Here is a 144,179-nt window from a genome sequence, read left to right on the forward strand (position 1 = left end):
ATAACTGAAGCTTTCCAAAATACTGCTGCTTCCTTAAATTGTGTACAACAAAAAGAGCAGTATGACCCATTTTAGTTGCCGGAGAATCAATTCAGAAACTATGATATGGTATCAGTCGATGCTGTGTTCATTCAGCCCGCTCCCTTACCCCTAGAATGATCTACATTTGCCTTACTTTAATTTTCCTCATTTAGCCCATTCAAAATATGCAGTGAAAAAGTTTTACAGTCAAAGTCAAGCGCTCGCATGATGAAAAGAGCAACGACAATCTATTGAGAAAACTCCCGATGTCCCTGCAATATATATATAAAAAAAGAATGTATCTGTAGAAAATGGATTCTTTTTGATGAATTGTAATTGTTATTGTCTTTGTTTAATGCGTAGTAAATTAAAAGCTTTCACAACACATAAAACAGTAGGTCAGCACTAGCAGCTCTAATGAAACTCAGCAAGGTGAAGCAAGATGGAGAGGGAGGGAGCATGTTTGTCTCTGCCTGCATTGTCTGTTTATGTCTGTGTAGAAGTTGATTTGGTAGGTTTTATAATGCCCTTGTGCGTAGTTTGGATAGAGCTAGAGATAAAAAAGCCTAATGGCGTGTGCAAGATGTTTGTTTAGGGGATGAGGATTTGATTTTCTTTTCCTTCAGCTACAGTTAGGCCTACGCAACAAGAGAGAGACACAGAAGGGGAACACGCCAGAGAGACACAGCATGCATGTGACTGACTGTGTGCGAGCGAGAGGCATACAGGAGGCCTGCAAATGAAACGGTGGAGAGAGAGACGGGTGGTGAAATGATTTTGGTGAGTGGGAGTGTGCGCCTTAGCGGAGTAATTTAAAGTGAGGAGAGTTTAAAAATCATATTTTTACATTAATGTGCCAGTAGATAAGGAGAATGGGAGACGGAGACACAATTGCGTCATTTGGGGGAGGGAGGGAGAGCAGAGTTTTGTTTGAATTGTTCATTATTGGAGCAGCAGTTAGCCCTGTTGCAGTCCTGACACTGTCATGTTAATTACGTTCAGTGAGACTCTCTGTCCCTTGATGCCTCTTTTTATCACTCTCTCTTACTCCTGTTTCTTTTCTTATCTCTAGCTCTATCGCTCGTCCTCTCTAGCTCTCTAGCTCTATCGCTCGTCCTCTACTTCTTTCTCCATGCACTTCCACCTTCTCTTTCTTCCCCCACCTTTCCTTCTTCCCTCTCCATTTTCCCCCATTCCGCCTTTTCATCTCATGCGCTGTTTCCTTCCCTTCCTCCAATGTCCCTCTCTTTTTCACTATTTCTATAATTCACAAGACTTCCCCTTCATGTCTCTCTCTCTCTCTCCCTCTCTTTTTCCCTCCCCTCCCTCTACCCTTTCCCACTCAACTAACCACCAACATCCCTGTCACAACCTTGATCCTGTTTTGCATAAGCAGTGGATGCCATCGTCTGCTGTCTAAACTGTCCCAGCTCCCCTGCTGTTTACGGTCAATTAAAATTCTCCATTGCAGTTAGGTATTTGTGTTCCACTGAGGTTAAGCAAATTATAAGACTTGCCTATTAAAGCAGAGAGATGGCTACTTTAAAGTTTACCCAGAAGGAGGAAACTCTCCCCAACCTATTTGACACATATGCTTGGTGTATTTCTTGTAGCTCGATATCACGTAAAAGGGTGTCGTCACTTCTACCTAACCTCTATCGTTTATAACAAGGAACTAGCAATTGTCCACTTTCTGTCCCAGAACAAAAGGAATACAAAATACCCCTGAATGTACAGTTTTTGCCGAATTCGTTGTTTCAGTCTCCAAAACAATTTCTACCGTGATAACGACACCGAAAACGGCCCACTTTAGAGAGAACACCCAAAAGCAGGTGTTGAAGTAATACCATCACAGCAGCAGAATAGGGTGTCACATACAAAGTTTGATTCTTTTTCCGGTGATCATCATGGCTTTTCAATCTTCAAAGACCATAAGAAAAATAGATTAAATAAATAGATGTGACTCCCAGTCGTTGCATGTGACTTTGTGGGTGTCACCGTGCTGTATTAAGCTTGTAGGACAACCAAATATTCCTCACCGCAGCACTGAGGTGTGATACGACGTTGCGGTTATGTTATTGATATTATGTGGACACAGTGGGGACGATGGTGACTCCGCTTAGATCACAGTGATTTAGAGCTGTGCACCAGAAATAAAAGGGCAACGCCGTAAAGCTGGGCCAGAGTCTGTAAAGCCTCGATACATAAATCAAGACGACATGTTCTAGAGACGGTTCTCGAGTCATCTTAATAAGCTTCATTAAGAACACACAGCTACAGCTTATTGTGTTGCTCATTGTAATAGCCGTTGCAATGATCATTATGTTGATTTTATTTACACAATTTGCATCCCCAAGGTCAACCTTCACAAGGTGAGAGTGTAAGATATGAGCATCACAGGCTTTAATACATAGTTTTCTCTGGTAGAAGTCTTATTGACCCAAACTGCTTGTGTTTAACAAGAAGTGGGTTTTCTTATCTGCCGTTTTATTTGAAATTTAAAGATAAAGATTACAATCTCATGATAGTTTTTACTGTATTTCCATTCAGTGTACAATATGATGGCCTAAACTTATCTTAATACTGACACAACACACGCATTGATGGAATCCCATCCATTTCAAACTGGGAGCTGGTGATACAGTTGAAGTGGTAAAAAGGTCTGTCAAGCTTAAAAAGGTCTGTCAAGCTTAAGCAAATATAAGAGACTGTCGACAGAATGTAATAATAAAAGAAGTAAATAGATTAACTATTTAACTACAAACAGCCTGTGTGGTCAGCGTGCTGCAAAGATGTTCACATTCTAACAGTCCTTTCTGCTCACAGGTCCATGTGAATATGTCTGTCTGTCACCTGTAAGATAGATAGATAGATATGTACTTTATTAATACCCAAGGGAAATTTTTTTGTCAAAGTAGCGTCCCACATTCACAGACATCAACATCAATGGAATAAACTAAACACTCAAGATAAGTCATAAAATCAAATAAAAGAAGAGCAGGGATGGCAGATATATACAAAATAATTTCTAAAAAACTAGAAACTTAAAGTTACTGCTGAGACGAACTCTTCCTTATAATTAGGAGGAGCCTGAAGTCTGAAAACTGAACCCATATTCTCTTTTGAATTTCCCAGGTTGCACTGCTGCACCTGTCTCAGCTGTTGCAGTGATGGTCCCAGCTTGACATCCGAGGGAGAGAACCACAAGTCAGAAAAAAGGAATATATTGCTGTCATCCATTCTTAAAAACTCCGCTGTGCCACAAGCTTTCGCCATGGCCAGGAAAAGTGTTTCTCGGACAAGTAGTTACCTGTGACGGCTCGAGGCAAAATTTGAGATCTGCTTCTCCTTTGTTACCTCAACGGACCAAGATGATGCTTTGGCTGCTGCTAGTTCTGTCCATTTGGGTGGGATCTTATCAAGCTGACTCTGCCCAGTCCGAACGGCGAGTCGTAACACACGTACCAGGTGACATCATCATCGGAGCCTTGTTCTCCGTCCATCATCAGCCTCCTGCTGACAAGGTAAGCCTGTGTTTTTGTGTGTATGTCTGCAGGATGGTTTGTATGTCAATTCTGGTTCTGTGATTGTAGGTTTTGTGTAATCCTGCCGGGATTTGTATTAACCATAAGAAACGTGCACACCACTTGCACTCATGCATACGTGTGCTCATATACATTTACAGGTGCAGGTAACTACATATGTTTTCGTAAACTATTTCCCAGCACAAACACATCCTCTGGTCACTTTGAAAATGTGACAGAAGTTAAAATGAACAAAGAAACATTTAGAAAATTGAGTTAAAAATAATTATTGGAGATTATTTATATGCAAATTTGCGATCTATTGGACAGTGCGTTACAATGCTGCGCTGCTTATTAAGAACAGATTAAATTTGCAGAACAGGTACCACCAGGTGACTCCACGAACCTTCACACTCTACTTGCTTCCCTAGGAACCTATTTGACATTCAAGCTTTTTTCAATCCAATTATTATTAGTTGCATGTGCTGTAAGAAAAAATAACTCTTTGAACATGGCCACGTGAATATAAAACCAATATGAGCCCAGCAGTGTAGCACGCAGGTGTTAAAGCCCAAGTTAAGAAACGTGTCTTACTGTTCATCCAGGCTGCTAAAAAATACAACGTGTCAGAATATCAAATGTCATCATCAGTAACGACAACATTTAGACCACATTGTCATCCAAAGCCGAGTTCAATTTCACTTGATTTTTTTTCCACCCTGTCTGCACAGGTACATGAACGTAAGTGTGGCGCGGTGCGAGAACAGTATGGCATCCAGAGGGTGGAGGCCATGATGTACACACTGGACCGCATCAACACCGACCCGCACATCCTTCCCAACATCTCCCTGGGCTGCGAGATCCGGGACTCCTGCTGGCACTCAGCTGTGGCTCTGGAACAGAGCATCGAGTTCATACGGGATTCGCTTGTCTCCTCTGACGATGCCGAGGAGTGGGGTGGAGGAGGTTCCCGGGGAGGTGGAGGAGGGGGAGGAGGAGGCGGTGGTGGAGGAGGAGGCGGTGGCGGAGCGACGATGAAGTGTGCAGACCCCTCTGCTACTCCAATGCGGGGGAAGAAACCCATAGTGGGTTTAATTGGACCAGGGTCAAGCTCAGTGGCCATCCAGGTCCAGAACCTTTTACAACTGTTCAACATACCACAGATTGCCTACTCTGCCACCAGTATGGACCTCAGCGATAAGGTGAGACCGTGTACCTGGAGACAAATATCTAGGCCCTTGAAGTTGTACGGATGTAGGCCTTTACATTTTAGAGGGAGAACCGGAGGGAGAATGAATTACTGCTACTTTAATTTAACAATGTAGAATGAAACATGTACTTAACTGAATGTTCAAGATGCTCTGGTATAACTCTGCCACTCATTGATTTTATTGCCATTGTTTCAGAGCCTTTACAAGTACTTTATGCGGGTGGTGCCTTCGGATGCCCAGCAGGCAAGAGCTATGGTGGACATTGTCAAGAGATACAACTGGAGCTACGTTTCTGCTATACACACTGAAGGTATAACCACCCACACACTATGTCTCTGACTTTTAAAGTCCTCTTCTAAGCGCAGACATGCACACACATTGTCTTTTCCTTTTTCTTGTTCTCTTGTACTCAGCCTTGCTAAACTACATTCTTGACTCCTAATTACTTGTATTTACTCGTATCTCATTCAGAGTGACTGAAAATAGATGGAATAGTAGTCGAAGTGGAAAGCAGAATTGTTTTCTTTAAAAAATAAATTTAAATAAAATAAGTTTTAGTGCAAAGACAATGATCCAGATCGAAAATCCAGATTTGTCGCAGCAACAGTGCAGCATTGAATGATTGTTTCAAAATAAGAAACATTTCTATCATCATCATCACGTAAATGTGATGAAAATTGAATTATTGCAGCCGGAGTTGAAGATGTTGAAGTTGATGAAGCTGTAGTATCCACAAACGGATGCCATTGACCTCAAAGTAGAAGGCATCCCCTCAAAAACTATGCATGATACCTCAATGATGAAGGAAGGAAGGAGAAACACGGATAACCGGATACGGATTGTGTGCTGTAGACATAGAACATAAATGGTGATCAACTTTTTGTTATAGGAATGGAAATGTACTGCACATACTTACCTATTCACTCACTCACTCACTCACTCACTCACTCACTCACTCACTCACTCACTCACTCACTGAATCACTCACTCACTCGCTCAGTCTGAAGGAGGTAGTGAGTTGTGTCATTTGGGTTATTTGTGGGAAGTGTGACAGCTACATGAACTGGAGGACAATGCAGTAACACCGTGTGTGTTCATGGCTCCATTGAGAGAAGGCTTGTTGAACCTGAAGAGAGTGACACACACACACACACACACACACACACACACACACACACACACACACACACACACACACACACACACATAAAGGACTCTACATCCTGGCCTGTGGCATTGCCTAAGGGCATTACAGCAGCATTTGAATTGAGCTATGAAGGGTAAGTGTGTGTGGTACGGTGTGCATGTATGTCAGTGGATACTACATCTGTACTGAGTATGCACATGTGTGTTTGTCTGTGTGTGAAAGAGAGAGAGGAAGATACATAAATGCCTGTTATTGTGTGTTGGTAATGCAGTGGAGAAGAAGTTCATAAATAAGCAAAATATGTCGTTGCAGCAATGCCGTAGCTGTAAATTACAAATGTTCTAGAATAATCAATATGATTTATGAATTGATGGATTTGTGCGCAGGAGTTGTTTACAGTTTAAGCAAAGTAAGCAATGACTATTTACATTAGTGTTATTCCTCTCAAATTCCAGTATTTGTCAACCTTGGTGTTATACACAAACACACACAGTGTATGCTGATATACATACATACATACATACATACATACAAAGAGAGAGATATAACAGACTAAAACCTTTTAACAACATTGATTGGATGCTAATTAAACCTTGCAGAATCAGATCATTAACTGTAATTCTTTCAATTGAAAAGGTTTTTTTTTGCAGATGTTGAGACACTTGCTAATCTGTCCACATTTGTTTATGTCAATGATAGGTGGAACACAAGACAACACATGTGTCGTGTGTGTGACATTTTTTTTTTACCTTCCTATGAGTGCTTTCTGGTGTGCTGCTATTATTCATAGTGGCAAGACATAGAGCGTTTTATGTGTCAAGGCATTTGTGTTCGAGAGAGTGGTTTTGGTTGTATGTGTGTGCAATTGTGTGTGTTTTTCAGGAAAGTATTGAGTCTTTGTATTTCCTCAGACGGGCGTGTTTGACCTTGGAACTGGTCCTCAAGGTCGACTGCCCCCTTTTTTCGAGAGGGGGAGAGAAAGAAAGCGGGAGAGAGAGAGAAAACAATGGCTTTATGGAGGAAAAGAAGAAGAAGAAGATAAATCGGGGGGATGGGGGACAAGGGTTGAAGAGAGAATAGGGAAGGCACGCAATCATAATAGCGCCAGAAAACCACAGAAGACCAAGTACTTGGGGTAGATAAGTGAGAGCGATAGAGAAAGATGGGGGGGAGGGCTCATCAAATCTCAACATTAACATTTTGCATCTGGAGGCTCGAGACAATAGAAACTAATATGCAAGAAACTGAATAATACATGTAATATCAGGACAGTAATTACATTGACATAATGAAATAATTTGATTGGAGAGGTCAATGTCGTGAGTGTTGCTTTCTCATGTGGTATTTGTCGTGCATGTCTGAATTTCTGACCAGTTCCTGTTCCGTTTGCGAAGCAAAGAAATCTCTTTGGCTTCGTTTGGTATCGTCAGACAAATCAGACACAAAAGATAGACCGGTATAGTCATTACGCAGTTCATGGAGAAACTCAGATGAACTGTGTTGCATATACTGTTATTTAAACACTTGAAAACAGAATCAAGAGAATTGAAACCTAAATTGCATAACAGGCATTGTGAACCGGCATAACAACAAATGCGACATATATGAGTTTTCATTGAGCTGAGGTCTATGGGACTCTGCATCAGTCAGAGGAGGAATTGAAGCAGAAACACTAAAGCCTGTGCTTTAATAGACAGAGGAGAAGTTGTAAAGTCTAATAGTTCCTGGAATAAAGTCTTTGTAGGGCACCTTCGGGAGACCAGCCTGTAGCTGAAGGTGCTTAACTGCTTCACTAGGCGCTGTGAAGGGAAAGGGTGGTGCTGTACATTGCCCTCAGTCAGCAGTCTTCTTGAATCCTCCACCAGCCACTTCCTTCATGCATATGCACTCTACCCTAGAGATACAATTACTGCATAGTCTGGCCATTATTGATCACAGGTCTGTTGTCAGTCTGATCACAACACAAACTAATAATAATTCAGCCACTTGGTTGCGATTCGGTTTCAGTCTTCATTTCGTATTTCTCTAAAGAGAATCATGATCATCCTCCACTGTGTCGCTCTTTCTCTGCCTCCCTCTCAAGGCGCTCTGTCGCGCGGTTCAGTTTAAGTCAATCCAGCTCAAGGGGTATTATTGACATGAAATTTGACATGTGTCCCCCAAGCACGCTCCAACAGAAATTGATCAATCTCTCAATAAATCAAGCCAACCCTCTCTCCACCTCTTCCTCTTCACTCTCGCTCCCCTTTTATCGTTTTCACTTTCTCTCATTTCTTTTCTTTTTTTACATTTTTTTTTTACTCCTCTCCACTCCTCTGTTTTCTTTTCCCATTATCCCTTTCTCTCCGTCTCTCGCTGTAGCATGACATGCCCTGTGCCTATTTAACTGCCATCGCCTGCACAGGATTGAGGAAGATTAAACAGGGATGAGTTGGGGCGGGCAGTGTATAAAAAGGTATAATGAATGGGGAAGAGAAGGACTGAACATGCTCACGTATTTATTGTGGTCTCTGGCAGTGTTGTCTAAGAGTGAAGATTTAAAAGTGGTCCATGGGCCAGTTTCTGGTGGGCCCGCATAAAACGAGAGCTTTGTGTTGTAATGAGCCTGGGTCACAGGCCTATATCTACTCAAGTTGACTCAGACTGCGATTGCAGAACTCATGTTCTGGGAATCCATTTAATGGCTTCTGTTAAGATAGATAGATGGTGTGCCAGTCCTGAGGGAGTATTAAATAGAGATTTCCTATTGGCACAGACGTTAGTAAGGTCATTAAGAGAGAAAAATGTCTGAGCTGTTGCCACATTAAATCAGGTTAAAAGCATTTACCAGAGGATGTGTGTTTGCGGGGAAATAGTTTACGAAAACATATGTAGTTACCTGCACCTGTACATGTATATGAACACGCACATGCATCAGTGCAAATGGTGTGCACGTTTGTAATGGTTAATACAACTCCTCTGCAGCCTGTCTGTAGCCTGGAGCTATGTCCTTTGCATGTGAACAGACATGCACATTTCATCTGAAATTAATGAAGAAATATACAGTTGCTATTTTTTTTAGGAGTACAAGATTTCTGCTTCTCTGTGTCTAACATAACTGCATCCTAAATATTGTTTAGAGTGATAGACTGTTTGTGGTAAATAAACAACCCATTTGAAGAGAATCACTTGGGCTTTAAGAAATTGCGATTGTGATTTCATGCTCTTCCTAGACATTATTTTTTTTTAATCCAAACGATTAATTGATTCATCGAGAAAATAATTGACATATTAATCAATTAGGAAAATAACTGTTAGCTGCAGCCTCATATTAAGTGGCACCATTAAAAGGAATAGAATGTCTGTCACTAACTTCACATTTGCTTAATAATTCCTCAATAATGTAGACGGATACTGATACAAACACAATTACATTGTACAGAATCAGTATGTGTGCTGATGCATGCTGTTATGTATTTGTGTGTGTGTGTGTGTGTGTGTTCCATTAGCCGTATAATTCTGTAATCTTGTTTAACTCTGTGTTTGACACAGTGTGAGTGTCAGGGAGCATCTGCCCCAGGGTATTACTGTGTTTGTGACATTCAGCTGCACATTGTTGGAGCACTCCAGATGTGATATGTGGTGGGGAGTGGAGACCTGGGAGAGGACAAGAAAAGGAGAGGGATTGTCAGGAGGATATCCTTTACTTCATAATGTTTACATTTTGAGTGCATGTTGTTTTTCTCTGGGTGAAGCTGTGACCAGAGTGAATGAGTGTTGAAAAGAAGAAACTGACAAGGAAGTGAGAGAGGGGAAAGGGAGGGAACATGTAATTGCATGTAATAGACCTGATAAGAGTGACAAGTGGTTGAGAGTGGTAATTGAGAAGGATGGAGGAAGGGTGAGAAGGAGAGTGCAGGGATGGAAACAATGGGAGAAAAGACACAGAAGCACCTGTCTCTGTGTCTTAAAATGCACTGCTTGATCTACGGCTACGAAGAAGCGGGGGTAGAAGATGCAAGAGGAGGAGGAGAGGGAGCTCCACGAAGGGCAAGCAGAAGACTCTTCAGCTCTGCATTTGATTGCATGTTGTAATTTATTGCAATATATCAGATGAATAACAAGTTGAGGAGGAGAGATCAAAGAAGAAGAGGGCAGAGGGGCATACATATGAGATGCACACAGTGAGAACAGATTTTTGTCCTTTTTTTTTAATCTTTCATGTTTTTTGGAAAAACATTACTTTAAGCTGTTTTTGATCTTTTTTTGGTCATCATTGAAATGATAGATTTAGATATAGGGATTATATAGAAACAGCGTTGTAGAGGGAACCAGCGAGAAGTATAAAGGGACGAGAGCACGAAGGGGTTAAGGGGTATTAAGAAAACAGATTGTGCAATCTCAGTGCTGGATGTCCCAGTTGTTTCTGTTCGATAGAGAGGATGAAACAAAGCAAGTCACTACGATCTATGTGATGAGTTTGGCTCCAAAATGTGACGGCCGCCGTGGAGCTACATAGAAGGTAATGGCTGTAGTCTTAATGAATGAAAGGCATGGTTTAAGGCAATAGGGAGAAAGTGGTCGAGGGGAATGGAAGCCGGAGTTGCAGGTGTGTAAGAGTGTAAGATTCTGTGACATGGCTTGTGAATAAATACAGTATGCATGCAGTATTTATTCACAGGCCATGTCAAAGTCGATGAAGCCGTTTGATGATTAGTGATATGCTTGACATTGGAGTTAATATTCTTCGAATCGAGTGACAATAAGTATAAATATGAATGCATGCCTTAGTTATAGTTCAATGTTTGCTGGAAAATACCGTGTAAAAATGTGGTTTCTTTGGGGTCCAGTGGTGAGGAAGAGCGGACAGATGGACTCCTATTCTGTCCACAGTGATGATAAACTGACGAATGTGTGTCTGTGGGTGGGTCTTTTAGTTGGTAGGGATGGGATCACTAGTATTTTATTGAGCGTGTGCTGCTAATATAAAGTAGCATGGAGTACATGTGTGTCTGAGAGATTGAGAGGCAGAAATGGAGTGATGAGGAGACACATGATAGGCTTACCGAGTGTGCATGTAAGCAAGTGTGTGTGTGTGTGTGTGTGTGTGTGTGTGTGTGTGTGTGTGTGTGTGTGTGTGTGCGTGCGTGAGATAACTGTCTCACACATAAATCCCTTTTGAGACCAGAGTGAAGTAGGTTACAAGCTTTATCGATTTTGGTGTGTGTGTGTGTGTGTGTGTGTGTGTGTGTGTGTGTGTGTGTGTGTGTCAGTCAATGTGTGCAGGGGAAGGACAGTCTGTACCATCTGTCTCCCATTCCTCTCACTGAGACACTAATTACAGGACTTTACACTTCGCTCCACCACACTCATCATTGGCCTGACTACACACACACACACACACACACACACACACACACACACACACACACACACACACACACTGAGATGTAGTAGCGGTCAGGGATTGTGGGATATCTTATACTTTCTGATACATTTCCTCTCCCTCTCTTTCCCCTTTCTTCCGTTGTGCTTTTCTTTCCTGGCATGATTTATCTTATCTTTCCCTCACTCTGTACATATCACTTTTTCTCTTTTTCCCTTTTCTTTTAGCTTCTTCAATTAAGATAGATTCACAGATCAATAATACCCAATTAGACTGCATTCTATCTTTGATAATATGCAATACTCTTATAAAATGAGGAAACATTAGAACACGTAACAGGCTCATTAAGTGAGAAACTGGAGAAATGAAAAGGTTGAAGATAAGAGATTTTGATGTTTTCTTGCGTCAACACAGAGTAGGGGAAGGAATAAAAAGGAGAGGAAGAGAAATTAAAGAGGGGAATCCTATCATATTCTTTGCCAGTGTGTACAACCATTCATTAGCATAAATTCCAGGTCACCCACTTTCTCTGGCAAAGAAACGGGTGCCACAGTGGGGAGATGCTTTCTCTGACATAAATTTGAGCTTTCATGAGTCGAGCACTAGCAGGCAATTTACTGCAGTGGGCGTGTTTTGGGGCAATATTGTCTATTAGGGAGAATTAGACCATTTATGATAGCATATGTCCTTTTTCGGTGTGCAGAAGTCAGCCAAAACTTGAATAAAATGTATTGTTTTATTGTCATTATTTACATTTTCTTCTGCATACGCAGAACGGGGCAAGTACAGTTGCCCCGTTATCCATTTGTCTCTATCTATCTATCTATCTATCTATCTATCTATCTATCTATCTATCTATCTATCTATCTATCTATCTATCTATCTATCTATCTATCTATCTATCTATACACACATCCATCAATGTTCCTCTGCTTTCAAACTGTTTTCTGAATAATTATAAAACAAAATTGAAATAATTAAATATTCCCCAACCCTCCCCTTTTTTTTTAATCGTCTTCCAGGCAACTATGGTGAAAGTGGGATGGAAGCATTCAAGGACATGGCAGCCAAAGAGGGCATCTGTATTGCCCACTCTGGTAAGATACTCAATTTAAGACAACCACTGTTAACTCAGCCAAACAGGACAGAAATGTGTCGCCAAGTCTGCATTGGATTTTTGTGGGTGTCCAGTAGGTGTAACGCTCGTTAGTATTTTACAATAAGCAGCACCTGCATCTGATTCCATTTCTGCTTTTTTTTACGGTGCACCATGGTGTCAACAGTTAAAATACATTTACCTGCCACCACAACTTACAGACATCTACTAAACATGAAGACACAAGGTGCATTTCACAAAGAAGATCAACCTGTTATTCTATTACCTCGAAGACCCGTTTTCACACTGCGGGTGTCAGGTGGTTGACACTTGAGCACAATAAAATAGAAAAACTATGACAAAGAAACCCCAAAAGAAACTCTGCACTTTACAACACACGAAGCAGCAGAGCTCCAAACCGATCGAATCCGTCACAGAGCGTGTTTGTGTTGTTTTTCTCAGGTAAAATCTGGAGCAATGCCGGAGAGCAGAGCTTTGATCGGCTGCTGGAGAGACTGAGGGGCCACCTGCCTAAAGCCAGGGTGGTGGCATGTTTCTGTGAAGGCATGACTGTCCGCAACATTCTCATGGCCATGCGACGCCAGGGGCTGGTAGGAGAGTTCGTACTCATCGGCAGGTCAGTGGAGCTACAAAGTTGTACTGTACTACGAAGAATAGTGGTATATGTCTATAAATGAGGGATATACATTGCAGGATTTCCCCCAGGAAATTATTAATGTGATTGAGATCACAATGGGTCGTTCAATTCCTCTGTTAACTCGCCTGAGTTTTGATCACTTTTTGGAAAGTTAGGAAGAAATGTTTTTTTTTTTTTTTTTCATGTTTTCTATGTTTCCCCGTTCAGCCACTGGATGTTTTTTTGGGCAGATGGAGAGAGCGTGTGGCTCCACACTCTTCTCTAAAATTACCCTCTTGTGGGATCCATTGATGATTATAAACACAGTGCTATTAACATTAAAATATGAAGAGCCCAGCTGGTAAATATGCACTACTAATTTCAACCAAGTTCTGTACATAAACTGCATCCAGCTGGTGATTATCACACTTCAAAGTAACTTCAACCTGGTCTTTGACCTGCAGGGCTGGTTGCATTTCCCCACATTTCTTTGTTCTTCTGCACACATCTCCAGATGAAGGGAACTGACCAAATATTGCCCAACTGAACAACTGATTTTTAATTTTAATTTTTTATTATTAAGCAATTTACTGATAATCCTGATGGATCAATCGCTGTGTTAGTTTAACTAAAATAGACTCATTTTTAGACTTTTTTACTTTTGGAATCGGTTTAGAGTCTAGTTTGTTTCTTTCATAAATATGCATAAAAACATGAATGACCTCATTGTGGATGAGGTCATTCATTCATTCGGTGGCTAAGGCCTGCTTCTGCTGTGGAAGTGTGCTCTATAATGTATACTATTTATATAGAGTTGTAGCCAGCAGTTGACATTACCACTGAACAACAGGTAATATTTATTCTGACTGGTAAACCAAACTCTTGTTTGAGTCCAAGGACGCTCTGCGACTTGTTTGGAGAAAGTTTTTGCCATGCCTCTGAAAAATGGTGGAGCAGTAGTCTTTGTATCACAGGTATGGAGAGTTTATTGAATGGCGGTAAATACCCAAATAGACTATTGAGCCAAACCGTACACAGCAAGAGACATTGTTGCCCTTTTATACATTCACAATAACGCACATGGACAGACACGCTGTTTTGTTGGTTTTCACATTAAGCTTTGTTCTCGCATAGATGAGTTCCTCCTACATTTCACTTGCAAAAATAACCTCCCAAATGGGTTGTTTTTTATCTACATCTGTGCATGTGTGTGTATATATATGTATGTGTGTGTGTGTGTGTGTGTTTGTGTGTATGTGCATGAACACTTCCTCTCAGCCCTTTAGTTGCCATGCCAACTGTGTAATAAACACGACAAGAAAATGTAATTTAGCACCGATGCAAGCCAATATGGACAAAAAATACTTTGAATAGTTTGGACCCATCATCATGTGTTTACCATTTTTAATGCCACAGATGTAATTCCATTCAATTCCTTTCTACTCCTCCCGCAGAGATCTGTGCTCCGTAACTAAATCGTAGCCAGCATCATTTTTGTTGTCATCGCCACCACGATGCTCATTTTTCATCACTCATCTTATTCATCGTCATCATCTTCATCTACATCATCATCGTCGTCATCCTGCTGAGAGTGAGGTAAAGTACGAAACCACACTCTGTTCAGATGTTTTTAAGTTGTGACTATTTACAATGCAGATGGTTTGGTGGACAGTTTCAGTTTAATGCAGCTGTTTTGAAAATTGCCCGCTTCTCCCGTCCTGTAACAGTTACTGTGAATGTGCACCTCATCTTCCAATGGCTAGCAGGAGAAATATAATGAAAGCTCTCAAGTGTGAATATGTGGAAGTGGATTAAAAAAAATATAATTGCCGTTCTCAGAGGGTGAAAACGCCAACGCTAAATGATTTATTATTAATTTTACATATCACCCTAATTCTCAGTTCGGGGGCTACAGAAACCTTTTTTGTTTCACTCTATTGAGCTTAGTCTAAAGAATGCTGTTTGCAAGTTCCCAGTTTTTTTTTTAACGACAACTACCTCTACGAATGCTTGAACAAGCAGGCTGTTTTTCTGCTGTGTCAATCGGAGTGTGAATACAGCATAAGACTGGCTCGTCCCAAAAAACCCAGTTTATGGTTTTGGGGAATTGGGAACTGTTGAGGGTTGTTATGTGTTTGGTTTGTCTTGGTGTCTTGTTATTCAGAGCACCCGCATGCAGGAGAGTGGGATCAGGGGGATAGCGGGATTGTCTCTCGCATTACACTTTCTTGGTGAAGCCCGTTTCTGTCAGGTAAAAAATAAGCAGAGGCCATGACTGCATATCATAGGGAATTGGACAAATTAGCAAGTAAAGCTAAATAATTCTTGGATGAATAAATGTGAATACAAAAGAAAGAGAAAAAGACCACTTATGGTACACCACATTGGCTCTGAAATTCGGCACAGCAAGTTGCTGTTTACGCCAACAATCAACCAAATAAAGTGTTATTTGATATTAAATTGAGTTGTTAAATCATGACATTTTAGCTGGCATAAATTGTTTAAATTAAAACGACTTGACATGAAACGCCAACAGGTTCCTTAAATTATGCAACACCATCTAAAAACCAATTGCAACACTCTCTCTTATGTCATAGTTTCGAAGTGGAAAAAGTATTTAAATCAACTAAAGCTCTCACAATATTTAGCTTTCCACTTGTGTGAAGAAATGAGTTTCCCGAGGCTGAATATGGAACCTAAAGGCTTGTTAAAATAGTACAGTATATATTGTAGTCCATCTCTGGCCAGTCTGTCTTGATTAGGTCGGTTAATTGAATATCAGCCTTAGTTAGCGTCAGTATCATAAACGGGCTGTAGTTGTAAATTGGGAGATGGTCACGGGTGGGTGCTCTGCTCACTGGAGGTCTGTGGAAGGAACTTCTGATTAGCCCAGTTGGGCAGACACCCGTTTAACACCAGGATAATTATATTACCACAAGAGCACATCGAAGATTATTCAGTTACCTAGGGCAGATAAGCATGGTCATTAGACTACTACAAGATCTCCAGATTGCATTTTTACTGTTGGGATATGCTGTGTGCTGGATAAGGTACAATAATTAATGTTTTTCTGTATTATTGCATCTAACATTGCCTAGATATGTGTCAGTTGTAATGGTGTGGCTTTTTTGTGAATTGGTGATGAATCCTCCGTTTTTTTATTTGATCTTAATCCTCAAACCATTCATAGGGAACTCCTTTTGAGAAACACTTTTTTGACATGAACACTGAGACTAAACATGTTCGTCTGAAAAGGTCCTCTGTGACACGGCTTTAGTACTCTGCTCCTGATACGTTTAATGATAAGTCACATTATTGAAGACAGTGATAGCAAGTTCTCAACTTCTCAACCTAGTATCTGTACTATTTACCATTTTGAAATTAAAAAAATGAACATTGCAGTGACATTGCACTTTGAGTGGACCATTAAATTAAAGTTGGCTCAGAATTATTTTTTTTTACAGGCTCAGTGCAAATTTGTCCTTCACTCATGAACTTTGCCTCTGAATTTCCACTCGTTTACAGTTTTTAGAACTCTTCAAAAAAAGCCCCACAAGTGCAAGACACGAGTTGAGAGGAAGCCCGTGGGAGGGGTTGCCCGTAATAGACGCTTTACTGTCTGTGTTGCATTTAAAACACGGACCAAAGCTGTGGTTGCACCTTCAGGAAGCAGGATATAAATAATGAAGAAGTGTGGAAACGGGCTATTTTGTTCAACACGCCTGCCAGTGCCAACAATCATGACTACAAGGAAAGATCCGTGGATTGCTTGGGAACGAAAACCCTGTCTCACGCATGGTATTCTGACAACTTTAAAAGTTATATAGTGTAAACTTTGCCTAATGTGTGTGAGCCCACAGTTGACTAGTCCATTGACATAATACTCCATAAACAGGAGCCTAATCTAGAAAGAGATTATTTAGTGCAGTGAAGACCTTAAAATGACATCAGGAATACTACCATAGCCAGTTATTTTTTTTATAAAAGGGAAAGTTTAAATGTTAATTGAAAAAGCTGCAGCCCATTTTCAGTTCCACTGTGTTTCTTGCTTTAGTTTATTTTCTATCTTTGTGTTCTAGAAATAAACCATAAAAAAACCCATCAGGTCCGAGGGTTAACTACTACATCACAAGAAGACTATGAGACACGGTCTGGATTTGGAGCCTGAGTGTATTGATTGCTTCTGTCCTATAATTCCTTATTGGGCCAGCAGGCTACAGACCTATTACGGTAATTAATAGCTATTATAGCTATGCTGAGATAAATATCTAGCCACATGGGACACACACACACACATACACCACCACTTCTACATTTACACACACACTTATGGGCACAAATTCACATGGTCTCATGTCAATAGATTTTTCCTAAATCCTCTTCAAGCGAAAAATTATCTCCTTTCTCAAATTCAAATAATGTCTTATCTATACCACTTAAATTAATCTGTTTCAGTCCCCAATTATAAAATGACATTTCCTCCTACGACATTTTGCAACCATACCAAGATCCACCGCCCGAAATACATATTGTGTTCGTCCAAACACGGTTCTTTGTGATGATGCCTCTTTGGCAGAGCCGTGGACAAATGCTGTCTGACTTGTTAGTCTACAAAATAATCACAAACTGTTAATCCTTTAAATGACGTATTACAGAAAGATTTCAGATTGTGTGTGTGTGCTTGTGTGTTTTTAATTTACACACACACACACACACACACACACACACACACACACACACACGCTCACACAAAATGCAGTGTCCCTCGCAAAACATTTCCAACCAGACCAAGCAGGGCAGCCAGTGATACTCGCTATGACTTATCATGTGGTTGACTTCAGCAAAAACATCTTTGTATTTTATGGTCAGTTTGAAGTATGTTCCCCTCCTGGCACTGTTTCCCTTTTGCTGGTTACTGTAAATCCACTCCAACATTTATAAATTTACAGCAAACAGAGTTCTGTGCTGTGCATGTCCTTGATGTGGACATCCAAATTGATTAAAAATCACCCAAATAATTGGTTAAAAAGTTCAAATAGTAATTATATAACTATAGTATATCAAAAAATACAAATTATATAACTATAGTATAGATGTAAAAAAGACAACAATACATGTAAATTTGCAACCTTACGATTCAAGCAGTGTAGCCAAATGTTACCATCTGCTGGATTATCTGTGTGTTCAAATGAGGCAGATGTTCAGACTGCTAGGAAACGACTATACTGTTGAATGAATCGAAAGAGAATAGTTTGATTCAAAAGTCAAAAAAGCTGCCTGGAGATCATCCAGCACAAGTCTGCACCCCTTCTGCCTGCTGTTGCTATGGAAATATCCCCTGCCATATTTGGATGAATCCAGCATAGCAGCTGGGTTTACATGTGGCGTATGCACGTGTTTATATGAATGGCTATGTGCATGTGTGGGTGTATCTGCGTGTGTGTGCGTGTGTGTGTGCGTGTGTGTGTGTGTTAGAAAACGTGTAGAGGTTTTTCTGTGGATCCTAAGTGGGAAGAAATGGCGTTGATAATGCCAATGGACATTTCAGTGAAATCCAGACAAGTGCCTGAAGACGTCTGTGCTGATACTCTACAACCCCAATGCCCTCTAATCTCGGATAACTCTCTCAAATGTCTCATCTTCGTCTCACTCTCCCTCATTATTATAAACTTTTTTTCTCATCTTATTTGTTTTCTTACCTCTCAGTTGTGACTTCATCTCATCGTCACTCTATCCCTCTCTGAATCCAGCTGCTTGCGTTTTGTCAGAGTGTAAGAGTGTGACTCATGCGAACTGAGACCCGGTACCGAACGTCTACCAGAGGTCAGATCCCCGCCGTGTCCCACCTCTCACCACAGCTGTCTGCGAAGGCCGCACTTTCTCGTGGTTTTAAATTGAGAGGAGTTTCAAAGAGAGACGTTAAATGGAATCCTGTGGCTCTGAGATGTCTCAAAGCTGCTCGTCTCTAAAATTGAATTTTAGGGTATGGCACACCTGCACGGGGGTGAGAGGAGATTAAAGACAAAGTGAGGGCAGAGGAGAGGGAAGAAAGACGCAGAAAGGAGAGGAAATGGAAAGAAGGGCGAAGATGGTTGAAGAGAGGAGTGATTAGCACTTGAGGGCAGAGCGAAGAAGACCGGTATTGTGTGTGTATGGCATTTAAATTGTAATAAAAAGATTTTGTGTCAGACATGAAAAGCAAATTGCTTGCAGTAGGAGTGTAATTTACACATTACTGCCGGTTTTGGGATGCATCTGCCCTTACAAACACACATTTACACAGGCGCACATTAACACACAGAGGTGCTGATACACACACTCGCACATACTGTACATGCGCACACAAACACAGCCTTTTCCAGTCTGTATTATAGTATCATGTTAATTCACCCTTAATTAAAACAGGAGCTGTTTAGTGTCATTTAATTGGTGAAACATTTCAAATTAATTTTCCTCTTTTTTTTTCTCCTAGCTTTGCATTAAAAGATGGCTGGTAATTAAACACAGGGGAATATGTTTAAAAGAATGATGGTTCAAGATGTTTATGAGTTTGTGCATCTCAGATATTGAAATGTAAGTAAGTAATGTTTATTTTATTGCACTTTTTACAGACAGATGGTCACAAAGTGCTGAACAAGGGTCAGGAAAAACACACAGATAAATAAGAGTGTTGGCCATACATTTCAACAGAAAAAAAGATAACAAGCAGGTCATAGAAGTGTGTGTGTGTGCGTGTGACTAGGTTTCGTGAGCGGGTAATCTTGGTACAGTCCGATCGGTAAAGGTTGTGAGATCAATATGTGGTCTTTGGCTTCTCTCGGGGGTCCACGGTGGGACACATTTCCACACAAACAGACACACGTACACACATGCACAAATGCACACACATACTCCATGTTCTTGACTCTATTTCTGACTTGTGAGGGAACACTAGAAGTATGTCTAAACTGGGTTAAGAAATGTAACATTAGAAATCTGTGCTAATGACTGAAAACTTGTTCTGAACAGGGGCATCTAGCTGAGGGACCGAACTTCCATTTTCCCCGAAAATATATTTCTATTCCTTGGAGAAAAAAATTAGCCTATGTCCATCTGACTGGTCTGATTTTGCAAAAAACACTGATAGCTTATCCTCAGTGAACAAGTCCTGATGTCATGTCTAGGATGGCCTCTAGCTTCTTTAACTTAATGCAAGCTATCCAAAAAAATAAAAAATACAGCACAGGCGCTTACATGCGTCTTTTCTTTAGTTTCAGGTTTCCAACTTTGTAGCTGTTATCTCTGCTTGGTCCTCTCTGTGCTGCTGTTATTTAGGGCGTGGTCTGTTTTGGTCTTAGTTGACTTAGATATCTTAAATCGATTAGTGGTTTTTAATGCTGAATGACTTATTTCAAAGAAACTTATTAGCACATCTGCGGTAAACAAACTATTGAAAATGCTGCTTGTGGATGATTCATTTTGGATAAACTCAGTTTTACAGATTTATTAAATCAACTAATCAAGTAATTAACTAAATTCTGAATGAATCCCTTTAGTCCAGGAAAGCCCTCCTGTCATATCAGACATGTCTGTACTAGCCGTGACAGGCATAGACTTATTCTGTCTGTTACTATTTGACTGTTAGTACGCATTTAAAAGGTCTTTGATTTCCTACTTCTGGAACAGTTGGAGCGATGATTCTCCTTGACTTTGTCTTATCTATTGGTTTATGGATTGCCATATTGAAACCTTGAGTTAAGTACAGCTGCATGCGGAATAAGACACACGTTACAATTAACTTTTATGTTCTGAAAGCACATCGCTGTGGTGGCTACGCCCTAAAGCACACCCTGCTTTAGTGTTTTACTCTAAGTCGGACCATTATTTACTAAATAAACCTCATGCTGTATTGAAGAAAACTTGAAACTAGTGTTTACAATGTTTACTAGTAATAAATCAAGTAAAAAGTAGAATCAATTTCTCATCGAGTTCTATACAATCGTATTTCTTTTGCAGCCAGAGGAGACGCCCACTGATGGCCATTAGAAAGAATGCAAGTTTAAGCCCCTTCTGCATTGGCTTCACTTTACAGTGCTGAAGATTGCTGCCGGGTTAAAGCTTGACAGATCACTTTATGGTAATTTTGGTTTGTGTTACACCACACTCTGTGCTCCTCTCAAAATGTGCAGCTCAAAGACCTCTGGAAATGTTACTGCGAGGCTGTCAGTAGGAAGAGTGTTTGGATAATGCAGACAGCACAATTATTGGTCGAGACCATTTGAAGATGTGGTGCATCTTGTCACTGTTTTGTCAAACCCATTTTTCATGATGCCAATGTTTTTTTCAGCTCGGTCTTCTTCCAGAGCTTCATTTCTTTCAGAAATGTGCACTTGTACAAAGAGTTTTGTCTTACTTTCATGATGTGTACAGAACAATGCAGACCCAGGGAACTCGACCGGGACCGTTTTTGACATTAAGTTAATTCCAATCATTGCCAAGAACCTTAACTTTATTCAATATAAAATTGAACATTATTTGACAAATATGCACATATTCGGTAATGTGTCAGAAAAGGGGCCATCGACTTTTATTGGATTTGACATGTGTTTTTGTTATTGACATTCTTTTGTTGTACAACATCAGGCTCCTTTCCTTCTCTGTGAATTCCAAAGAGAAAGTTCCTTGGATCTCTTTCTCACTTTGTGTCATAAGTGTCAACCACATATCAAAGAACTCAGCAGGTTTATTTCTTCACATTTTAAACCCTATCGAACCTCTACCTTGACTTTAATTTTTAGCTGTCAGTTTGGGTGAAGTCCTCTAAGACAGATGATCAAAAGGCTGCTGAACTTTAAAATCACACACATTTCAACAGTTTAAACGTCCAGTATTTTTTTGTTAAACAGCATATTTAAGGAATAAAGTAAAATAAAGTAAAAGTAAAGACTGGTGATAGCAATCCTTTCTGGTTCTATACTATTCATACTTTTGAATGCATCAACATATGAGTGGCTTTTTCCCCCTCTAAAAATCAAATGATTAAGCAGTTCTGCTGCCGCACATCCTCTTCATCTTTTCTCTCTCTGTTTCCACTGAAAGCGAGCGGCTGATTAATGAACGCGATTGATCGTTCTGCAGAATGAGGATTCAAGAACAAAAGAAGAATCCACAGGAATTTCTAATGGATATTCCAACTCTCAGAGTCTCTTGACAGGGAATTAAGATGTTTTTTAGGGCAGACCTGTGGGCATATAGACACACACGCGCACACACACATACATACAGTTGACTTACCCACATGACATGTAAAATTGAATGTGCGCATACACGCACTTGGACAAGGGCTGACACACAAACACTCCTACAAACACATACTCATCCTCTTATTGCTCTCCCAGGAAATGGCCTTATCCTCTCAGCGCTCCAATGGGAAAAGTGCTGGGATTTAGAGAGGATAGGAAGGGGAGACAGGCAGGCAGACAGACATACGGGCAGAGAGACAGTGATAGTAGGAACGATTTAATATATGTGTCCTTTTTTGAATGCATGTTTATTCTGTTTTTTTGACACAACAAATGGTTTAGTTTGTGTGGTGAGGCTTTTGTAAGCTCTCAGTTCGTCATTTCGCTGCTCAATATCTGAGATTTACGCTGTGAGATTAACAGTTACGTCAGCCTAGTGGCTCAGCATACTTGCACACTCACACACCAAAACTAATCCTTTATAGTCGTCGTTATAGTAATCTACACAGGAATTTAAAGGGTTCCCCCTTTGTCTCATTTTTTAGATATGCTAATGTTCTGCACATTCATTGAACTTCACTTTTTCTTACCCCGGTTTCACGTCGACGTGAATAAATTAATTTCATCAATAACCTCCGTTGCTCCTCGGATTCTTTTGTCCTTCCAATCAGTGCCTATACTTTCTGCCTCTTTCTACTTTATTTCCATAATCTGTGGCACCTTTTCAGCCTCTTTCCCTCCTCTTCAAGACACACTTCCTTAGTGTCCATCACACAGTTGAAAGGCTATGTGTAAATAATTGCCCTGCCATCTTTTAAAGTGCCTGGACAGGAAATGAATTGGCCTTTATTTAGCTCTGACTCTAAACCTGGCAATGGTAATTATGAGAAATATGAACCGTGATGCCTCTGAGAAATGGCGGACCTCTCGTGAAACAAAAGATGTTAATATGGAAAAATGAAAGCTTTCGACTGTTTTGTCAAATACCCTGTTTTGAAATGGATTTTCTGCTTTCGTATGCACAGCACAGAAAAAAGAGAGCACTTGAACAAACGGGATTCATGACACAGGCTGAGCAAAAGAATGCCCCTAATCCTCAGTATTGCATTAACTGTTCTCCTTTGTCTATTATACAGATGTTTCAGAAGTCAGCTCTTCCTGACGGGCTCAGTAAAACAGATGCTTCTTTCCATTCATCACATCAGGCAATTTGTTCAGTCGCCTAATGTGTTAATGGGCCACGGTATGAAATGGGTCATCAAATTAAATTACATGTTAACTGAAAATGGGTTGCCTTGACTCTTCCAAATATATTTAAGAAATGGACCGAGTTACTCCGGCTTGACTATTCGTTGTATAGTTCCAAATGAAGAGAAATGCTGTGGAAACTGAAAAGGTGGTTGTTTTGGCAGAAAAACAAGCTTAAGACATTCAGAAAGTGCAATCATTATATTTTCTCAACCCCAATTACACACAGTGTTGTATTCTTGTACTAATAGTATAAGTGTTATTACATCTGTATGAACTCAACCTGTCATGTTAACCCAGATATACAAAGCAAACCAAACACATAATTGTACCTTTCACAACAGATATGATTGTAGAGGTGATTTTGGTGGTCATGTAATGCCGTTGGCCCGATTCTCAAGCAGCTTTCTCTTTCTTTTGTTGCTTTTGACTTTAGGGCTTTCTTGTCCTTTTACAGCCAAAAGCTTTTTTGACTTTTAGTTTTTTCTCTCTCAAAATAAGTAAGCAATGATGAACATCATTTTTTAAATGATGTGATCTGTGTCTGCTGTTGCTGAGTGATTTCACCTTGATTTTAACAATGAGATGACCCTTCAAAAGCAAGAAAGAAGAGGGGAAGTGACACAAAGGTCCATGACTGCCAATTCAAATCCCTTACAGAGAAAGTTGAACCCCAATGAATGAGCTGTCAGGAAAATCAAACCAATCCGCAGATACAGTCACTATTAGGCATTTGGAGTGATTGAACTACGGCTGCATACGTTTAATGATCTCCAATATACTGGAGTGTCTTTGGAGTCTGCTTAGAAGTTAAATTACAGAAAGTTTGGTAAGAAGTCCAGGGCCATTTTGCTCAATTGTATAGACCCTCTTTATTGTGGTCTGATGAGCCACAGCTTCTCCTTCAGTGGGCGTTTAATGTTCCCAAGTGATCCACAGAACAGTTTAGGCTCTAATTCACACCAGGTGCTATTTGTTGCTTTTAATGAACACAGTGGCAGCATTAGTTTATAGCCTGAATCTTTGTATTCACTTGTGTTTCATTCTGCAGTACTAATTGTTCTATTTTGAACGTTGACAGCTTACAGTTTTTGGTGGACTGTGATCAAGATGGGGTTAATCAGGGTAACCTACCACAATAATTAACATGCAGAACTCTGACTAATGAGCTATTTCTCTGTATTCAACAATTATGTCTGTGTTGGGTGACTTTATGAAACTGTCAAACAATTTTGATGGCTTTGATATGTATTTAATCGTAACATCACCAAGCTTTTGACAGACAGCGATGTGCAAGTGGTAGCCAGGTTCAGCATCAGCCCAAGCAAGCAGATTACAGGAAAATAAATCACTTTTAACTACCATTGCAACCGTTCAATACTTAGGTTACATTTATAAACTGCAGCTGTCGTCTCAATTATGTGCAGGCCATTAAATCTATATTTTTTACCGGCTCGTTTCAACACAGTTCTTCAACTGGATGACAGTAAAGTTGGAAGTGAAGGATATCGTCCCTGGGCTCCAGCAGCCAAACACACCAAACCCTGTCACCCATTTGTCTATGTCTCCCTCACTTTCCCTCTCTTCCGGTGAGCTCAGTGAGACGGGTGTGATGTGTGCCACATCACAGCCCCCGCACAGCTTGTTACCATAGCAACACTGGAGACAGAGAGCAAGGAAATTACAGAAAGACAGAGATAGCGAGAGAGTGTGTGACGGAGAGAAAGTTTGAGAGAGAGAGAGAGAGAGATTAGGATGTTTACTTGTCTACTATACACATGCCTCCATCTGTGTCCTCTTGCTATAATTAGAGCACTTTCTGAATTCTTCTCTCGGACACTTTCGGATCAATTTGAGATAATTTCCATTCAGATAGAGACATTCACGTATATGGCAACACGTCTGTGACACAGGCGACTGCCCAGAGGCAAAGGCATGTGGTTAAACAACAGTGCAACACAAGTCATTATCAATGATCATTATTATTGATGTCTGGATAAATACTGCAAACACCACAGAATTAATTTATTGCAAAAGTTATTTTTGCACAATAATCTGCTTTTACAATTGCTTGAAACTAGTGTCGGGGGGAAAGTCCTTCAGACCATCAAGGCAATTTTGTATGAAAACCAGAGCTGAGGTTTGAGGAGATAAGAATATAGTCTTTGGCACACCTAATTAAACTTTTACTGTATATTAATGAATGATCTTAATTACATTGGCTGTGGACTGATAGATGAAACACCCTCTCAATGCAGATATTATCTCAACAGAACGTGGAGTGCTGCATGTACATGCTTTTGCTCAAGAATCACTGCAGGGCCAGGGCAATATCAATTAAAACAAAACAAATTGAAATAATGGTGTTTCAGAAAACCACAAAACATCCTCAGTCAAAAAATATGGCCTCCAGAGAACACCTATAAGTATGTGTTGCTTCTGCAAATACCAAAGAGTGGCGTCAAATTATTCTGCGACTGGTACTGAAGCGAAAAGACTCTTATAAATGCAGCATTAGGCTTTTATGTGGAAAATTATAAATCCATCACTGACATTTATGAATTTAAGCAAAACTATTTTTTATGAGCAAACTGGAGGGATCCCATCTGACCACAGAGACTGGCTGCCACAGCAGAAACACCGCTACCCAGAGACACAGTGTACCAACAGTGTAAATTAGGACACACAGAGGGCAAGCAGCATTTTTTTTGCTCTTCTGCTCAGAATATAAACAATATCAGTGGATTGCATCACCACCCACCTTCAGAGGGGAGCGCTGGTTGAGAAGTGTAATACCAATGTTCTCAAAGTCCAGAATAACATGCAACTAATTTACTGTAGATGCATCTAGTACTCTCTTTCTCTGGCACGCACGCACGCACGATTCTGGGGGCGATAAGCTGAATGTCTCGTTACCAGGCATTATCTGCACCTCTCCTTGCTAATCCCAGCTGTCAAACAGACAAGCTGTGTGCGTGTGTGCGTCTGCAGCCGCAGCCCTTCCAGTATAATTATTGCCATCGTGCGAAGCAGGGAATAGCTCCGACTGCCACTTCTAAGCCACTAGCCCATCATTAGGTTATACAAGATTTTCCATTAATGGCTGTGTGTGTGTGCGTGTGTGTGTAGTGAAGAGTGTGTGGTGTGGTTTCTGTGTGCTTGTGTGTGTGTATATAGGTTGCATTAGAGATTGTTGTCTTAAATCTTGATGGGCAGTGAATCAACTTAAACTGAACTTCCTTTTTGTTTTAGTCTATTGTTGTAAATTCTAACTTTATAGTTGAATATTGGTGTATATAATATATTGCAATTTAAATCGAATTTCAATTATTTGTGCTTGTCAAAGGTCATTTGCACAACCTTTAAAGGTTAAGGTGAGTCAGTGGTCGCTGTAATTGATCCTCACGTCCTCTTTACGTACAAGTTAATCTGTCAGTAGCCATGTTCCCATTCAATAATTAAGCTTTTTTTTTTTTCAAGTGAACTTTTAATATGTTCCAAATGAAGAAAAAAAAAAAGAATATTCGCTTTTTTGCTTTTTACATTTTTCGTGCCGGAAAGGGCTTATCTCCGTGGCTTTTCTCCGTAAAACAGTTATGAACAGTTATGATGAAGATAAGCATTTACATGTTACGGTAATATACAAGATGATACAGACAGTGGAAAGAAAGAAGGCGATGGAAAATGAAATAAAGGAATTTTTGCAATTGGAAAATGTTATCTAATTTTACCCTTGTTGATTCATTTGACTGGTTTTAAATAGGAATGCCTTTGCCAAATTATCTGATCCCAGGCTGGGAGGTTGCCTTTAAAAGTCACTTCAACCTTTTGGATATGGACAGAGGTCTTAAATTGTACAAAATGCTGCATTTCTTTGCTTAGAAGAAAATAAAATGTTAGGAAGAGGTTTGGAAAAGCAGAGGAGGAGAGAGGATCAGGGGAAAGAGTGATGTTACATTAGTGGAGTATTACCTCAGCAGGTAATATTACAATGTCCGTCGTACTGAATATGAGAGATGACACTTTTATGTGTGAAGCAATAAAAAGTGATGAGGCCAGACCAGGAGAAATATACAACCTCTGTCTCTCTCTATCTCTTTCCCCGTGACATCATTCCTACATCTTACTTTCCTTCTGTTTCCTTCTCCACTGCTATACAGCATTGTCCTGATACCATGACCACTATCAAAAATGCTTCGAATACGGCCTAAAATGTTGGATATTAAGTATGCGAGTCTATGCATCGATCCACTATCACGTTGTCATAATTGATCATCTCATTTCGGGTACAAAGAAACAATAATAACGATTGTAAATCGCGACCTGGTCCATACATCCTGCCCGTTCGGTACCGTTCATATGCAAGCTGGTTAAACGCTCTCATGCACCCTATGTTTCCTCTGATAATGCTTGGTTCCAAACAACAGATCTATGTTGGAGAGAACAGATAACGTTACCAGAGGTTGCATTGAGGTACATTATGGTATGTTCAAGCTCCCTTCATTAAAAATGTACATTGGACGAAGGTAAATTGAAATGTTATCATCATTTGTTCAAATGTAATCTTGTAAAATGCAGTTGTTGCAAAAACTAAAACTAAATACACTCGTTGGAAGGAGATGTTTTCACAGCAATATGAAAGATTGTAGAGATGTAATTATGGTCTTTTTTTTAACACTGGTATCAGAACAGTATGATACACAAGTTGAGGTGTCAGAATTGGTATCAGGAAGGAAAAAAATGTGATTGAAACATCTCTACTGTTCAGCTCACTTCTTCAACTCAAACACGATTGCTCTTCTTTTTTCTCGACCTCGCCACAGTTACAAAACACTGCCGTTTCCTTTTTGATCCTCACTTCTCTCCCTCTGTCAGTCACTTTATCTCTCTCCCCCCCTAACCTTCCCAGAGATCATATCTGTCTCTCTCAATCCTGCTTTATAGATTTAGTTGTCTTTAACCTCTCCGCACCTTCTGGTGTTTCTCTCATGCATTTCATTGTCTGTTGCTTGCTCTTGTTTTTGTGTTTTTGCCATTTGTTTCAATCGCATTTCTTCTTCATCCCCACTGCTCAGTTTCCCTGTTTTTGTAATTTTGTAAACAAAGATATATATATATATATATAAAAGAACGAGTCGTGCTAAACTACCCAAAAAAAAAATTGTTGCTGAAATTCCAGTTGATTATTGATGCAGCGATGTTTCATGCTGAACTAGTTTCTTTAGAGCGTAACAGGATATTCGTCGCGAGTGGAGGTGACGAGGTGCTCAGTGTTGCCAGATTGGTGATGGCGTAGTATCGTACCAAAGGCTCAACATGGTTGTATTTGGAGGATAATTATCGTGCATCTGGCAACCCTGAGATCGGTCGACCAATGACAGTTCTCTCTACAATCAGCTCGAAGGTAGATCGTAAGGGAGATAGCGTTTACAAAACTTGTAAGAGCGTGATAACTAGTTAGTGAAAGACTCAGAGAAACATAAATATCCAACGAGACAAAATCCCGGACGTTTTGGAATCCCTGCCGGACGCATTTTTAGGTCTCGAAAAGAGGACATGTCCGGGAAAAAGAGGACGTCTGCTCACCAGGTAATTGTCATTACTCACAGAAGTCCAGTGATCCTGTCAGCGCCACATGATCCGTAGCAGCCAAGTCATTTTCCATTTTGTTCTTTTCAGCTTGTGGATTTTTGTCATGATTGTGTGTCTTTGTGATGCTTTGATGCTCAGGTCCCCCGTTGCCACTCGCAAAACTTTGGTGAACCCCTCATCCTCAACAATATTAATTCTGCAACTGTGCTACTCAGCTTGTCACAGGCAGACTTAGTGAGGGGTCTTTGTGGTTCAGTGAGGCTGGTTTGACGCATTCCTCTTGAACGCCCCTCGCCGACCAACATGCTGCGCGTTGAGATGTTAAGGCTGGTTGTGCTGGTGAAACGTCAACGTCTTCCCGAGTGAACATCTGACATCTACGTCTGACTGCATTAGAGCGGAAATAGTTCAATAGGTATATTAGAAGGTCATTCTGCGCATGCGTTAAAAAAATTAACGCATTAATCCTGTAATTTAATCACAGCGAGTTAACACGTTATTTTTCACAGCTCTAATATATATATATATATATATATATATATATATATATATATATATATATATATATATATATATATATATATATATATATATATATATATATATATATACACTTTTATACTAATCCAAACATTCGCATTAATAAACAGTTTTTTTTGTGAAACAATGTATATGTACATATTTGGCTATCCTCAAGACAATGACCCCATGCAGCTGGTGGGGAATAATATCTGTTATCTGCACTCATCCATCTCTCCTCTCTTGGACCCTCCTCATTCTCTACCCTACCATCTCAAGTCATTTTCACTCATCATCTCCCTCTTCCTAATTTTACTGCTTTCTCTCGGTTTTTCATATTTGTTCATTTCTTCAGCTTGTAGAGGGAACAGGGGTGATTCTGCTGTACAATACAACACAAAACAAGCACAAAAGTCAGTCGTAATTTAAATTGAAATTCATGCTGCATGTCAACTTTGTAAGTATAAGGTCTGCCAATATTAAACTAAAAATCCATGGTCCTCTTCACAGTGTTCGTGCACTCTACAACACAATCCTTTTTTAACATTATATATTTATCAGTTTATCCATTGGATTTCTGTTTTCATGTTCAACAAAGTAATTAATTTACAAAAATCAATGTCTGTCAGGAGGCACACACCTTGTATATGAATGGAAATGCAATGCTATGCTTTTTGTGCACACAATAACATGTTTGCAATTATACTTTAAGTTGAGCATGGGAGGTTTTGTGCTTCAGTTTCCAATTTGTAAATCACTGATCAAAGGATACACGCACATGGTCCTAAACATATTGTGATGTGCCTTATGAAGTATTTACTGTAGTTGCTTGTTGTTTTCCTCGTTCCTCTTTCTACTCTGTCTTTGTCTAAGCTACGGCTTATTACTGCTTCTATCTGACCTCCTAGCCCCTCTTTTTTCATCTTTATCCACTCCACACTGCCATTGATTGAAAGTAAATTGGTTCATTATGTAAACAATTTGAAATGTTCCAACGTGTTGCTTCCATCAGTGCATTTGATCTCAAATGTCTTTGTTGACTTGACATAAAAGTAATAAACCACAGTTTGATGTTTTTGCAACAACTTCTGTTGCAAAATATTCAGTGATAGAGTGAGCAGGCCCTGAAGGCCAATACACATTGCTAAAGTTAGCATGCTAAAAAATGTTATTATTATTATTATTATATATGTTAAAAAATGTTGGTAATGTTATTGTTCTCCATTAAGAGCTTTTTGTGAGTTTCCATCACAACTTCTTCCTTCTCGTCATCCCTCCCTCTCCAAGTGACCTTCTCTGAGCTGTAGTTTGCTTCAATGAGTCAGTCCACAACGAGTGAGATTTATTCTAATGGGCTGAGTGACCATTGTATTTGTGCTATGTGCAGATAATAAATAGGAGGGCAACATTAATCTAGGTCCCCCTAACAATGGTCGAGCCCTTTCTTTTTTCTACTAATGTCTCTTCTCGTTCTCTTCTGCCAGTTTCTCTCTCTCGACCAGTCCCTGTTAAATATTTTTGTCTCTGTATCTAGAACTTTTTTAGTTTCTCCTCTGCCTTGACAGCTTTGTTTCTGTCCCCATGTCAGATATCAAGTCAGCCTCTGTTGCCTGATGCCCAGGGGAAATCAGCAAAGTTTCGAAAATCTGAAATACATTTGTTACGTTTGCCGAAACTAGTCTGTACAAAGTGTGTGTATGTGGGTGAATTTGAGAAAGAGGAGGGTGTATGTCTATCTCTTTCTCGACATTTGAGGAGGTGGGGGCTTTTCTAAGGTTTGACAATCACCTTTGAGTTCGAGGATATGGCAAGTGTTAAGATTGGATGACACCGTATCATTGGAATACTTTCACTGTAACACTCATTTCGTGACGCAAAGATGGAAATGCTTATTTCCTATGAGGGTGATTTATATTTTTTTAAGATGTTGAAACCACCCCACCCCTGTCTCTCTCTCTCTCTCTCTCTCTCTCTCTCTCTCTCTCTCTCTCTCTCTCTCTCTCTCTCTCTCTATCTATCTATCTATCTATCTATCTATCTATCTATCTATCTATCTATCTATCTATCTATCTATCTATCTATATGACTTTTTAAAGTAAAGTCTGTCAGACATATCTTGATATATTTATTAGTAACTGAATTTCAGCAATGATTAGGCAAAGTAATTCTGGTTCTGTGAAAGATAGTCAAGCAGTAACCTCTGCTGCTGAGAAATGAAACCAACACAAAAGTGCCGAAAAGTAAGTTCTTCATATTCCACTCAAGGCTCGCTCCAAAAGCAAGTCAATCCTCATAGACCCTTATGTTAAGATGCCCAACTATATGGCATAAATAAATATATTTGCTGCCAAGGTACAACAAACTGTTTTGGCCACACTAACATTTTGGTTTATGACCACTGTTCAGTGAGGGGGGAAACGGTTTTATGTAACTCATGCATTTAAATGATATTAAGGCATCAATCTAGGTATAATCAAAGGCGTGGTGGCTTTAATTGACAGGTGGGAACCGTACCAGGTTTCTAGCTGCTAGCTGTGTGCTTTCTGTCACCTTGGCCGCCTCAGCTCCACGATCATAGCATTACACATTCATTAAAGTGTAACTAAATATTAGAATAAATAGCAAATTAAGCAACCGAAAGAAAGATTACAGTGTTAAAGATGGTCAGCCAGTGATTTATTTCTACACAGATTAAAAGGAGAGCCAGTGATAGATAGATGAATGGAGAATGACCGAACAGCAGTCGTAGAACAAGAAAAGGTTGGAGAAAATGAGTAAATCAGCGTGAGAGAAACGGATTATGAGAGGGGGATGAAGTGGAAGAAATGGAAAAAGAGAGGGGGGAAAAAAGGGAATCCAGATGTGAGGAGAAAAGAGAAAGCGGAAAAAGATGAGAGGTGAGAGACTGTCAGAAAAAATGGAGACAGAGGGTAATGAAGCGTGTCATTGATGGATGAGTAGAAGTGAACCTGCTGCCAAGGTAAGCAGGCGTAGGCTGTTCTGCTGCGTGTGTGTGCGTGTTATTGAATGATGGGCGTGCAAAGTGGTCCGATCACTCACATAATTACACAGTTGGGTACACACATGGACACAGACCTTGCATCCGTCTCTCTCTGTAACACACACGCACACACGCACGCACGCACACACACACATTTTGAGTTTCACGCCACTGTGTCTGAGACAGTTTTGACATTCGGTTTAATGAGCTTTGCTGTTGTCACGGTGAACTTTGACCTCTGTTTGGCTGTGGCTGTATATAGATGAGGTGTCGTAGCTGAGGAGGACCGGTTGATACTTTTGTCAAAAAAAAATGCCAGAGCTCGTAGTTTAGCCCTTTAGCCTCACTCTCCAACTTCCCATTAATTTTAATCTAGGCTTCTCTATGTCACTCACATGACATGTCTACGTGCTAAATAGACAGCGAGAAATATAAACTCTGACTTAAACAAGGGTTGTGCCAAGTTGTCAGAAAGTACTATCTGTTACTCGTGGGCTTTTTCATGCCACTGTGAAGGCCTGTGCCCATTCTAAATCCAAACGCCATTAATCATTGAGCCTCGAACACATTGTTGCAGGAGGAACTGATGCTTATATCCCAACAAGTGTGCTCTTTGCTTCACAAACTATGCTCCTTAGGATTAGCGAACAAACACACCCAACCAGTGTTTTCTATGGCTTTTCCTGCTGCAGATTACTTGTGTGCTGACATGAGTTGTCAGTTGCTGTGTTTTTGCTCTACCTTGACTTAAATGAACGCATCAAACAACGAGAATTCACAGAAGCATTTGGACAACACTTGTTTGTTTGTTAGTTTTCTAGCTAGTGCTCTTCAATGTGCAGAGGTTGAGCAGCTGACGCTAAATTGTTGGATGTTCACAGACATGCAGAGCAGCTTACATTTTTCTTTTCTCTCCTTCCCTCCCCCCGTCTTTTTAGATTTTAGCCGTCCGTCTGTGTTCTCTTCCCAAACTTGTGTTGTCCGTCCAGCTAATTAATGTTGTGGGGTTTGGTTGGTGGACTGCTGGTGTGTTTAGTTGGAAGCAGCAGATGCTCATCTAGAATCTCTGCCAGGTTGCCATGGCAGCTAGTGGGTTGGGGTCAGGTGCCATGATATTCTTGAACTTGGACATTAATTAATGAAGTGACCTGTTGGCAGCACAGCTTCAGATCCGATGCAAATATTTTGCAAGTACAAAATCACATTTTCCACACCAAAGCCAATCTCAGTCCGGCGAGTAGAGAACAATCCAGATTTGTAAAAAAAAAAGCTGAAATTGCAACGCATGCCTCTACTCCCTACTCGTTCATAAACTTACTTCAATTACTTTAATCTGTGAATTACTAAACACTGATTGAATATTATTAACTCATTTTAATTTGGATGCAATGCTCAAAATGGAGGGCCTTGTTTAGCTGGGGGGAAAGTAATCAAAGTTTATTTATTTTCAATACAGTGCTCACACTGTCATACTGTCCCAATACCTTTGACTGTGACCTTTTCTATACTTTACCCTTTTGTCTTCTCTGATCACAATGGAAATGTCCTTATTTACCTATTACTTAGGCATTGCACACTTGATTTGAATCCCATTGTCTCAGATGTAGATCCGTGTCCTTGGATTTCCCTCATAAGTGGTTTGCGTTTGAAACACTTATGAACCACATGTGCAGTTACTGTAAAGGTAACTTGACTTTGTTGGTTCATACATTTTGTTAAAAATGTGCTTTGTATCTAAATGCACCCTTCTTGTTTTCCATAAGATAGAGAGAGACTGTGAATAAGCTTCAGCATAGTGCCCTGGTTCTACTTTGCTCTGCTCTCGTAGGTCATTGACTGCTGCAGATTTTAAAGAATTTATCAGAAAATATATTCGCGAGTTGCATAAAAGATGCATTTATTCAGTGCTTTTAGTCTTCCTGCCACCAAATCCCACTGGCCAACCTTTGCTGGAAAACGTCTGGCTTGAGATGAATTTCCCAACCAAGAAAAGTAAAAATGAATAATCGCTCGCAAATGAGTTCCAGTTTCTATTTATACTTTAAATGAACAGAATGGAAAGGCGATGGCCCCGGGCCACAGTATGTAGAATTGGTTTGTAAAAGTTCTGTTTAAGGTAGAACGTTGGCCTACAACACTGGCTTACTGTACTATTATGCAAATTATATTTTCAATATTGGTAGAGACAAGACATCTAATGTTAATTGAATATGAGAGAGAGAGAGAGAGAGAGAGAGAGGGAGAGAGGGAGAGAGGGAGGGAGAGAGAGAGAGAGGTGCATGCATATGCATACACTTAAAATCCGGTGTGCTCTAATGAGACACAAAGTACAGACAGCAGGTTGAGCGTGGGCTTGTAACCATGGCAACGGCCTTGAGCGCTTTGAGAGAGAGAGAGAGAGAGAGAGAGAGAGAGAGAGAGAGAGAGAGAGAGAGAGAATTGCATTAAAAACTGTTATATTGATCATAAATATCATGAATAGGGTTAGTGGTTGGCCAGCTATATCTATATCAAACTGAGATATTGGCTATATCTCAGTTTGTTTAATGCTTTTGACTTGACAGGCGATTCAATTTACGTTTCAAAAATCAGAAAAACGTCAACTTGTGTTTGACGCAGAGCTTATTTTCTGCAATAATCCAAAAATCCCATTGGCTTTTGAGAAAACCGGTGCAATCCTCGCTTTCCGTCATCCAAAAATACGTCATTCCTGCAGCACTCCATAGTCATACATTAGTAGTCAATCACATTGTCTCCTCACATCTTTGGTGTGTGTTCCAGTATGAGCATCAGGGGATTAGCTGAAGCTTAATTACAGAAAGACTACTCACCATGTTGTCCATCCCTCATAAGTGGTTTGAGTTTGAAACACTTTTTAACCACATGTGCAGTTAATACAAAGGCTTTTTTGTGTTGCAGCTATACAAAAGACCTATTTAGAGCATTGCGTTCGGCCTTGACACCAAGATTGCAGTTTGCTGTTAGAAAGACGAAAACATTCGAGGCAAAGTGAGGCAAGTTTATTTGTATAGCACATTTCAACAACAAGGTGATTCAAAGTGCTTCACATAAAACCATTGAAAGCAGCAAAACATGATGCATAAGAAAACAAGATTTAAAAAAACAAATAAGAAAATTCATTAAAACATAAAAAACAGTCAAAAAGCGAAAAATGGAAGAAAGTTGCAGTGCAATTTAAGGATTAAAATGCTAGTGATTAAAGCCCCACTGTGCCTCACCTCCTACTTTGAGCGACAAGTCACCACAATAACCAACTGGTGAAGACCTCACTGTGTGAATGCACGGTCAGCATTTGTCTCAGGCGGCTTTAAGTGAAAGCTGTCCTGTATCAGTGACCCTTTCTTTCACCGAGCTGTTCCAGACAATTTATGACTGAGGATTTAAACAAAATGTTATGATACTTTGTCCAATTGAGCACAAGAGTGCCTGGAAAGAAACCTGAGACCACACAGCAATTATTGATATACATGAACATGAACATATATTGTTGCACAATGTTTAAATTATAAAAATCACAATTATTTTGCTCTTTGTGCGAGACAGATATGGAAGCAAATATTATCTCAGAGAGAGCTAAAAACAAAATTACTTCCTGAAAGGCCAATGAGAAATATGGTAATACAACACCAGTGTTTTTAATTCTTATATTTGATCACTAATAGTATAATTCAGTGTGAGTGAAGCTGTTTGGTTCGACAGTGAGAAGGTGAACATACTGAAGTTTAGTTAAGAATTACCAATATGTCATAAATTTAAGAAATCTATAAATCAGTTTTGACTCGGAAAGTAAATGTAATTGGTCCTTATGAAAATGTATTTGTAACCTGTCAAAATTGTCATATGATAAATTAACATTTTAATGAGTGAAAATGAAATCGCTCCTCGTCTGCCCTATTGATTAGGATTGCCAAAGGTGTATGGGGCGTGTACTGAAGAAAGAAAATGAGAAAAAACAGTAGGAAAAGCAGAAGAGGACATATTGGCAGACGGATGCAGTGGAATGTAAAAAAGTGGGAGGATGGGAAAATGAATTCTATCGACAGGACGGGAATGGATTGACTTATGATCATAGATCGTTTACTGCTGAATCTGTTTTAACTGCCTCATTGTCAATTGTTGAAAGAAAAACTCATTTACACTTAATCAGTTACTGTTTCACTGTTATATTCAGACTTCTCATCTTACTGTCTGTTTCCTCTTACACACAAGCTTGACATGCGATGATCGCACTTTGTGGCTCAGCGTCCTCTGCGTGCCACCACATCCGAACCCGGCTAATGTTTTGCGCAGTGGGGCTGGGACGTATGCTTACGTCTCAATTAAATAGTACCACAATACTTGGGTGACAACTCGATGTGCACTACAATTTTTATGTATTTGGTGGCATGTTTCTTTTCGATTCATAAGGGACGAAGGCAAAATGTTTCAATATGTAATCTATTAATCTGATTTCAAGGTATGTATTTTGAACACCTGATGTTGTTTTTCACGAGTATGCTTCTGACTTGACTGCACCGCGAGATGATACCGTCACCTGTCCATGAATTCAATTCAATTCAGTTTGTTTTGTATAGCCCAAAATCATAAATTTTGCCTTAGAGGGCTTTACAATCTGTACACATGCGACATCCCTGTCATGACCGAGTTTGCTCGCATCTTAGCCACGTAAGAAACCCAAAGTGTTTCCACACTTTACTGGATGTGCAGTGTTGACCATACTGGATTTAAAATGTGAGGTTGTGTTTACAGGCGTGGTCTATAGATGCTATATATATATATATATATATATATATATATATATATATATATATATATATATATATATATATATATATATATATATATAATAATCCTTTCATCGTGATTCATCATGACCAATGCCTGGAGGCGGAGGGTGACAAGAAGAACAACAGAAAGAAAGACGAAGACAGAAGACGAGACAGAAGGCAGACGGAGAAGGCAGTTTACACACACTCACACAGACACACACACACACACACACACGCACACTCACAATCGCACAAACATTTTGGGTCTGCAATCAGTATGAGGCTGCAAGGCCTGCTGTAGGAGAAAATTAGTTTTGTTCTCTGGAGGCTCGCAGGGAAAGAAAGGAAGGAAGAAAGGAGAATTTCCACTGGAAGAACCAGGGATCGTTGTCCTGCTTGAGGCCATGTTGGCAGTACTTGTGAAAGGAGGAGAGAAGATTTGTCATTCACATCGACGCCTCTCTCTTTCCCTTCTTCCCTTTATCTCTCACACACACACACACACACACACACACTTACGGTGCCATCTGTGCATCCTTGAGGAGCAGTAAACCCAAATCTCTCCCCTCCCAAAAATTGCAAACTACAGCAATATGTCTCTCCACAGTTTGTCAGTGTGTGTATTGTGAGGATGTTATATTCGTCTTGCTGGTGTCTGACGGGGCACGGCTGCTGAGCTGCAGCCAAAATACACCATTTGACCTAGTTCATCTCAGCACCCGGCTGGTGTTTGTGCGCGCGTGTGTGTGTGCGTGTCTGTGCGTAATGTTTATGCCCATTTGTCAGCGATATGACGAGTTTTGGACATTTGTACATACTGATGTAGGAGCTCCCTCCCACATGTCCTCTCTGCTAATCATTCTGTTTGTACCTCTTTTTGTTTTTTTGTTTTTCTCCCTGATTTGCTATTTCTGCTTCTCTTCTCTCGCCCGTCTTCTGAGTCTTTCAGTTCCTTATTCCCTTTGTTTGTCCCTTTCTTAAATGAAACCGGAGCTCACACCAAGTAAATGTTTTCATCTGTGCGTGGAGTAGCGCTTATTTGTTAAGGTGACATATTTTTGCCCTTGCTCGTCACCTCTTGACCCCAAAAATGTGTACACACACACACACACACACACACACACACACATACACACACACATACACATTCAGGGGAAACAGTGTACAATTTGTTTTAACTGTGCAACATATTGTGCAAAGTATTTTCATACTCACAGATACATTGGTGGCGTTTGCTAATCCTTTTTACTTGTCTTTGTTTTTCTGTGTGTGCAGTGACGGATGGGCGGACCGGTATGATGTAACAGATGGCTACGTTAGGGAAGCAGCGGGTGGTATTACCATCAAGCTCCAGTCGGCTGATGTGAAGTGGTTTGATGAGTACTACCTTAAACTTCGTCCTGAAAACAACCAAAGGAACCCCTGGTTTCCAGAGTTCTGGCAGCATCGTTTCCACTGTCGACTTAAAGGTCACCCGCAGGAGAGCTTCAAATACAACCGCACCTGTAGCAGTGAGTACACTAATAAACAAACCACTGGGGTGAGACCTGAAATGTACTTCTTGAATACCTGTAGTTGTGAGTACACACAAAGGCAACACGGGTGTCAGAGTTACAGCCGTACTTCACTTCAGTTTTGACCATCTGGGGTACAGAGAAAAAGAGGCGCTGCATTGTTTTGGTTCAACATAATATTTTTGACAGGCTTTCATAATGGCCACTAATAATGAAAATAACATACAAACAGACTGGCAGAACACAGACACACACACGCAGCATATGGATGCACACAGCTTTCCGGTTCATCTTGAGATATCCCTTGTGGCTGTGAGTGCACCCTTCCTGTATTTCATTTGTATTCGTCTGCCCCCCGTCTTTCTCTCTCTGTTCCAATCCCTCTATTCATAGGCAAAACTGTGTGTGGGAGCTGCATCAAAGAGAGTCATGTATTCTAATGAAATGGGATGGGAAATACAAATGAACAGGACGCAAAAAGAGGCAGACAGAAATGAGATGTGGAGGTGGGAAGTGGTCAATGAGAGAAAAGAGAGTGGTCTTTGATGTGAGGAGAAAAAGACTGTTGTTTGTCATAAAACTAAAAGGGAAATTAAGAGATTTTCTGATATACCTGCCTTTCTCTTTCCATCCTTCCTCACCTACCCTCCCTCCCTCCCCTTCCCGACACTAACCACCCACATCTGCAGAGCGAGAGTCGCTTCGGCAGCAGTATGCACAGGACACTAAGATGGGGTTTGTCATAAATGCCATCTACTCGATGGCATATGGCTTGCATAACATGCAGCGGGCACTCTGCCCAGGTTATCAGGTAGGTAGTGCTCTTATGGATGAATGGGGGGGACATGCTTGTACAAGAGCAAAGATATATGAAGGGGCGGATAGGGGAAATGTTGGGACAAAAGGACATGACCAGCTGGGTATTGCTCCTATATTACACTTGTTCCCATGATGTCTCACTACATACACCTCACCAGGAAAGCGCAAAATGGAAACCTAGATGATTGCATGAACAATACATACTGTACTTGCTAATTTCCATTGAAAGGTACAAAACTGAAACATGTTGAGCTAATGCAAAGGAAAATACATCAGTGCAGCTTAAACTTTCCAGATTTCAGCTCATGTTAGTTTTATACCTTTGTGGGTATGACTTTAAATGTTACCCGCAGATACTTGATATCGACAACCGTAATGAAACATTGGGGTTGAATTTTAACTTGTCATGAGATGATTGACAATACACACAGTTAGAGACTGTGTGTAGAAATGTACGGTGATTGACCATGGAAAGTCTTGGCATAGAAAACAATACCTGCTACACTGCACATTTGATTTATTGTTTTGATTGCTTCAAGTGTATCTCTATGTTAGTCTAACTGACTGTGCAGTAATCATGTTTTGAATGCAATTGAGTTGAAACTTGGCTTAATTAAGGAATATTTGTACTGTTGAGTTGTGGATCCGTACTTTTCTGTTTGATATGACTTGTATGAATTGTTCATGTATTTTAAGGGCCTGTGTGATGCCATGCGACCTATAGATGGTGCTACACTGCTGGACTTCTTGATGAAAACCAACTTCACAGGCGTGTCGGGGGAGGGAATCTTATTCGATGCTAACGGAGACTCACCTGGCAGGTACGCACTGTAACTCAACAAAGTCATGGATTACTTTCTTTTGGGTTTAATGGTCGTTGGTCGTATGGCACGATTATGTGGGCGTTGATATGTTGGATGTGTACATATACCTTTCTTCCACAGGTATGAAATAATGAACTTCAAAAAGATGGGGAAGGACTACTACGACTACATTAACGTTGGCAGCTGGGACAACAGAGGCTTAAAGATAGATGATGATGAAATCTGGCCTAACAAAGACGGCGTGATCAAATCAGTCTGCAGTGAACCCTGTGATAAAGGACAAATTAAGGTAAGGTGATTCATACAAATAAATAACTGGTTTCATGGGGAGTATGGATAGATGGATGAATAGATGGATGAATAGATGGCTGGATGGATGCTTGATGGATGGATGGATGGATGGATGGATGGATGGATGGATGGATGGATGGATGGATGGATGGATGGATGCTCATGTGCACCGGTTCCTGGTGCACATGAGGTGCATGCACATCCTACACAAAGACATTTTATACTCTGCCCCTTCCAGGTTATCCGTAAAGGTGAGGTGAGCTGCTGCTGGACGTGCACTCCCTGCAAAGAAAATGAATTTGTGTCCGACGAGTACACCTGCCGAGCCTGTGAACTGGGCTCCTGGCCGACTTTTGACCTCACAGGTCAGTCTTTGTATGTTGCATGTATGTGTCGGCATGTTTACGTATAACATGTAAGTGTAATCGTAAAGACACTTCCAGTTTACCAAGAAAGTGCTTGAATAACTCTACAGTATTTGCAGATGCTCCTTGATGAAAATCCTGGAATAGCAATGCAGTAGTGATGCTATTTGAAGGAAACTGTGCGATGAACAATGATATGTTTATGCATTTTTTGTGCAGGGTCATAGGATAAAGGATGTTTAGTAGAATGCGATCGTTGTGTTTTCCCTGATACAGCATACCATTACAGCATAATATTATACAGTAAGTCCTGCACCAGTTACAGAGAAACTGAGAGACAATTTATCCGTTTCACCCTCCCCTCCTCTTTCCCTCCCCTCTCCTCCCATTCCCTCCCTCTCTCTCTCTCATCCCTTTAATTTGTTACCAACATGGTCACCAATGTTTTAATTATTCTGCATCAAGAGCAGCTTTCCATGCAAATGCACTTCAGTTGCAATGAAAATGTATTTCCCCTCCGCTGCGTTCGAAGCGGTTGAATATTACCTTGTTATGCTTTCAGCTGCTCATTATACCGCTTTCTAGCTCCTCACCAAGCTCAATGATTAAAACATGAATCGAGCCCTGCTGAAAATTCAGATTGAGCTTCACTGCCAGAGAGAAAGAGAAGCATCCTTAAACTAAAAACGTCAGCGAACAGATGAGGAAATGACAAGGACAAAGTTGACAGTGAAAAAAAGGGCGAGATAAAGGATTGAAAGAATGATTGGGATTACCAGTGTATTACTTTGTGTGTGTTTGCCCGTGCATGTCCGTGTGTGAGTATGTTTATGCGACTCATTTCATCAACAATAAGTGCTGCGCGTTCCCGAGTGGTGCTATATGGAACAGTAATAATGAGGTGTAAACAAACTGCTTGCCCTGTTCCTCCAGCAGACATTTTGATCTCTCTCCCTCAGGCCAAGAGAGAGAGAGTGAGAAAGATGAAGCGAGGGCGAGATAAAGAGCCAGAGGGAATAGAGGAGATAGAGCAAGGACTCATCTGGCAGGGACGGAGGTACAGTGGGTTTGAAAACCATAGAAAAAAAGCAGTAAGAGAGTTTGTGCGATAGCAATTGAGCAAAAACTAGAAAAAGAGAGAGAAAACATAAAGAGAAGGAATGAGTGAGTCAGAAAGAGAAAAAGATGAATGGAAGCTGTGACAGAAGCTGCAGCTAGGGAGAGAGAAAGGAGCAGAAAAGGGAGGATTAGCTTTGGGATTTTAGCCTCTCCACTGATCGGTATAGTTCCATAGTTTGAGTCTAAGAGTGTTTGAAGGAGTTTGCCTCAAAACTTTATATTGACCGAACCCTCCACACGAGCTCCCTCCCCTTAATACCCTCGTTTGTCTTGGGGTAAAACGCAACACAATTTACTGCAGGTTTCGTGAACTAATTAAGTATTAAAAAAACAACGTATCCAATGCTTTTCCCTCTGCTCTGAGAAACCTCACAAGGAAAACACACTGATCTGGGATTTTCAGCCCCAGCATCTAGATTTATGTAGGCAGGATTAATTGGAGCTAAATTCTCAGCAAGTGCCTTAATTTCCTCCCTTCTTACATCTTGAAAGGCGGGTGGTCGTTACCTCCCATTGTTAGGCAGGACAGGAGCTGCAGTTCTTGTCTCTTAGGGAGGGGCTTTGTTAAGTAGAAAAAACTACCTTCATGATATTAAACAGTAACATTTACATGGAAGGAATTCCTAAAATAAAAAAAGGGGCTCTGATCCGTGATTTTGTTGTTGTTTCAACATATTGATGTTCAGTCTTTAAATATGATAGACAGATTATTCTGTTATTCTGTTTTACACCCGCTGCATGATATTTAATACCGCACTTTAAAAGTATGATTTACATACATTTTATCCAGTTATAGCAATGACAGCCCTCCAATTTGACCTTAATATTGCCACGTGGACATTTTTAGCAAGATGCCCTTCATCAACATATAGTCTGGGGAAATGGACCCAATAATGGTTTATTTGTGACTTGAGCGTGTTGTGTCTATATTTTTATCCAGTTTTATGAAATGGCTTTGCAGTGATATAAGCCTGCAGGTGAGCAGATTGTCTGCAGAGTTTTTCCGTATGACGTATTTTCTGTCTCTTTCTTTCAGTCCCCGTGGCTCTCCAGAAGCCATTAGGCTGCTGTTTATGCCCCTAGACCTAACCAGCACTGATTTGATCAACTTTATTGACCGTGTTAAAGACTAAGTCATTAGATAACTTTAGACTTTTTTTAATGACTCTTTCTCTCTCTGCCATTTGCTGTACTGTAGGAACAGGTGTGTGTGTGTGTGTGTGTGTGTGTGTGTGTGTGTGTGTGTGTGTGTGTGTGTGTGTGTGAGAGAGAGAGAGAGAGAGAGAGTGAGTACGTGAACATTAAAGTGAACATGTGTATAAGGACAGAAAGTTTTAGAAAGAGCCTACGTGTGTTCCTGCTGCTATAGGTCTAGACCAGATATTTCAGCAAGCGATGAAGACGGTTCATAATTAGAACTGTCCCTTAAATTAATGAAACTTTATCTATGCCTAGAAGGAAGACAGAGATGGAAGGAGGGAAAGAATTAGGGAGAAATGTGGGAGGGATGAGGATGAATAAAGATAAGGGATATTAAGGGTAAAAGAGATGGATGAGGCATCAAGTAAGAAAAAGAGAGGGACAGGAAATAGATACAACGATCGAATGACGGGGCAGAGGAAGAAGGCGAGAAATAGACACACATGGAGGGATAAGAAAGGAGGTGTCAACAACAGAGAGCAGGGTGACGTAAGCGACCGGGCACTAAAAAAAAGTAGAGATGTCAGAGAAAAAGTGTAATCCTGACCTTGATAATGAACGGATTCCAGAGTGATAATTACAAAATACTGAAGACACAAGCTTTTGCAGCTCAGTCAGTTAATTGTTGAGACTTTCCAATATGGACACTAGCGAGTCAAGCATGCCTCGATTCCGAACCTATGCAGGTTGTCACAGGCATTGCACACTGATACTCAACCTGCATTATATGTGAGTCCAAGCGTGATGTCAAAGGTTATAAGAGTGACGTTAAGAAAATGAAAGACATAGAAGGTAAAGAATACAGACAAACATATAGTTAAATGTTTGGCAATAGTGGGGCAGTCTCACTCTGCAGTATCCATTCACTGGTCTTCACACACATACAATGAAAGTTTTTGATTGAATTTGTTTCACACACCACATCTCCACATACTTCTATCCACAGGCTGTGACCCAATCCCAGTGGAGTACCTGCGGTGGGGAGACCCGGAACCAATTGCTGCTGTGGTCTTTGCCTGCCTCGGTCTAATGTTCACATTGTTTGTCACTGCAGTCTTCATTAGGTAATGAATCATCTGTCTCAGAAATTATTTAAACTGAGAAGAACTCAGCAAACAGTACCAGACGAGACAGATACACACACACTGTACACACCCACTTTGCAATTTATATATATGTTTTAATTAATGCTTTCTTGATTGTGTGTTTATATTCTTCAATATATACTCTATTTGTGTATGTCTGTATGTCTTTACTTACAAGTTTCTGCACAATTTGTTTGTTTGAACGTCTTCAGGTTCCGCGATACCCCAGTAGTGAAGTCTTCCAGTCGGGAGCTGTGCTACATAATACTGGCAGGGATCTGCATGGGGTACCTGTGTACCTTCAGCCTCATAACTAAACCCCATGTCATCCACTGCTACCTCCAACGACTGGGAATAGGCCTGTCACCTGCCATGAGCTACTCTGCGCTTGTCACCAAGGTAAGGATTGAGTTCAGGTTTTATGAAAAATATATAGTAATATATATTAAAGTCTCAATTATAAAAAATGCACACAGAACAATTCACAAATGCGCATAAAGATTCACAAATGCACACAAAGATTTTCAAATGCGCACAAAGATTCACAATTATATTGGATTTACAAATCTTTGTGCACATTTGTGAATCTTTCTCTGCGCATTTGTGAACCTTTCTGTGTGTATTTACCATAATTGAGACTGTACTGGCTCCATAAATATAAGCGTGAGAGGTGTGGGGCAACAGCGTTACAGCCAAAGACTTGGAATACCCCCGTCATTAGATCTACGCTAACTTGTCATCATCAATGGTGTGTAGGGAATAGCCACATCTGTGGTTGGGAACAGAACGAATCAGGAAGAAACAGGGGAATTAATCTGGGCCATACTCCCCTTATACTGCGGATTATTATTTCTTCTATTCCTCAATCTTTGGAACGAGAGGATATGGATACCATAACATCAGAAGAGGGCCACATGTCTTTCCTTCTTGTCTTTTTTCCCGTGGGGCTTTGGCAATGAGTGCTTAGGGGACAAGGAAGTAGTATTCGACAATGGCAAGGAACAGCAATAGCCTTTCCCTGAATGAATTACCTTGAGTTTATTGCACTAGACTCTAACTCCTGTGTGCAATATTTTGTAAGTGTTTTTTTTTTTTTTGCATAAAAGACATTTTGGAAATGCAGCAAGCAGATGGCCAGAATAAAGATACAGTAATGTTCTGTATATATTTTATTGAAAAGTCTTGATAGTGTTTGCCATCTGACCCTAGACAAACCGCATCGCTCGGATCCTGGCAGGCAGCAAGAAGAAAATCTGTACAAAGAAACCTCGCTTCATGTCTGCCTGCGCTCAGCTCATCATTGCCTTCCTCCTCATACTGCTGCAGCTGGGCATCATCGTGGCTCTCTTCCTCATGGAGCCACCTAAAGTAAGCTGTGTGTGTGTATGTTTTACATTGTGAGTGGGAGACTGGCTCATTGAAAGACTAAAGAACAGGTTAACATAGAGCTCGGTGATTAATGTATAATATTTTTCAATTCAGATTTTGGCTTCCAATGATTATGGAAACAAGTTTATTGAGATAAAAAGGTTATTATACCACGTTCCGTTGTGTAATGATGCTCTCGTTTTGTTGTGGATTATAAATCCAGCGCGCCCTATCTTTTCTCTACAGCAGTGTGCTGTCGCCCGTTTTCGCTGAGTTACTGACGGGAATATGTTAATGTGGTTTACCAAGAGGTCAGATGTATATTTTGAGGAGTTCTCAGTTGGCTGTATCGGTGAACTACAACATATGTCTAATTATGGATGAGTTGATTTGTATTATTATTGTTATATCATATTTTATACTGCCTGTTCCATTGTATGTCTCTACAGGTGATCCATGACTACCCCAGCATCCGCCAGGTCAACCTCATCTGCAACACCACTAACCTGGGCGTGGTTGCTCCGTTGGGATACAATGGCCTGCTCATCCTCAGCTGCACCTTCTATGCCTTCAAGGTACAAGCTCAAGTATTTGTAACTATTGTACATTGCATTGTTTTTTTTCTGTAAAACAGTTTTTATTTCATGATTTAAATGGCAAAGTCACAGAAACATCAGTTAGTGCATGTTGTTGAAGCTCAAGCAGTTCAAGCTGCTATTTATATGAAAAATCACACATAATATAAAAAGGAATGATTGACCTACTGTTTGTGTTTGGTAATCTACTACTTTCAACGGCAGTAAATTAAATTCTATTGAACCAAACACATTTTAAAGTCAGTGTTTGATTACCGTTTCATTAATTCTGTATGGCGTAAGAGTAGAATGGTAAAAGGAGACGCTAACACAGCGGCAGAGAAAAACAATTACATTGACCTGCACATAGTGCTGAGGTCAGCATCTGTTATGGCTGTATGAGTAAGGCAGTGTGCAGCAGTGTCTATTTTTGTTTTTGTCCAAATCCACCGCAAGGTTTTAAAACCATCAGGAAATTTGCTGACACTTTGTATGTGACTCACTCTATGTCTCTCTCTCTTTCTCTCTCTCAAAGACTCGCAACGTCCCAGCAAATTTCAATGAGGCTAAGTACATTGCTTTTACCATGTACACCACCTGTATTATCTGGCTGGCCTTTGTTCCCATCTACTTCGGCTCCAACTACAAAATTATCACCATGTGCTTCAGTGTCAGCCTCAGTGCCACTGTGGCGCTGTGCTGCATGTTCGTACCCAAGGTAAGGTTGAAGCTTAAACTACAATCTTTCAATAAACATTCAATGATTTGATATGTATTTATATATTTATGTATAGGCCATATGTAACTACAGCTGATTTCTTACGTCAGGACACGTTGAGTATTTAAAGTTACTACGAGGAGCTTTCCTTTTGGAGCGTGAAGGTAGAGCTCTGTTCCTGGCTAGAGGAGCTGCTGCTGCAGAGCAGGAACTTTAAGTCAATTTGTATTATTTGTAGGAGTAGTTTGGTCCCTGTATATGAATGTTTATGCACTCTCAGAAGAAAGAAATAATACCTTTTTATTCTTTCACTGCATACATTCACCTTTTCAGACTCAGTCGTCATGTTGTGCATGTAATACGTTACAATTTGGTTTGGTGTGTGAATAGTTAACTTACTTAATAAAGCACCCAATGTGTTTGTTTCTTATCCACCGTCTGACTGTAACCCATTAATCATTAGGGTATTAGGGTTGTAATAAACGGCAGCATATCCAGTGAACACCATGTTATTGACAGTGTGATCAACTTAACTCAATGTCTTAATAAATGATTAGAAACTTGAAATTACATTTTCCCCAAATGCTTGCACTGAAGGGAAAAAGCTACTTTTGAATACTGTCACGACTAATGTTTTCTCCCACTACAACAGCGAGATATGCCTGTGCGGCTTCAGGGAGAAAGTTTGTGCTTATACAGCAGAATTACAATCAATACAAACAAATAGCTCCTGCTTCTTTTGAGAATTGTCTTTTATTAGAGTTGTATATTACCAAGGCGACTCATAACAGCCTTGATAACTTCTCTGAAATGAACATTTATATAAAGGCAATCTACCCAGATGTTTCAAAACAGGTGAGTGTATTTGTATAGCACATTACAACAAGGCGATTCCCATAAAATCATTAAAAGCATCAAAACATAATGCAGAGAAAACAGGATTTAGAAAAGAAAACATTGAAATCAGTCAAAAAGCCAAATAAAAATCAAAAATGTAACAAAAGTTGCAGTAAAGTTCAAAACATAAAATGCAGTAATTTAGATATTTACTTTTCCTGTACATTATTAACTTGATTGGTGTTCTTTTCTTTGTTTTGCAATATTAACAAACATATATCATGTTTTATTTCACAACAGGTGTACATCATTCTAGCCAAACCAGAGCGTAATGTGCGCAGTGCCTTCACCACGAGCACAGTGGTGCGCATGCACGTCGGCGACGGCAAATCGTCCTCCGCCGCCAGCCGTTCTTCCAGCATGGTTAACCTGTGGAAACGCAGAGGCTCCACTGGAGAGACACTCAGGTACACGTGTGTGTGTGGGTGTGTGTGTGGGTGTGTGTGTGTGTGTGTACACACTATAGGCTCATTGGCCAGGTTAATGCCAGGTTACTTCTCAGTTACAGTCCAAGGCACCATTTCTGTAATGGCCCCACATTGAGACTATTTATGGTGTGTGTGTGTTCGAGCTCTCTGAAAGATTGATTCTCTGAACTCCCCTGGGTCTGCTTGACTGTTCCTCTGACCCTAACATGAACTGCATACAATTGCCTAATGGAGACGTGGTAAAAAAAAAAAAAGGGAGAAGTGAACTGAGGAAGGGGGGTAAGGAGAAAATTAGAGGGACAAATATGAATATGTAAGAGAATGGATAGAGAGATAAAAAGCAAACTGATTGCAAGAAAGAGAAGAAAGGGCTAAAGGAATAGTGCAGAAAGGAGAGACATAATAGCTTTCACACCCAGCTTAAGGCCATCCACAAGCCATCTACTGTGACAGGGAACCGATCAAAGGACACAAAAGGAGTGACGCACAGCCACTTGCCCAGAAAGAAATGGGAGGAAAAAGACAAGAACACATTTTCGTTTGTCAGCATGTTACTACAGCTCACCCCGCCTGGCAAGCAAGATTTCAATCACACTCTTAAGAGAAATGTCAGGAGTGCTTCCATCGTGGTTCCTTTTATTCCTCTCTTTCCCTCTCCATCTCTTTTGGTCCTATCTTCCCCTGTGGGTGGTGGTAATTGGCAGGGCTGTCTATCTCCTCAGTGCAGTGCAGGGCTGGGAGCTGTTGCCTTTGAGATGCTGTCATTGTGTAGAGGCAGTCTGACACGAAACCAGCAGAACAGGAGGGTAAAAAATATTTTAAAAATAATAAATATTTGACTGATGTTTGAATCAAATGTTTGAGCTAATGAAGAGTTCATGGTTTACGTCCATCAGACATTAAAATCAGCGTCATAGCTGGATGTGACGCGTGTATGATGAAACCAGTAGAGCACTCCTTAAGTAGGTGGAACATGTGTTTCTGCCAGTAGCAGGTCTGCCCCCCTCCAAAGCCTTCAGTCAGAGACTCTTCCTGTGGGATCAAATGAGTAGCTTACAGCACTGTGTAGGTGAAGGATCATGTGCAGCGTGTGTGTGTGTGTGTGTGTGTGTGTGTGTGTGTGTCCAGGGTGATTTGAGTTCTTTTCACCCTGAGCCACGGTCGTGTGTGGCTTAATCAGAAGTTCCACTATAGATTAATCACACTAATTAACCTGACAAAGGCATGATAGGAAGAAGTGGGGGAAGGCAGGGACAGAGCTGTGACTGATGTTAAGCAGAGGAAAGTGGAGAGAATTATAAAACAGATGCAGGAACAGAGAGAGGAAGAGAGAATCTGACAAAGACAGATGAAGAACATACTGCCTGGAGAAAATAGAACGAGACAGGAACTGTAATAAAATTACTCTGAATTCCTCATGAAGTCCAACTGATGGAGTCCATGGCCCCATTTAAATGTGTTTGTATCTATTAAATGTCATTGTTCATGTCGGATAATAAATAGGGACTAATATAGAGCAGTCACAGTTAACGTTTGGCATGACTGGTTTTATTGGAGTGTTTTTTTTTTTGTATCTCTGCCTTAATCTCATAATCATAATACTTGAATTGATTACTAACAGATCAACCTGAAATTAAATAATGAACACACTATATGCTAATAACAATTGAGATGTCATATAATGTGATACAAAAACATCTCTTCTGAAAAGAATATACATGAAAACTTTGTATATTTTATTTGAAAGAAAGTGTACAAACAAAATACGTTTAAAATATATGCTCCTTTTGTCATTTAGACAAAACCAACACCCGGACCTGAACAAAACATTTAACACAATGATGCAAATTTTAAAAAAAACACTTTTTGCTCTATTTAAACAGGAAAAAATGGTGTGTACCTTCTCTTATATCAATTCAGAATTGCAGTTTGTTTAAACAAAACCTTTTTTTCACTGACCAAAAAAAGAAAAATCAATAAACTACTAATTAACTGAAGGCAGTAAATGCACCTCCACGCTTTGTAAACAACCCCCTCTTTAATTTCTCTCTCTTCCTTCCACTTCCTCCCCGCTCTCCAGCTCCAACGGTAAATCAGTGTCTTGGGCGCAGACGGAGCGTAGCGGCTCACGTGGCAACCACCTGTGGCAACGGCTGTCCTTCCACATCAAGAAGAAGGAGAACAATCAGACCGCCGTCATCAAGCCCTTCTCCAAGACTTCGGAGGAGCGTTACTGCGGAGGGGGGGAGCTCCCTCCTCACATCCCTCTGCCCTCCCTCCCCTCCATGTCCTCAATGTCCATTCACCCGGACTCTGGCGCGGACAAGACCCTGTACGAGCTCTCTGAAGCGGAGGAGCGCTACTCGATCACATATCGGCCGCAGACGCCCTCCCCAATCAGTACCGTCAGCCAGAGGCTCGGGGCGGGCGTCGGGGAGGAGCCCCCGATGACTGGGATACCTAACTACCCGAGCAGCATCTGCAGCGGCGGCAGTGGCAGTGGCAGTGGCAGTGGCAGTGGCGGTAGTGGAAGTGGCAGTGGCAGCAGTTGCGGTCGTCCCAGCAGCGGCTCCCTCGTCATGGGGAGTGATGGCCGTTTGGTTATTGTGGACGATCACCCGGGACAGGCCCAGAGTTCACTGATGGATCAGATCAGCTGCGTGGTCAACCGCTTCACCGCCAACATCAGCGAGCTCAACAGCATGATGTTATCGTCCTCTCCGACGCACTCGCACACGCACAAACACACGCCTCCTTCTCCTCACCCCGCCGACCCATACCTGTTGCCCCGCGAAGTCCCGATGCCCCCGACCCTCACAACCTACGCCGACGTCCAGCCCCTCCCACCTGTCGAGTCCAGCATGGGGGGCCGGAGTGGCTGTCTGGTTCACCCGATTCCTCATTCACCTTACCCCCTGCCGCCTCCTCATGCCCAGACCTCCCCCTCTCTCTCCCCCATGCGAGGTGGCCTGATCACCTGCCTCAACCACTCCCCTCTCAGGAGGGGAGAGTTGGAAGAGGAGCTTATTGCTTTGACTCCGCCGTCGCCTTTCCGCGATTCCCTGGCATCTAGTAGTGGCTCACCTATCTCGGAGAGAGAGCTGTGTCTCCCCCCAGTCCCCTCCCATCCTCCCCCCTCTCCCCCTTCGCCAAGGTACAGCAGACTGATGCTCGGAAACTACAGCCAGAGTTCATCCTCACTGTGAGGCAGAGATGACGCGTGAAGAAGATGCAGATGTTGAGGCGAGCGCTCAAAAATAACACGGTCAGTATGAGTGAAGAGTACGGGAGGATGGAACGATGAACTCCATTCGTCTCCGGCGTGGAGTAAAAACCTGAAGCAGAGGAGCCGTTGAGGGCTGGTCGGTGAAGACATCAAGCTGTGACAGTCTGCTGTGTTTGTGTTTACATGTTTGCAGTGAGATGCAAGTATAAGAAGCTTGCCCACATTGTATTTTCCTAGTGCAGTTTCTCTCAAGTGGGGCGTGAAGAACTGCAAGAAGGGCCACTGTGACTTTGCGATGGTTTGGTGTCTGTAAAGTCACAAATCATTCTCGAGGTCAAGAGCTACGTATCATTTAGGTTTGGGTAGTGGCCTTAAGGTAACATGGCTATCAACTAATTAGAGATTGTGTGTGTGTGTGCGTGCGTGCTTGCGCGCGTGTGTGTGAGTGTGTTTGTGTGTGCATGTATGTATGAGTATGTTTTTGCTGTATCTTAGATGTATGGCAACATGATATTGAAGATTATTGATGGGATAAGACTGCTTAAGCCTATATGGACTTAAAAGAGGCGATCAAGGGAACATATCTATCTATATATATATATATCTATATCTATATATCTATCTATCTATATCTATATATATAGATATATATATCTATATATATATATCTATATATATATAGATATATATATCTATATATATATAGATATATATATCTATATATATATAGATATATATATCTATATATAATTTGCTGATACACACAGAGGCACACACACATAGTGAGCACACACAGACAAATACAATGTAAGGGAAAATACTGTAAATATAAGAGAGGTTATGGATTTCTCTTTGGTGACAGAAATCCGACATGCTTCTGACTAAAGTGCATTGTGTTAACATACCAGACTGTATGTTACTCTGAAGGACTTTCTCACAAAAGCATCTTTTTTTCATTTGTTCAGCTACGTTCTGTTCCCTTCACCATAGCTTCCTTTTTTGTCAGTCCACCAGTCCGCTGCTTTCTTTTATCCTGCCAGTATTTCAGTATTTTCTACTCTTCCAGTTAGTTTTCTTCAGAAGTTTGAATGTATATTTTCTACATGATTCCTGAAACAGTTGGGACCAAATCTTTTGTACCTCTCTGTCCGTGTGACTCAAGGAAGAGGGAGAGTAGGGATTGACAAGACCAGACCATGTTTTTCCATAAACATCTTAGTCGTTAAATCTTGTTCAGATGGATTATTGGCAGAAATCTGACCTCAAAGTGTATTGTCAGTGTGTGACATTTGACAAACCATAATGTAAAGCTCAGTTGGGTCCCGGTCATGACATTTCCTCTAAACAGTTTGTCAGCGGGACACAAGTCTCTGTTTCATCAAAGACATTGCTTTGAATGGGATTAATCCATATTACAATCACCTCTTATGTAAATGAGAACAGATTGACTTATTCAAGCTGGGCGAGTCCATACCAGGGTCTTGTGTTGCACAGGTATAAAGACCTTTTTCCACACATTTCAGACATAAATGGGCAGAACAACAAAAGAGGTTCATACTGAATGAACAGGCAATGAGAGTGGTATCGATCTTCTCGTCTCATTCTCAGCACGAAAACGACTCGGAAAATTTCCAAAATGTCAATCTGCTTCTTTAAAGTAAGAAATGGCCTCATGAGACCATTCCCAAATGTCAGACTTCATGGATGTAGGAAAATGTTTTTTTTGTCAGAGTGAACGCAATGCAAGTGGTATTCACATTTTTATTCAACAATAGTAGTATATCATTGCCAATTGCCAACTGCAATATTCCAATCATACATGTCTGTGCAGATGTGTTAACAGAACACAACTCGAAAAAGACCGCACAACCTAAAATATCTAATTGGGCTATGTGAGATTCTGGTTCAAATGTTTGCCTTTTAAATGGAATATAATGTACTTACATGTGCCAAAAAGTGAGATGCCTTCACTAAGATGCTTTTGAGAAATGGGGCCTTGGCCTTGTGACAGCTCCCACAGAGGAAAACCCCTCAGCAACAAACATTTTTAGACATTTTATACAAGGAGAATGTTATCTGCAGCGAAGACATGGATTAGGTCATCTGACTGGATTTAAGATAATTGGACTGTTGGTATTGCAACACAAATCCGTATTTCATTCTGTTTCCTGTGTATTGTTGCCCATCATGAGCTCCGTGTTTTCTGCTGACTGACGCAGATGTAGTCCATGGTCTGCTTTCTCCTTGTGAGTGTAGTATCTCTGCTCTACAGTAGCCAGCAAGAACAAACACAGACAAAAGGGATTCTGTAAATAACAAGGGCATGCAAAGACAGTTCTGTTTTGTTTCAGATGAAAGTCAATTTATTTACATATCAACAAAGGTGGAAAAAAAAATGAAAAAAAGAGATGTTTTTGAAATTGTTATGACATCATACAGTACCAATATGTGTTACGACTACAGAAACTGTGTTACTACTCTGAATGTGCGAGTGACCATTCCTATTCAAATGTCTTGTAATTCTACAATATAATAATAATGAATATTAATATGATTATTGTGCCAAAAGGGTTGGGGAGGGTCTTAGCTTCTAGCTCGTGGGTAAATAAGTGGTTTCATAAAAAAGTAAAAAAAATGTAAATGTAAAACTGTTTCTATTGTTTTGGATATTTTCAATATAAATATTCCATATTTTCCAGTGTTAAAGCAATATTATCCATATACGTATACAAGGTGCACATCTGAAACGATGTTTTAGATTGTTTTTTCTTTTTCATCCTGCTGTCATTTCTGGTGGACAATTCAACAAGGAAGATGGCAGGTGGATAAATTGACTTTTTTCAATATGTAATGAGGGATACATGTAGTTATTTCTAGTAACAAAGAAGGTGCCATTCCCTGTTTTTGCGCTTCTTCTCACTTTGGGCTTGTAATTCTACTTTTTCTCCCACTTTTTCCGCTATGTATTCCCGGTCGAGTCTCTGATCTTAACTTTCAGTCCGCTCCACTGATGACATCACTGTTTTGTGAGATAGTTAAAGAGATGATGTGTGTGCCATCATTAATTGTTGCTAACTTTTCTTTGCTGTTTCCTTTTTTTTTTTGTATGTGCGCCTGTTGATGCTAACCTGGTAAAAAGTACACAGAAAAAAGCATGCAACGAGAACTGTCGCTCATAATTGTTGGTTCCTGTCTCAACATGCTGTCTGTGCATCATTACCTCTACAATCTACTCATCTAACAGTAACAGTGGAGGCCCTGACCTGTTGTCAGAAAATGAACCAGTGCTATTGCTGAGATGTTCCCGGGGAGGAGTCGCTTCGTGTGCTGCTGTCACCGACGGTGTTAAAAACATGCTGAGAGTGTAACGGGGAGCTTGCTCAGCACTTCAGCTGCATGTTATCAGCCCCCCCCCCGGGTGAGGCTCGACAGTTGTGTGCTACCTCTGCAGAAAAAGACAGGATCAGTGCCCACATCCACTGCCGTCTTATTCTCTTTAAGGGCTCAGTTCTTTGACATCATCTTATATTAAAATCAAGTTGTCATTGAAAAGGATACAGATCCTAAGAGTACAGCAGGCTTATCGCGGTATTGCAAGTTGAAGTGGCGGAGAATAGTCTTGTATATTTGGTGCACAGAAATAAAGCCGGTTTTCACTCCACATAAACTCACAAGGAGAGAAAGATTAATCTGTCATGGAGCGTTTTGACAAAATACAATTTCAGGTCCTCTCGCATTTAAATCCAATCTCTTTCGCTGTCTGGGGATTTTTACACCTGGTGAACTTTCTTACATTCTCCATGACAAATGCGGAGTAACCATCTCTGCGTGGAAATGAAAGAGAGCTACAGCACTGATGCAGACACACCATTTTGTTCTCTGCACTAATAACATTGCTCCACATTTTACCTTAAATATTTAAAAAAGATATCACTCATATTTATCCAGGGATATCTCAGAAAAATATATTTCATATTTCAGCCAAAACATGATGATGTTGTGAGACAATCTTATGCTCGCCAGGAAGATGATCTCCTGATAATGTCTACCCAAAATGCTGTTATTTTGTAAATGCACTCTAAAGAATTGGATTGATAATCCCTGCGCTCAAAAATACTTTTAATCCAGATATGCTCATCTGATGATCAGAGGAAAAAATACACAAGGTCATTTATTTTATACTTTGTGAATGAAAATATTAAACCAGTGCTGGTTCTGAGCCAGATCAGATATACGTAATCATGTTTCCCTCTCGTGCTACACTGCATTATAATTTAGTTTTGGATTGCAGAAATCAGCATCCAGGCAGATTGGCGAACTGAAGAGAGACTGTTAAGGCTTCATCAATCCAACTGGCAGTGCTGTGTGATTGAGCAGCCTCTCCCACTGCCCCACCCTATTACTTCTTGTTTATTTGATAGTGACAACATAACTATGTTTACTGTGTAAACACCACACACACACATTTGGTTGGATCCACTTTCAGGGTAGCCGGGAGAAGTTTGCTTTGACAGTCCACCGTCAAAGGCTCTCACGTAATTGTGATAGATAATGCCTCGTGATGAACACCTTTGTGGCTGTAGTTTGATCGACATCACAAATTGTTTATTACCGTTTAAACAGTGTTCATGAAATTAATAAATCACAAGATGCGTGCGTGAAAAAAAAGAAAAGCGTTGACGCACACTTAGGGAGGTTTTGGCTGGGAATTAAAATGATTGTATACATCGAGGCTGAGATCAAGCACTACATCCCTTCACATTTCTATAAATTCTGTTCTTTGTTTTTCTCTTTTTGCACACTAATTAAAAGAAATCCATGAGCAGTATGAATGATCGATCTCGTGATACACAACCATAAGGGTAAATAAGAGTTAAGACTTAAGAACATATAAGATTGGCACACACCTCATTGGATAAATCCACTTTTGCTGCAGGTGGTTTCATGAATCTCGTGCCCCCGGTGCTGAACGCTCGATGTCTTAAAGATCATCAACAATATTTTTTAAAGTTGGTCCGAAGCCGCTGATTTGTTGCTTTTTTTTTTAATAACTGAGTAAAGAGCATGACCATCCAACTATCAATCCATCCGTTTTCGGCCGCTTATCCGGGGTCGGGTCACGGTGGCAGCAGGTCCAGGAGGCCAGGAAGCATCCGAATTAGATGCATGAACGACCTCAGCTGACTCCTTTCGATACGAAGGAGTAGCGGCTCAACTCCGAGCTCCTTTCCCTATCTCTAAGGCTGAGCCCGGCCACCATAGTGAGGAAGCTCATTTCGGCCGCTTGTATCCGTGATCGACCCAGAGATCGTGACCATGGGTGAGGGTTGGAACGTAGACCGACCAGTAAATGGAGAGCTTCGCCTTCCGGCTCAGCTCCCTCTTCACCAAGACGGACCGGTACAGCGCCTGTTTCACTGCTGCAGCCGCACCGATCCGCCTGTCGGTCGCCCGCTCCCCTCACTCGTTGAACTCCTTCGCCTGGCGCAGGCCTTTTGTCCCCACCTGAAGGGAGCAATCCACCAGTTTCCGGCAAGGAACCATGGCCTCAGATTTGGAGGCGCTAACTCTCATCCCTGCCGCTTCACACTCGGCTCCAAAACGCCCCAGCGAATGCTGGAGGTCACGGTCCGAGGAGGCAAACAGGACCACATCATCTGCAAACAGCAGAGAGGCGATCCCGAGGCCCCCGAACCGGATTGCCCCCGCTTCATGGCTGAACCTAGATTCGGTGTCCATGAAAGTCACGAACAGGACCGGTGATAAAGGGCAGCCCTGGCGGAGACCAACACCAACCAGGAACGTGTGTGACTTATTACCGAGGATACGAACACAGCTCCTACTACAGGCGTACAGAGACCGGATGCCGGACCCCAACGGGTCTCTCAATGTTCACAAAGCACATGTAGACCGGTTGGGAAAACTCCCAGGACCGCTCCAGTACTCTCACGAGGGTAACGAGCTGGTCCACTGGTCCACGACCGGGATGGAAGCCGCACTGCTCTTCTTGAATCCGAAGTTCGACAAGCGGTCGGAGCCTCCATTCCAGCACCCTAACATCAGCTTTCCCCGGGAGGCTAAAGAGCATGTGTGTTTTAATGTGCAGTTGTTTCCTCAGCCAACAGAGGGAAATGAGTTCTGGTAGTGAGTGTAGATTATAAAGTAGAGGGGAATAGGAGTTTCCTGATAAGAAATTAGGTTTGTATTAGGTTCTATTATATTGATTAGAAGTAAGAGAGGAGTTTGTGTGCGTGTTGTGTGTGTGGGTGTATTTATTTATTTGGCTTCAGGATTAATGAGAAAGTGGAATATCATATTAAGCAGGTGTGTCTTTAGGGCATTATGTTTTGCATACAAAGCAGGCAAGTTGCAGAATTTACAGTATTGTTTAATCAACGGTTTGTGAAAAAAAATATATATATATATATATATATATATATATATATATATATATATATATATATATATATATATATATATATATATATATATATATATATATTAGTTAAAACTCATGTTTTCTTTTGATAAGAGAATTAAACCAAACTGAGGTGTGATTATTACACCATGTGCCACAGAGGTATCCTGCAGGTCATGATGGGAAATCAATGAAACACAGATGTGGGGGGCTTCTCTGAAAAGTCAGAGGTCATGGTTATTATGTGGTGTGTGTTTTTTTAAATATTTTTTAGAGATCATCTTGTTTGGATTACTGCTGTGGACACATATTCAATCAAAATCCCCAATAATACACCTCGCTTTAAATTCTGATGAGATCACATTTTCAGTCGAGTGTTCAAGATATCAACGAGGAGATGAATGTTGCCTCGAAGTCATGTTTATGTTCCTGCTGCTCACTTGAGATGATCAAGATGATCACGTTTCATTACTGTCTAGCAGTTACTGTGACATTTTACAAGCTTGTAAGCAAACGCCTACGTTTTGTGTGTTTTCCAGGAAAACTGAGGTGTATGATCTGAGCCGAAAAACACATTTATCTTTTTCTTTTAAAAAAGAAGGCAGCTCATCTGCATTTTAATTAGGTCGCTGCATTGTTTTGCAATCTCTCGACAGCCCAGGTTTATCAATACAATGCCAAAAGAAAATTATGATGGTGTCACCGGGAACATAATTAAACGGAAGTGGAATTAGCTGAATTCCCTATCATGAGTGTCAATTGTTCTATTTTTAAAAAAAATTAATTTATAAGTATTTATTCACTCCATGCAACAAAAAACAAATACTATTACTGAAATGAAAATGATGATAAATGTATACTAGTTATTTATTTATTTTAAATGTCAGCAAAGTCAGGCTTGAACTCCAGAGCATTTCCAGCCTCAAGTGGCGTTTTATCACGACGTAGTTAACATTGTTAACATAAGCTTCTCCACTCAGTGCCAACTTCTTCTCATCTCCTTATCAAGTGCTTCTACATTTCTTCCTTCAGGGTGGATGAACACAACAGTAGTTTGATTAAACTGGACACACAAACATGACCTTCTGTGGTGGAAATTTAAAATATTTTTCTTAAGCTGTGAAATAATGCCTACATCTTGGCAATAAAATGTAACAAAGAGCCTTTATTCATTGTATTTTAAAGGAAGCCTGGTTGTGTTTATCCACCCTTATGGACATTAACAGCGACTACCTGTTAATAACCATGACTGTTTTTTTATAGCTTTGTTTTTTTTTTGTTGCTTTTTTTCCTCTCTGATGTTCAGAACTGTAGAATGTAATTTGATGCTTTATATTTGTGTCATAATGGAAGGTGGTTTTATATTTGGATATTTGATTCTCTATTTAATATTTTCACTTGACTCTGTGAAACTGTGAAATGTGAGAACATACTCTACGGCTCAAGCTGGAGAATACAGAATGTTTCAAAGTGGCTTCTGAGTGGGGGTTTAAGGCGGATCTTATGTTTGATCACTGTTTTTGCCCACAAACAAGCTTTAGACTAGCCTCAGCCATTACAGAATGAGATTAGATGTTTTACTCCAGCAAAGGTTTGCGAGATAGAAAAGATCCAAAATGGATTTCACACTGTTTTCTGACACTGGGGCTTCGTTCACAGACTTTTTGGTGGCTCCCAACAGATTTGGCAGCGAGAACAAGAGCAGTTTTGGCCAAACAGAGTTCTTCTCATCTCCCAATTAATGAATCTTTGTCTCCTCACTCCAAATTGGCCCTCAGCGATGCCTGTGAAGGCACCTCTCCGGGCTGATCTGTGGCCATTGGGAACAGTAAAAAGAACGCGGAGTGGGCAGTGTTAACAAGACGCTCCCTGTATTTTTAATATTAGTGTTTTTGTGTATCAGAGGACGCAAGAAATAAGAAGAAGGTAGCTTTTCAGAAGAGCCCGGAGCGAGGATGTGCATGTGCATATCCTTTTTGTGGATGTGTTTTATCATGTTTTTAGTTGTCTTGAGGCAATAAAAAGCACATTGAACATTATAAGATATAAGGACTAGCAAAATGAAATTACCAAAATCATAAACTCTGGCACAAATGTGTGTACCACCTATCCATAAACATATTTATATATAAATATTTACGATATGAACATTACAAGACACTATTGCAGGTGCAATAACAGGATTTGATGAGAACCACAAGCCTCCAGAAGCCTGTGCAGCAACGCTGTGATTTTGTAACTGTGTTGGAAAAGGGAACACATGAATTACATCTTTTGTTGTGCACTTATTCTCTCCGCAAAAACACTGTGCTGCCACAGCACTTTGGCATTAGCAGGTGGATTTGTAAAAGTCGCCATCGTTTGACTTTCTGCAGTCACGCTGAGCACCAGGGAAGAGCGAGACTCGCCTTCTTCAAATGGAACGAAAGAGGTCGCAGGGCATTCATCAACTCTAACTTTCTAGCTCTCCATGACATCATGGTTGTCTTCTTGTTGTTTCTTACTGGGATGTAACGTGACAGTACTGGGACCACCATGCAGCAGTGCTGCGGAGTCCGACAGCAGATGGAATATGGTGTGGGGGAAAAAATTAACAAAGAAGGGGGTTTTGCTTTTTGAATCATTTTTAGCCGTTATTAAATCTGTGTGCCAGTGTACTACAAAGTACTTTTGAACCATTATTGAAATCATTATTAAAAAAAACAACTATGATTGGCTTCCTTGTCTTTGCTATTGTGTCAGGTATTTTAATAATAAAACAAAGTTTGAACAATTTTAATAGAAACCTTGAACTAAGATGCAACATACAGAATATGACTATATACTTTGACTATGGTCACTTATCGTGCTGGGTCAAAAACATTTGGCCAGTTAAAAGAACTAAACCATTATTTGAATCAGAATCAGCTTTAATGGTCATGTACATTTTCACATTCATGGAATTTGATGCTGGATTCTGCGCTTCGTACTTGTTTACATTACAAGAGCTAGATATAAAAGATTAATATAAAAGAAAGACCAAAAAATCAGACATTAAGGAAACAAAAAACAGTAGAACAGTAAACGGTGGTCCAGAAGGTGCAGCTAGTGCAGGTGGGAGTGTCTGACTGATACATATATTTATCAAACAGGATTGTAGAATATTAATTAACTGCAACATTAATTAACATAAAACTCGGTTCACTCCCATATTTTTAACTTCACATGACTAAAATAATACAGTGATATATGCTTTTGTAAATAGAAATACTTAATAATTGGATAAGAAACATGAGCAGATATCCTGCAAAATTCATTCAATGAAATATAAATGAATTGTTTCAAGAAATCATTGTTCAAAAGTTTTAAAATAACTAGTGGAAGTGAAGCTCGGACCTTTATGATTCAGGTCTGGAGAAAGCAAATTTTTTCACGGCTTATGTTTCCAGTCTCCATTGGTTATTTTTTTCTCCAGTATTTGGACAAAGTCCCAGTTTTATCGCCCACAATAAACATAGCCGACAGTCTGTGAGTCTGGCCTCCATGTTGAGCCCAGTCAGTGGAAGCTGCTCCTGCACCTTGACAGCTCTTGTAATGTTTCCTTCCTCCTCCGCCTCCTTCAATGTTACAGCGACAGCTCCGCTATGACTCACCCCAAAAACGGTTCATTTAACTGAAGGCATGCAGGTTGAAGACAATGAAGTTACCCTGGCATCTTCCATTGTCTTTTCCCATCACATCTTGGTCTCCCCACTTTACTCGCTCTTATTTCCCTCCGTCATCATTCTTTTCTTCTCTTTCTCCACTTCTCAGAACAGAAATTGCTCTCTCCAAGATGAAATCTCCAAATGGTTGCGAATGACCTGCTATTCAAATAAATGGGAAGGATGAAAAGACATTGAGGAAACGACAGGAATAATAAGAAAAAGGAGCGAATATAAGGAAAACGGGTTTTGTTATTACAATGGAGGTAATCAGGCAGCACATGTAATGTGTTCACAAACGCACTCATCAGCTCTGCTCGGTCATTGACGGGTTTATCCGAGTATGACTGCATCTGTACTTTGGTCATCTCCTGTGAGACGCTCACGTCTGTGTTTGTCATTAGAGGATTGTATGGATTTAATGCTCAATGATTTCAGCACTTGCTATATTGAACTCGTTCCAGTTTGTACTGAAAAAACAGACCAATTAATTTGGTTGTGCATCGTTGAGCTTACTTTTCAGCAACTAATCGATGGTTATTCTTGCTTAAGTAAAAACTGGAGGAGAATTCAATGAAAGAATATAAATTAACCTGTGAGGACTAAATATTCTGCTGAGAGCATTATTTATTGCAGAGGAAGGATGTTAAAACATCACAAGATACATTAAGTGAATTTCAATTTCAAACCTTTCCTTCAAACACAGTGTTCTGCACACGGTCAGACACAAAGGTCATCCGTAAATGCTTCATGTCTCAAGTACATTAGACCCTGAATGGTTGGGATATTGACAAGAACATAAAGATCCAGAGGTTTGAATTCTGTTACCTGAAACGGTATCAGAGGGATCCTCTGTTGCTCTCCCTCAGGTTTCTTCGCCTTTGTCCCTGTGAAAGGGTTTTTACGATCTGTATTTGGGGGAGTTTTTCCTGATCCGATGTGAGGTTCTGGGACAGGGGTGTCATGCGTACAGATTGTAAAGCCCTCCAAGGCAAATCTTATATTTGTGATTTTGGGCTATACAAAATAAACTGAATTGAATTGAATGTTAGATATGATTTTATAGCAAAGCCCCTAAATCCCCTCATTTTCTTCTCTAGACTCATAGCATCCCACAACATACGTATGTTACTGTACTCAGTGTTATTTCTTCTCATGAAATGGCATCGTGTGGCCCCTATATATAAACGTGTGTGGGCATACTAGCATGTGGTTAAGTCAGACTGCATGCAGGGCACATATATTTCCTGCATGTATAGCATGTGTGGGCATGTTCGTTACATAAGTATGAAGAAGGTGAAATGGTTCTGTTGTGTGTGGGTGCTGACGTATGGCTGAGGTAACTGATCGCAGAGGACTTCATTTAAATGTGAAGGATGCAGCATTAACACCCCGAGGTCTAAGAGGCCAACCCTACTCTCTGATGGAGTGGCTCCACCTACACCTCCAATTTATTGAAACGCTGCTCCTGTGTTGTGTTTATCCAGCTGATCAATGTGGGAAACAGAGCACAAAAGAAACACAACACATCTTCTTTCCCATCAAGTGGAACTCGAACATGATGGAACAGCTAACGTCTCGACGTCAGCGACATGAGGAGTCTAATGGCTTTCAAACAGCATGCTAATATAGTTAAAGGCAGTTTAGTCACAGGTGTTCAACAGGTGTTTAATACCAGCTTTATATATGACTCAACCAGGCTGAGCTGAGGACCGGAGAAAATGGTTTCGTAAATTACTTTTCTTCATTACACTTGCATAAATTTCAATATTTTATACAAAGTAAAAATGTCCATAAATGTAGTCTAAACCTTTACAAAATACAGGATTGATCAAGCTCTAATGGCTGCTGCTGTTGTGCAGAGCATTCAAAGAATGAAAATACAGATGAAGGCATGCTCACACATATACTGTTCACTTTCATAATATGCAGGTATTTTCATTTTTTGTGGTTCAAGTTTCTTAAATATGATTGTAAACGTATTGTTTTGGACTGTTTCTGGACCAAACAAGGTATAAAAAGACATCACATTGGGCTTTAAACGTTTTATAAATGGAAAATCTATTAATCAAGAAAATAATGGAAGAGGCGTACAAACAGGTTCACAGACAGGCTCTGTGTCACATAACGTCTGTTACTAGTAAATGCAGCAGATCCCAAGCTTGTGTGTGTCTGTGTCTGTGTTGGGGAGACTGGTATAAGGAATGATATAACGCAAGTCGGAAGAAACCAAAACGGCACGACAGAAGAAGAGGACGTGTGACGAAGAGCGAGCGTGAGGAAGCAGAGAATAAATCTGCGGGTGCCGATATAGCAGAACTGAAAGTCACTTGAGTTTTAATTTCCTGCCAGTGGAAGCGAGAACAATATCAAGATTGAAACACGAGTTTCAATGAGTCACTCTTCGAGGCAGCTCGGTGGGTTTGGGCTGTTAACATTCATAACACCACCCCTCCGTCTTCCTGCTGCTCTATTTTGCGTTATTGCATAGGCACACACAGTCGCATACACATAACATGCACATGTGCACACCCACTTCCACACGAATACAGTGCAATGGCACTAATGAGACTGCATGACTAATACCACTTCAGTCCCTTCTTCAGATGAGTGCTTATTATGGTCTGTCAAGGAGATGAGTCAGTCTATATCATGGTTACTATGGTGATCAAAGCCTCCGGCACTTCCCTTAAATGCCCGCTGGAAAAAATAAAGCTCTTTAACCCCTTTAACTACAGACCTATCAGGATGCAGTGACACACACACACACACACACACACACACACACACACACACACACACACACACACACACACACACACACACACACACACACACACACACAAACCTCCTTCAGGTAACAAATGAAAGGATAATTTCTCCAGAGGGATTATTAGAATACCACAACATTATAAACTAGGAAATTTCGCAATACATTTTGAAAGTGTGGCTACTACTGCCGTAAGACGTCGCAATATATAGCTTTTGTTTATGACACTGTCTCTCCTCAAAAAGACTTCAGGTGGTTTGTGTGTTAAACTGATTGGCTCATATGAAGCACCTGTGTGCTCTCGTCATCATGGTGACCAAGAACCGAGTGAGAGCCAGCAGAGTGATTGGAGGCAGACTGGACTGTGGATTTAAGGAAATAAACTCCTGAACATACTGAAATAACAGGAGTAAAAGTAGAAGTAGTCGTAGTAGTATTCATAGTATTAACAGTAGTCATATTAATAGCTGAGAGAGAGAGAGAGAGAGAGAGAGAAGTCATTTGTGTGTGTGCGTGTATAATGCTGTGTTCACACCGACGGCGACGCGAATTTGACGCGTGACCAGATTCCATGTAAAGTCAATGCAAACACTCGCCGCGGGGCGAAAAAGCGTTTTTTTCCTCGGGCGGCGCGATAGAAGCGTTTGAGGCGGCGCGACAGCTCGTCTATGACCCCATGCGGCTGAAGCCACACTTAACATGATTATAAAGTGACAAACAAGAGCTAAAGTGAAGGGTCAAAGACAGAAAAACATATCAACAAGACCTTATTGACCAACCAATGAAAGCGGACACTTTTCCGCTTCAATATGTTCTCCTTCCTTTGTTCAACCTCAGATCACCTCTCTATGTGCAAGGCAATTTCTTGCCGCTCCACCCGCTGCCAACTCCTGATGTGATGTCATTTGGTCTTTTCTGGCTCATCACACAAGGCATCACATCATAGACCTTGTTGATGTTTTGTTGGTATATGACCAAATTACTGATAAAGGTTGTTTTAACAAAACTGCAAACCATAGCTGAGTGTAGGTGTAGTCCTGAAATGGTTTGATCATGAAGTCATATGAATAGTTCCGATAACAAACTTGTACATATTTACTACCTGTTTGATTAGTCACGTTTGGGTTCAGTGCAAAATCACAATCTGGTTGAATCAGTCACTAATGTCTCCATATAATAGACATTTAGTAGATTACTTGCTATTTCTAATAACTTTGCCTCATTATTGACAGGTGCAGTGTCGCACAACTGAAATGTCAGTCAGACACATGTTACAAAATTGACAATTTAAAGCAAATAGTTTTGCTGCCTACCACCACAATTTGGTGGTAGGGACTTTGCTGAGGGAGCTCTTTAAGAATCTGAGGATTATGGTACAGAGAGCCAATCCCCCATAAGCATGAACAATACATCTTAGTTAAATCAACAATAGAAAATATGAAATAAGAATTAAAATAAAATTAAATAATACAGAAAGCAGTAGGTTGGGGTGGTCGAGGGAGCTGTGGCAAAAAAGTCATTGGCATAAGCGTGATCGTCAGAGTAACAGTGCACACCTGTAGAATATGACTAGAGGCAATCATCGTGAAGCATTCTGAAAGTGCCAATCAGTCAGTCATTACAAATGCAACTATACAATGTGATGTATTACATTGCGTGTACCTTGACACTACTTTTCTTTGTTTACATTTCTTAGGAAAGCTACAGGGATAAATTGACACACTTTTGGATTATCTTGAAACTGGCACACCGGAACTGAATTATTAATTACACATGGCTCTGGGCTTTTTCTACTATGACGAAATGCATACTGTGAAACCTGCTTACTGTGGGCTAAACGACTATAGATACAAAAGCCATACCCTGAACGTACTCTCAGGCGTGGATATAAAACATACAATTAAAATAAAATTCCTCTTACAGTCCAAAGACATGCAGGTTAGGTTGATTGGACTCTAAATTACCTGTAAATGTGACCGTGCATGGTTGTCTGTCTCTATGTCTGCCCTGTGATGGACTGGCGACTTGTCCAGGGTGTACACTGCCTTCACCCATTGACAGCTGGGATCGGCTCCAGTGCCCCGGAACCCTAAAGAGGATAAGCGATTTTGGATAATGGATGGAATTAAAATAAAATGAATAAATAATATTGTATTGTATTATGCATTTATTTATTTTCTAACATTAATATGTATGTCTGTATACATACATATATATATATATATATATATATATATATATATATATATATATATATATATATATATATTTCCGTTTTTGCTAATATTATTTTCTTACAAAAAAATATCAGAATACATATCCTAATACAAAAACACACAGGCGCACACAAAGCAGTCTACTGCGCATGCTCCCATCAGCTAGGTCATCACATGACAAGGAAAAACGAAACCAAAAAAAGACAACCGACGAGAGATGAACTGATGTGTGGTTCCTTCTTCGCTGGAACTCTTTGTACGACTAACCGGAAGAGTCATACATTCACGCGTTTTTATACACGCATAAGCGTTTGTATATATATATAATGTACATTCGCGGATGTAATGGAAATAATATACAATGTAATCATTGTTAGGCGTGCTTTAACTTCACGAGAACGGTAGCTCGCCGGCTATATTGCGAGCTACGTGTGCGCATGCGCGTTGTGCTATTGGTCGTAACGGTATTATCTTGACCGAAGAAGTTGAAGTGTGCATCTTTGTAAAAAGTTTTAGCGTGCATAAGGTCGCAATCAGGGGACTTTTTGGGTGACAGAGAAGTTAACGAGGGACAGGTGGCGCAGAAAAACAAACAGGGTCACACTTTCGTTCAACGACGACTTGGCAGCAGTTTTCTTCTCGTGCATCTTTGTGTAGGAAGATGAGGCTAAACGGCTTGCTAGTGTGCGTGCTCCTGCTTTGGGTTGAAGGGTCCTTGGGTGACACACCGGCCAACTGCACTTTTGAGGACCTGCAGGGGACATGGGTGTTCCAGGTGTCCAAAGGAGGACACGACAGCAACGTAAACTGCTCCGCTGAAGGTAAAACCCCCATTACACTGTTGAACAGTCGGACTGCTGAGAAGAGATTGAAGGAGTAGTTTCACAATTTTGGAAATCAAGTCACATGTTGGGACTTGTCAAAGTCAGTTAAGTCAGAAACTACCGTAGGCGATTCAATGAGCACTTCCTCTTCCTTTTCTAACTGTAACGAAGTGTATGTTTCTGTTGCGAGTGGCCACTGTCTGTTTTAATTCATGTAAACATAGCATTAAGCTAACTCTTTCTCTCACTATACAATGGACGTCAACGTTTACGCACAAGAAAACTCGTTATATTAACAAAAATAGTCCCAACCCTCCATATCGTGTGTGACTCAGAATCTGCATCAACTTCGACATTAAATCGTGTCGGTCTCACTGCTCCCACATCAGGCTCAATATTGTTGACGCTTCGGGTTCATCTTTGTTGTTGAGGAGTGATGTTTGGGAATGATAACCATGCAATCTGTTCAACTCGTGCACATGTTGTGTCCCCCTTCAGCTACAGGTGAGAGCACAGTGACGTTGACCCTGGAGAAACTGTCTGTAGCCACAGATGAGCTGGGAAACACCGGCTTCTTCACCCTCATCTACAACCAGGGCTTTGAAGTGGTCATTAATGGGTACAAGTGGTTCGCCTTCTTCAAGGTAAGAGAGGCATACACACAACTAGTTTACATGATAATGATAATTTCAGTTTTTAGTCACGGTCATCCTGCTACAAATTACATTATTATTAACTACAAATTCCCTGGGTGCGTGTAAAAGTTTTCAACAGGCTAGTTCATATCCCAGTCTTACAAATGTTGCACCTTTTTAAACCAGCTGATCATAAACTGTATGCACTCAAAGTTCAATTCATCGTTCAACACTCCATGTCATTAAAAGTTTAGTTTCACTATAGCTCAATTTCCTCTCCCCTCGTCTGATGTGATGGTATCTGGAAAATATGCATATCTCTGTAATTTGAATGTGGCTATATTCAAGTTGAACCTGTTAGTCATGTGGTGTTTTACATCGCTCACATGACACTGAGTTAAGGGAAGTGTCAGAGGCCGTCCGTCTTCAAACCCATGTTCTGATTTTTCCATGTCTAGTTCAACTTCCTTTTTCTCGTTTTGCTACATTAAGATGAATCAAGTCGAGGAAATAAGGAAGAGAGATTTTTGTTCTTCACACATAATTCCTTCTCAAACTTATAAATCAATGATTGTCTGAACAATGTACTGGAAATATCTAGCCTTTTAATGGAATACTTAATTAAATTGTTTTGCTTAATCCTGAGTGTAAAATTACTAATCTGATTGTCTCACTACACTTCCAGTACACTGATGCCGGCTCTAAGGTGACCAGCTTCTGTGACCAGACCATGCCAGGGTGGGTCCACGATGTCCTGGGACGCAACTGGGCCTGTTTTGTGGGAAAGAAGGTGAAATCGGTATCAACCCGACTAGATTACAAGCCACTCTTCAACAGCAGGTACGTACATAATAATAGCTCGGTACATTCCTTTTTTAAAAATGTAAAGGAGACAAACGCAAGCTGACGTGCCAGACATCAGTGTTTTGGAATATCTGTTGGTTGTTTTGACATCCCAGCTTTTATCGACACTTTCATTTCCTCCCTCAATTGTCATCTGATGTGAACTGAGTTGGACTCACTCACCCTCAGTCATCTTTGCAAATGGCCTGACATCTGAGGAATATGTTTCCACAATCATTAGTTGACAGACGTCAAAAAAACATTTTTATTTTTTAATTTATTAATGAATGTTAAGTCAGTTTATGACAAGATGAAGCGTCTTCTTGCTCTTTGGTTCCAGTTGGATTTAAACCAGGTCATAGCCAAGTCACAGGTTATTCAAGTTTATTGTAATTTAAACCATAAAATATATTGCAACGACACACTTTTTCTCTCCACCAGAGGGATTTAATTAAGTGATTTTTTAAAGATCTGTATCCACTGTGTTGTCTGAGCTACGCACCAAAACTGTCAATCTATCAAAGTGTTTTTTATTTCCAAATTTAATGACAATTCTCAAACACGATTGCATCATAAAAATAATACAAAGTTTTTATTTTCACAGTCAAAGTGTTCAAATTTCACCCAGTTTCCTCTTAAGCTATGATTAAACTAGCATTTGATTTATTAGAAGAAATCACATTATCCCAGCTCTTTTCTCTTTGAGTATGCAAGCGTGTCTTAACGTTGACATTACGGTTGAGGGATTTTGTCTTTCCCTCATTAGGAAATGGAGTTTCATACTAGACTGGTCTTCAGCACTTGAGGGAACAATTTAGCTTTAGATTGCTTTACAAAGCTGTTTGACGTTTTAACAATAAATAATAAAGACCTGCAAAGATATTTTCCAGTTAAGGTAAACAAACTGTAGTTGTAGAGCAGCACTACTGTGTGTATTTTGTCAATGCTGTTCATGGAAAGCAACTACTGCTGGTAATATAATGCGATTCAACTCAACAATTTGCTTTCAATGTCTTTTTTTCTCTTGTTTTCGTGGCAGTTAAGCCCCTTTTTTATTCATTTAAAAAAAACAAAAACAACGATACATTTGTCCTCATTCACCCTCCAGGCTGTTCCAGAAACCGTACAAACACAACATGGACTTCATTGATGCCATCAACTCTGTTCAGAAGTCCTGGAAGGCTGTGTCCTACGCAGAGCATGAGCTGTACACTCTGAAGGAGCTGCACTCCCGAGCAGGAGGCCCCGCTTCCCGTATCCCTGTGTGAGTATTTAGTTCGTAAATTTACTATTCAATTCAAAGGGCTTGATTGGCATGACGTATTGTGGTATATATTGCCAAAGTACATTAAAACGTATCCAAATCAATTATTATATAGATTAAAACATAACGTCCTACACGTCAAACGCTGGTAATAACTGGAAATGAGGCAAAACTAACAAACGACAATAACAAGTTGCAGGAGTCCATCACTGTCCATCACTGCCCCTCACTTTTAAAACACATGTATCTTGCTGGGCTCAGTCCTATCCATGAGGTTAGGAGGAGGTGTCTGAAATGGTATCCATACTCCAGCAACACTTAACAGATGACTCCTAATGGCAAGATGGTCGTTTCTCCTCCCCTTAAGGATGTCATTATTAAAATGTCTAATTTGGTAAATGGACCTGGATTTGTATGGATACATTTCACTCTTCTCCCCAGTCAAAGCTCTGTACACTACGTGTCAACATTCACCCTTTCACACATGCAGCCATACACTGATGAGAGATCAGTGCAAAATGTCAAAATTCCCTTGTGACTCAAATGTTTATTTTTTACATTTATTTTGCCTTTAGGCGTGTTCGCCCTACGCCTGTGAAAGCTAATTCCGCCAAGATGGCGGCCGCTCTACCCGAGCACTGGGATTGGAGGAACGTTGACGGCGTTAACTTCGTCAGCCCTGTGCGAAACCAAGGTGACATTTGATCGCTGTCCCGCAGAAGCCTCAAAGTACTTTATCATTGAATGCAGACGTACAAAGTTAATTCAACCAGTCAACTTAAAAAGGGACGCTGAGATAACCATATACTACCTGTACACATATAATATTAGAAACGTAAGTATGTTTTCAGATGACTTGCAGGAGGCAAACAAAGCTGTACTTTAACACCCGAGCAGCTGTCTGTACGGGCAGACGCTGAACAGCAGTTGCTTCCCTCTTGGCAGGCCCGGGTCTCCTTTCGTCTCTCCTCCTGTGTTTCTGCACAGCCGGTGTGTGAGCGGAGAGATTATGCGCGCTGAGTAGTTTGAGTGTCTGAGAGGGCCTCTGTAGGGCCGGGTTTAAGGATCTGGAGAGGGCTGAAGAGTTTCAATAGAAGTCCTCTAAGCCACTGTGCAGCGGAGCTCATTTTTGCTTCAGTGTTTCCAGTCACTTGTCTTTTGTAGGTTCCATTTTGGTTCAGATAAATTGGTATGCCTGCTTCTTAACATCACACGACTAAGCTTTAAATTCCTACTATGCCAGTTTACACCTGCATCTTCCCTTAAAAGCCACGGCTGATTGCATAAGTCCTGAGAGCGGGCGCTAAGTTTTGTGTGCAACATGACAAACCCCATCTCTGAAACTTATAAAATTCTATATTGTAAATTACGAGGACAGCAAAGTTTTTCCCAGGATCACAGATCTTTAATTTAAATAGTTGTAACACCATATTAGTCTGAGGAGATGTTAAGTTTTGGACCCAAATGAAAACCCTTCTGTCACCCTGGCTTGAATCATGACTACAATTAAACCGCCCTGCAAATCCCCACCGCCTGTGTTCTGTGACCCAATTTGTTTCTGCACGGCATTTTATTAAGAACCTGGTGCTTTGCACTATTAATGGTAAGCAGTGTGTCTGTCTCTGTGTCGTACTGCATTATTTTTGCATTACAACTAATGCAAAGAAGTATACCGTGACAGGAACTTTACTTCTCCACTTTACATTAAAGACACAGATTTAATATATTGTTGAACAATTGTGCTTCTCAGGATTTAATTTCAGGTGTGTTGGAGCAAATTGCATGTGCAGGTGCACCTACAGTGTCTGAAGATGGTTTTGCTTGTTGATGTCAGAGTTGTTGACATTATGGTGTTTGTTTAGCGGTGTTACGACATTGCATTTTATTAAAATTGCTTCCTATGTTTCGGACACTTTATGTACAAGGATAAGAAAAGAATGTTCTGTCTCGTTCAACACCAGTTGGCTTGTACGGCTTCTCAAAGTTAGGGTTTATTCCTTCGCGGTTCGATTGCACAGCAGCGCAATGTAACTCGTGTTATTCTGTGATGTTCTGTTTCAGCGTCGTGTGGAAGCTGCTACTCCTTTGCCACGATGGGAATGTTGGAAGCTCGTGTTCGAATCCTCACCAACAACAGCGAGACTCCCATCTTCAGCCCCCAACAAGTGGTCTCTTGTTCTGAATACTCTCAAGGTAAACCCCTTTTTTTTCCAGACCGTATCAATAAATATTGCATTTAAAAGAAGTACTTAGTTTAATATTCATATTGTGAAGTGCATTACTGATGCATGTAGGAACTCAAGGACGCCGTCTCTCTGTAACAGGTGGCTCAAGTTTTGTTGTTTCTGGAAAGTGTGTTGAGTGTTTTACAACTGCCCTGATGACTGCATTTTCAAAAATATATCTTTTAATTAAAATCCCGGAGAATAATTAATGAAGTTTTTCCATTTTGAACCACAAAAGAGAATTTCACGTGGTTTTAAGTGATGAAACCTCTGCTTGTGTTTAATGATAACAATTCAGACCTATTGAATGAACCAAATTTAACCTTCATCTCTCCTCTTGAAGGTTGCGATGGTGGCTTCCCTTACCTGATCGGGAAGTATGTGCAAGATTTCGGCATTGTGGATGAGTCATGCTATCCGTATATTGGAAAGGACTCTCCGTGTGGCGTTCCTAAAAACTGCGGCCGCATGTACACAGCAGAATACTACTATGTCGGTGGATTTTATGGCGGCTGCAATGAGAATGCCATGATGTTGGAACTGGTCAAAAATGGACCAATGGGAGTGGCCTTTGAGGTACAACAGCTGCTCACTGTTTTCTACTTGCTATTTCAACTGTGTGTGTGTGTGTGTGTGTGTGTGTGTGTGTGTGTGTGTGTGTGCGTGCTCAGCAATTTAAGGTGTTGCTCTCTCTAGATGCAGCTTCGAGTTTAGGTTGCGTGTCAGATATTTAATCCTTCTTTTTTAGTTGAGCCAAAACACGTTGCTGTGTCCATTTTAACGAGAAGCCACTTCATTCAAGTTAAGTTGAATCCTCGCAAAAATGTGGATTTGGGGAAAGATATTTTTCATAAAGCATCATAAGCACGACTCTAAAGATGCAGGGGAAAAAAGATCAGACTTGTATATAATAAGACGATTTGCTATTATGTCACACGGCTAGTCAATCGTTACCACTTATGGGCTTAATCATCATTGTTTTTATTTCATAAGTGTTCTCGGTTTTCCATCTTTAGTGGCAGTGGTCTTTGCCTCACAGAGGCTTTATTATAAATTATAGATTAGAAAACACTGCGGTTTACTCTGTAAGATATCATTCAGCTACCTTTTTTAAACTTGGCTTATTTTTGAGCATTCAGTAAATGTAGTAGTATTATCAATCTTATATAATTCACCATATAGTATTAATGTCAACAATTATTAACATTATCTTTTTCTCTGGAATACAAGATTAATTTGTCCTCTTAGGCCCAAAGCGAAATGCCAACACAGGAAGTGTTTCCCCTTAATTTACTTTGTTATTTAAGTAATTTGATCGTAATTGCAACCTTTTTTTTTTTTTCTTTCATGAATTGTATTCTGTAATTTGTCTTTTACAACTCAGCAGACCCTCCGGCTTCGTGGGTTCAGCTGGCCTTTGATACACAGTGAAGTAAATGCTCCCCATCTTTCCATAGGTCTACCCTGACTTCATGACCTATAAGGAGGGCATCTACCACCACACAGGCCTCGCAGACCCTTTCAATCCCTTCGAGCTGACCAACCATGCCGTGCTGTTGGTGGGCTACGGCCGCTGCCACAAGACCGGACAGAAGTACTGGATCGTCAAGAACAGCTGGAGCACCGGCTGGGGCGAGGACGGCTATTTCCGAATCCGCCGGGGCAGCGACGAGTGCGCCATCGAGAGCATCGCGGTCGCAGCCAACCCCATCCCCAAACTGTAGAGGCTATGAACGGGGCATGAAGGGAATGAGTTGCCCTTTTTGATGCCATGCATGTCAGCCCACAAGGTTGTTTTGATTTTTAACAATGTTTTTTTTTTTTTTTTTTTTTTACATTTTAACAATCGCTAATTCGCTGCCTATGAATGATTTTAATTCAAGCTGTATCTGCCGATTCACGTTTCGGATCAAAATGCATCAGTACACACTGTGACGAATCATGATTTAAAGGGAATTGGTAACAAGTCAGTGTTTGATTGCGCGCCAGATGCAGGACCTTCATTCTTTGTCTCAGGGAAGCGATGGTGGAGAGTTGTAATATATTCTGTCCTTGCATCAAATTGAAAGCGACACTGCCATGTTTTCCTGTGAGGCACTTTGTACAAGCTCCCTGTGGAATGTTTTAAAAGGGAATTCTTACTCAATCAATAAAAGGAGGTAACTCGTTGTTGTGCCTTTTTATTCTGATTTGCACTTTTTTTTTTCTTTTTTTTTTTTAACGGCATAAAAGCATTTCAAGATGACTGTTCGTGCTCTTTGTACAAAAAAAGATGACACACAATTTTAAATCAATGTTTCTGGGAGCCCTGTTATTATTTTTGGTTAAGGCGGGTCAACAGTTGCTTCTCTCAGGCAAAGACTTTCAACAATATGAACAGAAAAAGCACAAGCTACAAGAAAGAGAAACTGCATAAGGGGTGAAGTAACGCTTAAAACAAATGGTTGATTTTATCATCTTAAAGAAATCTCTTGAGGATTAGGCAACACATTTACTCAGGTTAAGGAAAGGCTTAAAAAATACAGCCTCTGTGGCAGAACGCCCTGAAGACAAACCCTTCTGTGGGGGTAATTTTCTGAACCCTTTTCATGTAGGTATTTTCTGACGGAAAGTAAGTGACAAAGTAGATTACATAAACATGTAATGAAGTACATTTTTAAGGCACTTGTGCTTGAGCATTTCCTTTAAATCCAACTGTTAGATTAGTAAGTAATCAATAAAGTTCTCGCCCTGCTTTCCGTGTACTAAAAGCAGTTTCTCCCCATCCGGTTTGAATGTTTTGGTACCACCTCACCCTCTCGGGCGGCTCCCCTGCGCGCGTCACAGGGTCTGGGCTGCTCGCTCCCCTCGGCGGGCCGGGGCGGACCTCGCCTCCCCCCCCTTTCTCTCGCTTCGCCACTCAACTCATTCCCAACTCTCTCCGGTCCTCTGCGCGCTGTCCTGTGCGTCTCTCCTTTCATCCCCCGGCCCATCCTCCATTACGGTGGATTCATGCTCAGCTCTCGCCCTCCTCGGTCGCCATGCAGAACAACCACAATAAGGAGCATCTCTATAAGATTCTTGTGATAGGAGACCTCGGGGTCGGCAAGACCAGCATCATCAAGCGGTATGTCCATCACAACTACAGCCCCAACTACCGAGCCACCATCGGGGTGGACTTCGCACTGAAAGTCCTCAACTGGGACCAGGAGACGGTGCGTCTCCAGCTGTGGGACATTGCAGGTATGGCCAACTTTTACGCGCGAATGAATAACGGCTGGTTTGTTATCTTAAAAATCATTTTGATTCTGCTCTATAATATATGGATTATGCTTTATTGGTTAATATTCTTTAAACAAAGTTTTTCTTTGGTTTGGTTTGCAGATAAAGCTGACTATTAAATAGGTTTTGGCCTATAAATGATACTGTGGCAATTTAATAAATCCACCAGATATTGCATTTTCTTTGAAGGAGAACTAGATTAAGGCTATAGTTTGAAATTCACTGTGACAAGCTATGGTCCTGGAAGACATTATATAATTAGTATGAGTTTTTCTTCCTTTGCAATCACATGATTGAAATAATCTGCTTAACAATTAGTGGTTGTTATGAAAATCACCTTTCCACCCTCAGTAGATGCCATTTTAGGTAAGAGACTCAACTTTCCAAACAATATTAAATATGTATCAGAGGGCGGCTGCTCGAGTGAAACTTGTAGATGTTTTCCTTCAAGAATGCAAGACGTTGCTTCAAGTCAAATATGGAGGATGGAAACTTGATTACTATCTTTCTAAGAAAGTGTGTATTTTGGATGCAAAGATAGTTTGAGGTGATACAAAAGACAACTATCCATGGAATGAGCATGGGACCTTGTCACAGTTGTTTTTAAACCATTTCAGGAGGATGACGGGGTCATCCAGGGTTAATGTTCCTCATGTGTACCAGCTGACCCGTTGACATTACTCACTTCAAATCACTTGGCAAATGTATTTCTGCATTTATGTTTCTCTTTAATTACACTCACAAGAAAGACACAAACACACGTGAACACAAATCCAGAAAAGTTATGAAACAGAGAACCTTTCTCTCAAACCATTGACAAACCATTGACACCATTAATAGTATTTTATTTTTATCTTGATATTACTTTACACAACATTTGAGACTTTTCACCTCTAATGCACAAAATGTAGTTAAAGCTGTTTACATCTATGGAGGCGGTGTTGTGGTAAAAGGAGAAATTCTAATCTCTTTTTCTCAACCAGTATTTAAATGCTTGTATGATGATTATCTTCAAAGACGACACACATATGTACTCAAGCCAAACAAACCTAAAGGCTACAGTCTCATCTCACATGAGTGTCGGCTGAGGTTTAGAAGAATCCTCTGACCCGCTGCTCTTTCCCTCCTGTACAACCTCTCCAGTAAGCGCAAGCAGTCATGTGTCTCAAACCCATGTGAGGGAGATTTGAGGCCCAAGCTCTTGTATAGAGAAAGCTTTTATTGTGAACTAAGGATGAGTGTCTCCCTCTGTGAAAACTGCTATAGGTCGGTATGTGCTCCCTCCACTCGCCCAATTGTCTGAATTGTTCATCTCAGTTCCGCATCGACGTCCATTAGAATATCATAGAACTGACACGAGCGTGCAAAATAAATACTGGTTTCAAAGCAAATATGTAATGTAATATATCGTAATTACTTAGCACTGCCATTCGGGATAATAAATCCCAATAAATCACTCATGCATAAATCATGCAATAGAGCAAATGCATTTCCCGGTACAAATGATAGCATCAACAAATCTAATTTTGTCCAGGGCTGACAGGGGGACGGGGTTATAGTTGCACGGGCCTAGCATGAAGATGTGAAGCTGGTTTATGGCTTATCATAACTTAAAATATGGTCCTTAATATTTCATGTTGTAGAGCAATATTTTTCAGTATTTTTACCAGGCCATTGCCCCAGGAACACTAGTATCACTTGATTCAAGCTTCAGCCCTTCTGATATGTCCTTGAATGAGAGACACCGCATCATCAGACCCCCCCCCCTCCCTCCACTCTGACCCACCTGTGCAAGACAGCAGGTGAAGAGCAAATGTTCTTTTGGGCCTCATCACAGCAGCATGAAAATTATTATAATGTTCTGCTTCACTACGATGCAAACTGCTTTGAGGAGGATCAGCTGAGGTTTTAGGTTCAGTCCACAGTATGACAATGTCTGGTACTGATGGTGCTTCAGCAGACGTTGTGGATGGTAAAAATCAGTGTGGATACAACATTCCTACACAGCTTATCGAATTAATTTTACCCTCAGGAATTTCTACAGTTCACAGGCAGGCGCTCACACACGCGCACACACCACACACACACACACACACACACACACACACACACACACACACACACACACCAAAGACTCCTCTCTCCTCCCTTCGTGCCGCTACTTGTGTCTCCATCTTATCTCTCTCTCTCTTTCCGCAGCACTTTTACCAGTAAAAACTTGCATGTCATTTTGCGTGTGTGTGTGTTTGAGAGAGTGGGTGAGGCATGTCGGGAATGCTTGCCTGGTAGCACACATGAGACAGGAGTGTGATAAAAGGAGTTAATCGGATGATTCATGCGTCTGTGTCTGTTTGCCGCTGAAGGGACACAGCATCACTTTTTCCGGTGCCAGCATGTATAGCTCATCGCCCTATAAATGGCTTTCAAAAATAAAAAGATGTGCTTCAAGAAAGTACAACATGCTTTTACACTTTTCCGTGTTTATGTCTGTGTCCGTGTGTGTGTCTTCTAGGTCAGGAGAGGTTTGGCAATATGACCCGTGTGTACTACCGCGAGGCCATGGGCGCCTTCATTGTGTTTGACGTCACAAGGCCCGCCTCCTTTGAGGCCATCACCAAATGGAAGGAGGACTTGGATTCCAAACTGACACTTGCCAACGGGAAAAATGTAGCCACTGTGCTTTTGGCTAATAAATGCGACCAGGGACGGGACGTACTGACCAATAATGGAATAAAGATGGAGCAGTTCTGCCAGGAGAACGGCTTTGTGGGATGGTACGAGACGTCCGCTAAGGTGAGAAGGATGGGACACGCACATAAATACACAGCAGTGACAAAGCTATGGCATTGTGGGGCTGTAGATAGATAGAGAAGCTTTCAATTGGAGCTCTTTGGCTTAAGTAGGAGTGCCCTTCCTGTTCAAATGTCCTTGAGAAGCATCACACTCCCGACCAGCTCGACTGTTTCAGACCCAGCACCTGATCACCTTGTGGAGACGCTACCACAGAGGCACATTCAGTGTGCGGAGAAATCCTTTAAAATGTACTGAGTTTAACAGACTTACAGCAGACAGTCCTGCTTTTGTTGTTTCGCGTCACCTGCGCTCGCGTCAGTTTCTCTATCATCCAGAAAGCGTTTCCAGAAATGTTAGGGGGAATATCATCAGTCCACTGTTTTCTTCTGATTGACACAGGCATTAAAGGAATAGTTATGGATTTTGGAGAAATTTGTTTGAAACCTCTCTCATGTCTTGTTTTTAAGCTGGAGCCAGGAGACGGTTGGCTTTGCTTAGCAAAAAGACTGGAAATATGAGGAAACAGCAAGCCATAATGGCTTTATCCAAATGTAAGAATATACCTGCACTTACATGACTTAAATTGATACGTGAAGCCAATACAACCATACAAGAAAATCAGTAACTCGAATATAACAGGAGGCTGGTTTTTAAGAGATTTCCCCCTACTCTATGGTACTAAGTATTTGTCAGTTTAAGTTGAGCAACAAAGTATACAGATAAACACAACTAAATTAAAACTTTAATTAAATGAAACTAAACTGCAGTATAATTCAGTACTTATTGATGCAGACAGGAATAAGAGAATGTGTTGAGTGAATCCTGATCGTGAGGCGAGCTGAGGATTCACCCACCGAGCCACGAAGCCACCGAGACACCAACACAAGCTGTGATAGCAGCTATGAAGAGCAGGAATCTCACAGCTGGGTGTTAAGGGAAGGAAAATAGACTGAGACGTGCACACACACACACACACACACGCACACACACACACACACACACACACACACACACACACACACACACACACACACACACACACACACACTTACAAATTGCTTCAGTAGTGAATTTGTATATACATACACATATTTGCATTTATATACTGTAAAAACAGTGCAGTCAAATTTGACCAAAATGGAAACACTCAAACACAGCGCTGTATATACAATTTTGAATTCACTTACTCTTCTTTTGTTTTGTTTCTTTACGCTATTGGAGGTGCACAAGTCAACAAAGTGATAATAGAACATATGCATGTTTATGTGTATGTATTTGGGCTTTCTGTCCAATTTTCATGAACACAATAGCTCAGGGACCGCTGGAAGTAATTCATTCCCATTTGGCCCAAACGTCCACTTGAACTCAAGAATGACCTCATCAGGATGTGGAAGTGAAAGGTCAAGTTCACTGTGACCGTACATCCTTCCCTTTGTCGTGATGTTTTGGAAAGCCTATTGGAAATGTCTATAAATTTGACACAAGCACCCTCCTGCACTCAAGAGTGAACTGAATATCAACGTCCCGGTGACCTCCAGAGACGTGTTTTCGGCCATAACTCATGAATTTATATTCTATTTATGACAATTTCACACAAATGCTCACACAAAGACACATTTATGTACACTTCAACATCAGTACTGGGCATACATGGTAATTCTAGTTGATGATTTGATTAATAGAAAATGTTTTTAAATCAGTGATAGTGACAGACATTCAAATCAATAAATATGTCCTGGATCAACACCACAAACTATTCACATGTTCCTTGTCTTAAGGGCTTTGGACTACACTTCATACCAGAAGTCAGTAGTAACTGGACATTTCAATACCAATAACTGCTGCTGTGGAAGGTGGCTGAAACTAAGGCAGTAAAGGAAATGAGAGGCTTTACTTCAAAGCACCAGTCATGTGACATTTGTTGAAGTAGATGGTCAAACAGTGTGAGCTGGAATGTGAAAAATGCTGCTGGTTGTAGTGGTAGCTGTAGAGTGAAGTCCATACTGCACTTTGTTTTGAGTTTGTTTCCATAAAAACCTGCCAGGTTATCATATTTGTAACCATAAATATACATAGCAGTAGACAATAAATATTAAGCGACATGCATCTTGATGCCTCAAGTTTTATTTGCCGGTTTTACAGTTTTCTTCTAAGCTGAATGTGTCTCTAATATTTAAGGGGGATATCTGACCATGCCAGAATACTTATTTCAAACATTTGTCCTAAATAATGCTGCACATGTTCTGCATGCACAGTGATGCCCAGGGTCAGAAGTGAAATTGGCAGAGTGTAGAGAAGAAGTTTTTGTTGTTATATTTTGCTTCGGAAGAATCTTTTGTCCCAGATCTAACAGTAAGTATGATAGATTACATCATAGTACAGGAGGTCACATCCTACTGAGCACATTTTTAGGTGCTTTGCATATTCAGTATTTCCACTGCATCACATATTAAGAAAGGGTGTGCGTGTGTGTGTGTGTGTGTGTGTGTGCGTGTGTGTGTGTGTGTGTGTGTGTGTGTGTGTGTGCGTGTGTGTGTGTGTGTGTGTGTGTGTGTGTGTGTGTGTGTGTGTATCTCAGCAATACATGCTGCCAGTCCTCTCCTCATGTGAACCTCACTTTAACACCCAGGGCTGTTAGCTGCTCAGCCTTCAGCTCTGGTCCATGTCACACTAAATCTTTTGTGAGGGTGCGGTCCCATCTGTGGGTGCTGTCGAGGATGGATGTTTTGCATTTGTGTTCTATTTTAATGGGGAGAATAGTTTTGTGAATCAGGCCAGAAAAGTTTGCCAGGATCGTCTCTTTGATCCATAATATTGTCTGTAATCATTTCATAAATGAGCTGACATCCTTGTTAAGAAGCACGGCATATAATTGCTACTGGTTCCAGACCATTGTTGCATTTCAAGTCCTCCTCTGCACCCTGCTTCCTGTCTGTATCCAATTAAAGAAAACTTCCCCTCAAATAACCTTTCATAATGGCAGAACAAAAGATAACAAACGTGGAAAAAATGCAGTGGTGCAAAATTACGGCGTAAAGTTGTACCTCATTCAAATTTACTACATGGAGAGAGCAGAATGGTATGAGCAGCACATCGGGCATTCATTCATGTCAGACACAAATCATACCGTTGTTGCACTTTTCAATTAAAATGTTGCATCGACTTTATTTTATTAACACCACTTTTCTACTTTCTACACGAGCTACCCAGCTGTGACAGAAAACACACTCTTTCACATTATTCAGCAGCCCATGCTTTATATTCCGAAGCTGCAGATTGCTGATCAATTAATAATTATATTTCATTTGGGCTTAAATATTTATCTATAGGTTTGCAAGTGCCTGCGTGAATGTAACATATTAGCAATTGTATTTGACTATAACCTCTTTGCTGCTGTGAGAGTGTACTCAACTGAAAATGAGGAAACATTCATATTATTGTCTGCAAGTGCATGTAAGGCATGAATATTGTTACATACATCAGACATACCTAACTAATCATGGTTCCTTTCTCTTATTAATTTCTTGCACTAACGCTACTGTTATTCCCTTTAACACATTGTTCGAGACTTGTTTACTTGTTTTGACTCATCACATTGTGTTTGTGTGTAAATGAGGGACGAGGTTGTACTGTCGTTGGTTACTGCCTGAACCACAGAGACCACTCGCAGCAGCTGTGAAGACATTTATGTAAAAGTACCTTACCCAACATGACTGCTGGCTGTGCCTCGTCCGTCCACTCAGTTCAGTCACGCTCCATTTGGTTCACTCACCTGCTCTCTCAGCTTTTTTTAGCGCCATTTCTTTTATTCTCTTAATAAAAAATGTTTTGCGTTTATAAATTTCTCTCTCTCTCTCTCTCTCTCTCTCTCTCTCTCTCTCTCTCTCTCTCTCTCTCTCTCTCTCTCTCTCTCTCTCTCTCTCAGGAGAACATCAACATCGATGAAGCGGCTAACTGCTTGGTGAAACACATCATTGCCAGTGAGAATGACATGCTCCAATCAGAAGTCCCGGACACCATCACCCCCCAGTTAGAGAACGACAAAGGCGGGACATGCTCCTCCTGCTTCAGATCCCAGTAACAGCCCTCGACACTCGGATGTCCTTTTGTATCACATTATACACAAATATGAGTTTGTCTTTGAGTGGGAGACTAAGGTTGAACTACTTTGGCTGGGTTTTCTTTTAGGAAGCATTTACTGGTGCCAACCCTTTGCCTGTCTGGTAGCTCGGGTGGGGGGTTGTGGGCATGGGGGCTTAGAGGGTGACAGACAAGCAGCTGGCTCAAGAAATGGAGACCGAAAGAGAGGAATAGAGATGGATGCAGCTGTGTGCGCTTGTCAAAGACAAGGTCGCCCTCTGGACGACTTCAAGTCTTGACACTGCCACTTTGGTTACCACGGAGACACAGTTAATGAACACATGCACAACAATATTGCAGCAAATCCCAGCATATCTGGAAAAGGCTCCATGTCAGTAATCTCTATTTGTTATCGCTCTCTCTCTTCTTCTCTTGCCCAAGCTGTCTTGTTTCTTTCTCCTCAGCTCGACCGGACACCATTGTTTTTCGCTTTTCGTTATTGTTTTTCTCCAGATATCGAAAACAATTAAATCTCAGTCCTGATAACACTACAGCTATTACATTCGCTGTGGTTTCTTCTGATTTGGTTTCATTGGATTTTACTTGGTCATTTTTTTGGGACTGTCTTTTCTTGTTTTACCTCATCTGCCAGCTCAATAATGTGTAGCGGATTATATTGATAATTAAGTGCCTTTTTTAAAAAACATTTTATTGAATGTCTTCAATAGATATAGTTACTACATATTGTATTTATATGTGCACTTAAAGGTTTGTAGAATTACCTTACTTTTCATCACGGCGGTAGGAATTTCCACTTATTTCCATGCAGTCAAATACTATGCCAGACAATATATGTTCAAACAATGACTCATTAAAGTCTATTGTTCCATTATATGGTTTTATATTCCATTTGAATTCCACTGTTACACTGTAATATTTGTATTTATGAATACATGCATTTATACACACTACAAACATGTACATATTATATAATAAGAATCCAGTTTTTAACATACACTTGAAATACTTCGTATAAAATTACTGACCTTATGTCTGATTGTGATTTTATGTTATTAGACTTCACACCCAGGTGTTTTCAATCAGTCTGGCTGATTAGACCAACAATGGTAATCTGTCAATAGTCCCGCCCTAACAGGTGCAACCAATTAACCAAATAAGAGTGATGGAGCTGTCTGTTAAACTTAGTGTGAACCCGCCCACAAGAGAGAACACGTTTTCGCGTCAGCGTCATTTAAATGCAGTAGGCTAAATTAACAAACATACATAAAAATACACACAAAACATTAAAGTACATGGACTTTGAGGTTGTGTTTGGATTTTGCTGTCATTTCTCTTGTTTTAAGAAAGCGCTCTCCACCATGTCTGTGTGCTTATAAACAGTAGATCCAGATATTTTAACACAAGTCAAACAACAGAAATGTAGATGGGGCTCTAGAGCAGAACATCTTATTTTGAAGGGTCCCTGGAGCAATGAAAATCAATATCAGGGTTTTCATATCTCTGGGCAGTCAGGGTGTTTTGGATTTGTGACCGTATCACACTTGATTGACATCCCCTTGGTAATGTTCTGTCTTAACCACTAACAAGCTTTGAGCTGTTATAAAGAATAAACTTGCTACAAACAGGCAAAATGTGACTTTTTTGTTTTAAGATTATTCAAACCAGCAGTTTCACAACCATACAGGTCAGTTGTGCTTAATTGATGAACCATTCCTCAAATGATTTACTGTTTCAATCAGTTATTGTACAATCAGAATTGCTGATATCTACATGATAAATGAAGGTTGCATTATTTTTTTCAAAGTGGTTGGTCAGACAGAAACATGCCATTTTAAGTGAACATAACAAATCAAATTGATTCAAACATCTTTTGGCACTGAACCGAAGAATTTATTTTCAATGTTATGTCTGTGTCTCTTTAAGACATTTCAAGCTTGTGGACAAACATCAATTTATTCCTGTTGGAAGAAGATTATGTTTTTTTCTCCCACAGTGTGCGTTACCGTCATTGCAGCTAATTTGCAAACAATCCGATTACACAGAATCCAGTACAATAGTTATTGTTTTTTAAATGTATTTTTCTTGGTGACCTCTCACTTGTTATGCAGCCAGAACCACCGACATACTGTATCTGAAAACACACGTTTGAAGGTCGTGAGATACTGTACATAGAATCTTTTCATATTGATGATCATTTCATTGAAAGTAAAATTTCTTGCCGTTGAGATCTTTAATTGAACAGGTAAAGTTAGCACACTATTAGCTCGCTTCAGTGATTCCCTATGTTAATAAAAAACAATCACACAAAGAACAACCCACATTAGGACCGTGTTATTTAGCTTTACTTGTAAATGCTTTTTTTAAAATCGGCACACAGATTAATGTGTGGTCTTGCTTCATTTGTACCCATGATTTACCAAAACTCATTTGTCCTGTTATTCAACCTCTTTCAGTCTTTTGCCTCTTCCAGTCTCCTCCTCTCTCCTGCCTCCGACAGTCTCTGTGTCTAATTCATGCCCTCTGAAGATAACATTCTGTGCCTCGTTTAACACTGTGGTTTCTTTTCATCCCAGAGAGACAAAGACACAATCTACTGTTTAGCAGAGTGTCTGTCGGATGGTGGTTCAGAGGTGAGCGCTTGCACTAGTGAAAGACGGTGCCGCTCTCTAATTTGTAATAATTGGATCTGATTCTCAGCATTGATGTAACAATTTGTCAGAGAAAACACAAGGCACAGCGAGCCGGGAGAGAAGTTATGTGGGAATTTTCCTATGCCGCGTGTCAGAAGCCAACCCCCTTCTCTGTACTCACACACACACGCACACACACATACACATACACAAACACACACACACAAACACAAACACACATAGAAACAAAGATGATCAGAAGATTTCACAGATTTATCTCTTGCTCTGCTGGTCTCTAAGGCAACAAGCTGCCGAGAGTGATACTGTCGTTTCTCTTTACTTACAGGCCTCGTCCTTGTAGTTCTTCTAGATTCTTTTCCTAATAGCAGGGAAAGAAGAAAAAAGGAGAACGAGAAAGAAAGGGAGGCAGGAAGGGGAGAGAAAGAGAGAGAAGGGGAGAGAGAGAGAGAGAGAGAGAGAGAGAGAGAGAGAGAGAGCATGAGAGGAACCCGAATAAGCTACTATAATCACAAGGTTTCTCAGTCATAAGGTGGAAATAAGCTGCATGTGATTTCAGGATGACTTACAAGGCTTCCTCTGTCCTTCTTTCTCTCTCAGACACGCACGCACACACACACACGCACCCACACACACACACGCGCACACACACACGCACGCACATGGACATTTCATACTTTAACACACACACCCTTAACTGTCAGTGCCGTCACAATCATTTCTGTGCTGTAAATTGTATTACAACATGTGTGCGATAGCCTTCAGCTGGAGTTTGCAAGGATTTTCTTTCAAAGAATAAACTTTGCAAGAAGAAATCCTTTTCAGGTCAAAAAAGTGCACCCGCTGTAAATCCTCATTGAAAAATGTCCCTTTGAAAGTAAAGGGTATTCACTTTGCAGCTTTAAAACATAAGCAAAAATTAATGGAAGGTTATGAGCACGGCAATAAAACAGCCACAGTGAAAATACAAGCGCTGAGTGCAGTTGCAGTGCTACTATATGGTCGATAAACATCGAGAGTGGTGTTGGAAGGGGAGGCTGTGGCAGGCGTACTCCGACTGTGAATTAAACACCCGGTAAAATGGAATCGATAGCAGGAGCCAGGGGAGACTCCGGATGAATGAAAATAGCGGCTGCACCTCTAACTTTGATCGATAAGTGTGAGGGTTTGTCTGTGTGTGAGACTACGTGTGTGTGTGTGACCTCGCAGCAGAAGTCTCACTGAGTTTTAAATGGACCGCTATGTGGAATATCACAGCCTATACTCTGGATGACTCATCATTCACAACCAGCTCGGTCGGGTTAGAGAATCCGCTTCAGAACCAGGCCGAGGTCTTGCACACAGACACCGACGTATTCGTGATTACACTTGAGGATTTGTTTACTCTTGCATTAGTGACACAGTAGAGGACGTGATAATGACGACGAGTACACCACTGTTGTAAAAATGGAGTGTTTTGTTTGTTTCTTCATCAGGCTATTCAAATATCAACGTAAATGAGTAGTGTTTCCCTTTAGAAAGTAATAGTTTGTTTAGACTATCGACCCAGCATTTGATTATTTGTTCATAGCAATTTAACAGGCTTACCTACTGGTCAACCCAATCACTACTCCGCCTCAATATCCTGAGACAAATTGCTCCAATCATCATGTCGGAGGTTGCTGTTCTTCTCACCAACAAAATAAAAGAAAGGTACAGTTAGAGGACTATGCACATAATAACAACTGGAGTTATTTCAGGTGGCTATCATTTCTATTGTGTATCTTTTCAGCCCTGTGATAGACTTAAAATCCAAATGCAAAATATACTACAACCTGGGCTAAAACGCACAGGTCTGAACATCACCTGTCGGTTATTGTTCGGACAGCAAAGCCCTGCCCACCAAAGTCTGCTGGGAGAGCTGAAAAAAAAACACAAGTGTGTCTCTGTCTAAGCTCCCACACTGTAACTGTACTCAGCACTAAATGAGCCAATGAACAGGAGATGATTTCTTGGATATCTTACTGCACAAAGGTGTGGCTAGAAAACAACGCAGGTAGCGTGCCAGGCAAAGCAAGTTCATTTGTATAGCATATTTCAACATGGCGATTCAAAGTGCCTCACATAACACCACTAAAAGCATCAAAACATAATGCAGAAGAAAACCAGATTCAAAAACAATTAAGAACATGAGTTTTAAAACATAGAAAAACAGTCAAAACGCAAAAAATAGAATAAAGTAAACAGTTGTGCAGTTTAAGAAATTAAATGCAGTAGTGAGATGCAGAAATTGATTAATATCATTGTATTGCCAGCTCCTCTACTACTTTTCTACAGTCTACTTTAGCTGGCACTTTGTTCTTTTTTGTAACTATATCGCTGATGAGAGGAAGTGTAATTGAAATTTATGTACACGAACAACAAATACTAGTTTTACAGACTCATCACAGACAGCTGACTATGCAATTGGATCGCTGCCTGGTTTGAACACTCGGCATCGTCCCCTAAGTCGCAAATTAAGTCTGTTATAGAGACTCTTACACGGATCACCAGAGACTGAAAACTCACACACTGACTATGCTGACTGTGACACTGAGTTTTTTATTGTCTTCCATGTAGGTTTCCCTCTTGTAGTACATACCAAAGCTCCATAGCCATCTAAGGCAGGTAGACTGGGAGTCTAGAATGCTGACATATGTGTATAAGTGAGCTTTTGGGGGTGTTTTGGGGTGTGTTTCTCTTGTGCATGATGGGAAAAGCCTGGGCGTCCATCATGCAGAAAACAAATGAGACCAAGTAAAGCAAATGCATTAAAGACCATTTGTTTCTCTCAAGGAGTGATGACGTGTGTGATGTATATTCTGCCGTGCGGTATACTATTTCTGTATTCACGCCAGAAATGCTAATAGTATGATTGATATTAAAATAAAATGCAGTGCACATACCAGGTGCATTTTAGGAGGCAATAGTGATAGTGAAAAAAATAAGTGCATTATGTCTTTATGTCTCCTCTGAGGGATATTTGTCTCTGCATCCCTGCCTGTAGGATCAGCACCTTGGACAGTGAGTGTGATTTAAGTGCAGAATGTGTTATAGCTTATTGTCTTTTTAATTGCTGTTTTTTCATGTTCTGATCATATTGTTCTAATGTGCACGATGCCAAATAAACAACCTCTGCGTGAACAATAGGATTATGATTGTCACATTATTATACAATTATACCTAATAGGACCAATCTCTCCAACAGTATGACCCTCTTTCCGTGGTGACAAAAGGAGTTAAGAAATGTCAACGTAAATGATGTCAGTATGGATTTAATAGTTTCCACTTCATGACAAGTGTTTCTTCGCTCAAGAGGTCGATTGCTGCTGCATCGCGTTTGTCCCTGGGATTCTCTTGGCCAAGGCCATGGCGCGCGGTGTGTGTTTTTGTGGTGGCAGCATGTTTGTTGGCTCTCTTTGCCTTGGCAGGGAAAAGGCAAGGTGGAATATTGGTCAGCAATGCCCTTCTTCTCTGTGCCAACTGCCCCTTCTCTAGTGGATGTGTACAGAACACCATGTGTACAGATGATCCATGTTGATGTGACCTTGTGCTGAGTGTGATGTGCCCTTTGTGTCAGGGTGTGTCCATGAGTGTGGGTTCTTTATTTACACACATTCAAAATATGTGGATAGATTTGTACTCTGGAGTCACTGTGAGTGTCCGTGGATTCAGTTCAACAGCTGTGGTGCTCTGTTGTGCCTTACAGCGCTATCTAGCAGTGCAGACAAACACTACACCAACAAACACCCCCCACCCCCACATAATCCAGCTACACAGACACATTGACATCCATGGTAACACGTTAGAATAGAGATTCTTAAAAAGTAATGCGCTGCAAAAGTATAAATCAATGATGTATGACTGTAATACTTAAATATTACTTATTACGTATATAATAAGTCTGCTAAACTTTTGACATTGAGGTTTTGTCTTTGATAAATCAAGAGACATCCCGACAGGAAGGATAGGACTTCCTGGACACATTTAAGGGTGGCAGATGGAGTGCAAGGAAGCATGGATGCCGATGTGCTGGTTGGTAGACTGCATTGATGGATAGATGGCGAGAGTGATGGAGGTGGGCGGATGAGAGGTAAGTTGCCAGGCAGCGTAGGAGTTTGAGGGCATGTTCAAGAGTTGTGTCTATGAGCGTGTATGCATGTGTGTCTCTGTTTGTGTGTGTGTGTGTGTGTGTGTGTGTGTGTGTGTGTGCCTCCTCTCTGTGGGCGAGCGAGCATGGGACCGAGTGATTGCTCACATGGAGGCAGTTGTCATGGCAACAGAGGATGTCGTTTTGTTCCGCAAGATCTCAGCTGTCCCAGAATCCTACAGACCTCTCTCTTTTCTTGTCCGTCTCAATCTTCTTCTCCTGTTCTCATGATCTGTTGTCCTTGTACCAAAACACTCCTCTTACTGCCCCCCCCCCCCCCTCTTTTTTTAACTCTCTCTCTCTCTCTCTCTCTCCCCTGCTATTCCCCAGATCCTGCTTCATCTACCGCTTCCCCTGGTTCCCTGCATTCTCCAATACCCCCCCCCCCCCCTCCTTCCTATCTCACTCCTCCACGGCTTTAACAGATATAAATAGAGGTAATAAATTGCAGTGAGGCTGCCAGGGTGTATATCTTTGTGTGTATGTGTGTTTGGATTTTCGCTCTAATGACCTGCAAAGACTGGGGGGATATCCCTACATAGGGAGCTGTAACTCTCCCTCAGCCTCTTTCTGTTTTAGATGGTACACACACAGCCCATTAATCTGCTGCTTTAGCACTTAACCATCAAAACACAGATGCTCTTTAAACTCTGTCAGGCTTGTGACCCGTAGGCATTTTTCATATCTCACCAGTGCTTGAGTTTGTACCAAAGCTTAATATAGTATCATCAAATTCCAAGTTATCTGCAATAACTTAGTAAAAAGCGGCAAAAAAATGTAGTAAATCCTACATCTCTCTGATTTGTAAGTATATAAGGGATGATACGTGCTTTTGTAATGTGAGATCAAATGTATGTTGGTTTTACAGCAAGTCTTTCAGCGCTGTTCTATTATCACATTGTGCTCATGGTAAAAGATCAACTTGCAAACTAACCGTGTAGCTAGAGTCTGTGGTTGTTTGTGGATGCATGTTATGTGCTTCTAGCCTCTGAATCAAACCAGCGAGTAAACCTGACCCAATGCAGCTGGTTATAGTAACACCAGCAGCACTGAAAACAGATTAGAGCATTATCATATCAATTTTTCACATCACATGCAAGGTCAAGGAAAATGACCTTATTCCTTCTGTGCCATGTTTGCGTTTGCATCCAGTCAGCTGACACTTTTATCCAGATTACACTGCAGTGAAAGCTTGTGGACTCTCATAATAATGCAGCCATAACATATTGATAATGTAATGCCAATAATTACGTGTGCACAACAGTTATTCCCTTCCAGGGTGCCGATGAGAAACAGAAGTTGTCACAGAATAATACATCAAAGGAGCCCATTGCACACAAGGAGGTTTTAATAAGGTTAATCTTTAAATGTTCATTGTCACACAATCGTAACTGTGAACACAGAGTGTCTCAGTTTACTGAAATATTAACCTTATAACAGGTGTACGAAAGAGACAGGATGCATATTTATCAGTAGATGATTGATGGTTGATAGATTTTCTGTTAAAAGCTGAACTGTATTTTGAACTATAAATATTTTGAGCAATTTAAAACAGCAAATTTGCCAGAACATGAAAAAAAAAACAATAAAAAAACCTTTTTGACTGACAAAACTGACACCACAGCCAAAATTGTTCTTTTTTTTTGAGAGTCGGGCACTCGAACACCTGCTCATTCTCTCTGAATGTACTTCTGACATTCACGATGCATTCACCAATTACATTCAAAAATCTTATGAAAGCAAAACAATGTGCCTGTTTGTCTGACCTTTACCATTCCCCCGTGGCCCAGCCTTTGCTTTACTTTGTGCTTCTTAATCAAGCCCCTCTCTCTCTCTCTCTCTCTCTCTCTCTCTCTCTCTCTCTCTCTCTCTCTCTCTCTCTCTCTTACACTCCCTCAATATGGAGGTGATTTATAGCTGTATTAGCAACAACCTCTATCCCTAGGAGGGGGAATAAGGGAAAAACAGGACAAACAGCAGAGACCACCTGAGACCCGACACTGTTGAAATGAAGGAGAGAAAAGACAGAATATAAAGAGAAAAGAAATATGAGGTTGACTTTGATGTTGAACATGTTATCCAAGAGGATGAAAGAAAAGCAATGCTTCATCCTTATAATGTGATATATATATATATATATATATATATATATATATATATATATATATATATATATATATATATACCTCAAAAAGACCTGGGGATATCACATGCAGTTTTTATACTATGTAGTTTGGGACAAGTAGGATTATTTGAGGAACTGGTGCATGAAAACCTGCACCAACACTGTAAGCATAGAAGATAACAAGAAAGGCTGAGCAGCTCAATTAGCTGTTGTTTATGAAAAAATAGAATACCACTGCATCCAGTCTTTATGTGAAGTGAAGTACTGCTCTTCTCTTCTAACTCTTGGTTGTTGCAGATGGAGACCACAGGGAAATACAGATTTGTTCCTCGTAGGGTGCAAAAACCATGTCTTCACTGAAGCAAAGCTCGGTACATGGAGGATCAGTCACACAGGCAGAGGAATCAGAATCGGTATAGCAGAAACTCGTCGAGGAATTGCTGGTAAGCTCACTGGTACAGACTGAGATGAACTGGCACAGAACACAGAATTGAGACAGACTAAATCCACAAGGCAGACAATGAGGCACATGTGGAAACAATGAGGGTGGGGCTTGCATTCACACAAGACGGGGACACACAAAAAGGGAGGTGTCAGACAAGCTGTGATAACAAAACGACACAGAAGGGCTGGACGTTACAGTGGTAAGAAACCAAATGAGCTCCTTTCCCCAAATGTTCGCAAACAAAACCCAATAAAGTAATTTGATTTGTGTTATTTTCATATGAAATCTTACAAATTGTGTAAATAAAAGTGGCAAACCTGGAAGCAGAACATTGTACTTTCTCTGTTGTGTTGAAATAAATATATTTTGAGTATCAGTATTTGTTTCGGTACCTTTGGAAACCGCAAAACTCACATTGAACATTCTCAGATAAATTAACAGTAACAATTCAATCAGGTGTCATTGAATAGATTTATAGAAAGGGCTCGCCCTGAGGCGCTAGTCAGTTACTGACAGAAACAAACAGAAACATTAAAAAACACACTATGTATGAACACATATATTACATACTAATGGCGTAATGGCCGTAGAACATCAGAAATTTGAGAAAATAAGTAACTGCAAAGAAATCAGTGAAAATAGGAGTCTAAGAAATAAGATGAGTATGATTAACTCTGGAGGAATGGTGAATGTGAGGCGTGAGGAGGAGATAAAGAGGGCATGAGAGAATATCATTAGATAGCGGTTGGTTGAGCACTGAGAGTCGCAGGACACCGGGGCGGCCTCTCCACACATCTGCCTGTTCATCCCCTGGAGGGTTTGCAATCGCAGAAGCAACAGGGCAAGTGTGCACTCACCTCTCCTATCCACACACAAACATATGTCTCCTCACACAGGCCATATGCCGTAACACAAGCCCTCTCCCATCTCCATCCCCCTGTCTCACTTTCATGTCTCTTTCTCTTTCTGTCCCCATCTTGCCGTCTTTGATGGGGTGCCAGGGGCTGGCAAAGGCTCCTGCTGCACAGCTTCATGAACACACTGTCTGCTTCTGCGACTGTCCTTTACAAACTAACACACACACACACACACACACACACACACACACACACACACACACACACACACAGACAGATGCCCTCAGGGGAAATATAGATTTGCTGTCAAGAAATAGCAATGCTGAATATACCCACGTCTGACATTAGTAGGTTCAGTTTTGTTTCAAAATGTAATGATTTCTCTGGATCTGAAAGTGGCTTCAGGTGTGTGGGAATAGACAAACTGACTGAATAACGACACACCAGTGGCGGTCCGTGAAGTTGGCCACTACGCCAGCTGTGATCGCAGCTACAAGCTACAGAAAGCAAGGCAGCAGGAGCACAGACAAGAGACAGGAGCTGGTCAATGAGAAAATAAGCTAATGGGGAAAAATAATTATAATGCATGTGGTGTATTTCTGAAAAATAATTAAATTATAAAATATATATAACTTTTAATTATATATATATATATATATATATATATATATATATATATATATATATATATATATATATATATATATATATATATATATATATAATATTAATTATATTATAAAATAGCTATAACTTTGTGATTCTGTTTGGGCCAGCAGAGAAGGCCTCGCTGGCCCTGACGGCCGCCACTGCAACACACAGTGCACCTTTATAAATGCTTGGCATTGGTCAGCATGTCTTTACCATTTTCAAAAATATCTCTCATAAAAGAAAAATCGATGTTCTGACAGTCCGTTCTGAAAACAGTTTACTATGGATTACGGGCCCTACTGTACTTGTATTATTGGTTCTCGCTGTCATTCCGGTAGTTAACTGCCTAAATGTAGATGACATCAAATCCATTTCTTATAGCACAGTTAGAGAAAGAGCTTGACAGCAGAAGCTTTTTCATCAGTCTCAAATGTCAACGTCAAGTCTCATTGTACCTTAGAATTAAAGAATCACACAGGGAGAAAATAACATAATAGCTTGCAAAAACTCTCTTTTTAACAGCATAAGAACTAACATTCTTATGTTTTACACAAATTAAGGTACATTGATGTCTTTTACATTATATTGTTTGTTGAGATTCTCTCTTTGGTCTGTATGTTTTTTGTTTAAAAAAGCTCCTCAACTATAAAGTTTCTCAATAATGTCCGCTGTGAGGGAAGATCTAACATACTAGTTTTTGCTTTTGTTGGCAGTTTTGAAACAGCACAAATTCATTGATATATAGGCTTAATTAAGGATGACACCTGCATGGGTTGTGGTCTCGTGTAACAGTAGGCTCGTTCGTTAGAGCTGCGCCTCGCCTGGAATCCAGACGAGAGCAGGCGGCCGCTGCGGGAGGCGTCGACAAAAACTGCAATTAAGTCTGACAGTTTTCAGCTGCCTTCAAAGTATTAACAGGAAGTTCGAGAAAAAAATACTTCCTGTTAGTTCCGATCTTTAGACTACTTGTTTACAGATCATGTTTGGATTTATTCATATGTGATAATAAATATATATTTATGGAGAAATGTGTGTGTGTCTGCCTGTGAAATACATTACTACTGGTTTAGATATGTGTTATACTGTATATAAATACAATTTTGTATTATAAACCACACAATATATGTTTTTAGATTAAACCTGAGACTAATATTTAACAATAGAGCGTTAAGTATTGCAAGTTGCAACTACACATGAGATAAGGATTTTTTTACAACAGGTCTTTGCTGTCAGATCTAAGAGCCAATCAGCTCTCTGAAGTGGCGACAGCCAGACGTTTCCCATCATGCACTGGGCTAGGCAGTTGGTGGAGAGCTGCTGCAGCGCCTGGCTCTAAAATCGACGACCACCTTGCTCTCATGAGAGAATCCTTAACCGCCGGTGCATGACGTCGGAGCAAGTTGGGAGCAAGTCGGACACAAATCTAACTGACATGCGTTGCGTGCAGAACTGGCTCCTCTCGAACGAACCTATTATTACCTACAATCTGACAGAGGTTTGAAGGTTGCATCTACCCTCACACTGATTTAATGCACCACCCGACTGGCACGCTAAGTGACCCAAATCAAACACGCCTACAGTGATATATTTGATTAACATCAGTTGTTGGTCTTTAGTCCATTGGGTGGGTATTTCACTTTGATTGGCTTGAAATTGTTCAGTCCGATCCGGCAACACCGTGCGCAACCATGTGTGCAGAAAACACACGGGTGTGGCTCTGCTAGAGTCATGTACGCATGACCTTTAGGTCACTTCACGGGTACTTTTCGACTGTCAAACGTTCAATAAACATCCTCGCTATTTGGAATATGACTAAGGGGCACAACGGGATCACAGGATCGGTTTAATGAGGCAATCCTTTGAGAGTAAACAAAAGCAGATTGTACAGGTAAGTACAGATGAAGAAACTCCCCTAAAGAGAGCATCAACAACCCAGCTTCATGTGTCTGTGCACCACAGGTAGTCCAACAACTGTGCAGCCTCCTTATGTTTGTGGGCTGCATCCGCTGTGACTTGTACGCCCTTGTGTCGTCTGCCATGATGCTCTATTAAACAGTTGATTTTTTAGGTAGGATATGCCAGGTAATTTGATTAATGTTACACCCGCTGTGCTGTCAATAGTCTATTTTTTTATTTGTTGTCGTGCTATTGGTTGGTCTTCTTTTCTGCTTAATCTTAGCGAGCCTGTCCTGATTAACAGATGCTATCATCAGTCTGCAAACTGCCCGTCTTTAGAAAATGAATCAAACTTTCTGTCTGGAAATAAGAGCCTCACGATTTGGCTTTTAAAGTTTGTGGAACTTTGGTGGTCGACAAGTTTGTTTCATATGCTCAAAAAACCTTCTTCGGCTTGCCGGACTTAAATGAGCTCTCCTGCTGTAAAGGTTGTTTGAATAAATTGCACCGCAAACATCTGGTACTCAGCGCAACAAACACACACACACACACACACGGATGTATTATGTGTGAATGCGTGAACCACGGTTGTGCTTGAGCACACACATCTCGTATATCTCAGGAATCGATCTAAACCATGCTCCTGTCTAAATGGGGATTCAAACTGGGAGTCTACAACCGCTGGGTCACACTGCACTGCCCAGCACACATTCACAGATACAGCTTAACCTGTCTGTGTTTTCCCCGCATCCACCTTCATGCATAATGCATGCAACTCCAGCATGGTTATTGAAGAGAGAGAGAGAGAGAGCATCTCAGTTTGACTGTGTGTATGTGTGCCTGTTCGACAGAAACATGGAGCATAACAAGAAGAGAAAAGTTCAAATTAAATGAGGGCCAGAGATCTTTTCCTGTGTTCAGATGCTCTTCTATCGCTTGTCATGCTCCCACTTGGCTCTCTCTCTCTCTCTCTCTCTCTCTCTCTCTCTCTCTCTCTCTCTCTCGCTCTCTCTCACACACATACAGACAAAACCTATCTCTCAGTCACAGCCTTGTCGCTCCACCTGTCTCCTGCTGCCGTTCCCTTTGGACCCAATCAGTGGTGAGCACTGGAAGACTGATTATGCCCTTAAGCGGCACTCAATAGGAGGAGAGGGATGGAGCGGATGACCAGGAATGAGGCTAAGGTGGAAGGAGAGAAGATGAGTACATGTGGGGATTACAAATGTGTAACAAAAGGTTGTGTGAAATGGAAGGTGATGGTGAAGGCGAGTCGTTGTGGTCTGTAGTGCGAGATGAGAACATTTGCAGAATTTAAGAGGAAACTGAAGCTAAAAAGGAAAGACGCTAAAGAGAAGTGGAAGACAAAGAAAGGGAAACTCCTTGGCTGCATTACAAGCAACAATGCAAGACATAGACTGACGACCATCATGCTGCCAACTTGGCATTTTTAAACCGTTGCCTGAAAACGTGAAGCAAGTCGTGAGGGTGACCTTTCTATTGAAAGGAAAGAACGTAGGAACTTGAATGTCGTCAAATTTAGTTAATTCTTTGGTTCTATATCATCATGTGTCAGGAACATGACAATTGGACTTCACGGTGATGAAGCTCATGAAGTGACGTTGATCTTCTTTGGACTGATAGTGATGCAACACAAACATTCACAAGGTAACCAAAAAACATGAGAAATCCTCCTCTTATGAATAACAGCAGAACATGTATAGAAAATGTGGCCAAACCTTTTATTAATAGAACAAAGCAATTAACAGATTATTCTAATGGACTATAATAGAATAATCGTTTGAGTCCCTTTTCAAGCAATCATGCTGAACAACGTTTCAGCTTCTGAAATGTGAGGATTTGTTGCTTTTCTCTGTTTTATATCATCGTAATCTGAATGTCTTTTGGGTTTTGCAGCGTTGATCTTTGCCTTGAGGGAATTATGATGAAACTATTTTCGAACATTTTAAAGACACAATTAAACATTGAGAAAATAGTCACCAGAATAATTGATAATGAGAATAATTGTTAGCTGCTCTAATTGAGATATGTTGTTGTGGACTGAAGGTTTGACGACATCGCCATCTTTGTCCTCACTCTGATGTCGACAAGACAAATGTGAGGGAGAGAAAAGTGAAAAGAAAGGTAAAATCTAACTTGTTGTACCTGTGAATAGGTGTGGTAGTGTGTAGTTGCGTGTGTATCTCTGCGGACTAACCCGGGAAGCGAGAGTGAATGTAGATTTTCTTGACATTTCAGTTCTACTAACATTGAAGCATTGTGTGACATTTAAATGTGCCATTGATTTCTGCAAACCGCTCCGTGGATGTTGCCGTAAAATAAGACTGATTAACCGCCTCAGCGTGTACGGGTGATCATGCATGTAAGAGAAGCATTATGTATTCCTCGAGAGGATCCCTTCAAATGCATGAGTGCTCACTCTGCGTGGTTCTGCAGTCAACTGTGTGTCTATGTACTTTAGCGTCTTCTGTTACAATAATTTCTCCCAGACTTGACAATGTGCTTTCAATCATTGTAAATCCCTGTGTGGAGCTCGTACCGGCGATGAACTGAAGTTCACACAACCTGCTTGCTTTGCAGAATACTGCAAAGGCTCCCTGATTCCCAGAGTTTCATCCAGGACTATCCTTGCACAGGGAGAAAGATAATATTTGCTCAACATTTGCGTGGTGATGGATGAGGGAAAACGGCAAAAGGGCAGCGCAGCCGAGATGAAGCTTAATGTAATGTTGAACTTAACAACATGAACTGGCTTAGGGAATTTGGTGCATCATTTCTCTGGAAGAAAAAAGAGCACATAGTTTATTAGTGCAATTAGTGCCAGAACTCCTTTGGCTGGTGATCAACTCTGGTTGTTAAACGAGACCTGAAGGCATATGTTTTGGTCGTTAGCATTGATCATTGGAAAAAAAAATTGTGCAGCGCCGCGTACTTATCACCCTTTGGTGGTGAGTCAGTTCAGTTTAAACAGCAGGCATTGGTAGCCGACCAAGATCAAGGCTCAATCTTGGACGCAATGGCAATTTTATTGTCCGCTAACATTTAAATAATGCAACCTGGATTAGATGTAGTATAAATGCTTTAACAGATATCCAGAACAACACATACAATATTTCCTTAGTCACAGACTACATTAAGTCAGAGCCTGCAGACAGCACGTAGCCAGTTAGGCCTCATTATCATACCTCATATTGTGTAATTCAACATAGGTTCATTGATTTAATCTAAACGTATGCTTTAACTAATTATTCTGTACTTTCCCTTAAGCAATAAAAGCAACTACAGAAGTCCTTGTGTCAGCTGAGAACCAGAGAGCTATCAGCTTCAATGGCTCTACCCGACTGAGAGGAGAATTGGGAAGCTGAGCAGACGAGCATACAGTACATGAGTCATGGTTTCACTGTTCAGTTATTGATCATTTCTTTTGAGAATAACTTGTCTGCTGTTCCGAAGCCAACTACTCCAATTGCATCAGTGGCCATTTTATTGTCTGTGAGGGTTTGTCAGTCATCCATTTCATGGGATATAGTCAAAGTGAGTGACAGGCATGCATAGGCAGGCAGGATTTTAGAAATACTGTGGGCAGGAGTCCGAGGATCCCAAGTGTAACTTGACCCTTCTAAGAACATTTGTGATTGGTCCAAAAAAAATTCTACATTTATATTATTTAAAGTGTTTATTTACCATTCTTTACTCTCTAAATGCTTTTTCATAGCCCTCTCAGCAATAACAGGCATATGATTCTGGTGGAAAAAGGTGAAATTCTTTTAGATTTATTTCAATTTGGTTTTGAGTTTTGAATATTGAGGACATGAACTTGGAAGCTACCACCCTGGTCAAAGGATGTTGTCCTGAATATGCATTCGTCTGACATTTTGACCAAATGGATGGCAAATTCTGCAGTATTTACCCTTGTGAGGTGATTTGTACCATAAGAACACAAGAGAAGTGGGAAGCCAGTATCATTAAATTATCTAAATAGCACACACTAAATGCATTTTAGAGGCAGAGAAGGATTATTAATGTGCAGCCAACATAAGTGAGTCATAAGTACTTATGTGTCCCATCACATCAGCACAAGGAGCTGTATCACCAAACAAGCATGATGGAACTAAACTATAAACGCACGTCTTTGTTAAGAATTTATTCAATTCGTACTGTCTGAACAGATAATTCCCATAATAATTACAAACATAACTTTATGTTAGCTATATACACAGTTTATATTGAATAAGATCACCTGAGAAGATAACGTGCCCAGAAGCTTTGGATTGAAGGATGTTTTTTTCGTTCATAGTGATGCTGGAGTACACTGTGATGTCTGGTTGCTTCAACAGATGTGTGTGTTTGCTGTGAGTCTTAAATCTTGGGTCCAGCCTTGGTTCTCTCCTCGGTGGACTGCAGTAAGTGGTCACAGCAGGGATTTCTTCCTAGGACAGAGTATTCAGTCTTTTTTGAAAGTGGTATTGCATTGGAGCCTGAAACACCCTCCTCTTCTGACAGCTCCAAGGTGGCATCAGTGAAGGATGACAGCACACAGAAGCTCTCACCTGTATTGTGATATTCCTCTGCAGCCACGGGGGAATATAGTTTGTTGTCAGACCAGGGCTGAGCCAGTGGCTTTCTGGGCTTGAACACATGCCACAGCGTGTGGAAGGAAACAAATTGCTTCAGCAGGTGTCCACGTCCTGCACATCTAGCATTTATAAGCTTCTATTTAGGGAATGCATTGAGTAGGACAGGTCGATGTAGTACAGTATCTGCCAAACCAAATATGAATCATTGTATATGAGATTTACATGTGAAGCAGCAGCTGTCATTATGCAGGTGGCTTTCCCACTGATGGCACGGTGCTCCATGAGAGATGCTCTTATTTGGCAGTATGGTTCTTTGGTTTTTGGTGTTTGAGCAACAGTTTACTTTATAGTCAACATGAAAACCACAGGTAAGAATCCATATTTATAGTGGTGTAGTATGTGGTGCCCTTCATTAGAGCTTGAAAAGGACATTATCCTACATGCAGCTACTTAGCATATGTCTTTTGGGGGGAACACAATTAGAGTCCAGTTTGTGCACAATCATCTCACCTCCTCATCTTTACATCTGTTGGTCTGCAAATAAATATAAACATCTTAGTCTCCTGGTTTTGTGTGACGCTAAATACATCCATTCTCCTTCCATTTCCTGCTGAACTGCTACCATCCCACAGCAATATCGCCACTGACAGTAAAAGAAGAGAATAGTCGTTGACCAGATGGTTTCATATACAGATATATCTTTCCTGGCCTACAAATAAGAATGTGGGCAGCTGGGATATTTGCAGAAAAGTTGTGCCTGATAGCCGTTATAACTCAAATTTGATAACACATGATCATCATTGTTAGAAATAACCTGTAAGAAAACTATTTCTCATTATGTGTGATGTATTGTGACTACATTATAGTCTCACTGCTTTATGCTACCTCTGAGCCAAGTTGAATGAATACTTGAACACATGTACACACACTCTCAAAGGCACGCAGTTATAATAATGCACCCGTGTGTGTGGTTGTATAGAAGTTGCTAGACTTTATTTATTTATTTCATCCTTTTTTTCTTCATCTAATCTAGTTTTGTAACCATTAATACTTTCTCTGCTTTTCCCGAGACAGTTTTTGTGACATACTTATCCTCTTGGATATGTGCCACAGGTTAAAAATAAGTCTATCAAATGTCCCCAATCCTAAACCTATCACTTGGTCTTCATGTGTTGAGGTTGACAATCTCACATGGGCTTCGTAATTAAGATGGGCATCGATACACTGTTGGGTTTTTAGAAAGGGTACGCGTACTTGATGTAGTTATTTTTCTCCTGACTAATTGGGTTCAAACTGTCCAGTTCAACCTTTCCTCAATGATTATTCTAAGACTGCAAATACATTACGGTGATGACGCTGCAGTAAAAACATCACCACTGACAGTTTCATTACTATGTATCACTGCAGAAAGTGTTATATATTCTTATGGTCCTCATTCCACAGCTCATAACATATAACTTGAATTGGGAGTAGGTTATGATTCATTTGTGATGGACTTAGAGAGCACAAAAACTGTTGGAAATGGGTAATATGTTTATTAGTCATGTGGCTGATAAAACATTAAAGAAAAAGAGATCCTATCATTGACCCTGCAGGCCTATCTTCCTACGCGCTCTCTATCTCTTTCCTCTTAAAGGGCCTGCATTTCTGTTCCTTATCTGATGACTTTTGATTTGTTACTGTGTATTTATGTTTATGTGTGTGCGTGTGTGTGTGTGTGTGTCTGTGTGTCTGTGTGTCTGCCACAACATTTCCATATTGGTGTGGCAGGGGTGCAGCTGCAGTGTGTTGGACCAGTTTTAATAAGCGGGGCACAGTGAGTCCTGGATCATCGGCTTTAGCTAATTGTCTCATTGCTATTCAGTCTTCAAAAGTTTAAAACTGTCTGTTCAAAGTCCCTGACCCGTAAGGGAACAAACACACACTTACACGGCCACAAACACTGCCAAACATGAGATGGCAAGCCAAACAGGCATTAAAATCCATCGGCTAACTGTTTAAATGTAGTGGAGGAGACCGAATCATCGTGGTGGGCTCTAGAATTACTGCGTCAAAGCAACTGGATTTGTCATATGAGCCAAGCATCTAACGTGGCTCCAGGGACTAAATTCAGACATTCATTGTCACCACTTTGACTTTATGACTTGTCATGTTACGCCACCAGCAGGTTGACGTTTGTGTTTTTTTTGTGCGTGAAATGACCGCTATGGGATGAATTACCATGAAAATGTGTGTTGACATTCAGGATGGATTCTAATGACTTTGGTGTTCCGACAAATATTATATTGCTAACATGCCGAACTAAAAATGTTCGACGTTATTTGGGCTAAACGGCGAAATGCTAGCAGCTGACTCTAGTGCCGCTAGCTGAAGATGCGTGTCTACATCAGGAGTCAAGGTCAAGTGGCTGAACAACCTTTTTTTTTTTGGATGCATGGATGGAAAACAGCCCAACATTTAAGAAAAGTAGTAAAGCTGTCAAGTGTCTATTGGCATTGTAACAATGACAACGCTTGCCCAGGGAAGTGACGAGACGAACTGCCTTGTTTGTCTTAATACCACAAACCAGCAGAACGTAGAGAAACCATGGCTTCCACAAACTGACCTACCAGCAGCTGGTCTTTCTGTTCATTTTATATCTGCATAGGAAAAAAAACTAATAGGAAACAAACCCAGACGGGCTCTTGGAGATAGATTATTGTTTGCATGAGTCATTTCCAGTCATTTGGCTTGCCACACTGGCGTTCTGATTGAGGAAAACAATGGAATCATTCATGTTCTGCTTGCTAGACTCTACCCTGCATCTTCTTTTCTGACTTTCCTCCATAACCACGTTCACTCCCCCCCCCTCCTCCCTGTAATCTCCTCTCTCATTCTCTTCGTCTGTCTGTGAGAGAGGCACAGATAGATGAAGCGGCTGTATTGACCGGTTGACATTTCAAAAGTTGACAAATGTCTGCTGAAATAACATGGAATAACTCAGCCTTCCTCCCACATGGAACCACATTTATTCATTGTCACACATTTGTTTCACCTCCAACAGTACAGCCTATAAATTGTACCCCCGAGTGCACTTTATATATATATGAGATGGATGAACACATACCATTTTTTATTCGTTATCATATATTTTGTAGATTAAAAAACTTAAAGCCCCTGCACACCCATCATCCACCCCCATTGTGATACCTAATCATACATTTTCTTAGGACTGTGTGGGTGTGTACAATTTGTGCATGATTGACATTTCCCTGCCTCCGCCTATTGATTCTGTTGGACCTATTGGGTAGAAAAATAAACACTTAATTCCTATTAGTACGTACATAATAACTAGCATAGCTCCGTCCATCTTACAACTGGACTAGTATTTGTAATTGACCAGTGGTGGGTCGTGGATATGGTACCTACACAAGCTGTTCAGTTTAACAGCTGAGAGGAAAACACCTGTTTTAAAATTTCTCACTTACTCTGTGCAATGAAGAGCATCTAATATGAATAGTAAGAAGCAGCAACAGCTGTTAAGTATGCGAGTAAAAAGTAGTTAAACAATGTCAAATCTATACAACAGTTAGCATCACAGGAAAGCACTTTGGTAAAGTACCTCACAATTTTACTTAAAGGAACAGTGCGTAACATTTAGCGGGATAATCAGCAATGGAATATAATATTCATAACTATGTTTTAATCCTGATATATTCACTCGAACCTTAGAATCGTAGGGTTTTTCTTAGCTTAGAAAATGTCATTAATATCTTCTTAAAGAGCCTTCCAAGAAGTCTGCCATCTTGCCCCGCCATGTTTCTACAGCAGCCCGGAATAGAGACTTGATCTCGCGAGCACAATTCCCAGTTTTTATTACAGTACTTTTTAATGTTGCGGTGTCATTTATTATCCTGCAGCACATTTGCTCTGTTCTCTTTGTCGAGCTGAGCACCTCCAACAGGTGGACTGGGGGTATTTAGTTGGTTGCAAACTGTAACACACCAGTAGATGCCACTAAATCGTACACACTGGGCCTTATAGTCTGATACTTGAGTAAATATACTCCGTTCAAAAATGGAAAGGATGATTTTTATTTCAAAACAGTCCTGAAATGACAAAAAGTCATAAGCAAAAAGCTAAAAAAAAGGGGTTTTGTTAGCACATATTCATGATTCTGTCCAACCAATACAAGTCACAGTAAAATATGCTTTCAAAATAAATGTTGACTATATATGAGTGATGTTTGTGCTAAACTAATATTTTATTGCAGAGCATAACTAGGAACATGAAGGGGTGGTGTGGACAAAGAGTGACATCTAGTGGTGCTAAAAGGAAACTGCTACATTGTGGTGTACCTGTGATAACAGAAGCACAGTTCACACATTACTATGAATTTGTCAAGTGTTATCTGCTGGTTTTATGCGGTTCAGTCAATGTTGTCGGGATTGAATGTTTATGAGATACTATGACTTTGTGAGGACTATAAATAGTGAATATCTACCATGAAGCACTAAGCATATGTTGTTGCTTTCCATTCCCTACAGCCCAACATTGAAAGCGTGCATAGACCTTTCTATGTAAAGCCAGAGAACTGTTTGACTGCTCTGGATCATGTTCCAATATTGTTCCACCTTATCAAAACATAATACTTTATGTGCAGTAAAGAGTACATATTTCTCATTGACATTACAATAATATGCCCCTTGAATATATACACAGGGCTGCCATGAAATAAATCCAGTCCTTTACACCCCCTGCCTTGTATAAAGAGCTCTTTGTTTCAGCTTAATGGTGAATAATTCTCCAATCTCTCTCTTGGCTGGGTTTTTGGATTTTAGTCTCAACTCCTTTGCTTGTTTGGCCGGAGAACTGGGATTTACAAATCCTTCTTGGACCAAATCGACTCTCAGGCCAAGAAGACTACGTCACCCAGAATCCCTAGTGGCGGCAGTTACTCAGAACTATTCATATGGAGTATAGACGCTAAGCAGAATGAGAAAACGACTTCAACATTGCTGAGAGGGAACAGCTGCAGCATTCTGCTGCTGGAGGATGACAGATTTCCCTTTTCTTACACAATCCCTCTCACTGTGTTTCTCTTCTATATTTTGGACTCCAATATTTATTTTTGTATTGTACTTCTTTTCTTTGTTTGAATTCTCTCTGTCTCACATTTCAGTATATCTCTCACTCTTTCACTTTTAGTTTTGTATTCCAAACTCTTTCCCCTCTTTCACACACACACACACACACACACGCATGCATGCATGCACACGCACACACACCCACACACACACACAGACACACACACACACACACTTAAGGGAACAAACTCTGAAAATACCTTCCCAGGAATATTAGTTCAAGGAATTATATTCGGGTCCTTTCCCAATTCAGCTTCTTAAAAAAAATAATAACATGCTGTTCATTACCAGAGTGGAACAAAGTGTGTGTTACTGAGAACTTTAAAATCAAACAGTGTTTCACTGTTATTTTGAGTTGTTAGCTGTTCAAGATTTGGAGGTGTAACAAGTTACTGAATCTCAAAATAACCACAGAAACTGCGGCCTAAAATGAGAAGCCTGGGGATAAAATGACCTGTGACATTTAGTTATGTGCTTTGACACACACACACACACACACACACACACACACACACGCACACACACACACACACACACACACACACACACACACACACATACATATGCATACACACTCTGGTATGCAGAAACCACCATTTAGGGTATGAATTTCAGTGCACTGAAATCCTTTAGCTCCTCCTCTCTGTGTTTGTGTGAATGTGTCAGTTCATGAACGTGTGTGTGCGTGTGTGTGTGTGTGTGTGTGTGTGTGTGTGTGTGTGTGTGTGTGTGTGTGTTTGTAGAGCCACATCTGGAAACAATAGAGCTGTAGATGCTGTCACTTTCCCTTTACCTCATGCTTTTGAGTGTGTACTTAAACAAACACTCAATACGCTCACAATAAATTACAGGAAGGCAATCCGAGCTGCAGACTTACATATGTGCTCTCTCTCTCTCTCTCTCTCTCTCTCTCTCTCTCTCTCTCTCTCTCTCTCTCTCTCTGTGCTGTGTGTGTGTGTGTGTTTGTGTGTGAGAGAGAAAGAAGGACAGAGGAAGCCTTGTGTGTGGCGGAGGTTATAAACTAATATATGATGAGATGGGATTGATGACAGTGATGTTTACACAGTATAATCATTGTGCTTCCAATGCCAATTCAAAACAAATTTAGCGATTATGAGGCATTTCTTATCCTAAGTATCTGTTGAAATGAAATGCAAGAGAAATCGAAACCTAGTTGCTGGCGTGTAAATGCCTGGAGTTAGTCGCCTCCTGATGAAGACTTTTATCTTGTCAGACAAAAGGTGGCAGCATTGTTCAACCCACTAAGTGAACACCACTGAGAGGAAAGGAGTTTCAGATGCAGTGGGACCCAGAAAGAAACACAAGTTTGACACTTATAACTCCCAGTAGTGGCTTTTGACAAGGCATGGAGATATTTATGCAATACAGACTGAAGCAAGGTTACTCATTAACCTCTAGTCTTTGATGCCTGCTCTGAATAAGGGACACCGCATTAAATGAATAGCTGAAGCAGTTGATTAGTCAGTTGGCAGAGAGTTAATCAGCATCTAATTTGATAATGTATTAATCGTTTTACAAGCAAAGATATAAAATAAACATTAGCGTTTGCTGCTCTTTGGGGCGACAGGGGGTCAAATGTGACATGGACAGAACATCTTTTGGTTCTGTTTGTACGCTGTAACAATACAATCTAAATGAGAAAAAAAATCTATTCATTACCAACACAAATGATCATTAGTTGCTGCCCTATTTATTGTGTGCTTTTTTTTGCAGCGCATGCACAAAAATTTCATCCCACATATCGGAAACCAAAAAGTTTTTATTCATCATCTTCTTCTGATACAAAAGCGTTTTTAAATAACAAACAAGTTTTACATTTTTTTGTCACTTTTTTTTTTACAATGATAAATTAGCAAATTCTTTATAATACAATGATGACATCATCAAGACAAGGAGTTTTCTACACAAAAGGAACAGTCTAGACCTTAAAGGCTACGATCAGGGTCGATGAACTGACCCCGACATTGATGCATATCTGGGCAAAAAGCATTTACAAACCTGTATAACCAGTGGTTCTCAAAGTCCATTCGACCGTGGCACACACTCGGCATGTTGCAAGGCACAAACGTTCAGTGAATGCTTGGTAATGTCACCTGAAGCTCTGCGTGAGCATTCCAGAGGAGACCGCAAAAACATTAAGACCGTTTCAGAGGGAAACTGCATTAGTCCAGAGGGGAGGTGGTCAGAGGTTAATTTAATTTACTTTAACTCAATGTAATGTTTATTTGACTTTGGAAATGTAATAGGTGTGCCATGGATGCTTGTTTGAGAAACACTGGTGTTTCAGGGTTCTAGGTTTTCACCAAAACCACTAAAAGTATCTTTGAATGTAATAAGGGCATGTCACATTTAGTTTTGGGGGGGAAAGGCAGCCCATACTTAAAAGTTATTTTCTATCCAATTCTAAACATTATGTTAAAAATACCTGTGACGGGCAGTGTGAGGCACTATCTGGTTTCATGACACACATGGGGCAAAGCTTCAAATCATTCAATGCCCTTATACATTTAAAAAGCCTACTTAAAGTAGAAGGTGTCACGTGACACACACCCCCATAGTATACATTCAAAGACTCACTGAAACGCTAGAGCATTGCTAGATAGATTGTCAGGCAAATATACGGTGCACAGGAGCAGTTGCAGAATTTGGTAAGTGCAGCAGTAAGACCAGAAGTAACGCATCCTATTCCAGCTTATAGTACAGTCTATAAACTGTTATAGAGGGGCACTGCAGGATTGCAAAGTTGGAAGATGAACTTCTGAAATGTAATCTTTTGCAAGGACGACTTGATTGTCTGGGAAACGAGCCATGATGTAATAGACGGAGTTAAAGAGAAACAGGCCTGCAGGGGACCAACGAGAGCATCCAACACACAAACACTAATAAATAGTGACAATTTCCTTGTGCTTCTGTGATTTCCGTATTGAACTGAAGGGATTTAAATAGAAAGTGAGCGATGAATGCAAACAGACGGCAAGAAGACACAATTTTGCAGATATTGGCTTATTATTGGTGGTATTGTAGGGATCATAACTGGTGGATAAGATGCGTGGGAACTACCTGCTATATGTGCTCGTGACGACTCTTTGTTATTTTATAATGTGTCTCTTGGCAAGTGATTGTCTAATAACCTTCTAATTCCTTAACGTGCCTCTGGTCCGATGTTTGGAAAGGAGGGCAGAGGGAATTCATTTAATTTCCTGGATTTCATGGTAACTCAAGAGCATGTGCAGTACAGGGTTCCCACAAAGACTGCTACACATCACTGGAAGCTAGCAGAGCTTCTCATCGACTGCTGAGGTAAAGCACGCAGGCCTACATTTCCCAGACGTCTTACCGCTTCCACATTTATGGGTCAATAAAAGGCACAGCTGGGTTTCTCCCAGGATTCATCGCGGTCTGACTTTATAGCTACCACAGACTTTACCGAAATGTACAACACACACTAAAAAAATAATCTCACCTTATTTTCTTTGTCTGCTCTTGCCGTCACAATATTTGTTGGAAAAGATATTGTGAATGTAACCACGTTGGAGTTATTTTTTCCGCAGCTGTTAAAGGCTCTCATGCCGGTCCTGGCAATTGGCATTTGACAATTACAGACACTTCACATATTTTATACAACTATAGTGCATTATTACAGCTTAGAGCTGGTTTCCCAAAACAATTCTGAGCAATAAAATCACCTGCTCTTCTATATAATGTACAAAAAGTGATCATTTACAAAAATGGATAATATTGATGTTCAAATGTAAACACATCACAGATTTAAGGCCATATTTAATATGTTTTCATCCGATTACAATTTCTTTTGGTCTGGTATTTCCTTTGAATTCTCCCATGGGGTGACGTGAAAACCCTACAGGACCTCAGGTTGTCAGATGCTTTTGGGAAACGTCAACCCTGCATAACGTCTGCACCAGGACCCTCCAGTGTAAAATTCTAAATTTAAAAAGACCCTAAAAAAGACACAACGGCATGAGGGTTACTGTATCCAGCAGGTTCAGTCTCTTCTGCTGAGGGCTCTGGAGAAAAGAGAGGCAGAGAGGTAGACATGGTGCTACACAGCTCATCGCTGTGTCCGGTCTGCATATTGATGCTTCTGTTCTGCTCTTCCGATCCCTCTTTCTCCATTATTCGCTTTCTCTACCTCTCTGGGCAAAGGACGTCTAACGGAGGGAGAGAGGCCACTGTTGCTACTTATGTACGACCCAATCCTCCACTTCTCTCCTCCTTAACCCCAGTGAGAGGCAGTTAGAGGGGGTGAAGCATGCTTGCAGACTCTCAGCGAGCTTTTACGATGCCATCACATCCAGTGGCTCAGTTGAGAATCTCCTGCTATTCCCTCTGATCACTTTCCTGTCCTCTCCATCTTTAGTTTGGCAGAGTGAGTGTCTGTAAGTGACAGGGTGGAAGTCCATTCCTGTCCGTTCTCTCTCTCCGTCTGCCTCCTCACACTACCGTCTCGTTGCCTTTCCCCGGTTTGATCCAGCCCTCGCCCGGTGCCCTCTTGCCCCCCCGACTCGCCCTGCTATCCCTGAGCAGGCGGGCAGTGCAGCGCTGCCAGGTGTGGAGGGTTTTCGCGGACCAGATCCACATACCTGATGTGATGCCTACAAGCAGTGACATGAAGATTCGAAGCATCTCCGATGCCACATATGAGTCCCGCGTGCTGGCCCTGAACTCCCCCCAGTGAGAGAGCTGGTAGAGGTAACAGCCGATGACGGTGGACGCTGGCACAGTGTAGAGAACCGAAAACACTCCGATCTTCACCATTAAACGCTCCAGCTTGTCTGTTTTGGCTCCGTCCTTCTGCAGATTGGAGCGGATCTTGAAAAGAGCCACGAGGCCAGCACAGATGAACAGAGTGCCTGAAGTTCAGAAAGGGAAACAACGGTCATTTAAGGACCCCCAGAAGGAGAAAACACAACGCCAGTTGCATTACGCATTGAAAGAACTGTGGATTAAGTCTTTCTTTTCATTTTATACGAGTAATTGGTCAAATCCCATGCACAAAACTGGTTGATGATGTAGTAATTACCTATTAGAAGGTATGTGGCCAGTGGTGCCACCACAAAGCCTGTGAGTGCCTCTTGCTGCTGGTTGCCAACGTAGCAGAGTCCAGTTAGGTCGTCTGCATCCACCAGTCGCATTATGAGGATGACGATGGTTTTAACGGCCGGGATGGCCCATGCTGCTATGTGGAAGTAGGAGCTGTGCATTTCTATAGCCTCATGGCCCCACTTCAGTCCAGCAGCCAAGAACCAAGTGAGGGTCAAGATCACCCACCTGAGGGAGAGAGAGAGAGAGAGAGAGAGAGAGAGAGAGAGAGAGAGAGAGAGAGAGAGAGAGAGAGAGAGAGACAGAGAGAGAGAGAGAGAGCATTCATATTGGTAGTGAATAACAGCCATGTTTCCTGTAAACAAGATGCAGAGGCAAAATTGGATGGCCTTTTACCGAGTTGCATAAAAGTCCCTTGATTAAGTTAGATCATCATGACTAGTTCCATAACAAATGAGTTGTGGTATATGTTTTAGGAGACAGTGCCGTCCTTGGTTCTTGCAGTCTGCTGCTCCTCCAAAAGGAAAGAGTGAAGACAAACAGGAAAACCAGGGCAAAGGTGAAAGGAAGCAAAAGAGCTGCGACAGCAACTGTATTGCAGCACACACTCAAAAAGGGCCTTTTTTTGATTTTATTTTAGGCTGCCTCCATGAATCCATCCAGTACAGAGGTTACGAGACAGGATAGTTGGCCTTTAAAAAAAACAGGATGCAAGTATTGTGTTCAAATTGTTCCACAAAGTCCATTCACAACAGTCAACAGACAATGGGACAAAGACTTGAAAGATTGATACCATTGAAAAAGTTTGTGTGTGTGTGTGTGTGTGTTTGTGTGTGTTTGTTGTACTAACCAGAGGGAGGAAGCCATGCCAAAGAAGTAGAGCAGAAGGAAGACTATGGCGCAGCCGGTGCTCTTTAACCCTTCTTGTACGAGGATTGGCACTGCAGTGGCATCCAGGTCACAGGAAACACGCTCCCTCCCCAGAGTCAATCGGACCTGCAGGATGGAAAGTGACAGCGGAAAGACATAAGTCCCAACAATTTGCATGACAATAGTCTGAAAATCAGACTTTTCTATTTTCATAAGCAGTAAATAATTAAATCTCTACATTTAATGATAAGAAAACAACATGATTAAGTAACTTTTTTGTCTTCAAAAATATTCACCAAATAGTAAATTGTATATTTACGACTTTACTCTGAATTATATTTCATGTGTTGTTCTCATTTGAATGTGTTTTGAGAGCTACTTACCAGGTAGGCCACGCTGTACAGATTGCAGCACATAGATAAGAAGATGATGGGCCTTTCAGGATATGAGAAGCGCTGTGAATCCAACAGAAAGGTCAGGACCGTCAGAGTGGTCGACAGGAAGCACAGCACGGCCCACACCGCCATCCACGCGTCCGTGAAGACTTTGGCCCCTCGTCGGTAAAGCCCGCTGTCATAGCCACACTGTAGAGTACAGCTTTCAGTCTGTTTTAACCAGGTATACTGGTCAGGGGCGGATCCCAGTGCCTGACAGTCCTCCTGGTGAGGAGGATGACGGACGGGCTGGTAGGGCAGGTCCTCGTCGCCCGGGCCTTCCATGCACATGTGGTTGTGGTCGTTTTGAGGTGGGAAGAGGCTGCAGTTGAGCACCTGGCGCACGATGAGAAATTGTATTTTGGTTACTTATTATGTCTGAAATACATTTTGTGCTCATTTCCATTGTTTTTAAACACCACATTTTTCATGCATCACTCAAATACCATCCTGATGTTTCATTGTTTACGTGCAGGCGTTTTTGTGATGATGAGACTCACCTCGGGCCAAATGAAGCCAAACTCATGGAGCACCGGAAGGCATTTCCTCTTGACAGATAGACACATGCTACCACACGGACCAATGGGGATGGGAACCTTGTCGGTGCACATTGGTACGTAGACTGAGCACAGGAAGAACTGGAGAAAAGTGGAGATAAAAAAAATCACCAATTGAACATATTGCTCTCAATTTGCTCTCAAAATCTGCCGTACATGTGTTCTTCTGGACATTTCATAGCATACAGTAAATAGCGACTGCGGAAACGGTTTTCGGGGTAAAACAAACATATTGAGTGATGTACACCAAAACCAAAGGGAAAGTGCAGTAACAGGTGCAACAGTTTGCCAGTGTTATGTCATATCGCAGTGCACTGCTTGGTAAAGTGTGTTTCCATTGAAGTTAAAATGAACTAAGAAGCAGAAGGTAAATCATATGAGTTGTGAAGTGATTGTTAAAGAAGCTAAAACTATAAATTACAATCGGATTACAGCTGGAAGATCGTTACACCTTGCATACACCATTCACCCCTGTTGCCTTCTCTCTGCCATTGCTTTCAATACATTGCATCATCTCTTCCAGTGGTGGGTCTCTATTTTCACTTCTAATAAAAACCTCCTCATCTTGAGTCAAGACCCCACGGCCAAGTCCAACCTGCTCCAAGGTTACACAGACAACTCTATGTCTTTAAAAACAATCTGTGGACTTGACAACACTAAGGGCATGTGCCATGTAATGCTCCATAATCCCCCCTAATCCAAGGCTCAGTTTTCTCTGTCCCATGGCAATGGTTTTGAAATAGATATCTAAATCAGAGTTATAAAGATAGTGAGCATGCAGTCTTAAGTCACATATGACTCTTTGAGGTGGTGGCGATGTGAGGGAGTAAGTACTCTTGGGTTACAAAAGGTTGCAATTTGAGGTGATTTCATGCCTTTACAGTGGATTTGGTTTGAAGCCGGAGTGTAAAATTGTGCTGGGCTCCTGATATGAAAATACACGGAAGCAGAAAGCACATCTTACTCTGCTCCCTTCAGGTAAATGAAACAAACATACGCTCCAGGATTTTGGACGGGCTGACTTTAATGTGTTAGAGTTTCAATACCATTTAAAAAAAAAATGTAAATACCCAAAACAGTATAACTAAAGCTACAGTTGGAACAAAATGTTTTGGGCTTGCGGTCTTGATCGAGTGATGGAGAAATCCCAGCTTGAAATCAGCCCTTGAACAGAGCCCAAATGAAACATGAATCCAAGAATGGTGTCAAGGTTGGGAGATAAATACACACAGAAACATTATACAACGCTTCTTCTGTGAGAATGTTTGCAAAGTAAATGAACTAATTAAAGATATAGAATCAGTGAGATACTTTTCTGATATGGCTATTTAATAATTCTTCCACATTCGCAAAAACAAACATCCTTTTGATTATGAGTCTAAAGCACATTAGAGTAACTCCTCGCTGTATACCTGACTGCGGGGAAGTCTTTAAGCTCAAAATCAGTTTATCTGAGGCGGCTGGAACTTCCTTCAAACTTAATTTGTTACACTGTTCTCTGATCGGTATCTGGGTGATGGCAGCTTTATCGCCGCAAATAGAGCAGACTGGCAGGTCTCAAGGTGGCATTAAGTTTCTCAAGTAGAGATTTTTTGTTCCCAAACTGAAGCACGCATATTGGAGTTGTCCTGAGTAATTTACTGTTTGAGTAAACAGACTCACAAAGTCTTTCAGTGTGTGAGAGGGAGCCGAGGTTTTGTCTGTGTGATTGTAAATGTTTCAAATTCACAAATAGCTCATAAAAGCAGTGGATATTAATACCATAGCAGATATTTCTCACAGTGAACTGCACCAGCGACAGTAATGTAACACATTCTGGGTGTTTCCCCCGACCGTTGGTAACCTGAGTGTTGTCACTTCACTGCTAAAAGCTGCTCCGGTTACTTGTCAGGAAGCCTCCTATTAGAGCAAATGTTAGGGGATACGGTTTCCCCTTCCTCCCTATTCAGTGAGTGAGTGAGAGAGTGAGAGAGAGAGAGAGAGAGAGAGAGAGAGAGAGAGAGAGAGAGAGAGAGAGAGAGCGGGAGGTGATGGGGGTCGGGGGGGTCTGGCTAATCTTACATTACAATTTTCAGCTGGAGGACACTTTGGTTTTATGCTGCAGTTGCTCATTGCTCTGTCTGGCTGTCTCAATCACATGCCTCTTAAACATTGTATCAATGGAGCATGTTACATTTTTATTTTATGTCTATTCCCAAATGGTATGCACAAAAGACCACTGAAAAGGCAATAAAGTCATTTAAGAAATAATTCACATACATCGCCAGACAGGGTAGTGGCCCCTTCCTTATTATCATGACACAAAGGAGCATCAAGGGAAGTGTGTGTTTGTGTAATCAGAAGTCTGCATATGATTATATGAGTATGCTTCTGTGTGAGGCATCGCCAGATAAAAAGATGTAATACAAATCATTTAAAAATAAAGTGGACTCCATTCAACAACAATTTGACCTCCGTGGTGTGTCTAGCCTTTCCTATTATAGTCTAAAATCTTAGAAACAAGGGAGACGACCAACATTTTTTTCTTGCATGGCGCATCCGACAAACAAGCAGCAATTGTCTTAGGACACTAAGGGCATCATTGTTATCCAAAAGACAGTACAGTATAGGCCTATAGCGGTGAAGACTCAGCTGTTGCTGTATGGGGCATGAACTCAGAATGTCAACAGACAGAGGAGCATTTTCATGGAAATTAGCATGACAGCCTGGCAGCAGCGGGGAGGAAGGAAGGCAGGAAGGGACCGCTCCACTTATTTTAACTCACTGAGGGTCCAACCTTTATTATGCTTTTCATTATCACTGGCACCATCAGTCTGAACAGTTCACTATTGCTGGTCGCTCCATGTCATGTGCTTTGGGACCTCACTCTGTTCCTCCCTCTCTCTCTACACACACACACACACGCGTGCACGCGCACACACACACACACACACACACACACACACACACACACACACACACACACACACACGCTCTCACACACAAATAGAGCAGACTATTTTGACACAGCCATGCCTTCTTTTTTTCTTTTTTTAAAAATCCAGGATCAGTGTTCCTAAATGTGTGCACCAGCCTCAGTGTGCGCGCCGTCTATTCTAGTCCAATATCGGTTATGCATTTCTCCCATCATTCCCAGTACCTTGAGTTGACTGGAGCAGCCGTACTGTATGAGCGGCGTGAACGTGGTCAGCTGCAGCTCGGCGTCCGACTGCAGCACGTTGCCGACCAGATTGGGCATTTTGGTAACGTTGTAGCCGAGACCTTGGCACATGCTGATCCGGATCGGGTCGCAGGTCATTTCCTCCACCTCATCGCCAAAAGCCTTCACCACGCAGAGCGGACCGACCAGCCCGGACAGGACGAGCAGTGCTGCCCCGCGGAACGACAGCATAATCCCGGGCATGGTCACCGCAACACGGAGGAGCGGCTGCCCTCTGGAAATGTTGGCACCGTTATTAATAACCTCCTGTGACCCAAAGTTGAGTTGGGTCGCCCTGGAAACCGCAGCGCGTGTTTAGGCTACAGTCCAGCAGGGCTGCAGCGCGTGTAATCCGTGCGTTTTTTGGAGGCTATCGTATCCAACTACGAGCCATTTAGTAGATACAAATTTCCCGAAAGCGGCAGAGTATCATTGCGAGATCTGTGCGTAATCAAGGGGGGTTTTCAGTTAAATAACGTGAGCATCTGCACTTTAAAAAAAAAAAACAAATTAAAAATGTGGATAAATCCCGCAGTCCTTCTTGCGTTGTTCCCCGTTATAAACTCCGTGTGGAGCAGCGCAGCGACGAGATACAGCGGTCTGGTTTTGCGCCTATTGCCTGTAAGCGTCCAGCTCTAAACTTTATTGTGTCTGTGAGGAGAGACTGTTTTGCCCGTCCAGAGGAGAGCCGACCAATCCGTGCGCGGGAGTTGGGTTTCCCTGTCCAACCCCTGACCAAGGGGGGCGGGATCCAAGAGGAAAATAGAAGAGCCAGCCTCGTGTCATCCCCTTTCCCCTTTCTCCTCTCCTCTCTTTTCCTCGAGCCGTTTCTCCTCTTCCGTCTTCTTGTTCTTCTTTCATCCTCTTCTGTCCTTTCCTCACTGTGCTCCCTCCTCTCCTTTCCTCTTCACTCCTCTCCTATTCTCCTCTCTCCTCTCCTGCACAGAAAATCAGAACGCGCTCCCCAACTAATTCTGACAATATCCAGAACCTGTATTTATACTGGCAGATGTGGCTTATGTATATTTTTATTGGCCATACTTTTAGAAAAAAAGCCATCTGAAAAGTTGATTTTTTTTTTTACAGTTTGAGTGTGTTTTCATTTTATATTTAAAGTCCCAAATGGTCTTTTAAGGCCGTCTGGAACTTCACCACAGGTTCCACTCTCCCTCTCTAAAGGCCTGTCAGCTCTAAGTGCTCGTGACATTGTAATTGAAAGTAGGGCCTTAAGTGATGCTGAAGCATTGGAAATCTGTTTTGCATTGCAATGAATGCACATACTGGACAGGTTTTGTTTGCTCGTGGCACCCTGGTAGAAGACTTCTCTTTTACAGCATGAAATCTGCACTGAAGAGCGTTGTTTTGGCTTTTCTGTGTTGTAAAAGTGGAGTTGGGCGATGGATTTGTTGCAAATATTTCAAGAGAAGGAAAGCTTAAGGAGTACTTGATTTGTGTTTCATTCCAATGATTTACGTTTCTGAGGCTGCCAGGTGTAGTCAAACTCAACTTAAGAGCTCCACTGACCTCTTCAAATACCACAAATACCATATTCTAATGCCATGTTAAATGGAAGATTCAAATAAGATTACATTTCTGTCAGAGACTTTAAAGCAAGTCATGCTGTATTTTATTTAGCTAAATGGAATGTAATTCATGTTAACATGTTTAACTCAATGGACGTGCATCCAGAGACAGAGTGAGTATTCTGACATTAAACAATCTCTACATGTACAGAGTCCAGCACGTCAGCATTATACTGAAGTTTCAAGCGTGGAGCCTTTAAAACAACTGTATTTGGGCAAGATCATTTGTAGTTAACATTCCACACACGGTCCACAAACACCAGCACACACCCTTGCACACTACACTGAGAAAGTACTGACTGGACCCCAAATATGTGCCTAAATGCATCTATCCTTCTCTGAGCTCTTCTCCTATGCTTGTGTGAGCTACTTCTATGGAGTTACTGTTGGAAATAAACTTGCATAAATACATGAAAACATCAGCAGCAGTGTGGTTGGCTGCTCTCATTGTGCTGCTGTGTTTTCTCTCCTGGATTATACTGTGATGTTTAGGCGAATCCGGTGTGACAATTGATTGGCAGCAGCAATGGACTCCCCAACCCCCGCCCACGAACCCCATCTCACTCACACACACACACACACACACACACGCACACACATGCGCATACGCACCATCCCCCCTCTGCTGCTCTTTGGCTGAAACTGGGGTCAAGACCTGAAGTAATTAGCACTGAGCTGAAACAATAGAGTGTGCCCCTGAGCTGATGGTTATCAGGGGTGTGTGTGTGTGTGTGTGTGTGTGTGTGTGTGTGTGCCCGCTCAAAAGAAAGCAGTCAATAAATGGGGACCCAAAATAGAGAACCAAATCAAAGCTAAATGATCAGTTATACTTCATCCACTTCTACACACTGTGTCAAGTCTATTAATTAACTCAATTAATTTTAACAGCAGTTGCAGGGAAGAAGAGTCTGCCAAGCAGAGAATAACAGAGCTCCGGCAGCACATTATCAGCTCGAGCCACCAGCACACTCCGTCTTCTCTTGTTTACTTTCACAGTGGAGTGTGAATAGCAGTGGTGAGCAGACAACGTGTTGGAATTGACAGACTAATGACCATCACACTGAGTGGATAATGACCACAGTTACCCTTTAAGCCATAAAACCACTGAGTTAATAGTCAAACAGGCCTTCCCATTAAAATGGGCATTTGGCGAAAGAGCAAAGAAGAAGCAACTGCAGGTTTCGTTTGCACATTTGGGGTATATTTAAGGTCACACAGATGTACGTACACTTGAATCAAGCTGAAACGGGCCGTTTCTAATAACCTATTTTAGTACTGCGGTTCTGGTTAACATGAATCCATGAGGAGTTTATTTTCTGGCCATGCCGCTTCTGCTCTCTGACCAAACCAGCAATCAGCTGCAGGAGGAAACTCGGCTGCCAATATTCGGGTTACGGCAAGCATAACGTCAACATTTAGGCTGACTAGTTAATTGATGGTGACTGTTTGGGGAAAACAGTACCTGCAGGCTGGGCTCTGGACACAGTAAATATCCAATCAGCATGTATTGAGAAGATGTTTTGGGTAGTGGGAAGTGGGTGATTGAGCAGGGTCTAGGAGTTTTACTTGCGCATGTCAGTGGACCAAATACAAGGATAATATAATTCTGTTCAGAAATTCAAAACTGTTTACACTTTTCTTTTTTTTCTTTTTTTTTTTTACAGATTTAGTGCCAAGAGGGCTGATGCTTTGCAATGATTAAACAATATTGTAAGATTTAATACAAGGCATGCAGTGTGACATCTGTGTGAGAAATATATATATTTTTTGCAGTCTAAAGCTGATTTCCACTGCTTTAGGCCAAGCTAAAATAGTCAGGGCTTTCTAATTATCCATGCCACACAGTTTTCTCCAACACAGCTTCCATGTGATGATTTTAATCTGTTGACGCTAACAGAAAGGACTCAATGGTGTGGTTTTCCTTCCCAAATAACCCACTGCTAACATTTTGATGGTTTAATGCTTAAGAGCCCTGCCTTTGGAAGACATGTGCCTTGGCTGGCCTGGGATCAAACCTCCCCTCAGTCTTAACTTTAATCCATGCTCTCCATCACTGCCACCTTTGTTACTTTCATAATAACAGAAATGCATGCGGAATTATAGATACCACATGAGGTAGCCTGGCTGGGCAAATACAATAAATGAACACCAACTTTTTTGTTTGATAGAGCTTTAAGGAGGGGTGGGAGATTGTTTTGGGATTTAAATATCATCAGACGCCGTGAAATTAGACAGTCCTGGAATGTTGCGACATTGAGTTATGATGATTAATAATGCAGTCTCATATGAGCTGTCAGCTGTAATGCTCAGTTATGGTACTGAAATGGACCATGATGATTAAATACCAGCTGTTCAAAATCAATTCAGAGTTTGTCACTGACGTCCTCTATTTTTGGCATTGCCATCACTATTTAATATCACATATTCATTATGTCTCTTGAACAACAAGAATAAACCATTTTTTTGTTTAGATTCCGTCTTAGGGTGAGATAAATCGAATAATCTGTATCATATGAAACTGTTTTGGAAAATGTATTTTCGGTGCAAGGTTTTGAAAAGTGCAGTCAAAGTGCAACAATTTCCTTTTATGTGTGGAGTACGTTGGAGTTCGTCTCTTTTAAATTAATTCATAAACACGTAGCCCTGTTAAAGCCAGTGTGGTCTAACTGTGGGAATGTAACCAGTATAACCTTTCCGCTTGGCAGGCAGAGTGAAAGGCAGTACCCCGAGGACAGAAAGAGAGACACAAGTGTGTATCAGTCACCAGATAGAATCTTACAGCTCGAGTCCCAATCCCTTAGTCCTTGAAGTGTGGTATTAATAGAACTGCCAACTTCTTGGAATGGTGTCAGTGTGGATAACTGCTAATATTCTGCATGCAGTAATGTGTGTCTGAAGATGTGTGGCCTTACTTCTAGGAAGTTGGTACTTTCAAGCATCTGTGTATGAAAATGCAGGTGTTTGGATGAGTGTGTGTGTGTGTGTGTGTGTGTGTGTGTGGGTGAGGGCGTGGGGGGTGTTAGGGACGGGTGCTTATCCCATTATAGGGTCTGGGGGAATTTAATAGAAAAGAGTGAGGGGTTTCTACTATACAGGTGATCTGTCCTCTCGAGGACGGCAGCCTCACGTTACCCTGCTGGAGAGAGTACCTCACGGAACCGCACACACTCTTTCTTTAATGTCACTCTCCCGCTCTCCCTACATCTCTCTCCTCTCCCACCGCCTCTCCCACCGTGCCTTTTTAAAACAGTCCGTCTTCTGCTCCTCTTCTGTCTCCATCTGTTGTTGTGCAGCTTGCAGAGTCCAATATGCAAACTGGGAGTTACATTTGTTTCCACTATTGCCTAAAAGCTTAAAACCTAGAAATTGACTTTTGCTTTTACACGGAAGACAAACAGCAGTGTTCTGTGTGAAAGTCCTGTGTGAGTTGTCTCCATCCTTATCTGAATGTTGTAGCTCTTTATGCTACGCCACCATGATACTTCTAAGACAGTCAGCAGCATAAAGACATAGTATAAAGACAGAGATACTTAAATTAACAAACAACAAACAAGAACAACAAGTATTCATTTCTACTTTGATAGTAAATCTAGTTCATCATGAATGCTGATGTCCTGTTCTATAGATTTCTTCAATTTCAACTAACTTTATTGATCTTTCATGTGTTTTTAATACTGTAGTAGTTCATCACATTGAGGCCGTATTCTCTGTCTCCGGATACTACAGAAATATACCAAGAAAAGCCTTTCTGTTAAGTTTTGGCCTGGCTCTGATTTCTCTCTCTCTCTCTCTCTCTCTCTCTCTCTCTCTCTCTCTCTCTCTCTCTCTCTCAACCATGAACAGTGGATAGCAGTTCATCATGTGCATTAAATATTGAATAAGTGGATAATAGAAATCATCTGGACTACTTGTTTTTGTTTTATTTGCTCGTTTGCTTGTGGTCGTACACCACTTACACACTATAAAAGCATATTCATGAATGGTCTCAAATGGGGCCTATTTTAAGGAATATCTTGACGTCTTTAAGTTCCGTCTTTGTCTTTCTTTTTTCAACCACAGACTTGTGGAAACACAAATCTCCCAAATTGCTTGCCTTAGTGGATAATATCCCTTTAATATCTTCATCATATCGACATGAGCATAATTGGCAGGATACTCCCATGCACAAGGAAGTGTCTCGTCTATTCAATTTAGATTCCAACAGGCACTTTTTTTGAGCGGTGACTTTGGCCCGAGGCAGCCTGCTCCGGTCCGTTTGGTGACAAGCGACAGATTGCTGATAGATGGTTCCTGTCCGTGGCTGTAAATCGGCCTCTTGTTGGAGCATTAACCCCTGTAACCCTGCTTTTCTATAATGACAGTCTCCCCTCACACAGCCGAGGGCAGCTGATTGACTTTTCCCAGAAATCTGATGAGCAGGTGGGAGCGATCCAGTTGGGAAGTGGACGAACTTGCTCGCCTCAAAAAAATTGTCCCCATTGCTATGTATGACTGCGTGGGTGAGAATTTGTCTCCGAGAAGAAAAAAAATTGCTCAATCAAGTCAACTCCCATCCATTGAACATCTGCACTGGCAGCTGGAGGCGACTTCCTGTCATTACACAAATCAGTCAAGACAGCAAGATTTGACAGATGAAAAAAAAAAAATATCCTAGCATAGCACATCAGCTCAGAGGTCACCAAGAAGACTGGGCAACATTAGGTCGCTGTTGAATGTGTTCTTTGTGCCGCGACTATGTCCTGTTGTAGTCATTATTCAGAATTAACCAGAAGGGAAATGCATCATGTAAAAGCTCCATTACGATAACTTTTTACATACATGCACATGCATTCATACCCACAGTGCATTAGGGAGTAGTTATCCTCCTCCTGACCTTCTGCAGACACAGCTGTTTCTCCTCTCCTCTGACTGGGACAAGTTTTATTAATGTGCTGAAACTAAGTAACCAGATAATATGGATCTCTGTAGCCCTGCTCGCAGACTGATTTATCTCCCTGCTCGCAGCTTTTGCGCGTGGGGGTGTGTACTGTGCATGCACTATATGTCTGAACTGTATTTCATATATGAATCCATGCCTTTTGTATACACAGATGCAGTGGGGAGCCTTCAGCGTTGCCCGAGAGGAATTAGTGACATACCTCAAGCAACATACATTTGTTTGACAAGGAAATGAGTGGACATAACATTTCGAGACACCCAATCTGCACTTACGCACTGTTATTTGTGTGGTATTGCTATAATTTGATCTGTGTCTGGAAATAATGTGGTCATTTCCATAGTATGGGATTTTCTGGCACGTTTGAGTGGTCGCTACAGTGTGCACATTTAGCTAAATGTGTTTCCATGATCCACGTTTTTGCTGTGTATTGCACAAGGCCAAGACACTGAAACCTTTCACAAAAACTATGTCTAATTGACTTGTAGGATTACCACTTGAGCGACAACCTCTGGGAACCACTTTTGATGAGTGTGTGTGTGTGTGTGTGTGTTTGCATGTGTGTCCTTGGACTATAATTCAGCCATGGACTCTGCAGAATCACCGTGACACCATCAGATGAGAATGTGGAGCTCGCACATGTGTACATACAGTATGCATGTGTTGCGTTTGGCTGGGATATTGGCGTTTTTTGAGTTCTGGCAAAATGTGTTGAGTTAGTGTTCAGAACGTGTACGTACGTGTGTGTGTGTGCATTTTCTGTCAATGAAGTGGAAATGTTCTATCAACTGCTGCGTTGAAAATGTGGATCGCTGGCATCCAACATGCAGCTGTGCTTTAGGAGCGCTAGAAGGAGAGAATGATTTACTGCACACACAGAAGGGAGGTGGGCGATCTGTTTTTCCGACACAGTGAGAGGTATGTAGAGAGGAAAGAGGGAGCGGACACTTCAGAGATGTAACGTTGGAAAGAGATGGGGCCGTGTGCTCACAGAGCGGTAATAACAGGAGGAGGCAAAGCAGATCTTCATTAAATCTTTTTGATGTGATTTGACTGAAAGAGTAACTCCGTGAAAAAGTCAAAAGTGAATCATTGTTTTTCCTTGTTGTGCTCTCTGCTAAAGAGCTGCTTTCTACTGCAAACACGCTGTCATCCGTTTCTCCTTCAGCTTGTTATTCATAGACCTCTGTACTGACTTCCTTGGCACCTGTCTCTTCCCCGTCTTGTCGCTCCGCTCCCTGAAATAGAACTCATGTCTCCAGAGGAAAAGTAAACACTGGCCCTGCCGTGGGATTACAGTCACACACACACACGCACACACACACACACACACACACACACAAACACACACACACACACACACACACACAAGGTTATCTCTATAGTAATGTACTTCGTTTTTTTCTGACCACGTAGAGGGCAAGTCTGTGGTCTATCAGTAGCTAAGTAATGTTTTTCATAATATTGAACTTTTACAGTGGTAGATATTCAGCTATGCTGGGCAATTCTATGAGAACCACTCCTCATTATTCAATTTTGTAGGATAAACTGATTGAAATCAGCACAAAGTATGCTCACGCCCAATGTGTTAAACCCTGCCTTGCAGAAGGTTAAAGAAAACAGCTCCAAAAAGATTTCATCTTGTCCCTTCACCTCGAGTTTAACTGATCAGCTGCTATTGCAAAATTACATTTGTGGAATGACTTGATGTACTGGGGCTTTGGTGGTTTCGTGGTATAATCATTGAGTTAAAGAAAAAGAGATGCAAGCAGTAATACACGGTCCATGAAGCCAATGCATCTTAAAATGGACCACACAATGACAAGGACAAGGCCTTCACTGAATAGGGTTGAACCAGTTGGTTTGATGCGTGTTTGTTTGCATGCTGAGGCAGGATGAGCCGCCCTTCTGCAGCGCACACTGCCAAGATCTGCCCGAGCCTTGGACCACAAGTGCTACGCAGTCCAAGTTTGCACTTAAACTATTCTCAATAAATCCTTTTGCACCTCATTCACATGTCATTCGAGTTAAAAAAAAAAGAAAAAAAAAAGCTTCTACCTTTTTAGGTTATGTTCTCTGCAAAAGACTCAAAACATAAATGTCAAACAATAAAAGGTTCTGGAGAAAGAAACCCCTGAATCGACCACGGCATGATCTACAAGGTATGTCTATAGATGATCATATTGGGGGAAGGACATGTGATTATGATGAGCTATATAAAAAGGAGGAATTACAAAAGTAATTTGTGTATTGCATTAAATGTAATCCAGGTGAGGGTTCAGGCCAAAAAAAGCCTGCAGAGCCCAGTAGCACAAGCGGTTCAGTGCTCTTGAAAAGTGCCGGCCTGCATGGCGTCTGAAGACTTCCTCACTGAAAACACTCACACAGTGTATGTGCGTGTCTGGTAGAGAGAAATACTGTATTGTAGAAACAAGTGCGTAATAAAATCAGGTTTTCCATCGGGGTGATTGTTTATGTTAACAAGGTAACCTTTGACTTGCTATTGTAAATGTCAAATCCCTTGAATATTTCAGTGTGTGTGTGTGTCTTTCATGTGTACAGTGCGTACAGACTCATAAAACTGTGAAGATTAAGTGTACACAAGGAGTGTAGGGAGAACATAAATCAAACACATGGGGGTGTAACGGTACACAGAAGACACGGTTTGGTTCTTCACTGGTTTAGGACTCGCGGTTTGGTGCAGGTTTGATACCACAAGTTCAAAAAACAATGCAGAAGGATTCATTTATTTTGAGCAGACAGCGGTGCTGGTGTTGAACACAGACAACATCTTCTTGCTGAGGACTGAGGGAGCAATTTGCCCATTGACAACTTTGGTAAAACGTTACAATTTATTTAAATAAAAAACACAAACATTTCTGTATTATTCTGTGCGAACACTGAACAAACACTTTCGCAGAAGTTTACAAAACACTTGCGCAGACATGCACGCACTGTTGGATATGTTACGGTCAGTCTGGTGGACTCGGCCTCCGGCCTCAGTTTACTGCTCTCACATACACACACAAACACTTTTCATTCAACAATCGGATTCCTGTTTTCTTGCCGCTCATTCAGAGTCTGGACAAGAATAACTTTGAAACAATGCACATGCACATGCATTGCACACACACATGCACGTACACACTTACACACACACACACACACACACACAAACACACACATGCATGCACGCACGTACACACGCATGCACACACACCCACACCTGAAATAATCCCAGTATGTATGATTTCATCTTATTCATCTCAACTTCATTTAGGATGAAGCTAGTTTCAAAGTGGTGTTGTTTGTTTGTGGTTAGTGGGTCTGTCTGCACAATGTACATCATGTCTGTGGGTACAGTATAAGCTTATGTGGGTGTTTCAGGTTCGATACGCAATGTGGGTTTAGTGTTGTACGTCATCTAGCATATTGTGTGTGTTTGTCTGAGAGTGAGAGAGAGATAGTTAGTGTGTGAAAATGCTTTATACAAATGGCTTATTCATGTTTGTTGCAGCAGTGGGCGCCCGTCGTGGCATTCTCACCATACCAAGTCCACTCAGCCCATGTGGTTTGACGTGTGTGTGTGTGTGTGTGTGTGTGTGTCTGTGTGTGTTTATGTATCCATGTGTCCCATCTTTGTCTCACGACTTCTGGATTTACCACAGACAGCGTCTGACAGACATGATCAACATGCACACTGACTGAATCAGTCCGACACACACACACAAACACACACACACACACACACACACACACAGACTAGAAGACAAATGGACCTTGCTGACACACAGACAGAGATGTGGACAAGCTGCTTTTCCGTTTGAATGCTCAGCCAAACCGCAAGCCACAATTACACTTGTCCCTCTCTCTTCGACTGCAGCAGAGATAGAGCTGGGTGTTCACTGTGCAGTGAGCTGCAGGATGATGATGTGAGACAGCAGGGGTGTGACACTGTTAGTTTGTATTTGCACGCTATTCTCCAAAAGTCATCGTAGGGTTCAACAATAAACAGAGGATGAGGAGGTTTTGTAACAGTACTTTTGTGTCTGTGTAACAACTGAGATTCTGGTACGTGACACATTGTACAGCTACGTTATTTCATCACTTACTTGATGCGAGATTCGTGCTTTATTGCCCAAAGTGCTAAAATGAAGCTTCTAACATGACTTGAATCTTTGACATTTTCCTTTCCCCCATGCCTGACACATTGAGGAGGCTCTGTGGAATGTGTTGGGCAACATTTTTCACACAGTTCATAGTGCTGTTGACTCCTTCTGGCGTTTCCTGCAATTGATTGCAAACATCTTATCTTTTTACAGGAACATAACACAGGTGCAAAGGAGTTTTGAATGGATGCAAAGGGTCAAATAATTCATGCTGGATTTAGAAGATACTGCCTTGAAGCTGAAAGATTAGTACTATATCTTCAAACTAATGGTCTTTAACATCCTTTTTTTTTCCATTTTAGGTAGCCACATAACATATGCAGTCTCTGACATACCAAAGATTGATGAGAACATGATGTTAACTTGTTCCTGCAGATTTATTATCATTCTGAAAATTAAAACGTCAGGATGTTTGCCAGTTTATTTCTACAATAATTCGATTGTGTTACTACTTGATGATGGCCAATATTTCCAGCAGCTGACATCTTGGCCAATAGAACATATATATATATATATATATATATATATATATATATATATTTATATATATATATATATACATATATACATATATATATACATACATATACATTTATAACATTTACAGATGTACAAACCTCTTATTATGTGTCTCGAATGGAGTGACAAGTCAGGAACTATTCCTCTCCCATTGGCCTCTTTTCCATCTTTCTCTTCTCTTTTTTTTCCTTTTGCTTTTTTTTTTTTTAGTGTGACCCTTGACCCTAATGAGGTCATTTGTGGCAAATCGTCATCTTGTTTTCCTGGCTGCTGTCAACAGCCCCCCTGAATTTATGTTTTTCCATATCCCTTCTTTTCCTTCCAAGGGGAAAACGTTTTGAACTGTGGATTTCAGGTTGTAAAGTTTTCAGTTTGAAAACTCTCAGTAGACATTCAAGGATGAATCTGCATGTGTGTTTGTGTGTGTTGCTGTGTGCGGACATGTCCAGAGGGGATTTTTGGCCACAGATGTAAAAGTAATTCCTGTGCTGTTTCTCTCCTCACAACTTATTGCCTGTTTCTTTCTTTCTTTCTTTCTTTCTTTCTTTCTTCTCCTTATTCTCCCCATTTCACTCTTCTTTTGTTCCTTTTCTCTGTATATTTTCACCTTTCTCGTTCACATTTCATATTCACCATTACCACCCCCATCAATTCATCTTTTCTCACTTTTCTCTTATTATTTTCATTCTTACGTTCCTTATTTTTCCTTAATTCTGTCTTTTTTTGTCTTATGGTTCCCAATGGCCCACTTTCTACCTCCATCTCTGTTTTTGCTCTTTCTTTTCTGCTCTCCGCTCTCCAAGGCCTAGTATAAGTGTGTGTACCTGGCTGAGTATTTTATTGTGCTGTCAAGGCGTTTGGGGACGACTAATTTCACCCATAAAAGCAACTCGGAACAAGAGAAAAGGGGCGGCAGATGGTGATTGGGGGAACATTTATTGGAATAGTTTGTTTTTTTAAACTGTGAACAGCTATTATTTCTCCTCTCCTCTTTCTTTTTTCCCCCCATCCTGGCAGCAGAATATACTTTTGGCTCTATTAGTTAGAACTGAACACACTCACACTTCCTGCACACAGAAACCTTGACACATGTAATACTAAGATACATCAATACATGCAGGGATGCAAAGACTTGGCCTTTAAGTATTAATATGCACACACACACACACACACACACACACACACACACACACACACACACACACACACACACACACACACACACACACACACACAAACACCACACAGTCTTTAAGCGTGGTGGTTGTGGGCTGGTGTGTTTGTTTGTCTTACTGAGTGCTACCGCTACCACAAACCACAGTGTATTTAGCAAGGCTGTAGCCATTTTGTCTGACTGCGATTTGGCAGATGGCCTCAATTCAACACAAGTTGTGAGTTGTGTGTGTGTGTGTGTGTGTGTGTGTGTGCGCATGTGTGTGTTCCATTAGACTGGTTCCCACAACATCAACCAGCCATAGGCTGAGCTCCCAAAGGAACTCCACACCCAAAAAACAAGCTGTTTAAATGGAACTGTATTGTTAATTGTATCCGATACACCACGTCTTGATTTATATATGTGTCGGTTTAGTCCCATGAATCTGTCTCTATTCAAGGCTGCTACTGCTGATGGCTCCTTTTTGTTTTCTTTCTTTCTGCTACGCACAAAGCTCCAGTATGTCAAACTCAGATACTAGTTTATTATCACATAGTTTTCAGTATTGTAACATTGAGGGTATACTGTATTTCTGAAAGATATTGTAACATTTATTCTTCTAAGGGTATAGCCATAATTTTAAAAGCACTCGTCAAATGTTGTGATTGATCATTTCCAAGTGGCCGGGTGAGCGAGACTTCCAAAATGTTCAACTGGAAAATGAGGAGAAGCAGGAAGGTACTCAACTATGATATGGCACATGTGACAAAAGGTCAAAACAACAATCAGCTGGAAGTAAGTGGCCTCTCTAAGGTATGAAAGGCTAGATTCTGATCTCACGACCCCATTGGCAAGACCACATCAATGTTATATTTTTGTGATGTCACTGAGTTATTTGTTGCTCAGGTTTGGTTGGTTTTGGCACAAAACTGACTGGGATGTAAATCATTTGGTGACATAAAAAGAAAGGAAATCCTCCTAACACAACAGCGTTACCTCCTCCACTGTGAGGACATTGTTGTCAGAAACAGAAAAGACTCTTTGAGCCAAACTTTCTGGTTTGTATCACGTTGAAGTCCTTTAACGTTAACGCACAATTACAGCAGCACAAAATTACATCTATAAAAAGCTGAAGATTTTTTTTTTTTTTTAAAAAGACACGATAACACACTTATGGGTTGTTGTTGTGTGATCAAAAGAATCAGTTTATCCAAAATGTGTGTGCATGCCCGTTGCATAGAATCCAAATAATGCCATCCAACCATTATATTTCTTTCTAAGGGTGTTTATATTTACCTAATGGATTGTTTGGAACAAACACAACCCCCTGTACCTCCTACTATTGGAAACCATACGAATCCATAATGAAATGATTAGTGGGAGAGAGGAAAGAAAGCGGTCGATGCCAGTGCACAGCATGAGCAGCCACCCAGAAGCATAAGTTTTCAATGAGAGTACATGCAGGCATCGGTGTGTATTTGGGTGGCCAGGAGGTGGTTAAGGAGAAAATGCATTCTTTGTTTTAAGGCGTATAAACAAGCACATGCACTTACTTTCCTGCAGGACTATTTTGACTTTTGTGTAACTGATTAGTAACTTTATATTGCTGTGGTTCATGGGAATAACTTCACAGTTTTCTAGTTGGTGCGCAGTAGTTTGTGCATCGTGTGCAAACAAATAAATGAATGTACTGAATATGTGTTTGTTTGTTAGTGCACAAATTGAAGCAGAATGTGCTTATGTGCGTGTGTGCGGTTTTTGTGTGTGTATGTGTGCAGCTTCCAAATAACCTTTCAGACACATTCGGACACAGAGAAGACAGAGAGCCCCCGGGTTCCTTTTGTGTTAATACTGTATAACAGTAATGAATCTGTTCTCTGATTACATTTTCACCTCTTTCTTTTAATTGCTCTCTCTCTCTCTCTCTCTCTCTCTCTCTCTCTCTCTCTCTCTCTGTCTCTCTCCCTCTTTGCTGTACTTTAAGAAACAAACACTGCCTTTGTCTGCTTATGGAAACCCTCTGTACAATAATACACTTTCTTTACTTAAAAAGTATTTCTTTGAAGAATGGAAAGTAAAGCTTTATTTTATCCTACGGCACATTACTTTGAAGCCTGCAAGGGCTAAGCCCACAGTTTCAGTGTGTGTGTGTGTGTGTGTGAGTGTGTGTGTGTGTGTGTGTTTGAGGGTGGGGGTGGAGGTGAAAGAGGATATCTTTTGCTGCATAGAGGTTTCAGGAAATGCTGCTATAGGAGCCTGATGTAGCTGTAGGGGTTTACTTAGTACACGCACACACACATGCACGCACGCACGCACACACACACACACACACACACACACACACAGTTTGACGGGCCAGTGTTTTATAGTCACCAGTTGGCTTAAGTTATTTTTCCTTTACATATGCGACTTGTGTATGTGTGTGTGTGTGTGTGTGTGTGTGTGTGTGTGTGTGTGTGTGCGTGTGTGTGTGTGTGTGTGTGTGCGTGTGTGCGCGTGTGTGTGTGTGCCTGCCTATGAGGTAATTAGAAGCAATTAGCTGTGGCATTGCGTAGCTGGTTAGGGGCCTGCTGATGGATTGGAAACATCCAGACAAACACACTTCTTCAGGTACATCTTCCTCTCTGTAACAATCACTCGCTGTGCTCCGAGGCAAGTATGCATGGATGAGTTTGGATAAAAGTGCGCCTCGGGACGTCTTCGTATGGCTGCTGGTGTGTGTGTGTGTGTGCGTGTGCGTGTGTGTGTGTGTGTGTGTGTGTGCGCACGTGTGTTCTCTTTTGTGTGGCCATAAGTGGATTTGATTTCAAAGGTATGTCTTAGGCCCATTTGAATCATTAAGTGTGATTAGTGGAGAGGGAAGGAGGCCTCCTACCTTCTCTTTACCCACATAGAGAAAATGTGCTGTACTACCAGCTGTGCCTCGGCCAAAAAATGGAAACTCTCTCTCTCTCTCTCTCTCTCTCTCTCTCTCTCTCTCTCTGTCTCTCTCTCTCTCTCTCTCTCGCTCTCTCTCTCTCTCTCTCTCTCTCTCTCTCTCTCTCTCTCTCTCTCTCTCTCTCTCTGTTTGTCAAAGTCCAGTTGAAGAAGCAACCCCTCGATTCTTCTGCATAATATCATGGTGCTTTCTCTTTATGATTGATGATCTAAATCTCATATATCCAGCCATGATGGATGGAATCATGTTTTAACAATGTGGTAGTTATGCTGCATGTTTTTGTTGCTCCCCCTGAGTTGTACTGACTTTCCCTTCTCAGTCTCACCTCAGTACGTTGCCATAAATCTACAGGCTGGGAAGTTGTCCAGCTGGCTCTCCCTTATTCGCTAGATGGGATGGGTTATTTGTTCCATAATAACCCTCTGAGACCTTCTTCTGTCTCTCTTTATCTTTGTCTTTTTGTCACTCACCCAGATTATTCAACTGATGAACACATGTCCTACCTTTTCTTCTACATCATTTTTCACCAAAAGCATGCCTGCAACTGCATGTTTTAGTATAACAAGGTGAATACGAACATGCATATACGCACACTAACACAATGCACAGAAACGCCACAACTCCACATGCACACACAAACTCCACTACCAAACTCTGCCAGCTCTATACCAGGAGAGCAATTATGTCCAACATTGTTTAAAGTGGAAAGAGATCACAACAAACGGAAAGTAAGCATGACTGCCAGCCCCACCGCCATCCCACCATCTGCTCGTACACGCTGTGCGTGTACATGTATAGTTGTGTCATGTTCATGTGGGTTTCTTGTTCTCACCTTAGGAGCCAAAGGGAGCATTACTGACCCGATCAAACCCTGCAGGTCTTTGGCTCGGGGCCCTACATCTCCAGTTTTTCCCTCTAATGTATTCAAGACTTAATATTCTCTCGTTGCTTCTCTGTAGTAGATTTGAGATTGTTATAATCCTTGTTTGATGTGTGTTGCATCTGGATCTGCTATCTTAAAATGTATTTTCTCGGGGGCTAATCAGTAACTTTCTTTCTTTCTTTCTTTCTTTGTTTTGTTTCATATTCTTTCTCTCTGTCATCTCTCTTTAGGCTCGTTCTTTTGTAACATGTAAATGTAAAATAGTTGTTTTCATAGAATGGTGAATTTCATTTTCGCTCATTTGGCAGCATTATGAAGTTGACGTCTTTTAGATGCTTAACAAAAAGGTTTTGCCATTGTATACCATGAAAATGCAAAACATTCTAATGAGATTCTTTCTCTGCTTAGCTTTCATCATCATATTTGTACCTAAACATAAGTTGCAATAAGTTGAGTCCAAGTCTGATTTATTTCTGTGTTACCAAGGAGCGGGTTGCAAAGTCAAGGAGCTTACACCTTGTTTTTATTCCTCTTCTTCCTCCTGTTCTTCCTCCCCCTCTCGTGTCAGACTCTACTTCTTTTCCTCTCTTGTCTTTTCCCTCCTGTGTGTTGTCTCACTGCCTGGTGTTTGTTTTAGGTAACAGTCATCTCTTCTCAGCGCTTATCCCACACCGCACACCACAAGTAATAGTTGTTTTAAGACGCTATCTGGGTGCACTTAGGCCCGTGTGTGTCTGCAGTGCCTGACTGCATGTATGTTTTTTGGCTATGGAAGTGCATGTGTTTATGTGTCAACAGCCGCAGAATTGCACTCCCAAATTACTCTGTGGTTTGTCTCAGCTTCGGAAAATAGCTTTCTTAAGCAGCTGAAAGATGTGGTGGAATGGTGAAGATTGTGTGTGCGTGCCTGTCCGTGTGTGTGTGTGTGTTTCTCCCTGCTAACCTTCTGTGTGAACCTGATCCTAAGCTTGTGTAAAACTGTGAACACTGAGAAATCAGGCAAGCAATGAGGTCATACTATGCTTTGGGCCAAATTCTCCTATTAATTACACACACACACACACACACACACACACACACACACACACACACACACACACACACACACACACACACTCTGTCTTTTTTCACCGTGCTGTTTGATTCATCTTATTTTACCTTTAATGTTTATTGTTTTGGGGATTGTGACATAATCAAATCGTCATTTTGTAACAGATTTGTTGAACTTTGAATACATTTTCAACTGTTTTTTATTTCCCCATACATTCAGACTTTTTATGTTTTTGCTGCATTTGCTGCAACAGTTTACAGTAAACAGGGTCTTTTTGCTGTGATGGCAGCTCACAGTCTACTTCTGGTCACGGGTACTAGAGGGAACATGGGAAGAAGATGCATATGCAGCTATAATGGCACCAGAACCCCCTCAAAGTAAAACAAAATTCAAGATCCAATTGTTAAACAGATTATTATATAATGATTGAACAGATGTTTGTCTGTTCTTTTCATATTCAAAGAAAACACTGAGAAATCAACATAATTTTATAAATATAAGTTAAAAACAATGAGCCTGGTTAGAAATACTGCAAAGCTCCTATAATTCTGTAAATGTGTAAGGCATTTATTAAGGAGTGAGAGTGATTTGTATATGTCAACAAAAGCAACTTTGTTTGTTTATTCATAAAGAGAAAAAAAGACAAAAGAGGAGTGGTGGAAAAAACTGAGTTGTATTGCATGTTAAGCAAGTCCAAAGAGATTTCTGCGTTTTACAGCTCAGTAATGAAGGAACAGAGCTGCTTATCCTGCTGTGTGGCTTGTTTGTGTGTGTTATGAGAGAAAAACAGGGATTATAGAGCAATGGCACTGTTACAGCACGAGATGAAACACGGGCACAGGCTTAAGGATTGTGTGTGTGTGTGTGTCTGTGTGTGTGAACATGTGTTCCAGTAGTATATCATGGCTTCTTCATCTGGTCTTCATTTGGCGATAAATGTTTGGCTGCTTCTGTATAGTACTGCCTGCCTGTGTTTGTGTGTGTGTGTGTGTGTGTGTGTGTGTGTGTGTGTGTGCATGCGTGCATGTGTGTGCGTGCATGCGTGCATGTGTGTGTGCGTGTTTCAGAGAGTGTGAGAGTGTGTTTAAGAAAACATGAATGTGCAATTTCTGCTCAGCGGCATTAATGTGTAAAATATAATAAGAGTTTTTACAGCTGGCTCATCTTTACGGGTCCTGGCCCCTGCGCCATCTGAAATCATGAGGTTGTCTAAATGCCCGGATGTTGCTTGCCAGTGCTGCACTTGTGTGCGCTGAAGGTTTTGTCTTCCAAAACTATGAAGAATTATTCTTTTTTTTTTTCATCAATCAGCTAACCGTCACCAAGGAATTTCATGTTCCATGCCACCATCAGTGACTTTAATAGTTCACATTATTTATACCTCTACTGAATGCCGTTTGGCGCTGGGGTGTGTATTCCCCTGACCTTCTGGAGGCAGTTGTTGCCTTCTTGCCAGTTTTTCTTCTCCTGTGAAAAAGATTTGATGAGTTTCACCATCTCCCAAAGGCTATCCTCCCTTCTTGGTACCTGTGGACTTGTTGAAGGTGCTCTTCTACTTAAAAAGGTTAAGGTTACGGCTCTTAACTCCCCAGATCTTTTGTCGCCCAGGAGTTTCAACAGATATTTGAATGGCTTCCTGGTGAAGGTCAGTACACATCAGCAATGACGTTCATGCCCCCACTTCATCAAATTCCATCTCAATCTTCATCTTTGTCTCTATTTTCAGACCCCTCTTGTCTTTGCATAGCTTCCCACATCTGCAGATCCAGAATAAATCCCATAACTGTTCTCAGTTCAGAGTTAAGTGGCTTCTGCTGGTTTTCAAATGGACATCTGCCTTCTGAGAAGTTTTGTCGATTTAAGCCCCATGACATCTCTGGGGGCTCCACGGTAGAATCCGCATCTTTGTACTACACCTGCTGTCCATCACTCAACTCTATGCTGTTGTTGTTAGCCCATTACCCAGCTGCCTTTGCCTCTACTCCTTCTGCTTCATCCAGATCCACCAGGATGTTGCCTCTGCCCGCTTGGTGACGTTTTCTTCTAGCCGCCAGTACAATCCCACCCAGTCTGCCCTGCGAAGCATGGAAACGATGGATCTAATTCTGATGAGTCTGAGGTACAAACAGGTGTTAATTATATAGATCCATCTTTTACCAACCTCTTGTCTGATGTGTATGTCCATGTTAATGTAGTAGAGGTTAAAATGCTTGGAACACTATCGGTATATATATGCATGGTTTAGGCCTTTGGACAAGCCTTCAACCCACAATAACAGTTCTGGGGGTAAGCAGGAACCAACTGTAAACTGACTTATCATTACTTTTCAAATTATTATGTTAAACTTGGTAGCATGCAGATTACATATCAAGCAGGTAAAAAAGCAGGTAAAAGTCATTTGGAATTGTGTTTGTGTCCACCTGGCGAGTGTATTCACTCCACTTTTAGTTTAGCCTATAGTCTTCACCAACTCAAGAGTGAAATATGGCTCTAATTACTATGTCCTTCACTTGGGTCACTGGCTATAGTTACTAGCCAGTCATTTTATCAGAGTGTTTTCACTGAAAACAGATGCCTTCTGCAGCCAATACTGTTATTTGCTTCCCTTGGACATGCTCACAAACTGACTGTTGTGATTTACAGGCTTAAGAAAAAAGCTCTGCAGCTGGCAAACTTTAATCCATCTCAGTTTCTATGTGTCACAGGCTGTGTTTCTTTACTACTAGCAAAGAATTTGAAATGTGTGTGTTTTTAATGGGGTGTGTAGGATGTTTGGGTGCACTCATTTCTATTTCACCTCTGCACAGATGCCAATACACACACACACACACACACACACACACACACACACACACACTTGAAGAACAGAGGACTGGTTCTCAGGCTCTGTAGTAATTTGGGGTCAGAGTTTGGGCCCCTTGTCAATCAGCGGGTCATTAGAGCTCTTTAATGACCCCCCTCCTCCTTCTCCTCTTCTCCTTCATTCCCTTCCACCCTCATCCTCATCTTTTGTACCCTCACTGCATGATAACCTACAAACCTTCTTGTCTCCCACCCCTCATCCTCCTAGTCTCTAGTTCCCCATTTGATAAAACACTTATGGCATTCTTCATCTCCTCTGGAAGAGTCAATACACATATCTCCTCTCCCACATTGTACCATAGCTCTCTTTTCCAACCTACTTGTTGCCCCCCCCACACCCTCTCCCGTTCCCATATCTCCTCCAGGGGAAAGGAGCTGGCTCAGGTTGTAGGTCTGCACTATTTCACATGTCCAGGCGTTCAATTCTCTGCATTCCCTCAGATAACAAAAAAACCTACTCTTTTTTTATCCCTCTGAGCTTCTCTGTTTTTCTTCCGTCCTTCTGGCTCCCCCCCCCCCTCCTCTCTCTCTTCTATTCCTGTCCTTTACTCCCTTCTTAAGGCCCCCCTCATTTCTTTTCCTCACAACCTCTCCCTCCTTCTCATCTTCCATGCCTTACGCAGTCATTCCTCATTGACAATGACTGATTTGTCAGAAGATCAGATCTATCCATTATGTATGTGTCAAACTGAGCGCTCTTTATCTTTTGTCAAATGACATCGCACACCAAGTGACCTCCAAAAACTAAAACGTTCAATTTAGCATTAACAATAATCAGATTTTATGTCTTGTTTTTTTTTTTCTTCTATTCTTGGATTGATTGATTTTAAATCCTTCTAATTGTTGACTTTAAGAAAACTGTGACTTTAAGAAAACACATTGCCTTAACTTGTTAGCTTTTGTTGTTGGTCCAGCTTTCCAAGCTGATACTGGTAATCTCAAATTCATTCTTTTGTCTCTGTATTACAGATAATTAAGTTTATATTTAACAATTTTGCCCCTCACAAATTACGTCCAATAGGATGGGTTAAAGTTACAACATCAAATTGTATGTATGTATGTGACCATACAATTTAAATGTAATTATTTATGTTGTAAGGCAGAAAGTAAGGTTTTGTAGGGCGAGGTGTTAGATGGACATGCATTGCCTCTGCTTTCATTGGGGCGACTGGGAGCTCATGATCTTAGCCTGATCTTAACCACGTGTTGTGTAGCCTGATCCAAACAGTATTTAACCGTAGATTATTTTACATAGCCACATTCTTTCCATATCCTTAACTATACAGTTGCCATGCCTTGATATATAAAAAGTGCTATTTCGCAGAACATCAACATTCCTGAAAGTTGGTTGGCTGCTAAGTTTTAACAGTCTTCTCGACTTGATGTGCAATAAATGAGCTATTTTTACCCGAGTCTGACCTTCAAGGCAGTACAATTATGTTTTGAGCCATAAGAAGACAGGATCTACATGGAAACCAATAGAATACCTGTATGGGAATCACATTTCAGGGCACATTAAGCACATAATAGACTTCAGTAAACCACAATAATTTAGACAATTAAGCATCAGGTTTGTCATCTAGTATGGTGAGTAAGGCGGTCTGAACATTACAGTGAACTTGTTTTATTATATGTTGACTTTAAGGAATCATTCTCAATAAAACAAATATTTTTAGTGTTGCCAACTGTGTATGGCTTGAAACATATTTTTGAAGTTATAAATTAGTTTGCACCGAGGCCTGTACAGGCTGGATTATGTATCACAGGGTAATGTTTTCTTTTCATTATATGGAAGTTGCAGGCTCCAAATTAACCCTGTCTCAACAATTATAATGATGGAGTACAATACAAAAAAAAAGAGTTAGTGTGTGTTCATATGCTTGCTGAATAAGCACCGTTTGTATTCTAAAAGCCCCCCCCCTCCCGTTTCCACAGCATGTGGAAGTAATATCAGCCCAAATGTGTTCCTCATTAAAGCAGCGGCAGCAGCACGTATGAACATGGTCAGGATACACAGACAAATTAGCCCATTTCCCCAAACACTCACGCACGTGGACACTTAAACACACACTTTTTCGTGCATGCATACACACATCCATGTATGAACACCAAAACACACGTCATGTCTTCCTGAGTACATGCTTGCTGAATACACACACTGCAACAAAAGCTAAATAATCACCATTTTAGCTTTGTGTTACTTGTGTTCTGTGTTTCGTTCGAGCAGACAAATCAATGACGCTAGGCTGCAGAAATGTGTGACTGAATGTGACGGAATGTGCTGCATATCATGTTGATGTTTGTGTGTTCGTGTGTGTGTTCGTGTGTGTGTGTCAGAGAGTATGTGTGTATGGCATGGGGTCATGCAGAACAAGGCCCAGAAGACATGGTGTAAGGAAGATTAGGAGAATCACACTGCTTCAGCTCTGCTTATTTCCCTGCTGGGTATGCGCATCGTGAATGTGTGCGTATGTGTGTGTGTTTAAGCGGAAGGGTTTGGCTTCCGGCATTGTGATTGGGCAAAGTTTCAGGAAAAAACCCCTAGCCTCAGTCTCATTCACTGTTGTCACACTGTTTCACATGATTTGTATTTTTGTAGACAAAGAGTGCAGTGCTTGACTTTTTGTGTCTTTTTTTTATAGAGCGTGTGTGTGTGTGTGTGTGTGTGTGTGTGTGTGTGTAAAAGAGAGCGAGAGGGAGAGAGTGATGTCAGTGATTTACTGTATGACTTGTACATATTAACTGTATATAAAGACTGGAATCTGAGTGACATTTGTTAAACATTGGTGGTATTGTAATGTCGTATGGTTTTCTCATGAAATGTAAATATTTTTGGCAGATTTGTCACGGCAGTCGTGCACATACCATATATGTGCTTTCATGTTAAACTTGGCACCGGCTCAAACACCCTGACACACTCCCGTTTGGTCCTGGTTCTGACCTGCTCAGCGTGAGGGATGTTTGTTTTGACATTTTTCTTTTACATTTAAATGGAGACAGAAAATAAATAACAATAAGGTAATCAATCAAAAAAAGTGGTACACTTTTGGATCTGGCCCAGAGCAACAGCTGTGATTGGAAAGTGAACTGAAACTCACTGAATTAGGCAAAAGGTGCTGATCGTAGCGTCACTGTTGTTATTCAGTGAAGCGTAACACGGTAACAGGTTGAACCTGCAACAGAGAGAGATCGACTGTGAGAACAGAATGCAAGAAAATAAAGATAGAATTTGGGAATGAGCGAGACCAAAGGCGAGAGTGTGAATGACTTATACGGAAGAAGAAAAAAAGATTTCAACTGGTGAATAATCCTGTAGTTTGTTCCACCCATTTTATATAATATTCTTTAATTTCTTCCTTCTGTCCTCACTTGAGCCAGCGTGAAGAGATAATCTAGCAGGCCTGCTAAACCTTCTCTGCTGGCCTAAACAGAATCCCACATAGTTGTCCCTATTAGCTTATTTTCTTATTTTCTGGCGCGGTGAAACATCTGAGGGACAGAAGGTGCAGGTAGAAAATCCACGGCCCGCCAAGACTAAAACTAGATTAGTTGGTATCAGAAGAATATGTTGAATATTTTGTGTCCCGTACTTCGGTCTATAGGCCAATAAACATTTGGTGTTAACTTTGATTCAAGTCTCTGCTGTCATTGCAGAGCTCTCAGCTTTTTCAAAACGCTGAATATGCTACATAGCACATGCTAGTTAAATGCTACATTACCATTACATGCTTTGCTGAATAGGTTGAATAGCTAACTGTGCCAAAGGTCAAGTTATGTTTTATTTTACTTTGAGTGCTTTAAAGGGGACTGGATCAAATATAACAGCAGCTTAAATTGGGAATGTCATCATGTTTTATGCTGGCCTTCTTTAACACGACAACCTGTTATTTCAGTATTTTGCCCTTTACAATCCATTGATGTTACACATAAAGGTCAAATAACTTGTCATGGTTAATACTATTCAGTCTGTGAAGACAGTTATATGTCCTCTGTGGCAATGGAGGAGCTTTGACAAGTCTGATAAAATAATCCTTACCATGTCATTGTGGTTATTTTAGCTTTGGTTTGCAGGCTACACACTTATAACAGAAAGCCTGTGTTTTAAACTGGAGGATATGGCAAGGGGTGTCAAACAAAAGGATGCTGTTTGTTGCATTATGGGGAAAAAAAGGATGAATTCTTGATCTATACAAACAACTTAAAGTCAGGATATTGCTGCCTCTGCTGCATTTATTTAAAAATAATCAACTAAAATGTGTTGTGGGTCTGCACACTTTATGGACATCAGAGCTTTGCTGCTGTATTTCTAAGTATAAGTGGAAAAACCTCCAACTCGTTTTCACTGAGCTGACGTCACTGTGCAGATGTAGAATTAACTATTTGAAGATGATAGGAAAAGCATATGTCAGTATTGATCTAATTGGGATGGGGTTGTAATAATGGGATATATATATATATATATATATATATATATATATATATATATATATATATATATATATATATATATATATATATATATATCAATCCTCTGAGAGGACAAACCCATACAGGAGCTCTGGGGTCTACATTCAGTCTGCCTGTTTTCCTACATTTAATCACATTCGGGAAACAAACCCAAATCTCCTTTTCCTTCCTCTATATCTCTGTCTCTCTCCGCCTTGCTTTGGTGCCCCCTTTACTCTTTCACTTCCTTCTCTTTAGGCTGATATTCACTATCTGCTGTTTGAATCTTAATGTTTATTGTCTTTTGGCATTGTTTTACCCCTTTCCTTTCTTTCCTTTTCACCATTTTACACCACTGTCTTCACTAGCTATTATTCATATTTTTTACTCTTGATTCATTTTCTGCCAAATATAGTTTTTACTTACCCTCTTATCTCTCTTTACCAACTGGTATGTGTCATCGTGGGAACAAAAAAAAAGTGTGCAAGTTTGTGTGAAATGCACAACCATGTAAAGGACCACATCTCCTCCCCCCCTGGACAGTCTGTTGTTTTAAATACAATGCATAACTCTTGGCAGTGATACCTTACCCTGCTTTCTCCCATAGTCGCCTTGTGTCTTTATAGAGATAGGGGGTGGATGGTGTGTGTGCGCTTTTGTGTGTGAACAGATACCAGAAGCTGATATGAATCATATACCTCATGGCCACTGTTTAAGAAGACAGACAAGATAGGCAAGTTCACAGGCAAAACAAACACAAGACAAGGACTGGTAGACATTTCAGAACTCAATAATTGTGAATGAGTACACAAAAAAGGGACGAGGGATGACAGGTTTTATAGCCAGGATGGCCTAGCTGAGTTAATGATCAAACGGACCCGGGAGCTGAGTCTCACTCACTCTCCATGTAATGAGACAGGGGCACTCAGCCCAAACTAATGCTGCCTTTCTCCTTCCTCTTTTGTCTTCCCTTCTTCTTTTTATGAGACTGTTAGCTGCTTAATTAGTGGCTAAAGGGAACAAGAGTTTGAGGGAGGGAGGACAAGAAAGAGAGTAAGAGAGCGAGAGATCACAGTGATCATTAACCAACAGACTAGACCTATTAAACTTGTCGCTGCAGTACCCTTCCCTTTACTGTCCCCCACCGTTCGGCCATCCTTTCTCACACGTTCTTCCGTGCGTCTTTGTGACATTTGCGCTTTTTGTATACGCACATTAAATCAAGTTCTTGGGAAATTCAAGTTAAGGCCTGAAATCATTTCGACAATAATCTGGTTTTCTGTAAAACTTCCTTTGACATGCAGCTGCTCATCAATCTGACCTCACCTGTTACACATGTTTGAAGCAAAACTGACACAAGTGATATATGACACTGCAGGTTTTTCACTGGTCACATGTGGATTAGACTTTTGGTTTTGGTCAAATATGTTTTACAGCAGTACAGCTACTATATGTAAAGTTCTTTTTTTGGATCCCAATCAAATGCTTTCACTGTTTAAAGACCTTTATCTGTCAATCAAACACACTCTTGTGTAAACCTTATTCGCGGCCTGACTAAGCTGGCAAAGCATTGGGTTTCTTCAGCAGACATGTCGGTGTTCCGACTGGATTATGAAAAAGGTTTCAGAAGCCAACCAACAATAATACATAATACAAAATAATGTATTATGAAGTACACTTCAGTTTACTTTGTCCTCTTTTTGGCTTCTTATTATTATTCAAGTGACTTTCATTTATTCGAACATGCAGAAATCTATGTTATGTCACACAGATCTTTTTTTATTTTCATAACTTAATTACAGATCAAGTCATTTAGGAATGCTTATTAAGAAACTAATGTCAGTTTTCACTGTAAAGCAGTTAATTTGTCCTGTCCATGTTACTTGAGTCACTGAGTCATATGACAGCTCGACATGATTATAATTGGGCTAAAGTTGCTCCGCAGGTTACCATCTGAGTCGGGCTGATTATGGCTGAGGAGCGTTGGGGCACTTGACTGTATTCTGGCAGCACAGGATGAAATGTGAGCCAGTTTTAGCTCGTACACGCCTGCCAGATCTGGGTCAGGTTTGAGGATGTGGAATTAGAGAAATCCGGGTTGAGAATTGTCTCAGGTTCGCAGCATTTGTTCTTGCTTTGGGTGCAGTATTGGCATTTCAAATCAGATCATTGCACACGGTGAGGACTCCATGCAAACTCCGCCATGTCACCTATCACAAGCTCGCTTGACAATGGTTAGCTGCGGCATTGAAACCAAAATAAACTGTGTTACTCTTGTTTTTCAGATACGGTGTGAATTCTTAAAAGTACAGACCAAAAGGAGCTGTGTGTTGGCTGCAGGTGGGTCCTCTCGGTGCTGACTACTGGATGTACTTAATGAGCCAAAGAAAGAACGTCATCTGGCTCCACGGTCAGAGTTTAAGAATCTGGATGACAAGCCAGTACATGAAAGTGATTTAAGAGTAAATTATTTTGGGGAAACTACGCTCTTATGATGCCGTCTGTTCCATTCACTTTCTCTCCACCCTTCATCCTCTCATCCCTTTCTCCCTTTGCTTTTCCGCTCTGCAGGATACCAATTGGCCAGACCACCTGTTGCTGTTGGCGACGGGGCCCTGACAGGAGAATGTGATTGGACGGCGAGGTCGTTAACCTCGGCACACAGAAAGTGGTGAACCCTGGCAGGAGGGGTGATGAGGACACACACCATCTTAATGAATACACACACATACACACATACACCCCCACTGACACTCACAAATACCTCCACACACCAAAATTATACACACCCCATGGTCACACAGACAAACACACACATTTAAAGGCACTCTCCCCTTTCGCTCCCCCCCCCCTCCTCTGAAGGAACGTTTAGTAAAACAGCGATCGGCTCTATTGAGGACCAGTCTCTTTTCTCCTCTTCTCTTTGTCCGCAGCTGATTGGCAATTTGTCTGGAGATGAATTAGTTTGGTGGTTTCACAGGAGCGGTTGAATGGAATAAAGGCCTAAAAGGCAAAGAATTAGAGAGCTAGTTAAGAGAGAGGCAGAAGGACAGAAAGAAGAGGGGGAGTTAAAGAAAGGGAGAGGCACAGAGTGGACGTGAGGAAGAGTGAAAAGAGAGCGAGAGAGTTCTGATTGAAATGGTGGATATGGCAGTCTAAAGGTTTAAAGCATGGAAGGAGTGCTTCAGGCAATTAAAACGGCTCGCTGCTCCTCTAGTCCTATTGTCATGGCTGGAGGGCTTTTGTATGCCTCAAAGCTCTAACAATGTTTTCCGTGCTTTCATAGGGCTCACTTTCACTGAGGCTGAAAGCAAGAGTTTTCATCTAGAAGCTCTGCAGCAAATTATTTCGGGACCTCTTGAAGTTGTAACATGTCAGAGGTAAAATAAACCATAGATTCAAAAGTATAGGCTGACAACTTCAGAATTTGAGGTCTTGGTTGGCCTTAAAGTTCAAATATATTCATGACATGACTTGTCAGAATAAAATAATAAAATCCAGACAATATAATATTTACAAATTAGCAAAATAAATGGGTGTGTTTACAACCTGTTCTCACATCCATCCTGTCAAATACCAACATTACATCAAATGTCACAAGTGTTCCTAGGCATACGAGCATGTGACTTTACTGTCACAATAAGCTGCCAATACACACACACCCACTTCCGCTGGGATGTCCCCTATTCTGTTATTTTGGCACGGTTGACAATATAAACCTTCCTGACAGACAATGGCTCATCCTGAACGTCTGTATATGATATCCTCACTGTTGTACTCGCATGAACACTCACACACAGACATAATATGTACACACACACACACACACACACACACACACACACACACACACACACACAAACAAACACACACACTGGCATGCAGTTTTTTCCCTTTGTTTTGTATCAGTTTACTCCAAAAACTTTTCTCCAATTGCTTAAATGCTGGACGTTACGTCATGGCACACAAACACTCACAGTTGCACACATAGACCGATAATATAACAACATGCAATGTATCCCCGTACATCTGCGCTATCTGTGTTGTTGCATCTCACCAAAATACACCATGTCAATCATCTCACTACAAGTGCATGTGTAACCCTTACTTATAGAAGTATGCGCGTGTATTGCTTTCAGAGGGTAAAGG

The 144,179-nt window shown here is 41.0% G+C and overlaps 4 protein-coding genes across 4 annotated transcripts; 3 read left to right on the top strand and 1 right to left on the bottom strand.

Annotated features, from left to right (window-relative positions):
• Positions 1–3,206: 3,206 nt before the first annotated feature.
• On the top strand, positions 3,207–52,380 carry grm5b (glutamate receptor, metabotropic 5b). Its single transcript, XM_068584499.1, has 17 exons — positions 3,207–3,545; positions 4,277–4,747; positions 4,952–5,066; positions 12,291–12,365; positions 12,827–13,001; positions 38,648–38,883; positions 39,576–39,697; positions 40,402–40,526; positions 40,650–40,818; positions 41,059–41,185; positions 44,451–44,568; positions 44,802–44,988; positions 45,799–45,957; positions 46,407–46,532; positions 47,068–47,250; positions 48,388–48,554; positions 50,656–52,380. Exons 1-17 carry the CDS (start codon positions 3,393–3,395, stop codon positions 51,779–51,781), a joined length of 3,834 nt encoding a protein of 1,277 aa, XP_068440600.1. The 5' UTR covers positions 3,207–3,392; the 3' UTR covers positions 51,782–52,380.
• A 14,984-nt stretch (positions 52,381–67,364) lies between these two features.
• Positions 67,365–74,833, top strand: ctsc (cathepsin C). The gene is made up of 8 exons (XM_068585486.1): positions 67,365–67,709; positions 68,211–68,356; positions 69,033–69,187; positions 70,299–70,454; positions 71,030–71,148; positions 72,516–72,647; positions 73,023–73,255; positions 74,137–74,833. The coding sequence occupies exons 1-8, from the start codon at positions 67,550–67,552 to the stop codon at positions 74,401–74,403; spliced, it is 1,368 nt and encodes a 455-aa protein (XP_068441587.1). The 5' UTR covers positions 67,365–67,549; the 3' UTR covers positions 74,404–74,833.
• A 798-nt stretch (positions 74,834–75,631) lies between these two features.
• On the top strand, positions 75,632–84,465 carry rab38a (RAB38a, member RAS oncogene family). The gene is made up of 3 exons (XM_068585487.1): positions 75,632–75,901; positions 78,453–78,733; positions 82,659–84,465. Exons 1-3 carry the CDS (start codon positions 75,700–75,702, stop codon positions 82,812–82,814), a joined length of 639 nt encoding a protein of 212 aa, XP_068441588.1. The 5' UTR covers positions 75,632–75,699; the 3' UTR covers positions 82,815–84,465.
• Positions 84,466–107,149: 22,684 nt separating this feature from the next.
• Positions 107,150–116,060, bottom strand: fzd4 (frizzled class receptor 4). The gene is made up of 6 exons (XM_068585286.1): positions 115,431–116,060; positions 112,235–112,372; positions 111,684–112,070; positions 111,281–111,426; positions 110,411–110,658; positions 107,150–110,240 (listed from the first exon to the last, which is right to left on the bottom strand). The coding sequence occupies exons 1-6, from the start codon at positions 115,692–115,694 to the stop codon at positions 109,822–109,824; spliced, it is 1,602 nt and encodes a 533-aa protein (XP_068441387.1). The 5' UTR covers positions 115,695–116,060; the 3' UTR covers positions 107,150–109,821.
• Between the last annotated feature and the right edge of the window lie 28,119 nt (positions 116,061–144,179).

This window comes from Clinocottus analis, unplaced genomic scaffold, assembly GCF_023055335.1.
Source record: "Clinocottus analis isolate CAN_PGR_092001 unplaced genomic scaffold, fCliAna1.0.p SCAF_2, whole genome shotgun sequence".
In the NCBI taxonomy this organism is placed as follows: Eukaryota; Metazoa; Chordata; class Actinopteri; order Perciformes; family Cottidae; genus Clinocottus; species Clinocottus analis.

Coding starts and splice junctions, on each gene's coding strand:
- grm5b (XM_068584499.1), top strand. CDS start 3,393: ATGATGCTTTGGCTGCTGCTAGTTCTGTCCATTTGGGTGGGATCTTAT. Junction 5,067..12,290: donor TTCTGCTATACACACTGAAG/GTATAACCACCC, acceptor ATCGTCTTCCAG/GCAACTATGGTGAAAGTGGG. Junction 39,698..40,401: donor CACTCTGCCCAGGTTATCAG/GTAGGTAGTGCT, acceptor ATGTATTTTAAG/GGCCTGTGTGATGCCATGCG.
- ctsc (XM_068585486.1), top strand. CDS start 67,550: ATGAGGCTAAACGGCTTGCTAGTGTGCGTGCTCCTGCTTTGGGTTGAA. Junction 68,357..69,032: donor AGTGGTTCGCCTTCTTCAAG/GTAAGAGAGGCA, acceptor CTACACTTCCAG/TACACTGATGCCGGCTCTAA. Junction 73,256..74,136: donor CAATGGGAGTGGCCTTTGAG/GTACAACAGCTG, acceptor ATCTTTCCATAG/GTCTACCCTGACTTCATGAC.
- rab38a (XM_068585487.1), top strand. CDS start 75,700: ATGCAGAACAACCACAATAAGGAGCATCTCTATAAGATTCTTGTGATA. Junction 75,902..78,452: donor CCAGCTGTGGGACATTGCAG/GTATGGCCAACT, acceptor TGTGTCTTCTAG/GTCAGGAGAGGTTTGGCAAT. Junction 78,734..82,658: donor GGTACGAGACGTCCGCTAAG/GTGAGAAGGATG, acceptor TCTCTCTCTCAG/GAGAACATCAACATCGATGA.
- fzd4 (XM_068585286.1), bottom strand. CDS start 115,694: ATGCCCGGGATTATGCTGTCGTTCCGCGGGGCAGCACTGCTCGTCCTG. Junction 111,427..111,683: donor TGTACAGCGTGGCCTACCTG/GTAAGTAGCTCT, acceptor TCCATCCTGCAG/GTCCGATTGACTCTGGGGAG. Junction 110,241..110,410: donor GGCCACATACCTTCTAATAG/GTAATTACTACA, acceptor TCTGAACTTCAG/GCACTCTGTTCATCTGTGCT.